The 144,179-nt window shown below is 34.0% G+C and overlaps 6 protein-coding genes and 1 non-coding gene across 7 annotated transcripts; 6 read left to right on the forward strand and 1 right to left on the reverse strand.

Annotated features, from left to right (window-relative positions):
* The first annotated feature begins 12,922 nt into the window (after positions 1-12,922).
* Positions 12,923-15,777, forward strand: LOC140175736 (uncharacterized). Its single transcript, XM_072204282.1, has 5 exons — positions 12,923-13,232; positions 13,443-13,873; positions 13,976-14,315; positions 14,975-15,355; positions 15,569-15,777. The coding sequence occupies exons 1-5, from the start codon at positions 12,923-12,925 to the stop codon at positions 15,775-15,777; spliced, it is 1,671 nt and encodes a 556-aa protein (XP_072060383.1).
* A 6,676-nt stretch (positions 15,778-22,453) lies between these two features.
* On the forward strand, positions 22,454-26,226 carry LOC140175737 (uncharacterized). The gene is made up of 4 exons (XM_072204283.1): positions 22,454-22,987; positions 23,090-23,248; positions 24,332-25,192; positions 25,645-26,226. The coding sequence occupies exons 1-4, from the start codon at positions 22,454-22,456 to the stop codon at positions 26,224-26,226; spliced, it is 2,136 nt and encodes a 711-aa protein (XP_072060384.1).
* A 1,427-nt stretch (positions 26,227-27,653) lies between these two features.
* On the reverse strand, positions 27,654-29,866 carry LOC112716240 (polygalacturonase-like). The gene is made up of 4 exons (XM_025768108.3): positions 29,682-29,866; positions 29,021-29,332; positions 28,262-28,780; positions 27,654-28,118 (listed from the first exon to the last, which is right to left on the reverse strand). The coding sequence occupies exons 1-4, from the start codon at positions 29,808-29,810 to the stop codon at positions 27,897-27,899; spliced, it is 1,182 nt and encodes a 393-aa protein (XP_025623893.1). The 5' UTR covers positions 29,811-29,866; the 3' UTR covers positions 27,654-27,896.
* A 20,380-nt stretch (positions 29,867-50,246) lies between these two features.
* LOC140175738 (protein MAIN-LIKE 2-like) lies at positions 50,247-50,696 on the forward strand. Its single transcript, XM_072204284.1, has one exon. The coding sequence runs from the start codon at positions 50,247-50,249 to the stop codon at positions 50,694-50,696; it is 450 nt and encodes a 149-aa protein (XP_072060385.1).
* A 29,222-nt stretch (positions 50,697-79,918) lies between these two features.
* LOC112719306 (small nucleolar RNA R71) lies at positions 79,919-80,026 on the forward strand. The gene has a single exon (XR_003161612.1). It is a non-coding gene; the product is annotated as a small nucleolar RNA R71 (small nucleolar RNA).
* A 35,502-nt stretch (positions 80,027-115,528) lies between these two features.
* Positions 115,529-122,794, forward strand: LOC112716241 (serine protease SPPA, chloroplastic). The gene is made up of 13 exons (XM_025768109.3): positions 115,529-116,280; positions 116,644-116,827; positions 117,295-117,432; positions 118,167-118,337; positions 118,418-118,521; positions 118,835-118,902; positions 119,825-119,991; positions 120,316-120,385; positions 120,673-120,827; positions 121,636-121,741; positions 121,867-121,954; positions 122,051-122,194; positions 122,310-122,794. The coding sequence occupies exons 1-13, from the start codon at positions 115,897-115,899 to the stop codon at positions 122,538-122,540; spliced, it is 2,010 nt and encodes a 669-aa protein (XP_025623894.1). The 5' UTR covers positions 115,529-115,896; the 3' UTR covers positions 122,541-122,794.
* Positions 122,795-139,246: 16,452 nt separating this feature from the next.
* On the forward strand, positions 139,247-142,674 carry LOC112716242 (pentatricopeptide repeat-containing protein At1g18485-like). The gene has a single exon (XM_025768110.3). The coding sequence runs from the start codon at positions 139,375-139,377 to the stop codon at positions 142,243-142,245; it is 2,871 nt and encodes a 956-aa protein (XP_025623895.1). The 5' UTR covers positions 139,247-139,374; the 3' UTR covers positions 142,246-142,674.
* Positions 142,675-144,179: the final 1,505 nt, after the last annotated feature.

Raw genomic sequence — 144,179 nt, forward strand, 5'->3', positions numbered from 1 at the left:
GGTTGCATTTCATACATTTCACCATTCCTCTTCATCTCTTTATAGTTTCTCTTGAGCTTAGCATGAGGACATGCTATTGTTTAAGTGTGGGGAGGTTGATGAACCACTATTTTATGGTTTATCTTGTGCTCAATTGAGTGATTTTTATCAACTCTTTACTCACTTATTCATACAATTCGCATGTTTTACATTTTCCTTCCTGATTTTATGCTATGATTGAAAACATGCTTCTTTGATCTTATATTTGCTTATTATTAATCCTCTCTTATTACCATTAGATGCCTTGATATGTGTGTTAAGTGTTTTCAGATATTATAAAGGCAGGAATGGCTCAAAGGATGGAAAGGAAGCATGCAAAAGTGAAAGGAATGCAAGAAGTTGGAGAAACTGCTAAGCTGTCCAGCCTGACCTCTTCGCACTCAAACGGCTATAACTTTAGCTACAGAGATCCAAACGACGCGATTCCAGTTGCGTTGGAAAGCTAACGTCCGGGGCTTCGATTTGATATATAATTTGCCATAGTTGTCCTAACGCCAGGTGACGCGAATGGGTGGGTCACACGGACGCGTGGACGACGCGGCCGTGTCACTTTTCCGCGACCTGTACGGACCAGAAAGCACTGGAAGTGATTTCTGGGCTGTTTCTGAACCAGTTTTTGGCCCAGAGAACACAGATTAGAGGCTATAAAGTGGGGGAATGCATCCATTCATAAGGAAGCCTCTCATAATTACTTTTCATGTTTTAGATGTAGTTTTGGAGAGAGAGGTCTCTCTCTCTCTCTTAGGATCTAGGACTTCTCTTTCTAGAGTGACTCTCGATCCAGGTTTAATATTCCTTTTTACTATTTAATTTCCCTTTTATATTTTGATTACTCTGAAGCCTTTATTATGTTTGATTGATGTTGCCCAATTGGCTGTTGATGACATTTTTATTTAATGATAATTGAGGTATTTTCAGTTTATAATTATTCTCTTTGAATTAAGTTACCATTGCTTCCCATCTAAGGATATTTTTATTATTCCAGCAATTTTACTTTTTTCCCTTTTGGTTCTGATTAAGAATTTAGTAACTCAACAGTTATTAAACTTAACGTAATTAATAATCGTTATCTTGCTAATTGAGCTAAACCTAAATAATCCCAACCTTTTCTTAGGAAATAATTAGGATTCAAAGGTCAATTTAATTAGTTCCTTGACTTTCCTTTGCCCTGGTAAAGGTTGACCAAGTGGAGTTTAGATTCAACTTTTATTATAGTTGAGAGAGATAACTAAGTTAGACCTCTAAATTCCCTTATCTTGCCAAAAGTTGTTTTACAGTTATTTATTTATTTTTAATTGTCATTTACTTTACTTGTCATTTAAATCACTTGCTTCTCACCTTCTAAACCCCGAATTCACAACCTTTATAGCCAATAATAAGAACATACTTCTTTGCAGTTCCTTGAGAAGACGACCCGAGGTTTGAATACTCGGTTAACAATTTTTAAAGGGGTTTGTTACTTGTGACACCCAAAACGTTTGTATGAAAGGATTTTTGAAGGTTTAGAAACTATACTTGCAACGAGGATTTATCCGCAAATTTCTAAACCACGCAAAAGTTCTCTCATCACCGTAACAGATGATGAACGCGTGGGTGGCGGGGCAAGACTTCTTGCAAGCAACAGGAAACTAACGCTGGTATCTTAGAGGCAGCGACACGCGTCACAGGGGCCAGTGAGGAGCATCTGGTGATGACATCACGTAGATGACGAGAAGATGGGGCTTTGCCACGCGTCACCAAGCCAGTTGGGACCATGCTTCTCTTGCAACCAAGCTTCCTGTGAACTACAAGAAGACTTTTATGGAGACACGCATAGGCCATACATACTAGTTGAGTGGTGGAAAGAACTTAAAAGGGTTATGCATTTAAAGCTAACTAATGAGTCTAGTCTGCAATCTTTATGAATTGTTTTGATCTACCATAATATTGAGAAATGATCTACTAACAAAAAAAATATATTCCTAGCAAATTATGTGCTAAGTGTAAATATTTTTGTATTATGTGTAAAAATTTGTGTGCTATATACAAATATTTATGTGCCATATGCAAAAATTTGTATACTATACCAATACGCACAACACATAAATTTTGATGTACAGCACAGGAATTTTTGGAGGATTATATACCAAAAATATTGACTCAACCAACTAACAAAATACATTCATAGTAAAAGTTTGTGTGCTATGTGCAAAAATGTGTGCTATGTGCAAACATTTGTATACTATATCGATAAGTTTGTGTTATGTACAAACTTTTGTGCGCTATACTTCAAAAATTTATGTGCTGTAAAAAATACGGAAAAGGAGAAACGATACTTATATTTGATGTAGGCCCACTTTTTTTTTCACTTGATAAGCTTATACCAACTTAGTTGAATTTGGTTACAAAAATATTTGTACATGTAACATCACTCATAATTTAATTATAATTTGCTTGAAGGTATATGTTCGTTCATAGCTTTTGTTACATACTATGTATTTTATATCTTTTGATCTTATAGCCATTCATGGTTGGCCAATATTGACTAGAATGATTTGATGGTAAGCACATTCATAATTTTTACAATATTCCTCTTTGAATGTCTTGTTTGTTGAGAATATGTCTCGTTAGAAATTTTTTAAAAGAAAAACTCAATAAGAAAAATCTTTAGTAAAAGGAAAAAAGATACAACATTCTTTTATGATGAGAACTGTCTCGTTAAAAATTTTTTCAAGAAAAATCCAATAAAGACAAAAACCTAACTAAGAAAAAAAGAGTACAGTCTCCCCCCTCTTAGTAACATCATTTAAAATTTCAAAATCGACGCATTCTAATCTAGTGTAACACTCTTTCAAATGAGAATGTCAGAAGTAACTTTGTGAATAAATTTGTTGAATTTTTACTTGAACGGAATTGTTGATCATCAATTGTTCTTTAGGAAAGAATAACATGGAAAAAATATGTTTTGTCCTATCATGTTTGATGTATTCACTTTTATGTTGAGCATTGCATGTTGCGTGTCTTCATACAAAGTAATTGGAGCTGTTTTCTTATTAGACACTCCACATGATGATTAAACATACTAAATCAACATCTAAGCCAAAAGTAGTCGTAAATTACTTCCTATATTACAAGTATTTCAACTTAATTAGAAGATGTAGTTGCTATAATCTGTTATCTGGATCAGTACGATATAGTTGTATTACCATATGCAAATACATATACAATTTGCGATCTACTTTTTTGGAGATCAAAAAGTATCTTGCATTTTACTTTATCAAGTCATCTATTATTAGCAAAATACATTAATGCTCCTATAACATTAAGATATGGTACTTCATAACCAATGACAATTTCATTTTCTCTCTCAAACAAAATTATCCATCTTCTCATACAAAGATTTGACAATCATTCTTAATCTCCAGGACGACATAAAGTTTAATTTTTTCAAAATCTTTCATCTTAAACTCTTCTTTTAGAACTTCTATACTTGTTGCAATCTTTTTAGGAAATTTGATGATATTTAAATTATTAACATACACAAAAATTATAATAGAACCATATGCAATTTTTTATGTAAGACAAATATTATTATTATTGAATCTCTTTCTCGTCAAATACTCAGTAAGATAATTATACCACATTCGTCCAAATTGTTTTAAACCGTATAAAGATCTTTGCAATTTAATTGATTATAACCATGAGAATACTCAGTAGATGATTTAGATATCTTTAGTCTTTCAGAATTTTTTATATAAATATCATGATCTAATAATTCATATAAATAAGTTATTATCACATCCATTAGATGCATATCTAACTTACGATGTGTGAATAAACTAGCACTACAACAATTTTTTATCTATGGCAACATATGTAATACCCTAATATTCAAATCCTTATGCTCGAGTCATAAGTCAATGATATTACGGTGGTACGACTCTCAGGTGGATTTTTAATACATAAATATAAGTATAGTTAAAATGATTATTAATCGAGAAGCCTGAAAAGAGTAAAAATAAAATTGCGAAGACGTATCACTCACGTTTCGACAACAAAAAGATAAGGCGTGAAGTCGAAAGTGATATACGGATAAAGGCATAAAGGAAATTAAGAGATAGATAACAGATATATATATATATATATATATATATATATATATATATATATTTCATCTTTTTTTTCTTTCTTTTTTATAAAAAAGAAAGAAAAAAAAATGAAAAAAACCTAATGGATTTCCAATTTATGCAAAATGCTTTTCTTTCAATTTCGAATTTCTAAAATGTCCAAGATATGTTTTACATCTTCTATCCGAAAATCTTCTATTTTCATAAGGTTTTCGTGACTGGTATTAAAAAGGTCCAATAATGTATGTATATTGGACCTTTTGAGACAATTATAGATCTTGGGAGGCAATTCTAATTGGTCAATAAAAAAAGATTTTAATTCTATCTCTTTTTTGTTTTTTCTTAGTTTAGCCAATGTATCATGAAAAGTGAAACCGGGTAAAGTAACTTTGTGTTGATTTTTTTCTAATTTCAAGTTTTCTGCTCCCGCGTGTAAAAAAGGAATAAATATGTCAATCAAATTACGGGAGGCTTTATATATATATATATATATATATATATATATATATATATATATAGAGAGAGAGAGAGAGAGAGAGAGAGAGAGAGAGAGAGAGAGAGCATAAGTAAATAGCCACTAGTCGCAACCGCGAAGTTTAGGCCGGCTAGGGTATAGTATGAAAATAGAGGACAACAGTATCTCCTAATCTCTCCCAAAAGAAACATAAGAGCCTCTATAGGCAAATTCAAAAGAGTTCAATACATAATATAATCTTTTCAAGACAAAGGTGGGGAGATTCTAAGCAAAATATAAAGTAGAGAATATAAAGATCTTTGCCGTCTCTCAGACGAACCACAACTCACTTCTGAGTACCTGGACCTGTATCTAAAAAATAAGAGATATATACGGAATGAGAACCCCCGACCCATGGGTTCCAGTACGGTAAAAGTGCCAAATAAATACAATGCACTGCAACAAAAACTCACTAAGCATCCTAATCTTCTCTTCACCAATTATTCATCCTAGGTTCTTGCTAATCCATGAATAGGCAACTGTCATAAGGGAATGCTAAATCTAATTCATATTTTTCATGCTCTCCAACTTTCTAACTCTCCAACAAATCAAAATCAGAATCATAAACAAAGCCATAACTAGTTATTCTGTCTCAGTAATTCTATACCAATATATCATATCCTCACCTAGAGCAAGTGAATCCACTTCACAGCGTCTACTCGGGGAGCTCAAATTATCTCATTCAATAATCATCATCATTATTCAATTACATCATCACTTCATCTCATCAAGAACAGCCCTCAGCGTCCACCGACACCAGCATGAGGGGCCTCTCAGTTGTACAAACACAAGCAATACAGGCAAATAATACATAATTAAGATACAAGTAGAACAAGTAGCAATCCAAAACAAATAGGCAAACCCAAACAATGCAAACATATGCAAATGATGCATGCCTACCCTATAGCTGATGATATCATCTGTCGGTTATATAGCCAACCCAACAAGTCTTGGTAGCTAACCATTGGACTGTCCCTCTGTCGTGCATCCCTAACTCGAGTTATTCTCGATCATCATCATTATCATAATCATTATTAAACAACACCCACACTGGTGTTTTCCACAAGGGCGAGCTCATCCGGAACTTTCAGTGTTCGGCCACACTTACGATATAGGGTCAGCAGAGTATCGAGTCTCCACCTGGAGCATGTGGTGGTTAGCCACTGCTTTCATCCAGGGAAACTCGTATCTCAAATAGTGGAAGTGCAACATTCACATTTCATTCAATATGTATATATATGCAATCATACTCAACCATAAATCAATAATGGCTCTGCCGTAACTCGGCAATAACTCAGCCATCTGGCTCATAATTCAATCCAAAACCAGCCAATTTATTAACAATTACAGCCTTTCGGCTCATGGCACATAAAACACTTCCACCGCCATCCTCCGTATCTCATATAATCATCTTTGATCATCATTGATCATAAATTTTCTCCTTTCTTCATTCACAAGTTACCGCATCCCCTAGCTCCTTCCTCATTGCTAGGCATATCATAATGACTTAAGACACAAAGGGTGAGATCGGAGGCTTAGAAGTATGAAATTTGGCTTTTAAAACTCAAAAATCAACTTTGGGATGAAAACCGGGTCACGCGTGCGCGTCGCCCAGATGCACGCGTGGAAAGCCATAAAGTACATCAACGCGTATGCGTCGCCCACGTGCACGTGTGGATGGGAAAACAGCCAGGTGACGCCTACGCGTCAGTCATGCGTACGCGTGGGTGTGGTTTGTGTCCCACGCATAAAACTAGCACATTTCTTGCACAACTATCGGGAAGAATACTGGACAATTGGTGCAGTGAATCGACACGTACACGTCGCTCACGCGTACGCGTGGGTGGTAAAAATCTGAAAACGACGCGTGCGCGTTGGCCACGCCTACGCGTGGGTACGCGTTTAGCCAAAAATTTTTTTAAGTTAAAAGCTGCAGAATTCCCAATTTCAAACCCCAATCTACCGACGGACATAACTTTTCGTTTCAAATCATTTTTCGCCCGTTCTTCGAACGGCATGGATATCCCAGATCCAATTTCAGTTCTAAACAAATTTGGCACAAAACGGGAATCTGGAGCCCAAGTTATGCTCTGTCAAAGTATGCCCAAAAACCACATTTTTATACAAAACCACAAAGTGCCAATTTCAAAACGAACCAATTTCAACCATTTTCAAAATTAACCAAAACATACCAAAAATCAACCTCAAGCCTCCTCAACTCATACCTTAACATTTTTTCCCAAAATCACAAAACCACCAACCAACCATTTTAACCAATCTCAATCAATTACCTCAATTTCAAACACAATATCACATATTATATATATCTCCTCATCTCAATTTCCAACAATATCATTTCCAATCAAGCATCAACATATACAATCAGTATCATTCTCACCATCAACATGGTTTCATCCACTACTTACCCTCAACCAATCATCAAACATATATCAAGCATGCATATCTCTCATGCTTCATACCATCAAAACATCAATATTCATAATCACACATATGAACACATAACCTCAACCAAAACCAATATACCTCATCTACACAATTTCACCCACAACCATCAAATTACACGTTTCAATTTCTCAAACCTTATTATTCAATAACCAAACCAATTGTTCACACATTCAATATCCAAAATCCATCCAATCACTAATATCATCACACAATACACACATCAACTTACCTTTCTTACCTCTTTCCGGCATCTGACCCAAATTTACAATTTAAATGCATATTCCACAAATCAATACTCATTATCCAATTTACCAAATTCTCAACACACCAAACATACAAGGCCACACAATCCTCAACTCAATCATTAATTCACATTACATATCAACTATGCATATTAGCACTAACCATTTATACAATTCAAACTTAATCATAGGAGCATCTAGCCTAGGAATTCTCATCACACCACACGGTACTTAAATGAAACTTAAACCGTACCTCTTGTAGCCAAACCAATTGAGCTTCTTCTTTGGAAGTCTCCATCAACCTTAACTCCAAGCCTCACCAAAGCTCCTCAAGCAACACAAAACTCCCAATTGTGCATCAAAATCACTAAATACACTAATATAACTAATTTCACATATATACATTAACTTAGGGTTCATGAAAATGATAAATCACAAGGGTTTGAGTACTTCTTATCTTAACCCACTGAAATTTGTGATAAATACCACCCATGGCTCATACTAGAGCACTCCTAAACAACCAAAATCACAAGATTTTCTCAAAATCCAAACCAAATTCGAATTTAAAGAGAAAAACAAAAACAGGGAAGAGGACAATGAATTACTCACTGCAAAACTTAGATAGAATTGTAGAGGATGAGAAGAGCAACACGTGACTACAAACGGCTCGTCAATCGGAGCTCCGGAGATAAAGTTATGGTAATTTTAAGATCAAAGAGAGTTAGGTTTTCTCTCTTCTTCCTCACTCTTCATTTCAGCGCCCCAACCCCTTTTTTAGGGTAAAATGAGCTGGCTCATAACTAATATTTATATATGTTGGGTCTTGGACCCACTTAAGCCCGGTTCACTTATTTTTGTCCGTTGGCCCAATTTTGGGCAAAAACCCTTAAGATTAGCGCTCTAAATCGCACTTTAAATATTTCTATCTTCCCTAATTATAATTCCTCATTTCTTAACCTTATTTACTTATAATCAATTTTCTCAACTGGAGTACTAGATAGATCTCAACCGGTACTGGTGGTCAAAATTCCAGTGAGCGTTTTTACGCAGAAAACTATGTTTTCCGACTCAGAAAAATTCACTGAATCTAAATATTATATTTAAATTATCAAATTCCAATTGCCAAATCTTCTAACCATATTCGCTTCTATTTAATTTATTATTTGATTAATTACGATTAGACCGGGTTTTACAACATATATTATAAACAATACTTAAAAAGTGTTGTCTAAAATAATAAAAAGTAACTCTTAATATTTGTTGCAAAAAAAAAACTATTGCAATTTTTTTAAATTAAAATATTATAAATGTTCCTTTTTAGTTAATTAAACAACATAATAAAAATGTTACTTTAATAAATTAAATAGACAACATTTATTGTATTCATATATTACATTTTATAAAAGTTGCTTTAAAATTTTTAATAAACATCAACTTATAAATGTTACCTAAAATAAAAATATTTTTTCTTAAAATTATAATCTTCCCTCCAAACATTTTAACAAAAATTATTTTTTCTCACTTTAACTAAAAAAAGAAAAACAAAATCCAATTCAATTCATCATCTTCACCTTCTACTGAAACAAAACCCCAACCCTAATTTTTGAAATTACAAACACACTAAGCGTCCCTTTCATTTCTCAACTTGTGAAGTGTATGGGAAAACCATTGGGAGCTTTCTCCCTAAGGATAGCCCGCTTTGTAAGGTGAGCTCTCATTTTCCTTTGGATTAAGTTGTTGTAGATCTGTGCACGCAAATGATAGTTTCCTAAATCATCTTCATCTTCGTCTTCTTTTCTTCGAGGATGGCAATGGAGATCTTAAAATGCGTTTGAGCTTTGATTCTCTCTGCTCGTAGTTTGAGATTCAATCTTCTCTACTCGCATTCGAGATTCGATCCATTTTGTTCACATTTGACCTTCGATTGTCTCTGCTAGCAGTTCTAGCTTCGATCATTTCTGCTCGCTTGTTCATTATCGCAGGTACATATGATTCTGCCTATTCCTTTTCCTTTTTCATTTTGAATCCTAATTTTAATAATGTTGATGTTGCTATTATAGGGTTTTTGGTAATAATGTTGCTGTTTCGAGCTTCTCTAGGTTTTGCTTGCTGTCATCTCTGATCTCTTCCAATTTGCCAGCGTTCTTCTGCTAAGGTTCATCACCGATGGTTTTGCTAGGTTTTGCTATTATAGGGTTTTATTATGATTTTGAATTTTAGCTTATTTTCATTCTATGTACTCTGTAGAAATAAATATATAAAGTATATGTTGTAGTGCTGATTTTGAGATTAGCAATTATTCTGAAAAATTTTAGTTATGACAAGTTCTTCTCCTTTTAATCTTCTTCACCAGTTTTTGCTTCATCGGCACCTTTGCTTCACTCTTACGCCGCCTCAGCATGAAGCGTGGTGCACTACTGCCACACCGACTACAAACCCGTACCACCTGCGGAAGGAGAAGGAAGAGGAGATTTTGAGGGACATTGAGCCTGTGGTTACACTAACCAAAGATATTCTTCACTCTCAAAGGTAACTGAGTAACTAACTAAGCTTGTTATTCTGCTTTGCACTCTTTTTGTTTGTTATATTATCTCATCAGTCATTGGTTACTCTTTCTTCTATCTTTTGTTTTTCTCCAAGTACAAATAATTAGTTTCGTTGTGATTAAGTTCCTTTAGAGTGTGTTACAAGCTGCATTTTAGAGGTAACATGCATCATTTGGGTGCTGTGTTATATCACTTTAAAAGTGACCATGAGGGTGGTGATGGCGTAGCAGACGCCGGTGATGGAGTTGAAACTGAAGGTGATGACGCTGTTGGAGAGTACTGTGGGGAGCCTATGGGTGCAGTTCCGGTGCCGGTGGGAGGTTGCAAAACAAGGGAAGTATTGTATGGTAGTTGTGATGATGTTGGTCTTGGAGTAGCAGCACTATAGAGAGGGTGAGAAAGTTGTGATGGTGTTTTTGGAGGGTTTGGAGCAGCAGTACTGTGTGTGCCATTTTGATAGGTGTTCTATCCTTTTCGGTTTATTTCGCATCTCTTATTTTGGGATTCATTTAACATACCACTCTATTTATTATCTCTAATAATATATTATTTAAAAAAAATTGTATTTGTTACTTTACGCAAAGCATATTAATATTTGCCATCATGTTATCTTATATTATATTACGTAAAGTGTTAAACACCATTTTAAATTAGTGAAAAGCACCGTTAAAAATGTGATTTTAACAACCTTTTATATATTTCTTTTATTTTTTTAAGTATGTTATATAAAGTGTTTTCTATAAATATGCGTAGGCTTTAATAATACACATTATAGTTCCTGTGTGTGGTCTTTAGACATGTTTTGTCATTTTATCTTATCTTTGATTTGATCTCTTTAATGCATCTAGATGTTAGTACCATTCATACTTTGAGACAGTTTTCATTAAGTGTTGCAGATTGGGCAGTAGTTTTGCTTTAGATCAAATGTTGATTTTGCTTATATCATAAAACGGGAGGGTGATAAATTAAATCTCTAATTAACTTGACTGTTGACAGAGTTGATGTTAGTCAATCTTGAGAAGGTATTTTAGAACTCATCAATAGATTATTAGCAATTATAGTTTGTATTTATACAAAATATACAAATCCATATATATTATTCAAATATACTATTTTGTGAAAGATGGAAAAAGCAGCAGCATGTTGATAGCTTGAGTAATTAGTAGAAAAGAAACCTTATCTAATATGAAGTGAGGCACAACCATGCATTGTGTAGACAAATAGTGTTAAGTATCAAGTTTGACCAATCAAACTTAGCACATGACATCAGTTTGTAGGTTAATTAATGGTCCAAAATCCTTGTGGAGAATATCATCTCATAGAAGAAGAGAATCCAATCCGTTAAAGCAGTTAAAGTCTCCTATTAACTCACTTATCCACCCTTGGTTTCAGTTTCAGTTTGAAGATTCTCTGAACCCTTGTGCACTGTGGTAGGTGATGGCCTTATCAAGCTCACATATACAAAGGTTCCTCTTGGGCAAGCTCTATAGTTTTAGTTCCAACTTGATAATTTACTACGTGGTTTGCAAATACTTAATAAGAAGTGGATCTATTCTTTTTTAAATTTTCTAAATGGAATCCTATGTGAATGAAAACACCTCATTTATGCTGATCTTGTTTTGAATGTTGGAAAACATAAGTTTTTACTCTCGTTCTATTTTAGGTTCTTTTGTCAATTTGCTCATTGTTGACGGATTCCAACCCTGATGACCCTCTTGTCATTGAAATTGCGCACATATACAAGACTGACAAGGCTAAGTATGAAGCTACTGCACGCAGTTGAACACTAAGTGCAAATTGTGCATATATAGCAAATTGTTGCGGCATGACCTTGTAAGATATTTCTATTTTATACTTATTTATTTTTATATGTTTATGTTATTCTTTTGCACTTTTTTATGTAACAAAATACTGATTGTTTAATTAAAAAATTAAAATATAAAAGCATTTTTATTTTAAAATATATCTTTTCAAAAGTAATTATTAATATTTCTTTTAGAATAATAAAAGAATTATGATTAGTTTGTATTTAGTTAGCTTTTTTTAATTTTGGTCTCATTCTTATATTTTAATAAGAATGAAGAGATCCCATTTTAAAATTATTATGGTTCAATGTGGATTATAAATTATATTCAAACTAAGGAGAATTCTATATGTATTCGAATTCCTCAAATTTATCTTTCAAATATTATAAATAAAGAGCTTAATCGACACTTAAAGTATGTTGTATATCTTTACTCTTTATTATACTAATTGATATATGTTTATGTTATTCATTTGCACTTTTTTATATATTTTAATTAAGCAACCGTGCATATATAGCAAGTTTCAGATTCCATTTTGATAAATGAAAATCGTTTTTAGCTGATGTTTAAGACGATAATCATTTTTAGTTTAATAGTAATATCACTATGAACAATTACGTTTTCCTAGGACTTATCTAAGAACTGGATGAGTTTACCAAGACATAGCCAAGAGTTTAGGGACGGCGTCAATAGATTTTTGGACTATGCTTACTCCGTTGTGAATCCTCAAGGAGAGGAAATTCTATGTCCTTGTGCAAAATGTTGCAACTTCCTTTGGGGTCAAAGAGAGTCTGTTTATAGCGATTTAATATGCTTTGGATTTTTCTAGGGTTATACACGATGGGTTAATCATGGGAAAAGTGTAATTGGTATGGATGTCGATACTGGTGATACCGATGAGATTTATTCATGCGATGACATTGAAGGCTTGCTAGACAAAAGGTTTAGGAATGTGGCAGATGTTGAAGAAGAAAAAGAAGGTATGAACGAAGATGCAAAGAAGTTCTATAATTTGGTTGACGAGGCTAGCAAGGAACTATATCCTGGTTGCAAGTAATTTTTTACGTTATCTTTCACCATCCGACTATACATGTTGAAGTGTCTACATGGATGAAGTAATGCCTCATTCACTTCCCTCCTGGAGTTGTTGAAAGAGGCTATTCCTAACTTGAATCTCCCTTCTTCTTTCAACAAAGCCAAGGCTATGGTGAGAGATTTAGGTCTTGATTATAAAAAGACTTATGCATGCCCAAATGACTGCATGCTATATTGGAAAGAGCATGAGAATGAAAAATATTCCCATGAATGTGGAACTTCTCGTTGGATTGAGCCTGCGGTAGTTGAAGGTGACATATCTTCAAAGAAAGCTCACAACATTCTTGCAAAGACATTATGGTACTTTCGCCAAATTCCCAGGCTTCAAAGGCTATTCATATGCTCAAAGACCGTTAAGAATATGAGTTGGCATCAGGAAAAGCGTAAAAAGGATGGAAAGCTAAAGCATCCTGCCAATGGTCAATCATGAAAAGATTTTGATAATCGACATTCAGAATTCGCCTAAGAACCTCGTAACTTGAGACTTGTTTTGGCGAGCGATGGATTCAATCTGTTTCGAACCATGAGTAGATCTCATAACACATGGCCGGTTATTTTAATGACTTATAACTTGCCACCATGGATGTGCATGAAACAAGAATACTTCATGCTTTCTCTATTAATCCCAGGACAAACATCGCCAGGAAATGATATTGACGTGTATCTGCAACCATTGATTGAGGAATTGAAGGAGTTATGGGAACTTGGGGTAGAAACCTACGATGCCGCAAGAAATAAAACTTTTCAAATGCATGCAGCTCTCTTATGGATAATTAGTGATTTCCCTCCATATGCAATGTTATCCGGGTGGAGTACAAAGGGGAAACTAGCTTGCCCTTCTTGTAACTATGGGACTTGTTCTAGTTATCTTACACATAGTCAGAAGATGTGTTATATGGGTCATCGTGTTTTTTTGCCCGAGGAACATCCATGGAGAACTAATAAGAGGTCATTTAATGGAAAAGAAGAACATCGAAAAGCTCCACCGTTACTAGAGGGCATGAAATTTTTAAGTCACTTAGATTCTATGGAGAATTTCTTTGGGAAGACAAAAAAAAAGGTGAATAAAGGCCCGTAGAGGAAAATGTCAATCTTTTTTTATTTACCTTACTGGAAGTATAACACATCAAGACACAATCTTGATGTAATGCATATAAAAAAGAATATAGTTGACAGTATTCTTGGAACTCTCTTGGATATATCTGGCAAGACAAAAGACCACCTAAATGCTCGATATGACGTGCAAGAAATAGGCATTCGTAAGAATCCTCATCCAAAAGAAATAAGAGGTCATAGAAAAGTGAAGTTTGCAAAAGCATGTTTCTCCATGACTAAAGTTGAGAAATCAATTTTTTGTGATGTCTTGAAGAAAGCAAAGCTACCTGATGGTGCTGCCTCAAATATTTTTCGATGCGTGAACCTTGCAGAAAGAAAAGTATCTGGTTACAAGACTCATGATGCCCATTTTATGCTGCATTATTTGCTACAAATTCCCATCAAAAGTATACTTCCAGATTCGGTCGCAGTCCCTTTAATTCGGCTTGGCTCTTTTTTTCGTCAGTTATATCAAAAGGTTATCACATTAGAAGAGATAAATCAATTGGAAGCAGAGATTGTGATAACACTATGCCAATTGGAGAGGATTTTTCTACCTTCATTTTTTGACATAATGATGCATTTGCCTATTCATTTGGCTAATGAACTGAGACTAGGCGACCTAGTTCAATTTCGGTGGATGTATCCTCCCAAAAGATACATGTGTACTTTGAAGTCATATGTTTGAAATAGAAGTCATCCTGAAGGATCTCTTGCGGAGGCCTACTTGGTTGATGAGTGTTTGACTTTTTTCTCACGTTATTTACATGATGGTGTTCAAACAAAATTGAATAGAATATCCCGGAATAATGATGCTAATTACTTTAAAGCGAAAATTCCACATTCATTTCCAATTTTGTTTCCTAAGAAAGGCTATCCATTGGGAGCAGAAGTGTGAGCTTTTTTTTCTTGACGACAAGTCTCGAAACCAAGCCTATAGCTATATATTATTGAACTGTGGAAAAATTGATGACTATGTTAGATAAATCCTACTTACCTAACATATATTATTGAACTGTCCATTTCTTTTAATTTTTTTAATTATGAATCATGGTATTATCTCTAGGTTTTACTTACGAAAATTCTAATTTTGGATTTAGAGAGCATGAGGCTGATCAACAAGGAACAAGTTGGGTGAAAGCTAAGAACTATAGTCAAACCTTTTCCTCATGGTTTAAAGCACGTGCCATGCGTCAGAATGTTCCAGATTGGATTAAGGAGCTTTCTAGAGGGCCCAACAAGATTGAAAAAAGATATCCAGGGTATTTTATCAATGGGTATAGATTTCATACTAGGCAACGTGAGGCAAGACGGAAGACACAAAATAGTGGTGTAACTTTAGTTGCGTTGACTACGAGCTTTGCAAGTGCAAAGGATCCAAATCCAATTCGTGCAAAAGTTTCCTACTATGGCAGAATAAATGATATAATTGAGTTAGATTACTTTGGCAATTTTAAGGTTGTATTGTTTAGATGTGACTGGTATGAGACTCAAGAGGATGGCTATGGCTCTTCATATGTTCAATTCAACAAAAAATGCTATCAAGAAGAGCCTTTTGTGTTGGCATGTCAAGTACACCAATGCTTCTATGTGCAAAATCCATTTTATCAAAATAAACATTATGTTATGAAATAAATTCCAAGGGATTTATTTAATATAGGTGACGAAGTTGATGTTAATCCCCAAGCTATTTATGAAAAAGAGCCATCTGACCAGTCAATGGGTCCTTCTATACCCAATGATAATGGTGAAATTGATTTTATTAGGGGTGACTTGCACGAAGTTGTTATAGATGCTTCAAAAGGAGTTCTTCTTTCACAAGAATATAACATAGAATCAGAAGATAATTCCGAAGACGACATTGAATGATTTATACTTTTTTTTTCCTTCATTACACTAAATAGTAGGGAAGTGGAACGAAAGATGTATATACTTTAACTTTTTAATTGCATTAAACAGTAGGAAAGTGGAATGAAAGATGTATTACTTTTTTATATATGTGTCTTATGGCATGCCTTCTTATTTATTTCTATTAAATAGTAGTCTTGTTTTTTTATTGACATACTGCAAAAACAGCAGCTATAGCATAACTGATTAATTTTATTTTCTTTTTATTTTTAAGGTTCTAATAGAATAGGTTTATTTTGTTTTATTTCAGAAATACAATGGAAACAAGAACTACTCCAAAGCGGAGAAGATTGGTAAAACAGTATCAAAGCAACAAGCAATTCATGCAGAAAAATACAGTAGAAATTCATAAGAAGCAGCATTTTAGCTCTCCCATGATGGCTGGTGGTCATGGACAAAGGAGAGTGACTCCTATGCCTTCTAAGCAAAGCACTCAAAAAGAAGTCCCAATTTCCAAAAGAATGAAAAGTACGCCGAACCAAAAAGTTGGAGCTAATGAAGAAGAACTAGAAAATCTTAAAAAGCGTCCAACCATGGGTACGGATAAATTTTTGGAGACACATGGGATTCATTTGGAAAGAGAAGATGACGATTTTAAACCAAGTGCTGAAAATGAAAGATCTATTCAGGAAAAGCAACAAAATCTTAGGAAGATAAATACAAAATCAAGTTGTCAAGCCATGACACTTGATACATTTTTGGAGACAAATAGGATTCATGTGGAAGGAGAGGAGGAACATAGTGGAGCAAATGCTAATGAAGTTGGAGATGATGATGATGATGATGATGATGATGATGATGATTTCTCGGATTATGAGGACTATGTTGGTGAATATGAAGATGCAGTTCTTCATGGTGATGACAATCACCTTATGGAAACTAACAATGTTGAAGGTGTTGTACTTTATACATAATTATCATTTTACTTATTCATTAGCATGTTTAGCTATATAATTCATTTAAATGGTTAAATTGCACATATTTATAGATACTCCAAAGACTAGAAGGACACGAGGAAAAACAAGGTGTGCTAAAATCCATGCAAGAAGTTAGGAAGAAAGAGAAGAGGTGACTTTTTATAAAGGACAAGCAGTGGGACCAACTCCAAGAAGAGTGAAGGACTTAACTTACTTTATTGGAACAATGGGAAGGAATAGTGATTTCATAACATTGATGTACACTAATTGGAAAGTTGTGCCCCTCAAAGTCAAAAAACGCATATGGAAATATATTAAGGTAAGTGTTTTATTTCTCATCTATTTTTTATGATCTAAAAATTTTCAATTTCATATGGCTTAGCTGTAGTTTTGTGAAAAATATATAGCTGCTGTTTTATGCTGCAGTTTTGTCTTTGTTTTTAGTGTTCTTGAATTGTCATTTACAATTTTTGTTTTGTACATTTTTGTAGTCAAAGTTCATTCTTCCAAAAGAGAGGAAAGAGTGAGTGATGACTGGTGTTCGAGAATCTTGTAAAGGTTACAAAACAAGAATCAAGGGAAAGCATTTTGAGATATATAATAACATTGAAGATATGCTGAAAAACCGCCCTTTAGATATTCCAGAAGTTCAATTTCGAAAGTTAATTGCATATTGGAGTATTCCTTTTGTTAAGGTGAGTTGTAGAATAAATAATTCTGTTTCTTTGTCTTTTTTATGCTTTTGGTTTATTACATATAACTCCCTTTAATTTTGTTGTAGAATAAATATTATTTTTGGCCATTTTTAATACTCTTTCCCCTTACTTGTAGCGTGAAATGAATGAGAACAAAAAAGACCCATCACAAGTTGATGTGTTTGTTGCAACTCGAACTAGACGAAAAGGAAAAAAGCTTGATTCAGGAACACAAGCTGTTATTGTAAGTCATAATAAGTTGAAGTAGAACTACCTTAATTTACAAATTGATCTAAAGTAGAACTGCCTTAATTTACAGTATCATTTTAAGTCAGATTCACCTGTATAAAACTAACAATGTTCAAAGTCATAATAACGAAAGCAATTATCCTTATCTGCCACAAAACATGATAATAGGATAAACTTATCTACCACCAGCTAAAATCGTTATGTTTTTTTAATAGGATAAACTTAAGAGCCACCAAGAAGCTGGAGACACTCCCGAGAAAGCATTTACTGCAGTATTTGGCAAAGAATAACCAAGAAGAGTTCGATGTTATGGGAGGACAATCACAAAAATATCTCTGCAGAAAAAACGGGAGATTGCTAAGATTAAGCAACAACATGCAGAGACTATAAGTTCAATGAAAGCTGAACTTCATGAGACAAAAGACAGAGTCCAAAGTTTGGAGGATCTTGTGAAACTTCTCTTGCAACAGATTTCTCTTGGCACAAATATTGACGAAGCACTGTCTTTATTACGAGCCAAGGAATCAACACATGATATAAATAGTAAGCAATGTCCGAATGGCAATGATCGTCCTTCCTCATCAACTCGTGATCCAAAATGATGACCAGGTATAACCAAAAAATTTGCAGTAATTTTTGTGATTTATCATTTATTGGGAATGGACTATCAATATTTTTTGCCTTTGCTTTCTCTGTCTTCTGCCATCTTACTTCATGGTGGCTTCTGCAATACACTCTTGCTATTTTTAATCAATCATCTTTTTTTTCCTTTTTAATTACTTATTTTTGTAGCGTTGTGCTGCTGTGAGGAAGAAAACTTTTTTCTCATTGCTGAAATAATGTGAATATGTTGGGGAGTGATGCGTGTTGTCACTGCAACAAACTCTAGTAACTGTTGTATCACTCGCAGGAATGGCAGAAATTATCAAGGGTGTTGTTTCATATCTTTATCTTTTCATTTTTTCCCTTCAAATTTATGTTTCGGTCATTTATTTCTCTGTTTCTTTCTCTCAAACATAAATTAATTAATTTTATATCATAGTGATAATAAAAGAATAATCATTAAAAAAAAAGAGAAAAATCTAATATAGCAGCAACGTTATTTCCTTCCACACCAACAGTTATGTGAGTGAAGTCTCTTTCTGTGATCTTGTTCCTTCTGATTCTATGATTCTAAATAAGAACTACTAAGCTAATACCTTTTTGGAGCAATCATCATTCTCTAAATTGCATTTCTTTTTCTCAGTTTACTCAGGTACTTCATCAAACACATACCATGCATCATTTTCCGTTATTGCACCTTTTATGTTTCAATTTTTTTTAAATGCAACTTTAACTAAACCCCAATTCATTTATGTGTTTGTTTTTCATTTGGGAACTTCCGCTTTTATATGTTGTAACTTTATAAGTTGTTTCAATGGATTCTACACTAAAAAATTGAAGTATATGGATCCTGAATTATTTTGTTCCTTTGATTTTATTCTATTAGTGTTGTTTTGCTATTTTATGGATAATCATATTGTTAGAACTTAGAACAATTTTGGAGTTTTCTGACACCTGTATTTTCAGCTGACACAGGTTAAGAATTATTGATTTAATAGAAACGTTTGATGTTATTCGCACATAGTTATTAGGGGAGTATAAGAATGGCTACTGCAGCAGTTATTGGACTCAGTGGAGGCAAGAGGATTTTGAGTTCATCATACCATTACTCTGATGTTACCGAAAAGCTTTCATTTGGCACTGATTTTGGATCCACACACTATCAGATTGTTCCAACAAAGTCAAGCATGGATATAAAATATGCAAGTAGATTGACATCTTTTTGATAAATATTAATTACTATTTTGTTATGACAATTATTGTTAAACAAGAATTTTATTATTTTGTTGAGAATTATTGATGAACATGTATTTGAAATACTAATTGAACTTTTTAATATCTATTTTAATTAGAATTTTATTATTAGTTATTTTGTCTCTTTTATACTTTTCTTCTATTGTGCAAAATTTATTTATTAATTAAAATAATTACACATGTATGAACAAAAAAAATTATTGTAAATTTTATTTTTTTGTATTTTTATTACAAAACTAATATTTATTTTTATCAAAAAGGCAACCCTTTTATTAGTTGTATATTTTGAATATTAGACAACACTTGTATGGTTACATATCCAAAAGAAAAAGCAACACTTGTATAGGTTGCATATCCAAAAGAAAAGGAAACACTTGTATAGGTTGCATATCCAAAAGAAAAGGCAACACTTGTATAGGTTGCATATTCAAAAGAAAAGGCAATACTTTAAATGGTTGCATATTCAAAATGAATAGGCAACACTTTAAAGTATTGCAAATTCAAACTTATAAGCAACACATAAAGGGGTTGAATTTTATTGCAAATAGGCAACATTTTTTAGTAGTGATCAAAATATGAGAAAAGACAACATTGCGAAAGTGTTATCTCAAACACACCTTTGAAGTGTTGTTGTTTTTCAACCAAAGGTAACACTTACCAAGTGTTGCTCTCAAAAGCGTTGCTTTTGAAACAAAAAAGCGTTGCCTTGATCTAAGGCAACGGCTGCATCTGCAAAGCCGCCCAAAAACGTTGCCTTAGGTCCAAAAGTGTTGCCATAGATCAAAAGCAATCTTTTGTAGTCAACACCTTTTAAATGTTGCCTCAACTTGAAAATGTTGTAGTGTACTCAAATAACAAATGTAATTGTATTCACTTTAAGAAATTCTATTTCTACATAATTTTTATAATATTTTATGAAAAAAAAATCTTGTACCATATGCTAAGCTTAATATAGCTACAATCTCATTTTTCTCATTTTATTTTTTTATGAATATTTATTTGTATTAAAAAATTTTACAATTTCTAGTGTATAAATTATAGGTCTACAGATATCACATTTTACAAGTGAGTCTATTTCAGCCTACAGACTTTTTTTTATATCAACCAATCATCTCTTTGTCGATATTTGATTTTAGCTCAAGATCTTTACTTTTATGGATGATGTGTAATACAAAATGGTTTGCAAATATATCATTAATAATTATTACTTTTTTATTCCATTTATAACGACATAGTTTATTGAGATTTCATAATTTTCAAATACTTAAATGACTTCTAGCGTTTAAAACTATGATAGAGCTTTAGACAACTTTAAGTATCTTTATTATATCTATGTCTTCTTCAACCAGAAGAGTATTTGCCTCTTATAATATTATTTGCCTATTTTTTTGAATAATTTTATTTTTTGGAATTGATAAATCATTTAAATTTGCACATTTTTTATTTGGGTATAAAATGCACTTATAAATTTTTGTGAACTTCTATTTCACAATGTCATAATTGAAGATCTAAAGTGACAATGATGCATTTTTATTTGGGAGCTACTGATACGAATATAGCAAATGAGGAGTACAAAAATAAAAGTGAGGAGTACATAAACAAAAGTCAGGCAGGGTTGGAAGGAAGGGTTGTAACAAACCATGGACAGGTGGCAGCTGGTCCACCTATTTTCGGTAGCAGAAAGAGCACAAGGGAGAAAACAAATAGCAAGTAGTTGGAGGATTATGATCATTAGTGAAGTGTGGTATGAATTCTCCTTCATCTGTAGCTATTCTCTTTTTCCCTATTCTATCCCTTTTCTAATTCTTCTTAATTTCTCAATACACCCTTTATTCTTGTCTCAGGTTACTGGTTGCTAGCTGCTTCCTAAGGTTAGGGATTTTTGCACCTTCTTGAACCCTTCTTCTTTCTGCTAGTCATATTCTTCAATTCCTTTATACTAATACTTCTATATTGTGAATTGCTTACTGATACACCTACTTAATATTAATACCATATTACACTTTCTTCAATCTATTGGCTTTCCTGTATCATTTGGTGCTTTTATCCCATGGCTGTAGCTGACAATACCTACATGAAAGGCATGGAAGCTGACATCAAGAAACTCTTTAAGATGTTCGAATCCATTTTAGAGGAGACTTGCGCTGAGCACGCGCGATCATTAGAAGCGACGAGTCTGAAAATTGACGTGCTGCAACAATCTATTACTCAGCTTCTCCATGCCCAGCCTCATCATAGATCTGAGTTGCGTGAGCTCTCCCATGGTTTGAACTCAGGATCAGAATTCCACCAGCGTCCTTTTATGCAACCACGTCGAGTGGGTTTTAATCTGCCTAAATTTGATGGTTCTGATGAGTTAGGTTGGATCTTTTCTCTGAATCAGTATTTTGACTACTGTGCCTGAGGAAGAGCAAATCAATATCGAGGCTATTCACATGACCGGTGTCGCAATTCCTTGGTTCTAAATGTCACAACGCGCTGCTCGATTTCGTTCATGGAATCAGTTGAAGCGTGCCATTGAACTCGAATTCGGGCCTTTTCTGTATGAATTGCTACGGGAATTATTATTAAAATTGCAACAATTGGGTACGGTGAGTGACTACTACAATGAATTGTTTCTTTAGTTTATCGCACACAGATTGATTCACCTGATGCATTGAAGGATTGTTTTATTAGTGGGTTAAAATCGATATTAGGCGAGAGGTGAAGGCACAGTGCCCTCCCTCCCTAATGCGTGCGGTCACATTAGCTAGAGTTTACGAGGACAAGTTTTCTTCAGTACCGAGAAGCACTTATGGTCCTGCCTCTCCCCGTCCTTAGCCGACTTCTACAGCTACAATTTTGAGTGATAGGCCCATTCAGCGGAATACTCTGCCGTCGTTGCTTCCGACTCCACCCCAGCATCCTGCCTTACCGCCAATGAAAAGCTCGGTGCAAAAACTATCCCCGGCAGAGATTCAGAGCAAACGGGAGAATGGATTATGTTACTGGTGCGATGAAAAATTTTTAGTTGCTCACCGTTGTCCGAATCACCAGTATATGCAGCTGCAACTAGTGTTAGATGATGCAGATGGAGAGGACACAGGGATGCAAGAGTCATTAGAATCTGAGCCCAGTTTGGAAGCCTTGGAGTCTCAGGTAGTTGAGCATCATTTATCTTACAATGCTATGCATGGTACAAGTGGTCCTGCTTTGGTCCGTGTTAACGCCATCATTAATGGGCTAGAGGTCCAGGCCCTGATTGATGGTGGCAGTTTGGATAGTTTTATTCAACCTTGCATAGCCAAATTTTTGAATCTACCTATTGAACCTGCATCGGGATTTAAGGTGATAGTGGGCAGTTTTGAAGTCTTGCCAGTCGAGGGTTGTATTACTAGTTTGGATGTTAATATATCAGGTTGCCTTGTTAGCATTCTAGAGGTTTACGTGCTCCATGTGGCTGGGGGAGAGTTGGTGATTGGTTTAACTTGGTTACAAATATTGAAGGCTCATATTGTAGAATATAATTCTTCATTTCTTCGCTTCTAGCATAAAGGGAAATTTGTCACTATGCAGGGTTATAAGAGTTCACCTTCATCTCAAGCTCAATTTCATCATATACGAAGTTTGGTAAGCACTGATGCAGTGGTTGCAGTGCTTACTCTTGAACTTCAGCAATTGGATGGAATTGTCAAGCCACCCTTGCAGTTACCAGAAGCTCTTCACCCTGCCTTGGTTAGTTTGATGCAGCAATATGTTGTTTTTTTTAGCAGCATTCGGGTCTTCCTCCCCGACGTTCCCAAGATCATGGCATTCCTTTAATTGAAGGAGCTGCACCAGTTAAATCCCGTCCTTATCGTTAACCTCACAACTTGAAAGCAAAAATTGAAACAATGGTGTCTGAGATGCTGCAAGAGCGGATAATTCAACCCAGTAAAAGCCCTTTTTCTCTCCCATTCTTTTTGGTCAAGAAAAAGGATGGCACTTAGCATTTTTGCACTGATTATTGGGCACTAAATGCAATCATAGTCAAAGATTTCTTTCCCATTCCTACCGTTGATGAATTGTTGGAGGAACTCTTTGGGGCTACTATTTTTTTGAAACTGGATCTTCGCTCGGGTTACCACCAAATCTTAGTCAAACCTGAGGATCGCTTTAAGACAGCGTTTTGCACGCATCAAGGGCTGTATGAATGGTTAGTGATGCCCTTCGGCCTCACCAATGACCCTGCTACTTTTTAGAGCTTTATGAATGATATATTCACGCCTTACTTGCGCAAATTTGTGCTAGTTTTTTTATGATATACTAGTCTATAGTAGTGGTTTCGACTTAATATTTAGAGCATTTGGAACTAGTCTTAAAATTGCTGCAGTAAGAGTCTCTATTTTCTAAACTTTCCAAATGCCTTTTTGGCTCCCCGAAAGTCAATTATTTAGGATCAGGGGCGGTGTGGTTCACATGGAAATGGCTAAGGTTCAGGCAATTCTGAAATGGCCTCAACCTACAAGCGTAAAATAGCTTCGGGGGTTTTTAGGCCTTACTAGTTATTATCGATGATTTACTAAAGGGTATGCCTCATTAGCAGCTCCTCTCACTGATTTACTTAAGAAAGACTCGTTTAATTGGTCGGAGCAAGCTACTCAAGCCTTTCGACAGTTGCAACATGCTATATGCACCAAACCAGTTTTGGCATTGCCCAATTTTAATATTCTTTTTGAAGTGGAGACAGACGCTTCAGGTACTGGTGTTGGGGCTGTTTTGATTCAACAAAAACATCCCATTGGTTATTTTTCCAAGAAACTACCTCCTACTTTATAGAAGCAATCCGCTTACATCAGAGATTTTTACGCCATCACTGAGGCCTTAGCTAAGTTTCGCCCTTACTTGCTAGGCAAAAGATTTATTTTGCGCACTGATCACCAAAGCTTGAAACCGCTCTTAGAACAAGATCTTCATACACCAGAGCAACATAAATGGCTTCATAAATTGCTCGGGTTTGATTTTGAAATCCATTACAAGGCTGGGACTGAAAATATTGCAGCGGATGCACTCTCTCGTAGCTTCTTTGGGGCTTGGTCTGTGTCAAAAGTAGAGTGGCTAGACCAACTTCGTGCAAAATTGGTGACGGATGAGGATCTCCGAGTATTATTGGCAAAGTGCAACTCTAATTCGGTTGAGAATTTGAATTACTCTTGTCAAAATGGCCTCTTGTTATGGAAGAACCGATTAGTGGTACCTTCCAAAAGCACTTTAGTTAGGAAAATCCTCTATGAATACCACAATAGTGTAATTGGTGGTCATGCGGGAATTGCTAAGACTGTGGAACGCATTTGTTCCATTTTCTATTGGCCTCATATGCAAAAGGATATCAGGCAGTATGTCTTATCTTGCTGCATTTGTCAACAAGCAAAGATAGAGAATAAGGCACCAGCCGGTTTGCTCAAGCCATTACTTATCCCTTCACAGGTATGGGAAGATATTGCAATAGATTTCATTGTGTCTCTGCTAGTTTCATCCGGCTATTCAGTTATCATGGTGGTTGTTGACCGTTTGACTAAGTACGCCTATTTCCTTCCCTTGAAACAAGATTTTAATAGCAGGACAGTTGCAGAATCTTTTATCAACAATGTCGTTAAGTTGCATGGTTTCCCAAAATCTATTATATCAGATAGGGATCGGGTATTTATCAACAAATTTTGGCAGCACCTCTTTCGCATCCAAGGTACTAAATTAGCATTGAGCTCAACTTATCATCTCCAAACTGATGGACAGAGTGAAGTTTGTAATCGAACCCTAGAGATGTATTTACGTTGTTTTTGTTTTGAGAATCCTAAGTGTTGGCTGGAGTTTTTGCCGTGGGCTGAGTTTCGGTATAACTCCTCGTGGCACAGCAGTATCAAGATGACTCCCTTCAAAGCTCTTTATGGTAGGGACCCTCCTACTTTGGCTCGTTATGAACTCTCTAGTACTGATAATTCTTCCTTGCAAGAGTGGCTTCAGGACCTGATCACTTACTCAATCAGCTGAAGTTTAATTTGGAACGCTCCCAGCAGTATATGAAACATGTTACTGATAAACATCGCCGACAAATTGAATTTCAGGAGGGTGATTTGGTGCTTGTGAAGTTATAGCCGTATCGCCAGCATTCCGTGGCACTGCGTAAACATCAGAAGCTGGTGTTGCATTATTTTGGTCCTTTTCCGATCAACAAGAAACTCAGTGACGTGGCCTATAGGGTGGAGTTACCTCCGGAAGCGCGTATCCATAATGTCTTCCATGTTTCAGCTCTCAAACGATTTCGGGGAGAGGGTACTTCCCAGTACTTCCCTCTCCCATTGACCACTACTAATGTGGGGCCAGTGTTAGAGCCTTCCAGGATACTTTCTATACGTTCTATTATGAGGGGTGATAGAATGGTTACACGTCAGGTGCAATGGGGACAGGGCAACTTGACAGAGACAACATGGGAAGATGTTCATCACTTTCACAAGTTGTTTCCGGAATTCAACCTTGAGGACAAGGTTGTTGCTGATGGGGACGGTAATGATACGAATATAGCAAATGAGGAGTACATAAATAAAAGCGAGGAGTACATAAACAAAAGTCAGGCAGTGTTGGAAGGAAGGGTTGTAACAAATCATGGACAGGTGGCAGTTGGTCCACATATTTCAGGCAGCAGGAAAAGCACCAGGGAGAAAACAAATAGCAAGTGATTGGAGGATTATGATCATTAGTGAATTGCGGTATGAATTCTCCTTCTCCTGTAGCTATTCTCTTTTCCCCTATTCTATCCCTTTTCTAATTCTTCTCAATTTCTCAGCACACCCTTTATTCTTGTCTCAGGTTACTGGTTGCTGGCTACTTCCTAAGGCTAGGGATTTTTGCACTCTCTTAAACCCTTCTTTTTTTCTGCTAGTCATATTCTTCAATTTCTTTATACTCATACTTCTATATTGTGAATTGCTTACTGATACACCTACTTAATATTAACTACACTTTCTTCAATCTATTGGCTTCCCTGTATCAGCTACTCAGATAAAGACACCTAAAACATCTTTTTTTAAGATATTTTGTAGTAATTAAATATATAATCAATTAAATCGTGTTATTTTTGTCAAAATTAGACCAGACAAATCGGTTTGGCTAAAAAATTGATGAACCAAATTTTAAATCAGTTTGAATTAACATTTTTTATAAAAATAACCACAATACCCCTATTATAAAAAATTACTATATATATATTAATTTTGAGAACTCTAAATCATAATTTTTCTCTTCTTTTTATGTCGTCAAAAGATTAAGATTTAGATTTTCAAAATTAATAATATATATAATAGGAATATTTTAGTCATTTTTTATAAAAGTACTATTATAGTCATTTTCTATAAAAAAAATATTAATTTAGATCGATTTAAAGTTTGGTTCACCAATTTTTCGACCAAATTAATTTGTCTGGTCTAATTTTAAAAAAAATAACACAATTTAATTGATTATATATGTTAAATTTAAATTATTAAAAAATATCTTAAAAAAAACGTTTTAAGTGTTTTTATCTTAATAACTCCTTTCTCATTTACTTTATTTTTCAACTTTCTATTTCTGCTCTTGTTGAAAACATTTTTTTTTATCACATTGATAATATACAAAATGAGCCATGATTCCTCCCATTAGTATTTTAAAAATACTTTTTTATAAAGAAAAATCTTATCCAACATATGTGTTTTTAATTTGGTACCTTTATTATAATCCAGAAATCTTTAAAATGGAAAATATTTAGCTCCTTATCAAAGCTAACAATTGAAGAGAGAATTGATGTTACCGTAACTTTTAAGTGTTATAATAAGTTGTGTCTTAACACAAATAATTTTAATATCTGATATAATATAAGAATTTAATTTTTTAATATAGAAATTTAATTAAAAATTTGATAAAAATTATAAATACTGACATAATAATTAAACTTATTTTTTGGTGCATAATTAAAATTTGAAAAAGTATAGGTAACTAATGACATTTTTAAACAACGTGTGAACAATGTAAATTAATAGGATTAAAAGAGTAAATTTAATGAGTAACATTAAATTAGGATGTAATGTACTTGTATTTGATTGGTGGTTGTTCATGTTGTTCAAGATAACCATTGTTCCCCTAGCACTCCCTTTAAAATTTTATTATAAAAAATAATTTATATTCAAGATGAAAATTGAACATACATGGAAGGTCAACCTGTAATATTAACTATTCCTAATAATTAATATCCTATCCACATCCTCACATTATTATATATCAACAGGGGATGGCTTGTCTACCCAAAAAAAAAAAATTGTAAAGTAAGTAAATGATAAGGAAATTGTGACAAACTAAAATGGCAATCTTGTAATAATTAAGTTGATGCACAAGCTGGAACTTTTCCAGTAATAGTAGGCTTGACATTAGCACATTTAGCGGTTGCTGCTGCACCATTGAATGTGAGATCAATGTTAGCAAGCTCAACTTCTTCACAAGGTACACTACTGCTACATGTAAGAAGCACCCCATCTGCAGTTCCTGAAGTTCCCTTAATGTTCTTGAACGAAACCTTACTTATCTTTATTTTTGATGGACTCTACACCATACAGAAAAGTATATATTCATCAAAATTGGATCACGATAAACAAATTTTCTGAACAGTGTATATCTTTGTATGTATTAAATACGTATAAAACTAAGATTTATGTGTTGATTAGTTGAGATTATTATATTAAATACCTGTTTGTTACACTGATTCCATGGACAATACTCTTGGTCAATGATAACAGGATTCATGACATTAACCATAGTAATATCCTCAAAATGCATATCAGTGATAGGGGATGTTCCTGTAGAATCAGGCCACGTTTTGATCCTCACACCATTGGCAGTATTAGTCAAGGTGCAATTGGTGACATAGAAGCCTTCAACAGGTTCTTCATTTGGGTACCTTCCAAGGCTTCCAACACTGATTCCATGGCCAGGTCCACAATTCACATTTTGAACCGTTATTTGTTTGCTACCATCACCCAGTGAGATGCAATCATCACCGGTGCCAATTTTTGTGTTAAGGATCTTTATGCCGGTTGATCTTCCTATGTGGATTCCATCTGTGTTGAGACTAGTAGCCGGTGCATCGATTTTGACCCCGTCAAATGTGAAATTGCTGCACCCCAACACGTTAAAATGGAAGTCTTTGCTGTCCTTCGATGTTATGTCTCGAACTACTGAATTTTTAACAAAGTTGAAACTGAAATTCTGCCAAAATTTCACAGAAAACTCAATTAAGATCAATAGAACCAACTTTTAGTTAGATGTTACCTAAAAAATTTTCAAAAAAATAAGAAGAGTTCACTTCCTCTTTCTCAACCTTCACTCTTCTTCTCTCTTTGATTCATCAAACCATTAACATCACAGTTTGAATAATTCAAGACATGAGATTTTCTCTTAGATGACATATTTTGGAATTTAGGAATGGTATGAATAATAAATAATTACCATGCACAACATTTTGCAGTTCTTGTTGGATCCACAATCATTGATTTTCCAAGCAGCAGCACCTTGACCGTCAAATATTCCATGACCTGAGACGGTTACAGAGTCAACGTAATTAATCTTGATCCATTGATCTGCACCTTTAAGATCGGAAGGATTTGCAGGTGCTTGAATTGTTCCATCAACTTGAATTTCAATGGGAGCCTTGCAAGGACCCTTCACGTCCACTGCATTCATTCTGTATGAACCACTCGGGATCGTAATTTTTGCTGCTACCGTTGATGCGCATGCTTCTTTCCAAGCACTTAAGAAAGCCTTCACACAAATATTCATAACACAAACAAAACAAAATCAACCCACAATAAAACCATTTCAATTTCACTTTCTTACATTATTGAACTATAATTAATATATCGATTATTAAACCAGCAAAATTAAGGTTTATAATTTAAAATAAGAGAAAATCTAAGGAGCCAGCACTTAACTAGGAAAAGAAAAATAAGTGATTTCACACCATTAAATAAAATCTCGAACCATTAAAAACACCAATAATAACTAATTGATGACTACAATTCACAAAATTTATTGGCTCCTAGCACTCATTGTGTTTACATCTTATTATCTAACGAATAAAAAGAAGTGCAAAATAGTAAATGAATGGTACCTGTGTTATATCTGCATTTGGTGCACCACCAAATTTTGATATATCAAATGCCCCAGGTTGAGCTCTAGTAAAGTCAGACAGAAACAATGAGAACAAAGCAATTGCAATGATTTTTACAAGAAGCTTCATGTCTTGTTTTTTTTTTTTTTTTGGAATACTTTTACAAACACAATGTCTTCCCTTCACTTTTATTGAAGAATGATGAACAAATGGTTTCATAATTCTATTTATATACTAAGTTGGAAAGATTTAAGACCACTATCTAAATATGACATCTTTATGTTCTGATGGTTTGGCCTGCTTTCTATTGTAAGTAATTAATTTGTCATCACTTGTTGCTAACAATGCACTATAATAATAATAGTTCATTATTTCACCACTAATTATGAAGAAATCACTCAAACCACACTCCGAAGTGCATTCAGCTTTTGCTTTATATTACCTTTTTTTAAGAGTACTTATTAATTTGCAATTTATAACATCTCAAAGTTTCCAAATTACTTTTTTGATTAAGTTGATTATGTGATTATATAAATTACAAATCAATTATTTAGGATTTTTATTTTATAAATATATATAAAAGAGTTTATCACTAAAGTAGATATATAGATACATCATTATGCCAGTTTTGTAATTCAAAAGAAAATAACATTTAACTAAAATCGTGAATTAACATTTAACACACAATGCAAGAATCACATAACTAATTTATTTTAACAAAAATATTAAAATTTTATTTTCTATAGTGATTTATCTAATGTAATATTAACATTTAATAGAATATATATTCTTCAAATAAGAACCAAACTGATTGAACACAAATTTCTTACGTATCACAATATAATAATAGAATTTATTATAATTTAGGATAATATATATTCTTCAAATAAGAACCAAACTGATTGAACACAAATTTCTTATGTATCACAATATAATAATATAATTTATTATAATTTAGGATTTAATGTTTAAATTTTAGAGTTTAAAGTATTACTATATATGTTAATATTATTAAGATTTTATTATTCTATTGATCTTTATAATTTTTTCGAATTTTTAGTTAAGTCTTTATATATTTTTTTAATTGAATCCATATATTATTTATTTTTTTAATTAAGTCTCTAGCTACCATAAAAAAATGTCTGAGATAATAAAATATTTTATTTAAAAAATAAATATTTTAAAATTAAGGGTAGGAGACCACCATGAACTCCACCTCTGCGTTGCGTTTTTGCCTGTGAAGCCACCATCAAGGATAAATCCACGAAACAGTAACCGTATAAACAAAAGATTGATGAATTAATTTGATGTAATTTTATTGGATATGTCTAAAATAAGTATAACAACTTTATGTTTATTAAATGTACCTTATTATTGTAAACTATTGGATTTTGTTAAATATAAATCAAAAGTTACTATTAAAAAATATTAATAGACCATAATATAATAAATATAATACACAGTAGACATTACTAGTATATAAATAAATAAATATTTTTTAATATATAATATTTTAAATAAAAAACATAATTTTTTATTATTAAATAATAAATATAAAATATATAAATATAAAAAATATAATTTTTTTATTTATTAAGATCAACAATTATCATGCAATAAAATTTTTTATAATATTAAAAAATTATATTAAAATAATATTCTTAACTACAATATAAAAATATAAAATAATTAAATTTTATTTTATATTATTTAATAAATAATTTAGATTGTTATATTAAAATTTTATTAAATAATTATTTTGTCAAAAGTATTATTATATAATATAAATTTTTATTGAAATATTTATAAAAATGTAATTTATATGTGTATTAAATTGGAGATATATATATGTGTGTGTGTTATGAATGTGTATTAGGTTGTGAATAAATAATTGCAGCTTGAAATTGTGAATACTGAAACTTGGAGGAAGCTTATTAGTTGAATTTTCAGGGGCTGTCTTGGTTTTGAATAAATTGCTTTGGTCGTTACGTGGGAATCAGCTAAGGTATGGTTTAGGTTCCTTGCATTTAATATATAATGTTCTGTGAAAACTTAGGCTAGATGAACATAGGATAAGTTGGAATGCAGGTGTATGGTTAATGTTTAGTAATTTGTTGTTGGATATACTTGGTTGGTGTTTGTGGATAATTAGTAATTGATTATGGATGGTGGTTGTTATGTTGATTTGGAAAGAACCATGATTGAATGTGTTGAATGTTGTTGTTGATGAATATATTTGGTGGAGTATTATTGCTGGAAATTGTGTTGGAATTGATAAGTTGAAAGTGAATGGAATGAAAGATAGAACGAGGTTTAAAGAGTTTGAAAATTTTGGTTCTGGGTTGAACTTTGGCGGGTTATAACTTGGCTTCCGGAATCTCAAATTGATTTCAACTTGTTTTAAATGAAAATCGGACTCGTGAAGTTTATGCCGTTCGATGAATGGAAGAAAAATGATTTAAAATGATTGAGTTACGCCCTTTGGAAGATTAAGTTTATAAACTGTGTTTAAAACCAATTCTGCAGCTTTGCTTTCTCAATTCCTACTACTGCAACTCGTTGCTGCATCTGCCTTTTTTTTTAAGAATGTACGCCCACGCGTACGCATGGAGTGAATTTTTGGCGATGCGTACCCGACGAGTCCATGCGTGCGCATAAGGGATAAACAAGCATGTTCATCTGTACGCGTGACATGAAGATTTCACCTATGCATACGCATGACGAGGGACATGCACGCGAGCTGCGTTTTTACAATACCACGCGTACGCGTGGCACCAGTTTCAGCAAACATGATTCTTAAGGTTTTTAAAACCGATTTCAGACTACTAAACATCTATTTTCATTCTATTGGTCATAAATAACAGTGTTAAACCTGATAATCAAATGAAGTTAGAAAATGAGGATAACTTGAAGGTGAAGTAAAGTTGAAAAGTGATGAATTGATTATGAGATATTACAGACAAGTCATATATGATACTTGACTGGGTATTTTGATGGAAGATTATGTATGAAATTTGGCTTGAATAATTTAATGATTTGAGATACGAGATTCTCTGGATGAAGTGTCGTGGTTTGCTACCACGTGTACTAGGTTGAAAGCTCGATACTCTGTTGACTCTAAGACGTAAATGTGACCGGGCACTATAAATTCCATGGAATGTAACCCCCATTGAGCAATATTGATTATTTGAGAAAAATATATGCATAGACTCTTGGGGATGCACGTCGAAGGATAGTCTAAGGTTTTCGGACTTGTTGGGTTGGCTGGATAACCGACAGATGAGCCTCATCAGCCATAGGACAGGCATGCATCATATGCATATTACTTGAATTACTTGCTTGTGTATTAACTGGGTGTGCCTAAATGTACTTGCCATGTTAAATGTATATTTGTTACGTGCAGTATTTGTAACCTTCTTGTGCTTGTCTTTATCTATTTATTTGTCTGTGAAAAGCATGATGGAGTTGAAGGTATGGAGGAATAGTAGTATGGGACTTAGATTTAAGGTTAAGTTAAGTTAGGTTTTAATACTTTTAGAAAACCATCTTTTATGGCTTCTGTTTAATACTTTAAGCTCTATAATCTGAGTGTCGGCATTCCAGGATTGCCTCTGGCATTCTCAGGACCTTATATATTATGTGTGTGACACATTTACCATACTGAGAACCTCCGGTTCTCATTTCATACTATGTTGTTATTTTTTAGATGCAAGTCGAGAGGCATCTCATTAGGCGTCTAGATACCTGAAGCGAAGTGGTGACTGGGTTATTTTGTTGTGCAGTGATATATATATATATATATATATATATATATATATATATATATATATATATATATATATATATATATATATATATATATATATATATACTTAGCTTTCTCTCCGCATGACTTATTCTTTTTTATCCTCTTAGAGGTTTATGGAGAGGCAGATTTCGTTTATGTACATTTGGGCTTTGGATATGTGTGTGTGTGTGTGTATGTCTGTGTGTGTTGACTTCGCAGGCTGAGTCAGGAGCTCGTTACTTTGTACCTTTGACTCTCTGTTTCTGTTTTGGGTTATTTTACACTTAACAGTTGTAGCTTTCTTAACACGCAAGTTAAGTCGTTTCTTGAGCGGTGCGCTTCTATTTCGCGATTTTTGGTTTCCTCTATTCTTCAAGGCTCCTAGCATATTATAATTCTTTTGCTATCATATGTATATATTTTATTTTAGAGGTCGTAATGCCAGACCACATTTGTTTTACGACTTAAGCGTAAAGCTCAGTGTGGTAGGGTGTTGTAAGAACCGCAACTAATCAACCGGTTAATTAAGTGATTAATTTCCCAAATCAAATTCCGAAAAGTTAGAGAGAGAATTTGAGGATTTAAAGGTGATTTCTGGACTCAGTGGGTCTTTCTGAGTCAGAAAATGTGCTTTTTACGAAAAACTGTGAAAAATCTGCAAACCGGCAGTAGAACTGGTTGAACCGGTTCAAGTCTGCCTGGTATCGCATGAGAAAAGTGAAAACCATAAAAAACCTTAGAAAAACATTAGAAACGAAAAACCGGAAGTTAATTTTAAAGGTTTGGCCCGAAGTTGGGCCAAACGGACTAAAAACGCTAACGGATTGGACCGGACCCAAGTTGGGCCCAAGCCCAACATATAAAAGGTTCATTAGTGAACAAATCAGCATCACAACACTCTAACAAAACACACACCATCAGAAATTGAAAGGAGGAGAGGAGAAGAGATTGAGCATTATTCATCTCAATTTTTCAAAGCTTATATCTTGAGCTAGAGAGCTCCGATCGCCGCACCGTTTGTGGCTACGCGTTTCATGTGAAGAGCTCTACAAAATCCACCCAAGAAACCTTCAAGGTAACCACGAAATTTTTCCAGTTTCTCTCCTCAAAATTTCGAGTATATAGGGTTTTTGGTTAAATGAGTTTTTGTGATTTTGGATGTTTAGGTTCACTTTAATCCTTGCTTAGCATTGGATTTTGACATCCAAATCTGTGGGAGAAGGTAAGAGCTACTAAACCCTTGTTAATTTATGTTTATTTGGAACCCTAGGTTGATTTAGGGTGATTTATATATATATAGTTTGATTATTGTGGCTTTGGGAGCTTTTGGAACTTATTTGTGCTTATTGGAGTGGATTTGAAAGCTTGGATTGTGATTGGAAGCTTGAAAGCTTGGATTGTGATTGGAAGCTTGTTGGTGCTCATTTTGAGTTTGGGTGCATAAAGCGAATCGGCCAATGTATGATTTCGGTTTCCTCTATGTAGTATATAATATTCATGGACACATAGGCTAGTGACCAATAAGATAGGTTGAACTAAAATGATGGTTGGTGTGTTAAATATTGATGAATTGATGAATGTTGAGTTGATTGTGATGGGTTATAATGATATGATGATGTTAAATTATTGTATGAATTAGAAGTTGGTTTCTTATGATAATTGTGGTATTATGATTTATGAAATGGTGGATTTGATGGTGATTTTGATCATAAGTGTTATATAGTTGATGTTGAAAATTGATAATAGTGAAATGAGAAGGAAAATGTGGTAAGGTTAATGTATTATGCTATAACAGGTCCATTTTGATGAAAAAATGGAGTTTTGGATGGATTGGTATGATTTTGGTATGGGTATGGTAAGATAGGGTGGTAATTGAGAAGTTTGATAAAATTGAGTTTTTAGTGAACTTTGTTTGATCATAACTTTTGCCTCGGTTTTTGGAATTGATGGAAAATTATTTAGAATTAAAGATCTTTGAAAACTCTTTGAATCAGTATAAAGTTTGTGAAAATTGGAATTTTGTAGAGGAAGTTATGATCATTCAAAGTTGGTGTTAAAAATATGAAATTCTGCAAAGTTGCAGAATTTTATGATTTCTGATATGTGCGGATGCACACCCTTGTACGGGCGCACACCCTGCGAAAATTTTGATCTGTGCGGATGCGCGCACATATCTAAGGAAAAACTTCAACCTGTGCAGACGCACACATTGGGAAGGCTTGTCTGTCGAGGGCGCTGGCACGGGTTGTGCGAGTAAACAGATTCTTGTAAAAATTTACACATGTGCGTACGCACACTCCTGTGCGTACACACGCATTTTAAAACTCTCAGGAGTGTGCGCACGCACCGACCCTTGTGCGGGCGCACACATCTTGGTTCTCAAATTTCTTGTTTTCAACTATTCTACCTTCCCAACATGGTTGTAAGCTTCCTTAACACCATTTTAAGACTTTTGGGCCTAATTTTGAGTATTAGAACATGGGATATAACTTAAGGGTTCTAGTACATGATTTTGAGACAAGTTAGAAAACGGAGGCCTAGGTTTCTGGCGTACTGAGGATGGTTTGATGTCACATGAAGGGTGTTGGATATAGAAGATGAGAAATTATGATTTGTTGATGTTCGGAAATTGAATTGTGAATAGACAGTGGTTGAGATGGGTCGGGGACTCGGATTGAGATGATGGATCTCTATATACTAAAAGATGCTTTTTGAAAACCACTGAATAATGATTTTCTGAGATTATGAGATGTTATGCGTCCGGGCAGGGGTTGAGGTTGGATCCCGCCTGTTCGAGGTAGCGGCGGCGGCGTAAGGGCGGTGGTTCATCCCGCTTGCGCTTAGATGTGAAGTCGGTGGCAATAGATCCCGCTCGCATCCCTTCGGATCTATAGGGCGTGCAGACGCCAGTACCTGGACAGTTATCCGGGCACTATATCTCGGGGGTTCCCATATGAGAAATCTGAAGAGCGACGTCTCCATGGAGATGTGTCGGGTTGGCAGTTGAACCGACAATGTGATATCACATCCATTAGGGCAGGCATTCATCATATGCATTTTCTATCTATTTGTATGCTTTGCTTACTTAAAATGGTTTGCCTAATTGAATAACATGCTTACTTACTATCTGCATTATTTGCCTTATATGCTTCTACTTGTGCTTTACTTGTATTGTACCTTATTTGTGTTTTTCTACTGGGATTGAGGAGGTTCGGAAGGCGGTGACGATGGGATCGCAATGAAGGATCGGTTGGTGAAGGTTATGGGACAGCGGTGTTTGGTTAGATTAGAAATCATCTAAGATAGATGACCTAGTTTAGTTAAGTTAATGTTGGTATTTTTATGCTTATCTGTTTTAGAATGCTTTAAACTTGAATTTTGTGATGGATATGGAGCTTAGGATTGCCTTTGGCATCTCGGGGTCTTATATCCTACATCACTGGGCCCTGTTACCATACTGAGAACCTCCGGTTCTCATACCATATCTTTGTTGTGTTTTTCAGATGTAGGTCGCAACCCACCTCAGTGAGTTGCTTTGGATGGTGACAGAAGCGGAGGATCTTGGATTCTTTTGGAGTCTTTTTGGTTTATGTTGTTTATACATCTCTCACTTTTGTATTCTGTCCTTGCCTAAAGGCTTGTATTTGAGAGAACAAAACTTGTTTAAGCTGTTTTCACTGTATGGTTCTGTATACTTGTATATGGCTAGCCGGCTTAAACTCCGCGAGTCGTGACTAGATTCCTATGATACTATATATTTATCTTTGTTATATCATGTCTGTTTCTTGTGCTTTAAGCTAGAACCTTCGTTAGTACGTTTTGCGCTTTGAAATCCTGTCTTTGAGCTATATCCTTCATCGGGCTTCTAGATTATACTATTCTTTCTATATATATTATATGTATGAGTTTAGAACTGTCGTAACCTTTGATTAACCTTTGCTTTACGACGCAAGGTAAAGCTTAGGCTAATTAGGGTGTTACAGGTGTTACAATAAATAGAGTGTGAAACTAACAACATATTAGGGATTAAACTGAAACAAAACGTGGGATAATCTACATAGACTCTAAGCAATATAAAATGAACTACTAGAAGCCTTACCTATAAATAAGAGAAGTCATACACTCGAAAAGAGAAACTTCCCTTCAACTCACAAATACACAAAGACTTTGAAGAAATTCTCATTTGCACTAATGCAAAGAAAGAAGATGGAGTATAAGGGCATTTAAGTGTTGGAAGCTAAGTCATTTGTTTTTAGGATGATAATGGGGTAGGGTGGGATGGGAGATGTTTCTCTGCTCTCTGTTCTTGCCCTTAGATTTGTTCTTTGTCCTGTCTCGATCTCCTCCATGGGAGAATATTGCCTCCCATATCTATTTTCGGTGGGGCCTTATTCTGCATCTCTTCGATAATCCTGATTGATCATTAATTTTTATAGAAGTAGAGTTACAAGTATTCATCCTATACAAAAATAGCAAAATTTTATATAAAATGCTAAACGACAAATGACAATTTCTTTCGAACTGACGCGGTGGGAGACACAACAGCAAGACAGAGTATAGAGTAGTAGACGAGGTGGAGGATGCAGCAGCAAAAAGGAGAATGGCTATGACAGCGAGAGTTGCGGGAAGGAGAACGGGTACACCCTTAAAGAGGAGAAAGAACGCCGTGAACAGAGAGAACGGCACCGTGAGAGGTGATGGTGTGTGGTGAGAAAGGAGAATGGTGATGTAGTGGCTACAACGAAGTTCGATAGAATACGAACAGTGTTAGGAATTTCTGAATTGAAGAAAGGTTATTAAATTGAGGATTAGAAATTTAGAATTTATCTTTATAACATGTAAAATGACTAAAAAATATATATAAGAAATAAATTATTGAAAACAATTAAATAAATTTATAAATTTTAAGTCTCCACACATGTCTTAGAGAATTTTTGCCTCCGTCTTTATTTTTGCGTAAAAAATTTTCCACAATTAACTTCCCATTTGAGATGATCCCCACATAGATTCCTACGCCTCCTAGAGTTTTATCATCCCTATTTGTTTTATTATTTCATTTCATTCCCAGACTAGTTTTCAATTCTTTTTAAGTTTTATTCTTCATTTATTCATTATTTTTCCAGTATTCAAACATTTCATTTGTTATTCGAACTTTTAAGTACATTACAAATTTAATGTTTGATCTTGTTATTTCTCAAACATTTTTTAAGATTTCTATTTGTAAGATTGTGTCCAAAAGAAAATAAAGTCGTTTCTTTTCAATTAACTGTATAGTATTTGATTTGAAGTTTAATTTATAATCAATAAGTCCTTGGGTCAAAATTCTGTGAAAGAAGTTGTATTTATTTTTCGATTTGAGATTATGGATACAAGTCATCTTCTATTAAGTCGAAAAACCAAAATCCAAACAAATCAATTATATTTATATCAATGATTTATATTTAAAAAGTATTCTGCGAATTAAGTTAGTTATTTTTTTATAAGATTATTAAAAAAAAGGCTAAAATCATGTTAATTTGTTTATTATTTCTAATAATAAGTCAATTTTTAAAGATTATTGTGTTCTTTATTTTTTTTTTAAATGCATTAGCATTCCCCGTCTAAAATAACAAAAATGACCAAACATTACAAAGTGGAAGTAATAATAATTTGTAATTCCTATGTACGGAATTGGGAATGTTTTAAGAAACCATCTTAACAAACACTAAAAATGTCTTTTTTTTAAGATATTTATGTGTTGTGTTATTATTGGACATCTTTATTAAATCAATTAATAATTTTATTTTTTAATAAACCAGAACAAAATCGGTTTATTATAATAACACTAATAAACCTAATTATCTGCATTATAATTATTAGATCCAGTTTGATCCGATCGAATTACACAATCTAAATCGAATATCTTTAAATTTTTTTATAAAAAGACAAATATATTTCTGATATTTTGTTTTGCAGACATTTAAATTTCTAAAAATTTAAAATACAATTAGATCCCTATAAAAAATTGGATTTTTGTTATTATTATAAAATAAATCGATTTTATTCTAATTTGTTAAAAAATTGAAAAATAACCGGTTCATTAATACGCCGAATAATAATGCGGCATGTAAGCGTCTTTATAAAAAGACGTTTTACGCGTCTTTATAGAAACATTCCCTATGTTTTAATGGGTTAGGTTGGGTTGGACTCGAATTTCATGTTTGTTTGAATGTCATTAAATTGATAAAAAAATATTTTTTTTAAAAAATTTATCTTTTAGTGTATTTAATAATTTTTTAATAGTAAAAGTAAAAGTACTAAAAAATAAAAAAATATTTTTTTAAAAAAATCACAATTTACAATTTTTTTAAAAGATTTTTTATTTCAAAAAGACAATAAATTTATTTAGATGAAATTGGTTGGTCCATAATGTACTACAAGCAAAAGGGTACTTTGGATTATACCAATAGAAAAGTAAAACAACAATTAGGAATTGAAGAAAAGGTAAAATAGGTTCATATGAGAGTTTCACGCTTCATGTAAGAGACGTCTCTCCTCAGTCATACGACAAGCTTTTTCATATATTTCCACTGATAATTTTCTTCGATTTTCAAAGGTAGCAGCATTCCTTGCTCTCCAGATGTACCAAACAAGGTTCGCAGCAAGCTCCTTCTTCTTTTGAGATTCTCGGCTTCTATTCAAAGATTCCATAAAGATAATCACCATATCCATGACTCCATAGCTTCTATTCAGTAGTAGAAGTCCTACAAGATCCCATGCTTCAACCATGTTTTAACATCTCCAAAGAAAATAGTGTACCGATTTCTCTATAGCATCACAAATTGGACAGATAGGATTTACATTTTAAAAGGGTGTTTTTCAGGTTCTAAAACTCAGTCCATAATTATTTTGATCTGCACTATTTTGGCAGAAATTCTTGAGGTGAATAAAAAACTGGAACACTATTTCATATCCTGAAACCACCAAATATTCTCCAAATTTCTTCTTTTGTCATGTAATTTTATCTTCACATTACTGTATAGAAGTTTCTAGTATTGCATATGCACCTGCTAGATTAAATAGTTAAGTAATTGTGATCTGTTCTCATTGAGCATTTGGTAGAATTAACTCGAAAACTCAAGTAGATTGATAGTTCAGATTAGGCTGGAATGATAATTCGTGCGAACTAAGCTCTATAAGCGAGTGGTCTTCTATTATCACTAAATTTCCTCCCAAATTTTCAGAAATGCCCTTTTCTAACATCTTTTGTCCTTCCATAATACTTCTCTATCCCCATGACGGATTGTATCCCATTTTCACATTTAGAAAGTTGGAATATTTAAAATATCTGCTCTTGAAGACCTTGTGGACTAGAGAGTGAGTCTGAGAAAATAGTCTCCAACCTTACTTAGCTAACATAGCCAGGTTAAAAGCTCTTAAATCCTTAAAATTCAGTTCTCTCTGTTATTCTATTCTTTATGAAATTTGCCATTCAACCCAATGCATTCTTCATTCTGTGTCTCTCTGGCCCCGCCAAAATCGCATCATTGCTTTCTGAATGTCTTCGAGAAGTGATTATGGAAGTTTAAAATAACTCAGCATATAAATTGGTATAGCCGTTCTAATTGCCTTGATCAAAACCTCTCTTACACTAGACGAGAGTAATGAGCGCTTCCAATGTTGAAATTTTTTATTCACCTTGTTCTTAATATAGTTAAAAGTAGCATTTTTGGACCTATGAAATGTTGTCAGAAATTCCAAATATTTATCTTGATGCCCAACATTAGCCACTTGTAGAATCAAAGCCAATTGCTCCTTTACATGGATAGGTGTATTTTTGATAAAAAAAAAAAAAGACCGAAGACTTATCAAGATTAATCATCTGACCACTAACCTTCTCATAGTTCTGAAGGATTCTAGTTAAACTGAGATAGTCTTGCTCTGTAGCTTTACCGAATAAAATTGAATCGTCTGCAAAGAATAGATGATTGATTCTCAGACACCTAGGATTAAGTTTCAAACCAGAAAAAACCTACTCCTATTCTCCCTTATAGAGCAGATGGGATAATCTCTCTACACAAAAAAGAAAAATATATGGCGATAAAGGATCACCTTGTCGCAATTCCCTACATGGTTTAAAATAACCATGTAGTTGTCCTTCTACAGTAACAGAATATGAAATAGTCATCACACACTCCTGAATCCAATTCAACCATAGATTGCAAAAACCCAACTTTCTCATAATAATCCAAACAAAGTCCCACTCAGTTCTATCATACGCTTTGCTCATATCCAGCTTCAGAGCTAATTCATAACATCCACCATTCTTGTTCTTAAGAAAATACATGAATTCATAAGCAATTAGAATTTCATCACTGATTAGCCTACTATTTAAAAAGTCAGTTTGATTATCACTAATTACTCTATTCATGATATGTTGTATACAATGAGCAAGAAATTTGAAAACTATTTTGTAAAACATACTACTTAAGCTGATAGGCCGAATATGCTTCATAGTAGTTGAATTCAGAATCTTAGGAATAAGACAGATATTTGTATGATTAAAGACTTTAGACATTTTACCTCCAGAGAATAAACTTTTGATCGCACAATTAACAACTCTCTGAATTATTTTCCAGTAATTTTGAAAAAACTTCATTGTGAAACCATCCTTTCTCGGGGCTAAAAAAGGATTAATAGAAAATAAGACTGTCTTGATCTCTTTTTCAGTAATCAGTTTTGTCAGTTCCCTGTTAGTATCTTTAGAAATTTTGACTGGAATATTCTGAATAACATCATCAGGCTCTTTTGGGTTAGAGGAAGTAAACGAGTTATGAAAGTAAGATTGAGCAACTGCAGCTATTTTATCAATGTTTAAAGCTGTATTTTCATCTTCATCCTCCAAATACTGAACCTTATTTCTCCGGCTTCTATTCTGAAACTTAAGAGTGAAAAAATCGAGTATTTCTATCCCTCCAATGCAGCTATTAAACTCTCAATTTTTCTTTTCAATCACTCTTCTTGTTCGATAGCATCCTCTAATTTAGCTTGAAGGGTTCAGATTTTATGACCATTAGCCCCATTCTCTTTCTCCTTTACTGTAGTCTGACCTAACTCACGTATCTACATTAGTGAATTAGTGAAGCTAGTTTTCTGCCACTCTACCAATTTATGGCGGCATGCATTGAGTTTCTCTACCAACCGATACATTGGCAAGCCTATCACCCTTTGGTTCCAAACATCTTTGACAATATTAGTAATCTCCACGTTATCACACCATCTCTCTTGGAACTAAAAGAGTCTCTTTGTTCTCTTTTTTTCTCTCTCTGAACTAAGTGACAAAGGACAGTGGTTAGAACCTGATTCATCCAGGTGTACCACAAAACTTGATGAATGCTCATCTCTTTATTATTGGTTAATCAAAACTCTATTGAGCTTCTCCTTGACAAAGTTATCTCCAAATTGCCTATTACTCCAAGTGAATTTTTTCTCTTCATACCCTATATCCACCAAACCTCCATCATTAATGAAATGCTATATAGATATGGCAAATTTAGTTTGGCCTCCCTCTTTTTCATGGTTAACCTAGATAACATTAAAATCTTCAATCATAATCAATGGATCATCACCTTCTCATATCACCTGCCTCAGATGTGAAAACTGTTGCTCTCTAGCTTGGTCATCTGTACTCAAGTGCACTCCAATAATTACCCTTCATCTACCATCTGCCTTTTGATCCTTTCATTCAAATTCGATAAAGAAATTATCATAGTTTTTAATATCTACCGTAGCTGTTCCCTTCCATGCAACCATCAGCCCAGCCAAACCAATAGGATCCATTGTGAAAATTGAATTAAAACTCACCCTCATCATTATGCCTTCCACAGTCAAGACATTATTCTTTGTCTCACACAAGAATAATATCTCGGGAGAATGAGATCTAATAATCCCTTTCATGTTGTGAATTGTCAAAGGTTTCTCCAAACCTTACAATTCTACATTAACATCTTCATGGATCCTTGGGTGCAAGGGTGGCAAACGGACCGAAATCCGTCGGGTTAGTCCGCGTAACCCACCAAAAAAGGCAGGTTGGGTTGGAAATTTGAAACGGCCAAACATAAAAAGCCTGTCTAACCCGCGCCGCCTAATCCGTGGGCTTTGGTGGGGCAGGGCGGGCTTCCTCGGCAGGCCAAGCATTTTTTTGTCAGGACCATTTTTTACAAATTTCTATGATATTATTGATCTACAAGAGGATAAAGATGATAATTGAAGATGTTTTAAGTTATATTTCGAATTATGTTTTATGTTTGATTGATTATAAACTTGAAGATGTTTAATTATATATTTTGGACAATGTTTGTTTTGCTTTGGACAATATTGGTTTTATTATTTTATTTCAAAAAACATGGTTTATGATTATATTTATTACATATTTAAAATTATAAAGACTTTAATGTTTGTGAATTTAGAAATTATAATTTTTTTATATGTTTAGAAATTATAAATTTATTGAAATTGTTGTGAAATTATATATATTGTTTAATATTTAATGGTTTATATAAAAAAAGAGATTTGGCGGGCCAACCAGCTCACCGTTAAGTGAGACGGGAGAAGAATTCAGGATCGCCTCACTAGCGGGTCGGGGTGGGCCAACCCGCCAGATGGCGGGCTTTTGGTGGGGCGGGAGCGGGATTCCCCATTTGCCACCACTACTTGGGTTCCCATTGTGGGTTGGCACTCTCTCCTTCTTCGACTTGCCTAATATTATTCTTGCAATACTTCTTCAATAGAGCATTCTTCCCTAAACCTCCAGTTCTCCTTCTAATCGCATCTACTAATCTATAAACTCTTTCTTCTCGAGTCAAATATTTTAAACTTTGTCTTCTATGACCTCTTGAATTTTTCTTCGTCAGAAGAGCCAACAGAGAATAAACATTTCCTATTTTGTGTTAAAGGATTGTCATTCTCATTTGTCAGCTCACCACTATCCAAACCAGCATCAGTCAGTCTTCTATGCCCTGATCTTCATTCTCTTTCAGCACTAATATCTTGTTATTGCCTTGAATTTCCTTTTCTGGTTTATTTTGACAATTGTTATCACTCATTGAGAGACTCGTGAAACTCTTAATGACGCTAACCTAAGTAGGCTTCTTCAGTCTTTGTTGACTATTCTGATTGAACAATGAATAATTAGAGTTAAAGTTTTCTTTCAGCTCTCTAACCCTTATTCATATTTGATCTGCTCACAGCCAAGGCCCCCATCCCTCCTCTTCTTCCTTATAGTAGTTGAATCCTCCAAAAGTTTGTTGCATCCTTTCACTTCATGTCCTAGAAATCTACAATAATAACAAAAATTGCCAATATGTTCGTATTTCAGTTGTAGTTCTATCACCTTCTAATTTTTGCTTGCAATTTTCATAATCCTCTGAAGAGGTTTGGTGACATCCATCATGACCTGAATCTTCAAAATGCTTGCATCTTTTTCCCTTATTTCAAACAAGTCAGCAATAACCTTGCCAATCACACCCCCACTTTCCTCCTGAGTTCTTGGGTTTTGTATTGCTTCGGTAGTCCCCAAAATTGAATCCAAATAGGGACAAGAGAGAATTCCTTTTCTATGATATGAATTTTCTTCTGCCACCTTCTCATATTCAAAATGTAAGTTTTGAATGTCCACGAAACTCCTCTTTCAATACATAACAGATCTGTTTCACTTTCAAAGAAAAATTGAAAAATATTACCTCCATGATCCAGCACCTTAAATTCCTCTGGTTGTCTCTAGATTGTATATAGTATTAATTCTAATGTATCAGCATTGAATTAGCGATCAACTAGTAATCTACCAATCAGGCTACATGAGTATTTGTCTAGACTCTCCTTAACATTCTCATCTCCAAACCTCACCACCTCCTCTTCTCATAAATGGTGATGTTGACTAGAACAACTCTGATTAGCAGTAGTCCCTGCTATTGAGACTAGGCTAGAATTCAATGAAAAATATTCATAGGAATTTTTAGAATAGGATAACTCTACAAACTCTAGCAGAGTAGTAAAAAGACCCTAGCTGTGCTAGGACTAAGTTTGAATTTATATAAACAAGCTCTTTGGAGCTATTAATTTCGTTAAAAAAATATGTTTTTCACATAATAAATAAACAAAAAAGTATTTTTATATTATTATACCCAAATATAATTAATAGATAAAAAAAAATTTGCATAAAATATCAAAACATAAAATTACTTTTACTTTTCTATAAGATCTTTTAAAAAAATATATCTCAAAAAAATTTCTTAAAAATTCATCCAAACAAGTTCTTCATTAGATTAGGCCTAACATTTTTATTAAATTTTTTTAACATTTAATTCGATTAGTACTACTATCCCAAAAAAATAATTAAAAGAAGTGACTTGACTACATAATTGTGAGGGTAAATGACCTTTATAAACCAAATATATGCTAATTTTACATGAATTCCCCAAAACAAAAAATATTACGTGGTCCATGCATATTCCTATGTAAATCGAATTCATTGAATTTAAATTAGTCTAAGTTGTACTAAGTCGAATCAAGATGATTCAAATTACGTGGCGCACTACTAAATCGAATTAAGTCAATTTGATTTACAAACTCTTAGTAGATCGAATTTAACAAAGTCGATTTATACTCAATAGTGGCTAGTGGTAAATCGAGTCCACTAGGTTCGATTTACTATGCAGTGATCCATATATATAAATCGAGCTGAATTAATTCAATTTAATATGATATTAACATGTATAAATACGAGTTGAACATGAATTTCTCATCATAGTGGGACTCACAATTGCTAATGATGAGAGTTTTTTAGTTTTGGTGCACTATAAAGGGTCAATTAAGAAAAAAACATGATCTGGAATTAAATTTACTGATAAGGATTCGCTGAGTATTTTTCTCAAACCTTCAACGAGTTTCATCGAGTTTCAAAATACTATAATCCAAAAACTAGGGTTGTATGGCGTGAAACGGTGGAGAAGTTATTCTATAAAATTTTGATTTCCGTGTTGCGCGATGATATGTACAATTCTTTCGTCATAAGTAGTGACGAAGATTTGCAAGTTTTATTCCATTGTTGTCGTCAGTTTTCCGAGGTGATGACATCTGAGCTATTAGCCAAACTTGTAGATGTGGTCTGCAGTTCAGGAGGTTCGAATTGGAATCCTCAATCCTCAGTAATGCCAGCCTGCTCTAGTTCAATGCCTCTTGGTGCCTCGTCATCTATGCTGGTGATTGCACCTGAGGCAATTTTGGTTGCATCTCCATCCTTCGTAGCTGATCTAAACCGCATTTGTGATGGAGAAATAGGTGATACTCGACCCTTCGGTGACTTTGCAATTGCGATGGTCAGTACTCCTATTATTGTCCCAATTTTCAGAGAGGGTAGAGCACCAGATGGTGTCGAAGATATACCGCGGGATGATGATGATAATGATGTGAAAAGTTACAAATTCTAACCAAACATGTTATCACAACTCATCAACATACTTAGTTATCCCTCATCTAACATGCATTTGTAGTTTCAATGTTCTCATGAATTACTACCCCTAAATCAATATTCTAACTACTATTTGAAGTTTACAAATTATAATAATCAAGTTCTAAGCAATTTAATATTACTAACAATTCTTTATTTCTTAAAGAAAATAAATTAAATTAAATTTCATTCACTAACCTCTTCATGGACGCTACTAGTAATATAGGTGACTCGTCCAACCCGATAAATTTGATTTGGGTCATCTTCTATTTTCACAATTTCAATCTCTTAGTATAGATTTCCATTGTTAATATAGAATTTTTGTTTTGGGTAAATTTGGTATGGTGAAATATAATTCAAAATAAGTGAATTTGAATTCCTTATATAGCAATATATATGCTAAATCGAATTTATATGTGTCGATTTGCATTGGAACACGATCACTTGTAATTCGAATCCATTTCATTCGAATTATTGTTGGTGTAATTCGAATTTATTCAATTCGATTTACTATGTGCTACAATACCATAAGCTGAATCGAATAAGCTGTATTGAATTACTATGAATGGGTTAATACCATAAGTATTTTGCATTTCATTCGTTGCTAAATCGAAGCTACTTATTTTGATTTACCCTAAACCCTACTAATTCGAATTATATTAATTTGATTTAGTACTATAAAGTTTAAATCAAATTTAATGAATGTAATGTTTTTTATTAATTTTAAAAAATTCATGTAATATTAAAATGGGGTAAAAAACACAAATAAACCATGGAAGGAAACTTGTTACATGAATAAGCCAAATAGAAAAGTGACTCACGAATCAGCCAAAGCCTATTTCTATATAATTCGAACCTAATAGGTTCGAACTTCATAGCTATAATTCGAACCTAATTGGTTTGAATTACTCTTCATTTCGTGGCTCAAATAATTCGAACCTAATTGGTTCGAATTACTTTACATTTGGCTCAAATAATTCGAACCTAATTGGTTCGAATTACATGCAATTGTGGTATAAAAGGAGTTCGAATCAAGCAAATTCGAACCACTTCTCATTTCTCATACCCCACTAAATCCCAGAGAAAACGACCCAGATTTGATCCAAGAAATAGTTGAACCGAGGACTCAGCTTATGGGGGACGATCCTGAAAGGCTGTACCGGTTGGACGGGGTTACTCATTGATGAGCGGATAATTTATACGCTTTTTGGCATTGTTTTTAGTATGTTTTTAGTATGTTTTAGTTAGTTTTTATTATATTTTTATTAGTTTTTATTTAAAATTAACTTTTCTGGACTTTACTATGAGTTTGTGTGTTTTTCTGTGATTTCAGATATTTTCTGGCTGAAATTGAGGGACCTGAGCAAAAATATGATTCAGAGGCTGAAAAAGGACTGCATATGCTGTTGGATTCTAACCTCCCTGCACTCGAAGTGGATTTTCTGGAGCTACAGAATCCCAATTGGCGCGCTCTCAATTGCGTTGGAAAGTAGACATCCCGGGCTTTTCAGCAATATATAATAGTCCATACTTTGCCCGAGATTTGATGGCCCAAACCGGCGTTCCAAATCAGCTCAAGACTGCCCGGCGTTTAACGCCGGAACTGGCACAGAAGTGGGATTTAAACGCCCAAACTGGCACAAAAGCTGGTGTTTAACTCCAAGAAAAGTCTCTACACGAAAATGCTTCAATTCTCAGCCCAAGCACACACCAAGTGGACCCGGAAGTGGATTTTTATGTCATTTACTCATTTCTGTAAACCCTAAGCTACTAGTTCTCTATAAATAGGACATTTTGCTATTGTATTTTCATCTTGGTAGCTATCTTCGAGTAGTCTTATGCTATCTTAGATCATGAGGCTGGCCTCACGGCCATGCCTAGACCTTGTTCTTATGTATTTTCAACGGTGGAGTTTCTACACACCATAGATTAAGGTGTGGAGCTCTGCTGTACCTCGAGTATTAATGCAATTACTATTGTTCTTCTATTCAATTCATCTTATTCTTGTTCTAAGATATCACTTGTTCCTCAACTTGATGAATGTGATGATCCGTGACACTCATCATCATTCTCACCTATGAACGTGTGCCTGACAACCACCTCCGTTCTACCTTAGATTGAGTGGATATCTCTTGGATTCCTTAATCAGAATCTTCGTGGTATAAGCTAGAATTGATGGTGGTATTCAAGAGAATCCGGAAGGTCTAAATCTTGTTTGTGGTATTCTGAGTAGGATTCAAGGATTGAATGACTGTGACGAGCTTCAAACTCCTGAAGGCTGGGCATTAGTGACAGACACAAAAGAATCAATGGATTCTATTCCAACCTGATTGAGAACCGACAGATGATTAGCCGTGCTGTGACAGAGCGCGTTGAACATTTTCACTGAAAGGACGGGATTGTAGCTACTGACAATGGTGATGCCCAACATACAGCTTGCCATGGAAAGGAGTAAGAAGGATTGGATGAAGACAGTAGGAAAGCAGAGAGGCGGAAGGGACAAAGCATCTCCATACGCTTATCTGAAATTCTCACCAATGAATTACATAAGTATCTCTATCTTTATTTTATGCTTTATTCATAAATCATCTATAACCATTTGAATCTGCCTGACTGAGATTTACAAGATGACCATAGCTTGCTTCATACCAACAATCTCCGTGGGATCGACCCTTACTCGCATAAGGTTTATTACTTGGACGACCCAGTGCACTTGCTGGTTAGTTGTGCGAAGTTGTGATAAAGAGTTGAGATTGCAGTTGAGCGTACCATGTTGATGGCGCCATTGATGATCACAATTTTGTGCACCACTCATATAGCCGGGGTGATCAAGGACGAGGTTAGTACATAGAAAACTTTGTGCACATAGTTTATTTGAGTTAGTAGTTTTTCCTGTGGTTTTAGTGGTGGTGTTAATTGGAAATGGTTTATGTTAAAGGTTTTGCATGCGGTTTAGTTGGTGGTTTATGCTAAGTGATTTTTTGTAGGTGGTTTTATATGTGGTTGTGTTAATTGTTTATGTAAGTGGTTTATGTTAGCGGTTTATGTTAGGTGGTATTGTTAGTGGTTTATGTTAGGTGATATTGTTAGTGGTTTATTGTAGTGGTATTGCAAATGGTTTATTTTAGTGATTTTGCATGCGGTTTGGTTGGTGGTTTATGATAAGTGGTTTTTTGTAAGTAGTTTATATAAGTGGTTTATTGTGTTAGTATTTTTTTTGGCTTACCAGTATTGTATGTGGTTCTAATAATGCGGTCCATTTAATGCGCAGCCATAGCGATGCATCAGGAGCATGCGGCGGCAACAAGGCATGTCACTCGATGAGCGTTATGTTCCATACTTGCAGATGGCCGGCTTATACCATCTGGCTAGGCTCAACAATAGATGGTATCGGTTAGATGAGCCCCTTGTCAGCGCCTTTGTCGAGCGGTGGCGTCCTGAGACGCACACCTTCCATATGCCCTTCGGAGAGTGCACCATCACGCTTCAGGACGTGGCGTACCAATTAGGGTTGGCAGTGGACAGGCGTTATGTCAGCGGTTGCCTTACAGATTTTCATATGTATATCGAGGGCGGACGTCCAGCTTGGGTGTGGTTCGAGGAGTTGCTTGGAGTGATTCCTCCTCCGAGCCAGGTTCAGAAGTTCGCAGTTAACTGCACCTGGTTCCAGGAGACTTTCGAAGAGTGCCCCGAGGGAGCCGATGAGGAGACTGTGCACCGATTGCTCGTGCCTATATCATGATGTTGTTAGGCACTCAGTTGTTTGGAGACAAGTCCGGCAACCGCATTCACATCAGATGGCTTCCCTACGTTGATAGGCTTGAGGAGATGGGTTCCTACAGTTGGGGGTCTGCTGCATTGGCTTGGTTGTACCAGTGCATGTGCCGAGTGGCAAACAGACATGTGGTTAAGTTAGCGGGCCCACTACAGCTACTTCAGTCCTAGATCTTCTGGCGCTTTCCCAGGTTTAGGCCTGCTGGGTATGATATGTGCAGCTGGCCTTTGGCATCGAGGTATGCTACTCGCACTTTTATATTTCAAGTTAAGATAGATATTCTTCATGCACGCTTGTAGTGTATTACAAATATGTCATACTTCTGATTAACCATCACACCCATGTGCGCTACAGGTGGTCAAGTTACAGCCATTCCTACAGCGAGAAGGGTCCTAGAGTATAGAGCACGCGACTGAAGATAGACATGTTGCAGCCCAGGGATGTGAGTGTTGTTCCTGTCATACTTTTATTTGAATAACTAGACATCAGATGTTTCTGTATTATAAGAGTTGGCGTGACAACATAGCTATTTTTCTGTGCAGTTTATCTGGATGCCGTATAGCTCCCCCGATGTACTTCAGGTTGTGCATCCGGAGGCGTTGGAGCCTCGCACACGGCGCTTTGGCGGTCTGTCACGTCGCTTATATACTTTTCCGTTGTAGAGTGGCATCAGGTAGATAGGGTTCTACCTCAGTTCGGTGGTGTGCAGCCCCTTCCACGTCCCGCCCTTAACATCAACTTTCTGATGTCGAAGGACGGGAGAGGCGATGATCGTTGGTTTCTGTCTGTATTATGGAATTGGCATACTCTTTGGGAGACCCGTGCGGACCACATCCTCCGGTTCGATGTTGTTGCCGACCCTGGACCTTCGCACGCCTTTCTAGACTGGTGGAGTCGGCATGGAAAGAGGTTCTTATCACCCGAGTTTGATCTGGGGGATCCGAGGGGCGTTCCTATTCTTGTCGAGGCATCACAGAGGGGTCCTGGGCGAGTTCCCGACATGGATCGAGTCGACGACGTCCCTAATGGCGACGGGTTAAAAAGAGAGCTCGTGTCGGGACACGACGGAGCCAGCGTGAGTGGAGGTGGGTAGAACAGGCTATCGACGAGGCTAATGAGGCAGGTAGGGGTGGTCGTCGAGGACGAGGGCGTGGAGGCAGACGGAGGGCACCCGTTGCGGGCCAGGACCATGGTGAGGCTGGTGGCCTTGGTGGACAGGGGCACGCCACCGGAGATCCTGCTGCCCATGCTGAGGCTGGACTTGGGGAGGTGCCGCTGGGAGATTACTTTGTTGGAGTTTCCCCTTACGACCACACACCTCAGGAGAGTACGCCATGGGTGAGTCCAGGCAGCACGTTTTCAGACTTACTTGCCAGTGTTGGGTTTGATGGGGATCTTGGATCCCCCTTCTTTGATGACATCAGTGCCATGATGCATGATGATGAGGCTGTCCTGGGCGGAGTCAGACGACAGGGACACAGGCAGTGTTAGATGTCGATCTGAATGAGCCGCCCTCCGTGTCTCCTCCTCAGTATTTCGCTTTGGGTGGTACCCCAGCGTCGACACATACTGCTAAGTCACATTCAGTTGCCGGGCCGTCCTTATCCCGACCGGTACATGTCCAGCCTAGGACGCCTGCACAGCCAGCCCGCAGGACGAGGACGAGGACGAGATCGAGGATGAGGAGCCGCCTATCCGGAGAGGTCAGAGGACACGGGTTCCACGTCGTTGCTTCACAGGGTCGCACCTTTTTAGATGATTTATGTGCCGAGTTGTATGTTACCCATGTTGGTCTATGTATTTTGTTACCAGTGTTACTTCGTATCCACCTTTACATGTATGTCTGTGTTACTCTGAAAATATCTGTACTTAGTATTTTGATGTTATTTAATTGCCGCATCATGTCTTGATTAATGTAACTCGTACACTAATTTATTCCCATGCACGTAACGTATTCAGCTCTGTTCCTTACTAATTTGAACCATCTTAGTTCAATTTGCATTTAAAGTAATTCGAACCAATTAGGTTCGAATTATTTGAGCCACGAAATGAAGAGTAATTCGAACCTATTAGGTTCAAATTATAACTATGAAGTTCGAACCAATTAGGTTCGATTTACGTTCAAATAGAGTTCGAACCTATTAGGTTCAAATTATATAGAAATAGGTTTTGACTGATTCGTGAATCATTTTTCTATTTGACTGATTTGCGTAAATTTTTTCTCTCCTTGGCTTATATCAATGATTTGCCCTATTAAAATGTGTTTGGTATATGCATGTGATTTACCCTAATTGTGATGAGTTATTAAAACGATGTTTTTGGTTTATACGAACAAAAAGCAACCTTGTCTGGAAAGAATGTCAATAATTTGTCCCCTTATAAGTTGAAATATATATATATATATATATATATATATATATATATATATATATATATATATATATATATATATATATATATATATATATATATTGAATTATTATTATTATTATTATTATTATTATTATTATTATTATTATTAATGATGGAACCTAGTAGCTAGGAATTCATTCTCATTCTCACATCACATGTGATGTCCTGAATAGGCATGGCATAGATCTTTTTCAAATTTTATATCTCTATTGAATATTTGAACCTGACAAAACCATTTACCAACACTATGCTAAGTATAGATGTTTTTATTATTGTTCTGTTGCAAAATCTCATCATTCCTCGTTACACAACTTTTAGTAGTCTATTATATACATGGTTGTAAAAAGTTGAATCAGACCGATCGGTTCAATTGAAAATTGATAATCTGAATTCTTAATCAGTCCAGTTTAATTTTTAGACCACCATATAAAAATAAAAACCGATGTAAACCAATCAAAAATCAGTATGAACTAATCTAACCAAATTGCTTAAGAAAAAATTCCAAAATTAATGAAGATACAGTTTGAACTTAAGTCCTAACCTAAGTCCTTTTTAATACTGCATACTTCTCTTATTACTAAATTATATTATTTTTTAATATTTTATATGTTAATTATTAATTATATAATAAAATTACATAATAACTTTTTAGATATTATTTTAATTTTATACTCATTTATATTTAAATTAATTATATTTTTATTATTCATAATTATTAATAAAAATATTATTAAATATATAAATAAAAAATATCAAATATTTTTATGAATTATAATATAATTACCTTTTTATGATATGATTATATGTTATTTATTAATATTATTTTTTAATAAATACATATAGTATATAATAATATAATAAATATAATATAAAAATAAAATTAAAGAATTTTTATTATAAAAAATACTAGAATTTTATATACTTATTTAATAATAATCGCCTAATCGAATTATAACTTGTTGATTATAAGTTATTGAAATTTGATTATTTTTTAAATATTAGTAAATATATGTATTTTAAATTTTAATTTTAGATTTTTATCTATTTTATATTTTTTATTTATATAAGATTGGTTCTACTAACTCAACCGGTGACTCATTTTGACAGAAAGAAACGTTTCTCAATAATAGGAAAGCCAAACGGCACTTACAAATTTCAAAGAAATATCAATTCTACATAGATAACAAGAAGACAGATATCCTATGTATTGAACTAAAATCTGATAACAAGCCCAACATTCGATTCCTAAAAATTTTAAAAAGAAGAAACAGAGATCAAACAGAATCTCATTTGTTTCTAAATCTACACATATGTGCTGCAAGCCAATAAGATACATCTTCTTCTTCTCCATATAAATCTAAATATTTTTTTAATCTGAAAGTTTTCCTGTAAACGAAACCATTTCTTCATCGAGTTTTTCTTCAAGATTTGTATCATCAGAACACTACCAACAACCATAACATGAACCAAAATGCCACCACAAACAAAGGAAAAAACCACAGATGGATTATACAAACAGGAACACAGAGCTAAGCTCAGGTCCGAAGGAAATTATTTTAGATCTAGATCTGGATCTCAAATCTAGATCTCTAAAAGAAAAGCAGAAAACAGAAATTAAAGCAAGAACTAGGAAGACAAAGAAAAAAGAGAGGAGAAGTTGAAGAGGTGACGGAGCAGAATGGGTGGAGGTGAATGGAGAACAGAACCAGAGGAGAAGGAGAAAGGAGGAGGAAGAAGGGGAGGCGGAGGAGACGAAAAGAGAGAAAAGTTAAGAAAACAAGAGCAAAGGAGAAGAGGTAGGGGGAGATAGGAGTATCGGAGGGCCACCGCAGCCTAGATTGAGGCGGCGGCAGCGGTCCTCAAAGGAAATTTTAGGGTTTACCTCAACGGAAGAGAGAGAAAGAGAATCCGCCAGAGTAATGCGCGATATGCTTAACAAATTTTTAACCAGTGACTCATTGGTTGAACTAATATAAATCAATAAATTAGTAACATAATCAGTTTAATTATCGGTTCAATTCTGATTACTATGATATATATGGTTCACAAATATCTTTTTTATAGAGTAATCAACTTTTTAAAAAAATTTTACTGCAAAATAATTAAATTTTTTTATACTAGAATGGTTCGTAAATAAACTTTTTCACATAATACGAAAATCAGCTTTGTACTTTTGTTTTCATTCGTATTTTTATTATAAATGTAAATATAATCAAGTTTGTATATATATTATTTATAAATTTTGATAATTAATCTGAATCTAATTTTGATTATATTATATATAAAATTTTATTATAAACGAGATTATGAAGCTATCTTGTATTATGGGTAACTACTTTTTATGTCTATAAAACATAGTTAAATTCTTATATTATATTAAAATTAAGTAAGCATATATAATTCACCTTCAAAAACACCTTAAAAAGTGAAGGTTATTTCAGACTGATAAAACCAACGATCTCGAGACCATATATTTTTCATTGAATTGATATAAAAAATTATAATAGGAATATCTGGTACATATTATTTTAATTAGATTTAATAAATTATATTAATATACACAAAAATAAAAATAATGACCCAACAAAAATGTGATCTCTCATATGGAATGCTGGTCTAAATAAGAATAAACTATCACAAAAAAAAAAATAGACATTGACAAAAATATCTTAAAAAAATCAAAATGATGAAAGAATTCTCAAAAGAATTAAAAGTATGAAAAAATACTTTTTTATATGTAAACAACTTATGTATTTGTTTTGAATTTTTTAAAATATTTTATATAAAATACATAAAAAAACTAGAGCAAAATTTGATATATAAGTTTTTTTTTTAAATTTGGCCGTTTACTAAAAAAATACCCACTTAGCATAAATTAAAATCATGAAATTTTAAGGAAAAAATATATTTTTTTCTAATTATTCTTATAAAAAATACCAAAATAGCATCAAACTATAATGTCATATATAATACATATTAAAATATAAAATATATATTAAAAATAAATTAAACTACGTATATTTTTATATCCGAATATATATTGACTTTTTTTTCATATCGTAATTTTTATACATAAAATAAAAAATTCTATGATAAAGAGATTTGTGGATGCATAGAACGGAGAGAAGATCTTGATCTTATTTTAAAATAAATAAAAATAAAATGATATATGATATGTAATAATTATCTCAACCATTCATCAAAGAGAATATTTTTCTTTTCATCATTTCTCCTCTCCCCCAAAGCATGCACTTATATAAAATACTTGATTTTTAAAAATTTTTTAAAGATAAAATATATTTTTTATTTTTAAAATTTATCAAAAATTTTAAAAATATTCCTAAGTCTTATTTTATTTTAGTTTTGTCTCTGAAACTTTTTATTTGTATCAAATATAAATAAATTTTCAAAAATTTTAAAACTAATTTAGCGATAATAGATGACAATTATGACTGATTTGTTTGTGTTAAAAATTGATCTTGTAAAATTATTATTAAATTAGTCCAAAAATTTTTAAAAGTTAGTCACCAGAAATATATTTGATGCAAATAAAATTTTTTTTGGATAAAATTAAAATAAAATAAAACTTAGTAATATTTTTAAAATTTTTAATAAATTTTAAAGACAAACAATATATTTTATCTTTTTTTTAAAATAAATATTCTAATGAAGACTCTATTATTGTCTTTATATAAAGATGTTTTATTTTAATAATTAGATGATAAATTATAAATTTAATTTTATTATATTATAAAAATATTATCTTTATCTGAAAGCATTATTAATTTTTTTAAATTGTTACTTTTTTATAAATTACATTTTTAAAGTATGATTAAATAAATATTTTGTAAAAAAATATTCTTGGCATCCTTTTTTGAACAAGTGTTTTTTAATATTTTAAAAGTATTTTTGTCATTTCTATATCTTAAAATATTTTTGTTAACATCTAATTAATCATTTGAAAAGTATTTTTAGTGATTTATTCTATCTATAAATTTAGGGTTTAGTAATATGTACTCTAAAGTATATAATAAATTTATCATTAGTATAATATCTTAAATTTTTTATTTAATAAATATAAAATAAATATATTAAAATTTAGAATGTGTTTGATTTATATTTTTATTTTTATTTTTTTTTTGAATTTTGTAAAGAAAAAATAAAAACAGTTAAAATAATAAAATTTTGTTTTCTATTTTTATCTCCTAGTTTTACTTCTTTTTCACAAAATCCAAAAATTAAAAAATAATAAAAATAAAAAATATAAATATAAACCAAACACTACCCTTAAATTTTTTGTATTTTTAATAAAATATTTACAATTTATAATCTTAATATATGTGCACAAAATAAATAAACCCATACATTAATAACGTTGTTAACTGAGATTAAAAATAATTCTTTGGTATTCCCTAAAGGTTTTCATGCCATACCTAGTTTTGAGACAAACAAAAGCCAAATATGAAAATTCCAATTGCATAATACTTGTTTCACTAAATGTTCTAATTAATGCCTCATATATCCAGCGGCGGCCGGACAACTTGGTAGCCATCTTCAACAAAAAAAATATTAGATCGATAAGAATTTATTATTTTTATTATTATTTAATTATTAATATAATTTTTTTAATCTAATAATCTAACAATATATTTTATCTCATATTTTAAAATATTGATAACTAACAAATAAACAAAAATAATAAATTTTAATAATTTTATAATATTTTTAATTTCTCACATATAATATCATATACAAGTTCTCTTTCTTTGTTTTTTTTTTTTTTTTTTTTTTTTTTTGGGAAGAGGGGGCTGTCCATGTAAAAGTTATTTTTGTACATCCTATATGAAAATCAATAGTTAATATAATTAGAAGTTGATTAAGAATACACTCCTATCCTCGCAAGCACATCAGCTAATAACTTTTTCTTGATTCAAATTTGAACATTACAATAACATTGGAACTAATAACAGCAAAATATACTAACAATGCAAGTTTTATATATACCGTACCTAAGTATATATATTGTCGTAATAAAAATACTAATTAACAATTAAACAAAAAACTAGTTAGGAGATTAAACCAAGATAATTAAGGTGAAATTAGGCATAATCTATTTCCCTTTTCTCACCTGAACTACGGTAGCATTAGTAGATTTGGTCTTCTTAATTCTCCTCTTCCTCCCTTTTCTTCTTCTTTTCTTCTTCTTGTTCTACTGGTTTCTTCTTTGCTTTGCTGACTAAGCAATGGTTGTTCTCATCATCATCATTGAGATCATGTTGTTGTTGTTCCTCTTGAGCTTCTTGAAGTGGATAATAATGAGTTGGAGCAGATGAAGCATCAGAAGCCATGGAATCATCATCATCATCATCATCATCATCATGGTCATCATCCATGGGGGACCCTATGTACATGGTCCATCCAGATTCACTGCTGCTGTAACATTCTTCTTCTGATGCATCTCCCTTCATCTCATGCTGATGTGGATCCATCTCCGGATGATGATGATGATGAGATAATAACAAATCAAGAAAGAAACTATATATATGGGGGGTGATGATGAGAGAGGAACTACGAAACTATGAAGAAGGAAACTATGTATGTATATATAATAATTAATGTATCCTTTTATTTTCAATAGAGGAAAATTTAAAATACAAACAAAAATAAAAGGAGTTGTTTTGGGACACCTGAAAACCACTAATCTCTTCATCTCTCACTCTTTGCTTCCATTCATACCGACAAAAAATATATTATATATATAAACTATAAAGAAAATTCCATGTAAGTCAAACTTAATGTTATAATGTTTGGTAACTTATTTTAGAATAATATGTATGTTTTATAATGTTTGTCATTGAATTAGAAGTTTATATGTTGTATATATGATGTTTGTAAAATTTTATGTCAACGTATAATTAGTAGATATACTATTTTAATTATAAATCAAAGTTTACTGTAATATAACAAAAATTAATATATATTTAGAAATTAAATATAGTCTTATTATTGGTATTAAATGTTTACAAAACTTTGCACAAATAATCTTCATGTGAAAGACGATGATAATTCAATCATTAGATCTATAAAAATTAATTTTTGTAGAGAAATATGAGCGAATATAATTTTGCTTAAGTTAAAACTAATTTCATTTGATTTTAACTCGTAAGTTAAAACTAATATAAGTATTATTTTTCATATACAAGTCATTTTTTGATATAAATTTATATAAGTTTATACAAGTTATTTTTTCTTTGTTATTTTTTTTTTCGTTATCATTGTTATTAATACTATCTCCTCCTCCTCCTTTTTTTTTCATTAGAATTTTTTCTCTTTCTTTTTTCCTCCTTCTCCTCTATCATCAGTTATCTCGTTATTGAAAATAATAAATAATTCAAGTTCAGATTATTAATTGAACTAGAATAAAATTGATTATTATTTTGAATCTAATCAAGTGACTGATGTGTGGTTCGATTCTAATTAATATTTTCGTTAGTAATTTATGATTCTGTAGATAAATAATGTTTTTGTTTGTGAAAATTGTTGTTCATCGTTGATAATTTGAATTGAATGTCATGTAGAAGTTCTGTATTAGAAGAAACAGTTTTCTGCATTTGCAGCAAATTTGGTTGTAACACGAAAATATTTGAATGTAATACGAAGATATTTGAGTATATTGTTAAAAATTTTCGGTATATGTGTGCTGATAAGTTCTGCATAATTCAAAACTTTTTCTCTTTCTCCTCTTCATCTTTTGCTGTTTCTTCTTCTCTTTTTCATCGTCATCACCATTTTTTTCTTCTTTTTTTTTATTCATCTTTTCTTTTTTATATTTTACCTTTTCAGGTTTCTTCTTGTTTTACTCTCTTAACAAGAATAAAAATAAAAAAAATCAAACAAAGAAGAAGAAAAAACATATAATGCTGCAATATTACTTAGAAGATGATGAACTTACATATCATTCAACTAAAAGAAAGAAAGAAATAAGGAAAAAAAGAAGAAAAAATACAATATTAGAAAAAATATTTTTCTATATTTGCAGCAAATTTGGGTGTAATACGAAAATATTTGGGCGTAATACGAAGATATTTGAGTTTATTGTTTAGTAATTTTCGGTGTATGTGTGTTGATAATTTCTACATAATTTAAAATTCTTCCTCTTCCTCCTCCTCATCTTCTACTATTTTTTCTTCACCATTTTCTTATTTCATGTTTTCATAATTTTTTTTGAGAGGAAAAAAATATATAATATTGTAAAATTAATAAAAAGAGTAGGAGGAAAAAAATGTAACAATAACAGTAATAAAAAACGACGATGAAAATAAAACAAACGAAAAAAAGAAACACAAAGAAGAAAGAGAAGAAGAAGGAAGAGGAAGAAAAATGCAGAATACAAAAAAAATAACATAATTTTTACGCATGCATTATTTAAGTAGATTTTATTATATTAGAGTTAACTTGTATGATTTGTATGTGAAAAAAATGTATATGTATAACAATACTCCTAATGTAATATTACCGTATCTCTAAAAGGTTTCATATCAATTCAAAATCGTTTATTATATAGTATAGAAAAGGTTTTAAGTACATCAGATTATCAATATATGGGTATTTGATAATATTTAAATGTTAATCTTAATTATATATATTATATATATTTTTTTAATTAAAATCAATGGTTAAAAATTATTGACACTATATCGATACATTTAAAAATTTTTCTAAAGTATAATCACTTAAAAATCAACAAAATTTATTTGTTCAAAAAATATATAAACAAGATATCCTTCAATTACATACTTAGCTTATTGATGTTTAATTTTGGCGAAATTTTGTATAAATGACATTTATCATATGTTATTATGACTCAGTGGTTTAATTAATAAAATATGCATCATATGATTTTATTTGAATTAATATCGGTATCATTTGATTTTAACTCTGTATCCACCAAGTATATGTATTGAAACTTTTTCTTCCTTTACTAGTGTTTTGAGAAGTGCTTCACCTAGTCTAATTTGGTTTGTTACAATATTTCTCAACTCGAAATTAATCTATCACGTATTAGATTTCTATTTAAATATGTATCATTGATTAATAAATTATTATATACATAATACGAAAAAATTTAAATTTTAATACTTACTTAAATTAATCACTTAACCAATACAAATTAATTTACCTAATCTAATTTAAAACTGACCTAACAAGTCAAACACTCAACTATATATGAGAATCAGTCCCTTAATATAATATACTCTTTTTATTTTAAAATAAATGTAATCTTTTTAACTTTTTAGTAATTTAAAAATTAATATATCTAGATATTTTTTATTTAGATATAATAAACTTTTTAAGAAACTCACAAAATAAAAGTGACACTTATTTTAAAATAAAGAGAGTAAATAATTACATTTTACAAGGTTTTGATCCTAAAATTTTGTTTGTGATACTTTTTAGTTGGACGAACCCACTATGGTTGTGTACACATACATTGTAACTCTTTTGTGTTAAATTTTAGAGTTTACATATATAATAGTTAATTAGGATCAAATAATATTTATCTTAATAAAAAATATTATTTGTATATTAAATTAGCTATTAAAATTAATTATTATGTATTTATGTATAAATATATGTATGATTTAATTTATGTATAAATATATATATTAAAATTAATTATTATATATTTATGTATATATATTGTTTAATTTATTTTTAATATATATTTTATATTTTTATATATATTTTATAATAATAACTAATTTTGATGTATATCAAATATGATTGTATATATATTAATTTGAGTAATTGTCATACTGTGGAATAATATTTTATTTGTATATCTGTTAAAAATAAACTATTGAATCAGAAGGTTATATATATACAATAGTATTTTCAGAAACTTTTACGTCAATAAAAAATATTTATTATATCTTCTATATATTTAGAAATTAATATAATATTTGTTTAAATTAATATCATTATCATTTGATATGATCTAACTGTCCGTCTATGTATATTTGCAAACATAATTAACATGAAGATGGGTGAAGCCAAATTGCGTGCAATTAATTGCATGGATGAGGCTCACCTCACTACACCACCTGGAAATCTAGATTGCATAACTCATTAATTAATTCTCTTGACTTTATATACATATAGCTACCTAGCACACTACCACGCACCTACAACGAACACCAACCTGTCAATGAAAGTGAAACAAAAATCTTTTTTTTTTTTAATTATTTTTGGTTAGTATTTTTCAGCTTGACAGATGGATAATCAATTTAATTATTATAGATTTTAAATTTCATTTAAAGATTTATCGTCAGTTAATGAATTATTATATATATAAAATAAAATTTAAATTTTTTATATTTATTTATATAACGAATGGAGTGATCATATATATATTAATTTAATTTTTATATATTGATAATATAAAATATTTTATACAATTATTTAGTCATATATTTTTTTAAATAATTATTTACATAACTAAAAAAATATATAATTTTTTTATTAATATAATAATATATAATTAAATATACGTATAAAATTATTTTATTATAAAAATATATCAAAATTAAATTATATATGCACGTGCATCACAAACACTAGTACTATTGTTTTCTAGAATTTGTTGAAAGGAAATTATATTGGGTGATGGGTTATGGTTCAATACTTCAATTTGGTAAATTAGGGTTCATCTCCTATATGCATGGCAAGAGAAATTTAATGAAAGGATCATGGTGCAATCCATCATTATTTTATACATTTATTTTCACCATCTATCGGTCATGTTAATAATAATAGCATGGCTTTAAATGCAAAGCCAGATTACACAGATTACAGTATACAAAACTGGAGAGAATATAATTAAAGACTCTGATCTTAAATATATTAGGATCTGATCTTCATTACCTGATGTAGCTTTTACTAACGCCTTTTATTAAATATTGTGTCCTTTCTTAACTAAGAAACAACACCTAGGCCATTCTTTCTTAGCATTTGCCAAATCCCAAACTTCAGTTTTAGAATTTTAGATGATTTTAATTTTAATAAATTAACAGTATAAAATATTTTATATAATCATGTTATTATTTTTGTTTTTTTAAATGATCATTCATTTGATCAATAAAAATAGTAGTTATTTTTGTAATATAAGATTACATAATTAAATGTATGTATAGAACAAAAAATATTTAGTAATTAAAAAATATTAACAAAAAATAATTAGAACTTATTTTATTTAATATTCATTAATTTTTTAACTAAATAAAATAAATTTTGACTATTATTTTTATTTTTCTAATATTATCGTTATAAAATTACTTAGATTGATAGCGTATTAAAATTAAATTTATTTTAGATATAATAAAACAATATATACTACAGTAATATATGATTGATGAGGTTGTAACGACTTTAATGTTCTAACTAATAATGATCCTCACTTTAAATTTTATAAATTAACAAAGTATCATTATGAACAAAAAAAAAACTTTTTTCAACAAAATGTCATGGACACAATGACATATATTCATTCACAAAATACATATATATTTAGTGTTTTATCAAAAAGTTAAGATATTGATATTAAACATGAGACACCATAGATTTTCACTAGAATCTTTTCTTTCAAACTTATTTAAATTCTACTTTCTACCTTCTTCACGTTGATTACCAACAAATTTTTTTTTTAGAGACAAAATTATTTTTTTATTATAAACATATTTATATCTAGTTATTATTATCTTAATAACAACCAAATAGTCTATATGTATTTATGTGTATCTATATCTGTGTGCATATATGTCTGTATCAATATTTATGTTTTTATTATTTTGAGATAATAAACAAACACAATTTAAATAACACTTTCTTCTTTTAATTTATAAAATATTCATTCAACTTCTTTATAAGATTGAAATAATATATTATAATTTATTTGACTAAAATATTTTTCAATAATCATTATAATTATATATATAAATTAGTAATAGTTATCTTATTGATTAAAATAATAATAATATAAAACATTTTAACTTATTATAAAAATGTTTAATTTAATTTTTTATATATTTTATATTATTATTATATGTATTTACAAAAAATATCATTAATTTATATGTAATTATAATAATCATTGAAGGGTGTTTCGACGATAAGAAAAAACAAAAAATAAATTATTTTAATCATATAACAAATGCGTATATTTTATAAAAAGATAAGTAAAGAAAAATATCATTTAAATATCTGAAGAAGTAGTATCATTTTGTCTACTATTAAAAAGATGTTTGCCTACTCTTATCATGAGACACATCGTTGGTTAAAATAGTACCAATGATTCAATCAAAATAAAACTAATATAACGAATATAATGATGCATGTCGATATAAACTTGGTGTAATATGAAAAGAGTTTATATCATATAAAATTCTGATATAATTTTTACATATATAAAGGGTATTATATTATATTTTATATATACGGTAAAAGAATTAAACCCCACTAGTCAGCAAGTTGAAAACGTTGATGTAGCATTTAAGTCATTTGCTTGCTGTAAAATCTGAATGGCTCTATTTCCGCGTGCAGCTTTTGCTATATAGGTAGCCTCTTCAGTTTGCTCATCAATTTGTTTCTAACTGCAGATGCATATAATTACGGAGATCGTATAGAGGATCCTCCCTATCAGAAAGTTATTAGTCATGTGCAAATTCTGAAGGCTAAATTTGTGTTTTGGAATCTGGATTGAGATTGGAAAAATTGAGATTGAGTATTGTATTTAGTGATTAAATATTAGGATTAAAATTTTATTTTTTTAATATTTTTAGAAAATAAATATATAGGAGATTGAAATTTTTAAGGTTAAAAATTTTTATAATATTTTTTTTAAATATTTTTATTTAATTTTTTAAATTTTAAATTTATTCATCAATTTTTATAGTTATCTTAACCTATATACGACATTGAGACATAATACAATTCAATATATTTTATATCAAATACAACACAAATACTTAATTTAATTTTTGCCTTTCATATCAGTTTTTCCTTCAAACCCAACCTAAATTATGACATCGAGTTCTTCATAAAATTTTCTGACTTATCAAGGATGTTTATCTTTATAATGTTTCTAAGTTTATCAATTTTTTTTTTATTGTATGTAGTATTTTATTCTATATAAATATACTTGTTTTTCGTAATATATATCTCTCTAAATATACAATTTTAATTTTGGTTATTCTAATTTGCGATTTAAAATCAAGGTTTTGAAAAATGGACTGAATTAGCGGTTCAATCAGGTTAATTAGGAACCAGTCTAATTTAACATCGTTTTGCAAAAAATTGGTGAAAATCCAGTAAAACCGGTATTTAACTGTCGAACCGGCTAAATTGACCGAATTTTTAAAAGTACCAATTTCCAAAATCCAAAAAAACGGCGTTGTTTTGACGCTGAATGAAACCCAAACCCCCTTTCCTTTCTTCCTTCTCTCACTCAAAAAATCCTAATCTATCCTCTGATCCCCTCACTACCTCTCTTCTCTTCGAAGTTCCAACATCCAACAGCCACTAGCCCACCACCCACTAGTCACCATCTGAAACCCATCTCACTTATACTCGTCGCCAAATCCTTTTTCTCGCAGTGGGTGCCATTGTCGCCGGTAAAAAAGTCTGCTCGGCCATCTTCTCGACGTTCCTCCTCTCCTGGCCGTTACACGAAGGGCTGCGTCGAGCTCCTAGCGTCGCTGTCGCGAAGGATTGCTGGGTCCGTCGATTGTTCTATTCGAGCTCACTATTTTTCTATCTGAGCTCACTTCCTTATTCAAGTTCTCTCTCTGGATCTCTCTGTTTAAGCTCACTTTCCTTCTCCGTCGCTGTTTTCTTTCTCCCTCGCTGCCGATACTTCAATTATTTTTTCTTATTTTCAATTTTTTTTAATAATACTGATTATGTGATTTTGAGTTGTTGAGTTTACTATTTTGAATTGTTGAGTTAGTATAATAATGATTTTATGATTCTGAGTTGCTGGGATTAATATTCTAAATTACTGCTTGTTCGAGTTAATTTTGTTGATGATTAATTTTGTTAATTTTTTATTTTCTGATTTGGAAGATACAATCACAAAATAATTTGTTATGAATAATTTATTATGTGAAATTGTAAAAATTTAAATTTTATTAGTTTACAAATAATTGAATTCAAATATTTTATATATTAAATTTTTAATAATTTTACTTAATATTTAATTAAATCTGTTGAACTCCGATTAAACCATTAAACTAATATACCAATTATCTTACCTGTTCGTTAACCAGCCTAATTTTTACAACCTTGTTTAAAATGTAAACCTTTTTTTTGCATTGTAAAATCATCGAATTTGGAGACCTGCAGCGTGAGATAGGTGATAAGTTGCGCAAATTTCTACATCTTTACAACTTTGATAGATCAATTTTTAGGTGATTCAAGATATATATCACGGGTGGCAATGGGGTGGGTAGGGGCAGGTTTTTGCTCTATCCGACTCCGTCTCACCCTACAATAATTCGTATAAAATTCGTCTCGTTTCTATCCGCAGATAGTAAAAAGTTGAACTATAACCCGTCTCTGCGAGTATCTGCCCTGCCTATATCCGCTCTATAATTATTAAAATTCAATAAGTAAAATTAAATTTCAAAATGTATATAACCATTTTCACATACATAACATAAATTAAAGTAAAATTTTAAATATGATACAATGTTATTAATTATTTTACTAATTATTTTATATATATTACACATATTATATATTAAAATTATATATTATATATATATATATCGGGGCATGTATTATCTAAATCTGACCCCACCTCGTTTCGTCTAAAAATCCGTCCCGCAAAAAAATTCGCTCCAGTACGGCGGTGCGGGCGGATAATTACCTGCTCTGAACAAGTAGAAGTGAAATAAATATCCACAAATTCGAGTAGTATTGTCATCTCTAATATATATTGAACAAATAAATTCCGATAAAACTACCTTGAAAAAATTTGGTTACTTTCAAGACTCAATGAAAAGAACTTTAATAATAGATAAGACTACACATTATTCAAATAAAACTACTCTCTTTTCGTTTTTTTTAATTAAATGCCGTTTTTCTATTTTTTAAAATATTAATTAATTTTTATCTGTTATGTCTTTTATTATTAAATAAAAAGAGAAATTTAAAAGACTAAAGAATTAATGAAAAGAGAAAATAGTACTAGAGATATTTTAGTTTTTTTTTTTAATCACTAAAAAATTTTTTGAAGTAACAATTGAGTTATTTCTGTATAATTTTAAAGTTAGAATTCAAGTCGTAAAAACAGATGTAATTATTAAGTTAGGCTATGCTGCATATATTAAAATATTATACTCTTGGAATACGACTATTCTCTTAATCTAGCATTAAAGCAGGATACTTGTGTACTGAACTATTTTTTTTACTAATTTTTTTTTATAAAATTTAACAATTATTTTAATACTCGTACAAAAGTAAGAAAGGAACACTTAACATTAAATGAAGAGTAAGACTCAAGCACATTGATTACTTACATTCAAATTATTTGGTATTGTTAAAATTTTCTATTGGAACCTATTATACTTTAGTCGATTATAGACCCCATAGATAGAAAGCTCTTCACATACATAAAAGGAAAAACACATTAGCATTCATGCTTCCTTTGCCAAGTGACAAGAGGTGGATTAAAACTTAAAAGGGAGGCACATATATATCATTGATATTTTGTAAGCACAAAAAAGGGAATTTGGCCATTGTCTATGGTTTTTGTTGGTATAACATAATTGAGTTTACTACTCTTAGAAAGGGATGGGGCCCTTTTAGTTGGTAAAGTGTAGGATCAAACCAATAAAGGTAGAAAGGTTTTGGGGGCATGCCAATGCCATGCCCTATTATCTTTAAGCAACAATTTGGCTGTTCCCCACTTCAAAATCATCAAACCACCCATGACTTATAATTAATGGCCTATTACTGGACAGGGTATAATGCCCATTCCATTATTATTCTTCATGTTTGCCTTTCTTAGATTATCATTACATATATTGTCTCTAATACAGAAATATAAATGTATACATTGTACTAAGACAAAACATACATGCGAGTAAAAAAATTAAACTTATAAAATGTTACAAGTTATCATGTCAATTAAAAAATAAAATTAGAACAACGATCTATTTTCGATATCTGCTTCTCAGTACAATATTTTGGGTCTATAGTTACAGTTTTTTTTGTCACGGTAAAAAACCGTGATCATAGACCTTCTATGGTTACAGTTTTTTAAGATGACAAAAAAAATTATGGTCACAATTTTTTAAAAAATGATGGCTTAAAAGGATTTATGATCAAGGTTTTGAGAAGTGATCAAAAGAGGTCTATGATCACGATTTTTTACGGTAACTCAAAAAGATTTATAATTACGATTTTTTACAGTAACAAAAAAAGTTTAATTTTCTGCGGTGTTATTTTATTATCATTATTATTTTAAGGATGTTCTTCTCTTTATTACTAAGAAAAAAAATATTAATCCCTTTAGGATATTATTAGGTTTATTTTTTTAATTATACTTTTCTTCGTAATAATAAGCATAATAAAATTCTTCTACTACCTCATCATCATATAAATCTCCACTACTATTATGCTAGTATTCTGGTTGGTACCAATTGCTTGTGCATGAAAGAAAGATTTTTTGTCTTATCTATTATTTCTCTTGTATGTAAAGTGAAAACCATCATGATTACATGCAAAGATCAGATGTATAATAACTGTTATAACATGGCAAGTCATTTTATCATTATATATATTCTTCTTGATAAAAACTCAACCATCAATAAAATTTATTATTTTTAGTGAATATTTTTAATTATTATTTTAATTTTTTTATATTTAATAATATATTTTTAATTCATATTTTTAAATATAATTAACTAATTATTGATTAAAAATAATAAATTATCCTGATTTTCTAATATTTTAAATATAATTAACTAATTATTGATTAAAAATAATAAATTATCCTGATTTTCTAATATTTTTTATTGGTCAATTATCGTCAATTGATGTGACGATTTGGCTCAACTTTTCAACTCATTTGTCTAATCTCACTGTCTAAAAACTGTTTCACAATCTGTGTATATAAGCTACTGTGAATATTATGGTGGCTATATAAAAGGGAATATTAGATAATAAATTGGTTATTCATGATTGTGATGAGATTACATCCGCAAATAATATCAGAGACACTCTTGATGGGTCTTAAAAAATTATTCTTTCCTCCTTTATTTGAATTATTAACGTAGAGGGCAAGAAACTCACCGGTTTGAAATTAGCAGCCAAATCGAAAGTTAGTTTAGTCATCATCAATAATTTGTTGTTAAGTGGCAGATTGAGTGTCCGAAAAATAAACCTACTAATTATTAGCGGTGGTTATAATGTCAACATAAAAATTATGTATAAACTAAAAATTAATTATTAAATTAATATATATATATATATATATATATATATATATATATATGGGTGTGTGTTTTTTTTTCATCCATAATTTAAAATTAAAGCTATATATGGTCCAAATAAATCAGTTCAATTTCTTAAAAGTTATATAGAAATTCAACAGATTTAATTAGACTAGTCCAAAAAACCATATGGATTAACCTACTCAATCTATTCGGGACATGAATGCTATAACTTATGTCCAATCCGATTTGTATATGGCAAGTAAGACTTTGTCATCCACTAATTCAAATGTTATTCACAACTCATCTACTACCTCAACGTAAAATTCCTCAAATATTGAGGAAGAAATTACCTATTACTATAAGTTAAGAGATTTAGGAGTGATAGTTAAGTCATTATCTATTACTATAAATATCCCATTAAATTTAAGTTTTGTTCAATCCAAATTCGCTTAAGCATGCTTTAAATTTTTGCTAACTTAAATATTAGAATTCTTTACAGATATCTTCTATCACCGTCCAAGCGAAGATGTCAAACAGTTAGACCCTTCACCTAAAGGAGTATAGATCTTACGTCTAGACCCAAATTTACCTTAGAACATTGATGTCGTTGCTGGAAACTTGGAGTCTGATCTTTGACAATGGTGGACGACCCACAATAAGATAGACACACTGCATTCGATTTAGAATCTATGAGAAGGAATCACCATAACGATGATCGAGCACTTTCCATCTATCATGACCACGAAAGAAACAAAAGAAAACAAAGGAGGACCAAGAGTGAGTTCTCAGGTACATATCCTGGAAGGATCGGGAGAAAGGAATGTAGCTGAGATCATGGAACTCGTCCATGGTCATCAAGGTTGGCTCAAACAACTGAGAGTCGAGTTGGAGCAGCAGCGAAAATCCGAACAACAATTTCGGAGGGAACTGCGTAACTGTAGAGAACTCGAAGAAAAGCTAAGAAAGCTGGAGGCCAACCCGAAAGGAAAAAGAAGTCGGGAAGATCATGACCCAATCTTCTCTAGACATTATAAGAAAAACGTTGAATACTATCAAATTTACCGAAAAATTCTGCAGTATTATGTTTACCGTTGGAATTACCATCAGAATAAATCCAATGGTATAAACCTCATCGGTAATTGTTTATTGGTGAATTTTTTTGTCTGTTGTTAATTACCGTCAAAAAATTTTCATTGGTAATTTTTACCGTCGAATTTTTCTCCCAAATTTGATGGTAATATATTATTAAATAATAATTAAATTAATAATTACTGATGAATTTATCTGATAGTAAACTTAAATTTTTTTTAAAAAATTGTTAATCCTCATGTATTAAAATATGCTCATTAGCTAAGAGCATAGCTTCAGGTGAAACATAGGACGATAACACGATAAATAATAATAATCCTAGATTACTAGTTATTCTCGTATGAAAAAAAAACATACAAATACTAAAATTTTAAGTATAGAAAAGATAGAGTGTAATTATATCAATGAATGAAATCTATACTAAAATTTCAAGTATAGAAAAAATAGAATATTTTTTCCAAAGTAAAAATTTAATTTCGCTTGCAATTATTTTTTTAAGAAATAATTAAAAAAAATGTAAAATAGGAGGTCGAAGCGTCTATATCAACTTACTTTTCATTCAAATTAGATTGTAATGTAAAAAAAAAATTCACCCTAAAATTGAAACTAAACTTAGATGAATGTTTAAAGTCTCGTACATGACCATAAAAAATACAACATAAAATTTGCCTACAGAACTAGAAAGTAAAAACTAAAAAGTAGAAACTCAAATACTAAGGAAGGCATATAATAACCATATAGGGGGAGGGAGAATTAGACTGATAATAAACAAGTATCAAAATAGTTGTAAATTTTTTTGAATTGAAGACAATGAAATATGAAAATGAAATAGATTTTCAGAATAAAAACTATTATGAAACTATAAGTTAAAAAGACAACAAAATTTTTGTAACACCAGGTTTATATGTAAAGTTTACTAGCAGAAGTTTCTTACCACCTATTCTTACTCACAAATAGAAATCATTTCACATTAACAGAGACACATTCTATCCAAGTAAGCATCTGAGGGGACAAAAAGATTACCCATCTTTTCTCGGCCTGAATTCTTTCTTCCTCTAACTTCATTTCCCTGGACGATTCAAGGGAAATTCAGTTTATAATTGTGCAAACAACACATACATTAGTGTTTTAACATTTTATATGGCATTGCATATTTTTGAATTTATTTTTCATAGAGACAAAGTTTATTTCTTCACACTACAATGAGATATTACAGTTGTAAGACTCAGAATCTTTGAAAAGTCTTTTTATGATCAAGTCTCAAATCATATGGTTATTTATAGCCTTAATTTCAGAAATTATTTTATTAAAGGTAATTAAGGCAAGTTTTGATTTATTAGATTTGAGATGAGTTATGATTATTATCCAAGTTTATAATTATTGGATTATTTTCTATATTTAAATTATAAAGTTGCTAGTTATGAAATAATAAGGATTTTATATGATTTGGATTAGATAAGTAATATTTTAAATATTAATACTGCTATCTTAGAAAATGAAAAAATTAAGTATATTATTTCTAATTATTTGATTTAGGCATTTTATTAAAAGTAATTTGCAAAAATGGATGATCAAATAGTATTTTCTATATACAATTAGTGTTGGATTTAATTTGGGTTTCAATTACCATATTATTCCCAAATTTATGTGAAATTACTATATTGCCCCTAACCCTAATTTACACACACACCCTACCAACCTATTGACCTAGCCGCAAAAAAAAAATCCCCTTTCCCCAAACCCAGCAGCCACACCCCTACCTATTTCCCTCTCACCCTCTCAGCAATTCCACACACATAGAAGCATGAACAGAAATGGAGACTGGGCCAGAAGGAGAGAAGGAGAGGGGGAAGAGCTTAGCGCCGCTGGCTGGGTACTGCCACCGTGACCGCCAGAGTACCGCGCGTGAGGAGTGCCGCCATCGAAGCTGCCCCGTTCATCCATAACCAGTCGCGGTTCAGCCACCCATCACCCTATTCCGTCGCTGGAGATCTCGGAGCCGCTGCTCGTTGCGCCGTCCTTGTCGCCGCCACTGCTTCCATCTCTTCCAACGGCGCTGCTACCGCCATCGTGAGTCGCGGCCAAAGAGGAAGCGTTGCAGCAACTGAATCCCGAGAGGGACAGGTTCACGAGACGGGAGAGAGAGCTGCAGGGAGAGGGAGGCCGTGCGTCCTGTCGCGCGCGTCGCTGCCCAAGGACCGCCGCTGATTCGTGCTGCGCGAAGCTAACGCTGCCGTTCCTACCGCCGGCAAGCCTCGGTTAGCACTACCGAAGCTCCGGCCATCACCGTCGTTGAGGAAGCTCACCGGAGTTGCTGGAGGCTGCCGCCGCTCTGCCTGGTTCTGTGTTGAGTCGCGCCGCCGTGCCTAGCTGCCGGAAAACCTCGCTGCCGCCGCTGGAGAACTCTGTCGGTAAGGGTTTTAAATTTGTGGTTTCGGTCATTTTGAGTTTCGAGAAGGTTTTGATGCTGCGCGGTTTTTATAGATGACCCACTAGAGCTTCTGGGCACCGCCGGAGCTGCTGCCGGGCCGGTTCGAAATCACAGCTGCTTCGTGTTGAAATTCTGGTAAGAAATTATGTTTCGAAAGCCCTCTGTTAGTGTCCCGTACGTGTATTAAAGCCTATACGTTATTAATGTTCCTAGAGTTTAGTAACTGAGGTTGCTTGTTGTAAATTAGAGCTGATTATGCTGCTGCGAATATGTGTGGGGCTGTGCTTTGAAGCTGCCTTTGATTTTGAGTTGAGGCGAAAAGAACTTATGAGGCGCTTGGATTATGGAATTGCGTTTGAGGTAGGGGCGCTTTCTAAAAACTATGTTTTATGTATTGGAATTATTACATATGGATACTGATGTGAGATATTGTGTATTTGGTGATTGTACCTTGGTGCGCGAAATTGTGAACAATACTTTTCACAACTCTCATAATCCCCGGTCATGAACCCCAAAAACTTGGTGTTCAATACCATGGCATTACACAACTTCGCACAACTAACCAGCAAGTGCACTGGGTCGTCCAAGTAATAAACCTTACGCGAGTAAGGGTCGATCCCACGGAGATTGTTAGTATGAAGCAAGCTATGGTCATCTTGTAAATCTTAGTCAGGCAGACTCAAATGGGTATGGTGATGAACGAAATAAACATAAAGATAAAGATAGAGGTACTTATGTAATTCATTGGTAGGAACTTCAGATAAGCGCATGAAGATGCCTTCCCTTCCGTCTCTCTGCTTTCCTACTGTCTTCATCCAATCCTTCTTCCTCCTTTCCATGGCAAGCTCATGTAGGGTTTCACCGTTGTCAGTGGCTACCTCCCATCCTCTCAGTGAAAACGTTGCCTATGCTCTGTCACAGCATGGGTAATCAGCTGTCGGTTTTCGGTCAGGCCGGAATAGAATCCATCGATTCTTTTGCGTCTGTCACTAACGCCCCGCCTGCTAGGAGTTTGAAGCACGTCACAGTCATTCAATCATTGAATCCTACTCAGAATACCACAGACAAGGTTAGACCTTCCGGATTCTCTTGAATGCCGCCATCAGTTCTAGCCTATACCACGAAGACTCTGATCTCACGGAATGGTTGGCTCGGTTGTCAGGCGAGCACTCGGTTGTCAGGCGATCAACCATGCATCGTGCAATCAGGAATCCAAGAGATATTCACCCAGTCGAAGGTAGAACGGAGGTGGTTGTCAGTCACACGTTCATAGGTGAGAATGATGATGAGTGTCACGGATCATCACATTCATCAAGTTGAAGAACAAGTGATATCTTAGAACAAGAACAAGTGGAATTGAATGGAAGAACAATAGTAATTGCATTAATACTCGAGGTACAGCAGAGCTCCACACCTTAATCTATGGTGTGTAGAAACTCCACCGTTGAAAATACATAAGAACAAGGTCTAGGCATGGCCGAATGGCCAGCCTCCCAATGATCTAAGATAGCATAAAATGAAGATAGCTACCAAAGTCTGCAAATACAATAGTAAAAGGTCCTACTTATAGAGAACTAGTAGCCTAAGGTTTACAGAAATGAGTAAATGACATAAAAATCCACTTCCGGGCCCACTTGGTGTGTGCTTGGGCTGAGCAATGAAGCATTTTCATGCAGAGACTCCTCTTGGAGTTAAACGCCAGCTTTAGTGCCAGTTTGGGCGTTTAACTCCCATTTGGGTGCCAGTTCCGGCGTTTAACGCTGGGATTTTTGAGGGTGACTTTGTACGCCGGTTTGGGCCATCAAATCTTGGGCAAAGTATGGACTATCATATATTGCTGGAAAGCCCAGGATGTCTACTTTCCAACGCCGTTGAGAGCGCGCCAATTGGACTTCTGTAGCTCCAGAAAATCCACTTCGAGTGCAGGGAGGTCAGAATCCAACAGCATCTGCAGTCCTTTTTAGTCTCTGAATCAGATTTTTGCTCAGGTCCCTCAATTTCAGCCAGAAAATACCTGAAATCACAGAAAAACACACAAACTCATAGTAAAATCCAGAAAAGTGAATTTTAACTAAAAACTAATGAAAATATACTAAAAACTAACTAGATCATACTAAAAACATACTAAAAACAATGCCAAAAAGCGTACAAATTATCCGCTCATCACAACACCAAACTTAAATTGTTGCTTGTCCTCAAGCAACTGAAAATCAAATAAGATAAAAAGAAGAGAATATGTAATGAATTCCAAAAATATCTATGAAGATCAGTATTAATTAGATGAGCGGGGCTTTTAGCTTTTTGCCTCTGAACAGTTTTGGCATCTCACTCTATCTTTTGAAATTCAGAATGATTGGCTTCTTTAGGAACTTAGAATCCAGATAGTGTTATTGATTCTCCTAGTAGAGTATGATGATTCTTGAACAAAGCTACTTATTGAGTCTTGGCTGTGGCCCAAAGCACTCTGTCTTCCAGTATTACCACCGGATACATACATGCCACAGACACATAATTGGGTGAACCTTTTCAGATTGTGACTCAGCTTTGCTAGAGTCCCCAATTAGAGGTGTCCAGGGTTCTTAAGCACACTCTTTTTGCCTTGGATCACAACTTTATTTCTTTTTCTTTCTTTTTTTTTCTTTTCTTTTCTTTTTTTCTCTTTTTTTCCGATTTTTTTTTTTTTTGCTTCAAGAATCATTGTAATGATTTTTCAGATCCTCAGTAACATGTCTCCTTTTTCATCATTCTTTCAAGAGCCAACATTCATGAACCACAAATTCAAGATACATATGCACTGTTTAAGCATACATTCAGAAAACAAAAATATTGCCGCCACATCAAAATAATTAAACTGTTATAAAATTCAAAATTCATGCAATTCTTTTTCTTTTTCAATTAAGCACATTTTTATTCAAGAAAGGTGATGGATTCATAGGACATTCATAACTTTAAGGCATAGACACTAAGACACTAATGATCACAAGACACAAACATAGATAAATATAAGCATAAAATTCGAAAAACAGAAGAATAAAGAACAAGGAAATCAAGGAACGGGTCCACCTTAGTGATAGCGGCTCTTTCTTCCTCTTGAAGATCCTATGGAGTGCTTGAGCTCCTCAATGTCTCTTCCTTGTCTTTGTTGCTCCTCTCTCATGATTCTTTGATCTTCTCTAATTTCATGGAGGATGATGGAGTGTTCTTGATGCTCCACCCTTAGTTGTCCCATGTTGGAACTCAATTCTCCTAGGGAGGTGTTTAGTTGCTCCCAATAGTTTTGTGGAGGAAAGTGCATCCCTTGAGGAATCTCAGGGATCTCATGATGAGTGGGGTCTCTTGTGTGCTCCATCTTCTTCTTAGTGATGGGCTTGTCCTCATCAATGGGGACGTCTCCCTCTATGTCAACTCCAACTGAATAACAGAGGTGACAAATGAGATGAGGGAAGGCTAACCTTGCTAAGGTAGAGGACTTGTCCGCCACCTTATAGAGTTCTTGGGCTATAACCTCATGAACTTCTATTCCTTCTCCAATCATGATGCTATGAATCATGATAGCCCGGTCTATGGTAACTTCGGACCGGTTGCTAGTGGGAATGATTGAGCGTTGTATAAACTCTAACCATCCTCTAGCCACAGGTTTGAGGTCGTGCCTTCTCAATTGAACCGGCTTCCCTCTTGAATCTCTCTTCCATTGGGCGCCCTCTTCACATATGATTGTGAGGACTTGGTCCAACCTTTGATCAAAGTTGACCCTTCTAGTGTAAGGATGTTCATCTCCTTGCATCATAGGCAAGTTGAACGCCAACCTTACACTTTCCGGACTAAAGTCCAAGTATTTCCCCCGAACCATAGTAAGATAATTCTTTGGATTCGGGTTCACACTTTGCTCATGATTCTTGGTGATCCATGCATTGGCATAGAACTCTTGAACCATCAAGATTCTGACTTGTTGAATGGGGTTGGTAAGAACTTCCCAACCTCTTCTTCGGATCTCATGTCGGATCTCCGGATATTCACCCTTTTTGAGTAAAAAAGGGACCTCAGGGATTACCTTCTTCAAGGCCACAACTTCATAGAAGTGGTCTTGATGCACCCTTGAGATGAATCTTTCCATCTCCCATGACTCGGAGGTGGAAGCTTTTGCCTTCCCTTTTCTCTTTCTAGAGGTTTCTCCGGCCTTGGATGCCATAAATGGTTATGGAAAAACAAAAAGCAATGCTTTTACCACACCAAACTTAAAATGTTTGCTCGTCCTCGAGCAAAAGAAGAAAGAAGAGAGTAGAAGAAGAAGAAATGAGGGAAAAGGGAATGGCTTTTGTTTTCGGCCAAGAAAGGGAGAAGTGGTGTGTATGTTGTGTGAAAATGAAGGAGTGAAGGAGGGTTTATATAGGAGAGGCAAAGGGTAGGTTTCGGTCACTTGAGGGTGGGTTTGGGTGGGAAATGGTTTGAATTTGAATGGTGAGGTAGGTGGGGTTTTATGGAGGATGGATGTGAGTGGTGAAGAGAAAGATGGGATTTGATAGGTGAAGGGTTTTTGGGGAAGAGGTGTTGAAGTGATTGGTGAATGGGTGAAGAAGAGAGAGAGGGTGGTAGGGTAGGTGGGGATCCTGTGGGGTCCACAAATCCTGGGGTGTCAAGGAAAAGTCATCCCTGCACCAAATGGCTAACAAAATCACGTTTTTAGCCATTTCTGGTGTTAAACGCCGGGCTGGTGCCCATTTCTGGCGTTTAACGCCAGCTTCTTGCCCCTTTCTGGCGTTTAACGCCAGTCTGGTGCCCCTTTCTGGCGTTAAACGCCCAGAATGGTGCCAGACTGGGCGTTAAACGCCCAACAGCTAACCTCACTGGCGTTTAAACGCCAGTAGGTGCGTCCTCCAGGGTGTGCTATTTTTCTTCCTGTTTTTCATTCTGTTTTTGCTTTTTTCATTGATTTTGTGACTCCTCATGATCATCAACCTACAAAAAAAAGAAAATAACAAAATAAAATAGATAAAATATAACATTGGGTTGCCTCCCAACAAGCGCTTCTTTAATGTCAGTAGCTTGACAGAGGACTCTCATGGAGCCTCACAGATACTCAGAGCCATGTTGGAACCTCCCAACACCAAACTTAGAGTTTGAATGTGGGGGTTCAACACCAAACTTAGAGTTTGGTTGTGGCCTCCCAACACCAAACTTAGAGTTTGACTGTGGGGGCTCTGTTTGGCTCTGTTTTGAGAGAAGCTCTTCATGCTTCCTCTCCATGATGACAGAGGGATATCCTTGGGCCTTAAACACCAAGGATTCTTCATTCACTTGAATGATCAACTCTCCTCTATCAACATCAATCACAGCCCTTGCTGTGGCTAGGAAGGGTCTGCCAAGGATGATGGATTCATCCATGCACTTCCCAGTCTCTAGGACTATGAAATCAGTAGGGATGTAATGGTCTTCAACTTTAACCAGAACATCCTCTACAAGTCCGATCCATGGGCTTGTTTTCTTGAGTTGTCTGCCATCTCTAGTGAGATTTTTACAGCTTGTACCTCAGAGATCCCTAACTTCTCCATTACAGAGAGAGGCATGAGGTTTACACTTGACCCTAAGTCACACAAGGCCTTCTTGAAAATCATGGTGCCTATGGTACAAGGTATTGAAAACTTCCCAGGATCCTGTCTCTTTTGAGGCACTTTCTGCCTAGACAAGTCATCCAGTTCCTTGGTGAGCAAAGGGGATTCATCCTCCCAAGTCTCATTTCCAAATAACTTGTTATTTAGCTTCATGATTGCTCCAAGGTATTTAGCAACTTGCTCTTCAGTGACATACTCATCCTCTTCAGAGGAAGAATACTCATCAGAGCTCATGAATGGCAGAAGTAAGTCCAATGGAATCTCTATGGTCTCAGTTTGAGCCTCAGATTCTCATGGTTCCTCATTGGGGAACTCATTGGAGGCCAGTGGACGCCCAGTGAGGCCTTCCTCAGTGGCGTTCACTGCCTCTCCTTCCTCCCAAAATTCGGCCATGTTGATGGCCTTGCACTCTCCTTTTGGATTTTCTTCTGTATTGCTTGGGAGAGTACTAGGAGGGAGTTCAGTAATTTTCTTGCTCAGCTGACCCACTTGTGCCTCCAAATTTCTAATGGAGGATCTTGTTTCAGTCATGAAACTTTGAGTGGTTTTGATCAGATCAGAGACCATGGTTGCTAAGTCAGAGTTATTCTGCTTAGAACTCTCTGTCTGTTGCTGAAAAGATGATGGAAAAGGCTTGCTATTGCTAAACCTGTTTCTTCCACCATTATTGTTGTTGAAACCTTGTTGGGGTCTCTGTTGATCCTTCCATGAAAAATTTGGATGATTTCTCCATGAAGGATTATAGGTGTTTCCATAGGGTTCTCCCATGTAATTCACCTCTTCCATTGAAGGGTTCTCAGGATCATAAGCTTCTTCCTCAGATGAAGCCTCCTTAGTACTGCTTGGTGCATTTTGCATTCCAGACAGACTTTGAGAAATCATATTGACTTGTTGAGTCAATATTTTATTCTGAGCCAATATGGCATTCAGAGTGTCAATCTCAAGAATTCCTTTCTTCTGACTAGTCCCACTGTTCACAGGATTTCTTTCAGAAGTGTACATGAATTGGTTATTTGCAACCATTTCAATCAGTTCTTGAGCTTCAGTAGGCGTCTTCTTCAGATGAAGAGATCCTCCTGCAGAGCTATCCAAAGACATCTTGGATAGTTCAGAGAGACCATCATAGAAAATACCTATGATGCTCCATTCAGAAAGCATATCAGAAGGACACTTTCTGATTAATTGTTTGTATCTTTCCCAAGCTTCATAGAGGGATTCTCCTTCCTTCTGTCTGAAGGTTTGGACTTCCACTCTAAGCTTACTCAATTTTTGAGGTGGAAAGAACTTTGCCAAGAAGGCATTGACTAGCTTCTCCCAAGAGTCCAGGCTTTCTTTAGGTTGAGAGTCCAACCATGTTCTAGCTCTGTCTCTTACAGCAAAAGGGAATAGCATAAGTCTGTAGACCTCAGGGTCAACCCCATTAGTCTTGACAGTGTCACAGATTTGCAAGAACTCAGCTAAGAACTGATGAGGATCTTCCAATGGAAGTCCATGGAACTTGCAATTCTGTTGCATTAGAGAAACTAATTGAGGCTTAAGCTCAAAGTTGTTTGCTCCAATGGCAGGGATAGAGATGCTTCTCCCATAGAAATCGGGAGTAGGTGCAGTAAAGTCACCCAGCACCTTCCTTGCATTGTTGGCATTGTTGTTTTCGGCTGCCATGTGTTCTTCTTCTTTGAAGAATTCGGTCAGGTCCTCGAAAGAGAGTTGTGCTTTGGCTTCTCTTAGCTTTCTCTTCAAGGTCCTTTCAGGTTCAGGATCAGCCTCAACAAGAATGTTTTTGTCTCTGCTCCTGCTCATAAGAAAGAAAAGAGAACAAGAAATGTGGAATCCTCTATGTCACAGTATAGAGATTCCTTGGAGTGTTAGAGGAAAAGAAGAGTAGAAGACAAAAGTAGAAAATTCGAACTTATCAAAGAAGATGGAGTTCGAATTTTGCATTAAGGGATAGTGTTAGTCCATAAATAGAAGGATGTGAGAAGGAGGGAAGTAATTTTCGAAAATTAAGTAAGAAATTTTGAAAATGTTTTGAAAAATACTAATAAATTTTCGAAAACCAAGAGTGAGAAAGAGATCAAGTGATTTTTTGAAAAAGATTTTGAAATTAGAAATCAAAAAGATTTGATTGAAAACTATTTTGAAAAAGATGTGGTTAAGAAAATATGATTGGTTTTAAAAAGATGTGATTGAGAAGATATGATTTGAAAAACATTTTAAAAAAATTTGATTTTGAAAATTAAAAACTTGACTAGCAAGAAAAGATATGATTCAAACATTAAACCTTTCTCAACAGAAAAGGCAACATACTTAAAATGTTGAATCAAATCATTAATTGATAGTAAGTATCTTTGAAAATGGAAAGAAATTGATTTTGAAAAAGATTTGATTGAAAAATTGATTTGAAAAAGATTTGATTTTGAAAAGATTTTGAAAACTGAAAAAAATTGATTTGAAAACAAAATCTTCCCTTCTAGCCATCCTGGCGTTAAACGCCCAGAATGGTGCACATTCTGGCGTTTAACGCCCAAAACTATACCTTTTTGGGCGTTAAACGCCCAACCAGGTACCCTGGTTGGCGTTTAAACGCCAGTCTGTCCTTCTTCACTGGGCGTTTTGAACGCCCAGCTTTTTCTGTGCAATTCCTCTGCTGAATGTTCTGAATCTTCAATTCTCTGTATTATTGACTTGAAAAGACACAAATTACAAATATTTTTGGATTTTTGATAATAAGGATAAATCAAAATGCAACAAGAATCAAATAACAATGCATGCAAGACACCAAACTTAGCAGTTTGTATACTACTGACACTAATGAGAATGCATATGAGACACACAAAACACTCAAGTCAATTGAATTTAAAGATCAGAACACGAAAATCATCAAGAATTACTTGAAGATCCTTAAGACATATGAATGAATGCATGCAATTGACACCAAACTTAAGATGAGACACTAGACTCAAACAAGAAATTTTTGGATTTTATGATTTTTTTTATTTTTTTGTGTTTTTCGAAAATTAAGTGGAAAAAGATATCAAAATTCTTAATGAGAATCCCAGGAATCATGCAATGTTAGTCTAAAGCTTCAGTCTAAAGGAATTAGACATGGTCAGCCAAGCTTCAGCAGAACATTGCATTCAAGAGCTAAATTGATGAAGATCAATCAGCTTTGGTGATGATAAGAACATCACCTTGAAACACTAGAATTCATTCCTAAGAACTCTGAAGAAAAAATACCTAATCTAAGCAACAAGATGAACCGTCAGTTGTCCAAACTCAACAATCCCCGGCAACGGCGCCAAAAACTTGGTGCTGTTGCCGGATCAGAAATTTGGCACTGATGTTACCGGACCAAAAGCTTGCTCAAAACTTGAACAATCCCCGGCAACGGCGCCAAAAACTTGGTGCGCGAAATTGTGAACAATACTTTTCACAACTCTCATAATCCCCGGTCATGAACCCCAAAAACTTGGTGTTCAATACCATGGCATTACACAACTTCGCACAACTAACCAGCAAGTGCACTGGGTCGTCCAAGTAATAAACCTTACACGAGTAAGGGTCGATCCCACGGAGATTGTTAGTATGAAGCAAGCTATGGTCATCTTGTAAATCTTAGTCAGGCAGACTCAAATGGGTATGGTGATGAACGAAATAAACATAAAGATAAAGATAGAGGTACTTATGTAATTCATTGGTAGGAACTTCAGATAAGCGCATGAAGATGCCTTCCCTTCCGTCTCTCTGCTTTCCTACTGTCTTCATCCAATCCTTCTTCCTCCTTTCCATGGCAAGCTCATGTAGGGTTTCACCGTTGTCAGTGGCTACCTCCCATCCTCTCAGTGAAAACGTTGCCTATGCTCTGTCACAGCATGGGTAATCAGCTGTCGGTTCTCGGTCAGGCCGGAATAGAATCCATCGATTCTTTTGCGTCTGTCACTAACGCCCCGCCTGCTAGGAGTTTGAAGCACGTCACAGTCATTCAATCATTGAATCCTACTCAGAATACCACAGACAAGGTTAGACCTTCCGGATTCTCTTGAATGCCGCCATCAGTTCTAGCCTATACCACGAAGACTCTGATCTCACGGAATGGTTGGCTCGGTTGTCAGGCGAGCACTCGGTTGTCAGGCGATCAACCATGCATCGTGCAATCAGGAATCCAAGAGATATTCACCCAGTCGAAGGTAGAACGGAGGTGGTTGTCAGTCACACGTTCATAGGTGAGAATGATGATGAGTGTCACGGATCATCACATTCATCAAGTTGAAGAACAAGTGATATCTTAGAACAAGAACAAGTGGAATTGAATGGAAGAACAATAGTAATTGCATTAATACTCGAGGTACAGCAGAGCTCCACACCTTAATCTATGGTGTGTAGAAACTCCACCGTTGAAAATACATAAGAACAAGGTCTAGGCATGGCCGAATGGCCAGCCTCCCAATGATCTAAGATAGCATAAAATGAAGATAGCTACCAAAGTCTGCAAATACAATAGTAAAAGGTCCTACTTATAGAGAACTAGTAGCCTAAGGTTTACAGAAATGAGTAAATGACATAAAAATCCACTTCCGGGCCCACTTGGTGTGTGCTTGGGCTGAGCAATGAAGCATTTTCATGCAGAGACTCCTCTTGGAGTTAAACGCCAGCTTTAGTGCCAGTTTGGGCGTTTAACTCCCATTTGGGTGCCAGTTCCGGCGTTTAACGCTGGGATTTCTGAGGGTGACTTTGTACGCCGGTTTGGGCCATCAAATCTTGGGCAAAGTATGGACTATCATATATTGCTGGAAAGCCCAGGATGTCTACTTTACAACGCCGTTGAGAGCGCGCCAATTGGACTTCTGTAGCTCCAGAAAATCCACTTCGAGTGCAGGGAGGTCAGAATCCAACAGCATCTGCAGTCCTTTTTAGTCTCTGAATCAGATTTTTGCTCAGGTCCCTCAATTTCAGCCAGAAAATACCTGAAATCACAGAAAAACACACAAACTCATAGTAAAATCCAGAAAAGTGAATTTTAACTAAAAACTAATGAAAATATACTAAAAACTAACTAGATCATACTAAAAACATACTAAAAACAATGCCAAAAAGCGTACAAATTATCCGCTCATCATACCTACCTTATAAATTATTCGATTGACTCGAATGATTATGGATGTTGGTTTGGCTGAATTGTTGTGCGGATTTGTGAACTGTAATGTTTGAAGTTGATTCTTTAAAGATTTGAAATCTGAGTTTAATCCGTTGAGGATTGATTTGATTTGAGTTAATTATTTTGGTGATTTAAGAAGTCGAACACACTTTTGAATTCAGCCTGGTTTACTTTAAATGACTTGGTTTTGGATAAATGATTTGTTATTGAGCCGTTTCTTTAAAGTTTTGGAAATGAGTTAAATCGGTTGATATTGAGTTGATTTTTGAAATGGTTTCCCTGAGATATGCCACTGAGGCAACTGTTGGATTTATCTTGCTTTTGAATTGATTTCTGGTTTTGAGCTGTTGAAAAGGAATGAGAAACGGTTTAGTTGGGACCCGAACCGGGTGGTAAAAGTCCAAGTTTTAGGGGAGGTGCTGCCGAAATTTCTACAAAATCCTAGTCTTGTTTGAAAAGTTATTTAAAAAGGGTTGGATTTGAGAAGTTGTATTATTTGATTTATTAAGAGAATATTGATGTTTTCAAGCTTAATTTATTTAGTGAACTTTATGCCTTGAGTTCGACTTATTTAGAAATGAACTATTTTTACCGTTTGAATCACTGAAGGAAAGAATGATGCTCTAGTATTGATTTCAATATAAAAAGGAGCTTTTAGTGATTTCAAAGGAATCTAGACTTTTGATTGAGTAATTAAGTTTGAGGCATTTTGGAAGAGTTAGAAAAATGGGTTCCAAAAAGAAACCTGAAAGTGGTTTGATTCAAATGAACCGGTTCCGTTTCAAATGAGTTGATTTTTGGACCGGGTTGGAACTTGTGATTTTGTATGGCCGGTTTTATAGTAAATTTAGTTTTATTTACTTGAACCGAGAATCTATGATTTAAGAGTTTCAATGAATTTTAAGGAATTGATATAGGTTGACCTTCCCTAAAGACTTGGGGCTCTGCCGAGAAACTTTTGTTATAAATTCCATTGTTGGATGGATGATTTTGAATACTTTGAAATAAATCCTTAACTTGCCATGGTTTTGGAAGTTTTGGAAAGAGAATGCCGAGAGTGACTTTGTTTTAAAAAGGGAACTCACTTTGAGTAAATTTGGCTTATGAGCCTGAGATGATTTGAGAAGTGAGATCTTTAAAGCCAAGGCTGAAAAGAGTTGAAATTTGATTTCAAAGTGAAATGAATTGAGAAAAAGTGAATTGTGGCTTAAGTGCCAATTTTATGAACTTTGATGATGTTGAATGGTGGAAGTGCTATTTGTTATGAGCCGGAATGGCTGTGTATGGTATTGAATTATGGCTGATTGCCGAATGAGTTATAAGCCGTATGGCTGGCTATGAATTATGAATTTAAGCCGAAGGGCTGTATTTATTGATAAGTTGGTTGGTTCTGGATTGGACCGTGAGCCGGATGGCTGAGATGGATGGTGATCCATGGTTGAATATAAATGCATGTATGCAATTGAATGAATTATGAATTTAAGCCGAATGGCTGAGATGAATGTCGTAAGCGAGTATGCTTGTGTTTTCTCTCTAGTTGTAAGGGTGACAGGGCACCGATACCCTCTAATGGCGACAGGGCGCAGATACCCTCTAATGGCGACAGGGCGCAGATACCCTCTAATGATATTAATGCGCAACAGAGAGACTGTGCCCAGGTTAGCTACCGGACACGTCGGGTTGGCTTGGTAACCGACAGATGATATCATCAGCCACTAGGACAGGCATGCATCATATGCATCTATGTGACATTGTTTGGGTGTGCATATTGTTCTTGGTTTGCCCTTGTGATTAACTGCTAATTGTTCTACTTGCTGTAATTGTTTGTTTGTACTTGAACTTTCTATCTGTGTTTGCAACTGGGACTCTGTTGGATTGTGGTGATTGATTGATGGTTGGATTGTTTGGGCCTAGGGCCGTGGTTGAAATGAGATGAACCGATGGTTGATTTCGGTTTTGTGTTTCTGGTTTGGAAAAGTATGAAAGGCTATTTTGGTTCAGCATAGATAAACCTTTTGAAAGGCTTTTGAATGTTGTTTTAAATGAACAGTTTCCTCTTTCAGAAAAGGGTTTCAAATTTCTTTTTTATTGTAAACCGTTGTTTTTGAAAAAAGGCATAAGTTGGTTATTAATCACTGGTACGGTTTATCTTCATGTATCCTATTACAGTAATTCCCAAAAACCCTCTACTGAGAACCCTTTCGAGGATGATGTTCTCACCCCCTATATTTTCCCCCTTTCAGGATATGGGCGCTGAAGTCATGAAGGGTGTATTTAATTGTTGTTGTGATGCTCTGTATTGTTTCAGTTATGGTTTATTGTACCCTCGCCTTTATCTTGATATATTTTGTAAGAGGGATAGGAATTGTATTGGTTAATGCTTGTAATTTATTTATATATATGTATGTATATATATGGATGTACTCCTTATGAGTTTCTGTAAGTTGTATGGTATGTACGGATGTTCGTTGTATAGCAAAAGTATTTTTGGGAGCGATATTGCGGTTTAAAGTTTTAAACATGCTCATATTTTAGTATTAAATAGTATAAGTGTCGTCGTAATGTCCGAGCTATCAGAGTTGCGCAGCCGGAAGTGTGAGCTTTGGTATTTAGGGTGTTACAACAGTCTTATTCTCAACAATAAAAGTTGTAAATAATTATCAAACAAATGGATCAATTTGAATTACACATTACTTGAGCAGAAGAGGAGTAACAATATGTGCCTCTCTAGTAAGAAGAAGATAGTTTTTGTAGAAACCAGCTTTAACATCAAGAAGTTGCCCTTTCTTTCTTATTTCAGCTACATCTTTCTTTAATATAATTTTATTTTTACAAATATGAAATATCACACCAACAACTAAGGAGAAGGGAAAAAACCCAACAAAAAAAGAATAATGCTGCAAAACCAAGCACGCCCACCAATTGCAAAAATCAGAAAGAAAATAATGAATTTAAAAATTATAAATTTTAAAATTAAAATAAATAATAAACCCAAAACAAATCCCAAAATCACAATCAGAATAAAAAAAAAGAACAAAATTAGAACAGACCCCAAAATCTAATAAAATAGAACAAAATAAAAATAAGATAAGAACATAAGCATACACCATAAATTAGGGTTTAAGGTTAGGGTTCAAAAAGGGGTTAGGAATTTTTTTTATTTAAAATGAAGTAAAAATAAGGATGAAATAGGAAGAGGGATGAGGACAACCTACCTGGAGGAGGAAGGAGAGACACAGGTCGGCGATTAAGGGAGCAACAATGGCGGAGGACGAAAACGGCATCGACAGAGCAACCAACGCATCACAAGGAGCACCTAACCGAGTTCATGCAGGTTTTGGACGCAGTTGGTGGTGGATGACGCTGATGGAAGGGTTGTCAGAGGTGGTTTTAGGGGGGGAGAGAGAGTAGTTCAAAAATGAGGGGGGAGGATTCGCGGTTCGAATTTAGGGCAATATTACCGTTGGATTTACGGGTAGAAAAATCCAATGGTAACGCCTTGAAAGTGACCAAATGCAGCGTTGCACTAATCAGAGATTAGCGGTGAATAAATTCGACAGTAAATCGTACGGTAATCTCGGTTCCAATTATTCTTGTTTTTCCTCCAATTATTACCGGTGAATTTATCATTGAAAAATTAAATTTGACGGTAACCTTTTTATCCAACAAATTTATTGTCAAATTCTCCGGTAAATCCACCGCTAACATCTGACGCTAAATCTGACAGTAAATTTGACAGTATTCAGCATTTTTTGTAGTGAGAAGCAATGATCCCATCAAGAGAAAATCATACAGGCTAAGGTTGAACTTCAAAAGTCCAAACATGAATTTTTATGATGGTGCAATAGACCCACGACATCACTTGAATAACTTTAACGTCGTATATACCTTTTCGCCCGACTCTTTGGTCTTAAGAATGCTGGTTTTAAGAATGAGTGATTGCCCTTCTCCGACCCTTACTACCCAACCTGAGAGCGGAAAAACTGACACATCTGATGTGACTCATTGCAAAGCATTCCCATACTACATTAATTAATGCTACAATGAAGTAATTTGATAGCCTCTCACCCAAGTCAGTGACTTGCTTTGATGAACTAGCGAAAAGTTTTCTGACTTACTATTCGATCCAAAAGAATAAAATAAAGCATGCCCCAAGACTGCTAGGAGTAAAGAAGGAAGTCGGAGAATCCCTAAGGGTCTAGATGAAAAGATTCAGCAAGGCATGTTTGGATTCTAGAACTTTCCAACTGCAACATCCATCATAGGGTTGTCAACAACTTTAGAGATCGATCCTTTTCACAGTCAATCTCAAAAAAGCATCGGCCTCTTCAAATGAATTTCAAGAGCAAGTAGAAAAGTACATTAATATGAAGAAAATTTCTCAAATGAAAATGCCTTCTACAATTCGGGATAACTCTCCCAGTTTCGAGATAAAGATAAAAAGCAAAAAAGAAAAAAGGAGACAACTCTGGCTGACCTAAGAGGTACTATTCTTACACTCCACTGTGAGTATCATTGGTAGATGTTTAAAATAAAATATGTTACACTAAGAAAATACCACCCCAAGGCCGATTCCAAGCAAGAAAGGAAAAATTGGTCAAAATATTGTGATTATCATAAAATTTATGGCCACTTTACCAATAATTGTTACAATTTGAAAAACGTAATAGAAAAATTGGATAGAAAAGGTCAATTAGACAAGTATTTTGCTACAACGCTAGGAGACACCAGCAAATGAAAAAAGAGAAGAGGATGATAGAGAGATCAAAGTGCTCAACAAATACCCAAGAAAGACATGTCCATATCATTGTTGGGGGATTTACAGGAGGAGGAGTGACCAAGTCATCTCGAAAGAGGCACTTGAAGGAAGTTTACCAGGTCAGTGAATCTGAAATAGTACCCAACCTCCCGACCATCACTTTTATGAAGGAAGATGCTAAAGGTGTGATCCCTGTCCACGATGACCCTATGGTGATTCCAATGATTTTTGCTAATGATAATCTTCACAAGATATTAGTGGATTAGGGATGTTCAATAGACATCGTCTCCAATCAGACAAACTCGGATTTGAGAAAAAGACTTGATGCCATATTGAAACACTCTCTTTAGATTAGGAGAAGCGCCTATCCAAACTCGCATTGTAGTAGACACTCTGTCTCCCTACAATGCGTTGATAGGTCGAGTAACCTGAACTGAGTTGCTGTATTGGTGTTTATCTCTCACCTCTGCATGAAATTTCCAACCTAGGAAGAGGTAGCTACTGTAAGAGAAGATTAAGAATTGGGGCGAAGGTGCTACAATGAAAGTTTAAACTTGCGAGGTAGGTCCATAGGTAAAGAAATCCATTCAATAGAACTTGGAGGGTCTGAGTAAGGGAGGACATGAGGCCTCAACCAGAAGAAAAGTTAGAGGAGGTTCAGATAGGCAATGAAGTCGACAAAACAATCAATGTAGGTTCCAACATGGAGGGATAGCTAAAGGAAGATCTCATTAGTTTGCTAAAAAAGAATGTCAACCTCTTTGCTTGGAAGGCATCCGACATGCCAGGTATACACCTCGATCTCATGAGTCACAAAGATGACGGAAGCTTAGTCCTAAAAGAGCACAAGTCATGGAGAAACAAGTTCAAGCACTTTTGAAAGCAGGATTCATGACGGAAGTCAAATACCTATTTGTGGTTAGCAAATGTAGTTTTAGTGAAGAAGTAGAAAGACAAGTGGCAAATGTATGTAAATTATACCGACCTCAAGAAATCATACCCTAAGGATCCATATCCCATTTCCCAATATATGAGTATGACCAGAAAAAGACATCGTTTGTTACCTCAAAGGCCAATTATTGCTATGTGGTGTTGGCTTTCGGGTTAAAAAATGAAAAAGCTACATACCAACGATTGATGACCAAAGTGTTTCGACCTCATCTAGAAAAGTTGATGGAAGTCTATGTAGGCGACATGCTAGTCAAGACAAAGGATGAAGCTACACTATTGACAGATCTGTCTAAAGTATTCAACACAATAAGATATCATGGGATAAGACTTAATCCCACCAAATGTGCCTTTGCGATTGATGAATCCATATTTGATGATAATTTTTTGTTGAAATTGAATGGATTTCATCATATAAACTTGCACTTATTCTCTTAAATAGCATGCTTTTGAACTTTCCTCCTAATTTATGCTTGATTAAGAAAACATGCTCTTTTGTCCCTAATTTGATCAATTTTATTCCATTTGCCTTCTATTCGACGCCTTGATGTTATTTGTGAGTGATTTCAGATGTATAAGGTAGGAATGGCTTGGAAAGAATGGAAGAAGAGCATGCAAAGAGGAGGAAGCATGAAGAATCAAAGGAGAAGTGCACAGCGATGTGTGCGTACGCACAGACCTGCGTGCATACGCACAAGCATCTAAGTAGAGCGGCACGTGCGTGAGCTGCATTGTACGCGTCGCGCGAACATTCAGAACATTGCCTAGTGTGCGTGCGCACAGCTACTTGTGCGTACGCATAAGAAGAGATTTTGGCAGAGTATGCGTGCGCACACGTCTGTGCGTACGCACAGGTGCCCGTTTACGCCTTCATTAAAATTACATGTGACTCGCGATTTTGGTGAATTGGAGGCCCATTTCTAAAGCCATTTAGCTCATATTGAAGGGAAAATGAAGACCATAACATAACATAACATTAGGGTAGCTTAGGAATAGTATTAGGAAGTTTTAGTATAGTTTTTCTCTAAGTTTTTCATCATCTCCATTAGGGTTTATACTAGGGTTTTACATTCAAGTTCCATTTCCAATTTTGATCTTGGATTTTGCTAGCTTCCATTGTAAGTATCTCTTTGTTACTACTCTTTATAGCTACATTGTTCTTACTCTTTCTTATAATTCAAGTTATAGTTCAATTTTACTTCTCTTTTGCAATTTCAATTTCTTGTTGATGCATTTGATGATTGATGTTTCTTACATGCTTTCTTAAGTTGCTATTGTTGATTGAGATCATTTGTTACTTTTAGTTTCAAGTATTTTCTCATTTTTTCAATGTTTAATATTTTTGTCCACTAAGTGTTTGACAAAATGTCAATTATGATTTTGGGCTAGTTTTCTATCTCTTGACTTGGGAAAAGTGAGCAATTGGGTTCATAGATTTGGAATGTCTAAAGGGGCTAAAAATATTAGAAAAATTATAAATCATTTGTTCATTAAACAACATTGGCAGTAGTATCTGGGGTGGCTTCAGTAGTTGGAGGGACAGTAGAAGTTGAAGGCTTAGGGTCAATCAACTCAAGCTCTTCTGTAATCTCTACAATCTTCCTGTTGACTACAATTTTGGTAGGGTCGATGTCTGAGATGTCAACCTCAGGAGCCAGGACTTGGAATTAAGCATTCAGATTATCTACTATCTCATCTAAGCCCTTCATTGAGGCATATTTCAAATCCTTGTAGGATCTTTTGAGCTTTTCGAGCTATTCCTTAAGCTCGATCTTCTCACTAAAAACTCAAGCATGACTTTCTCCGAGTCTCTTTTGGACCTCTAGTAGTGAATCCCTGTCAAAATCAACTTACTTTACTATATCTCTCAATTGCGTAGCATCTGAACTCGTAGTATTTTTCTCAGCCTCCCATCTAGACTTCTCTTTTTCAAAAGAAGCAACTTTAGCACGAAGCTCCTCAGCCTTAGCTTAAAGAGCATGAAAGGAAGACTTTCTCTATTTCTTAATAATGGCAGTGCACACTCCATCCATCCAAATTCCTTCCTTAACCAAAATCTCCAAATTCTTCTCTAGATGAACAACATCCAAGAAGATTTGACTTCTTGGCATGATGAATTCCTCACTAAAGTTCATGGCATCAAAGTCGGTGTTAAAAACACTCCCGTATTTATTGGCAAGTGTCTTATGCTTATGAGAAGCACTAAATTCTGAGTTTTTTGAGGACTCAAAGAATTTGAAAACAAGAAAAACTCGTTGACTGAAAGTTTGAATTTGAGTTTGTAAAGGCACTTCAATTTGAGTGGAGAAGGTGGAGATCAGACCCGAGTTAGAAGGAAAGGTCGAACTAACAGCCGACTTCTCTATCTTAAGCTATTTGGCCTGACGACCAGCTATGCTTTTCTTTGATACCTTGAGCTTCTTATAAGTGTCAAAACTTTTAACCATCTCTTCTACAAATCAAAAAACGATTAGCACAAACTTTGAATATGTCATCAACTATAAATAATAAAGCTATCTACCTAATTCGATTCGAACATAATTCGACTTGGCTATTAAAAATTTTTTGGTATTAAGATTTGGAGCTTGGTCTAATATTCTTGAAAGAGATTCATGGTCATCTACTCTTCTCCATCAAGTTCCTTGAGTTCGTAGCAAACAACCATTAACTCTTCTTTTCAATACAAACTGAATATATACTAGAGTTGCTCACTAAAATAGAAAGGTTGGAAACCCTCTCGAGGTTTGATTTTGAAATAGTAATTTTTGAAGTCGTGAAAAGATTTTTTTTAACACTCTAATATTTTTAAACTAGGCTTAAGCCTTATTTGAATTATATTGGTTACTAATACTCAACGTTTTATAAATAAACAAAATCCTTATATAAAATAATTTGTAAAAAAATAGTGGATAACTAGTTTTTATTTTTGAAAGTCATTTAAAAATAGTGGGATTCTTAATTATTAGAATCATTACTAATTAAAAAATATAAGTGGTTCTAATTATACTAACACAGAAGATAGACGTACTAAACTATAAAAAAATATAAACTTTACTCATTTTGAATAGTCATATAAAAAAAATCAAACATCATGTCTCACTTCATTCTAACTTCTTAACTAATCTATATGGTGCATTTCGTCTAGCTCTCTGAACTTGACCATTAAACATGGGTTTACAAATCTCAAACTCTAATACCGACTGAACATTATCTAAATTTCTCTCTTAGATACTACCTTTTATTCGTAGGAGTATTTGTAACTCACATTTCAACCTAACTTCCTAAATCTGCCACTAAACAATTTAGGCAGTCTGAATCTTATCTCTCAATAACCTTAAATTCGTAAAAATTTTGTGTCCACATGACTATCTCAAAATGAAATTTTTTATAATTTATAAATCACAATTTTTTGAGTATATTTACACTAAAAAATAAAGAAAAATTGAAAATTACTATTCTTGCAACACCACCATACTTTATGTTTTTTTTTTTGCAAAATATCTAAACGTATAACGACTACACTAACTTATTTCTTTTGAAGGGACATTCTAGAGATACTTAACTTTATTTTAGTTTTTGTCATATGTTATTTGAGCACTGTAAAATTAATTCTAAATTTACAAGTTAGCGACATGTTTATAATATTTCTAAAAAAAAATCAATTACAGCCATCTTACTTAAAAAAATTTAATATAAATTCTGCAGGCATATAATTGAGCTAAAAATTTGTCAAAATAAACTAGAGACCAAGGATTTTTTTTATTTTAATTAGATTTAGACTTGCGTAATACATGAAAATTTTTTTATAGAGTTTTTTAGATAACTAATAACAATAGAAATTTTTGGTTTTATAATTAGTTATAAAACATCTATACAACTCTAAAAACAATGAATTGTATCATAATAAATTCTAGAATACAATATAACAATAATAGTATAATAAAACTAATTATGTTATTTATTTTTATGTATATTGAAGTATTTGCCTAAGCCAATTTTTTTATAGAAAGAGTGAATTTTTTCCTTATTTGGTTTTGATAAATGAGTTATATTTAAACTAATAATTGATAAATAAATGAAAAAGTGATATATTGATTAATATTCAAATAAATCTAGACTCATCATTTTTACTTCACTAAAAATATTTTTTATTGTCGAATAAAATACTACAATCATTTAAAAATAAATTGAAGAAAAAAATTGTAAAGAATTAATATAAATTTAAATATTTTCATAATAATTTTTTTAATATCTTTGAATATCAATTAACTTCACAACATATAATTCTATCTCAAAAATTCAAACTCTATCAAAATATTATATATATATATATATATATATATATATATATATATATATATATATATATATTAGGTTGTTTGATTTATAATATAAAATATATAAAAATAGAATAATATTTTAATAAATAGAATTAATGATAATAAAAAGAGTTAATGACAAATAAATAATAGAAAAATATTTTATTTTTAAAAATAGCTAAATAATATTATTAAATTTGTTATTAATTAGAAGATGATATTAGTGAAAGTTATTAGATGAAGAGAAATAATAAAAAATTATAAAAATTATAAAAATTATAATTTGAAGAAAAAGCCGGTGTAACAAAAGAATTTTAAATGAGATACCATTTTTTAGTTATAAAAGAATAAATGTATTAATTTTTGTATAGATAAAATAGATAGTTTTGATCCATGATGTGCGACACTGGCACGGGACACATTGATATATAAATTTTAAAATTTTATAAGACACGAAAACATGTATATATATATATATAAAGTATTTTTTAAATAAATTGTAATGATATTTTGATATTTTATTAATATTAAAATATAAATTAATTTTTAATTATTTTTATTTTAATTATATAAAATATTTAAAATATTTTTTTGTGTTAATAAATAATAATATATACTATTTCTAAATTTATTTAAAAATATAAGTTAAGAATAAGGCTGAACACGCTGACACATGATGCTATTTAGGTATGTTTAAGCATGTCCATAAAAGAATTTTTTAGTTTTTGTTAAGACACTGTTGAACACAACAGACATGCATATCAAACGAATATCCATGAGTATTGTGTTTGAAATGTGTCCGACACACACAATTTAGCAAAGTATCTCTATACTTTGGGTCCGTTTGGAAAGCTTCAAAAGTAACTTTTTTGAGCTTTTGTCTTATGAAAAGTAGTAATATTAATGTCTGGTGCAATTTTCAAAACCAAATTGTAACTTTCTAAAAAGCTATTTAGAAGCTCATAGAGAAATTAAAAAAAATGATTTCTCTCATAATACTACTACTTTTTTATCACATTTCTATAAAATAAGTATTTTTAAAGCTAAAAATCCAAATACAAAATAACTTATTTATAAATTATTTTTAATATAGTTATTTATTATTTAAGTTATTTTTTCAAAAGAAGTTTAATTAACATCTTTATCCAATCTAGAGGTTTATAGATTTGGTGAATTCTATCATGCAGGTAGAAGAGATATTCCTTCTATGTGTGCAGAAATTTATTGTCACTCTCCTAGTAGAACAAGTGTCTAGAGAGAGAGTGTAATTAAATTTATAGTAAAAGACAAAAGCTGATCTTGGTGCAAGATGTGGATCCTACTGCAATAGATGAACTAAAATATTTAATGATATAAAGTTAATTGGTTATTAATTATAAATGACAATGATAGGCTGGTTTTTGTTTTTTTTTTCTTTAAAGGAGATAAATTTTTGGGCCAAACCAAATTTTTTTTTTCTGGATTTGGGTCTTAATTGAATGTTTTTTTATAAAAAACGAAAATAATAAACATAATATCTTATGAATTTCAGGGTTATTTGATTTTTTTGTTGGTTTGGGTCTTAATTAATTTTTTTAGTGTAGATACAGATGTTGATTGATTTTTTTTTATGAAAAGTGGACAATTTTTTTTTGTCATAAAAGATGTGTTTTTGTGTTCTTAAAAATATTAGTTTAGTCTTATTTTCATATGTTATTTTTATTCTAATATTTTCAATAATTTTATTTTTAATAATATTTTAGATTATAATCATTCATTAGTTATGATTTTATTATTAGTTATATGGTTAATTTTTGTAGTAGGATAAATAATTTACGTTATAAAAAAATTATAATAGTGCACAAGAATAAAATGTTTTTAGCATTTAAAATTTCATTTTGGTTTGTATAGGGTTTATTTTTATTATAATATTTTTGGTACGTGATAAATTTTTTATATTATAACAATTGTAAATCAATGATAGGATTTAGTGTTTAATTAGAATTATTTTCGTAAAATGTTGGTTAAAATTTTGAATATATTTAGTTAATATAGTTGTTGAAATTTTAAAATATAATTTATAATTTTTACAAGAAAACAAAATATATATGTTTCTTTCATTAGTATTTTACCAAATAGCATCATGTTATTTAACAAGTTATATTCATGCTTGGCAATAAATAATTTATTGATAAAAAAATGATCAAAAAAAGAATATGTGTGTATGATCGAAAAGATTAAAATGAGGGTAAATCACATAAATAAATTGAATGAGTTCTAAATTTATATAAATGTCCAAAATATAAAGAGGTTATATAAATTTATTGCAAATTTTTGTCAAAATCATTAAATTGAAACCCATAAATTTAATGTATCTTGAATGTGATTTGATTCTTATTATAACACTCTGAATTTTTGAAAATTAAATAATTATCTATTTATGAACTAAAATATTATATTAAGATGTCATTTTTAAAAAAAATTATTTTTTAAAAAAATAATTAAATAAAATTTCGTAATATTAAAATTTAATTCAATTATTACTTATTCTATTAAATTTGAATTATTAAAAAAAATATGATAAGATAAAAATTAAATTGATTATTATTATTATTATTATTATTATTATTATTATTATTATTATTATTATTATTATTATTATTATTATTATTATTATTATATGCAACAAACGGAAACCATTAAGGGAATAAAGTAAAAGAGGTTGAAATAATACATGTAATGCATGCATACATATATTATTTCTTTTGAAATAATGACACATGCTTTGATTGCTTTATTATTCTTTTGACACCTAATAACACCTTAATGCCACAAATCTTCAAGTTTCACCATTACCCTTTACTCATCTTTATTTTCATTCCTTCGTCACCGAACTTCACTTGGAAAAGAAGCAAAGAGAGTCCGAGAGTGTGGGTGAGAAAAACCGTAGAATCTCTGAGCTTTCAGTTTTGATTTCTTGAGATCTGTATCTCTAATAAAAAATCTAATCCGGTAAAAGTATTTGTATTTTCCTCTTTTATATGTTGGCATATCTTTTGTTCGGTGAAAGTTGATAATGATGTAGCTCCTCTTTCTCTTGAGTTCGGTCAATTGGAGTTCTAGAAAGCACAAACGATTTCAAACGTTTTCTTCTTCAGCAGCTCGGTCAAAAAGCTTTTCCGAAATCTTTATTGACTTTGATTTCGTTCGGAGGTAGAGGATTTATTTTAAAATTAACTGTTTTAATTTATGAATGCAATTGAAGTTTAGTAAGTAATCGCAAATAATTTATAAATGTCTTGTTTTGATTAATTGACGAAATTGAGATTGTTGATGACTGTGAATGTGATTTTATGTGATTAAATTGTGTTGAGATTGATTTGTGGCTGTGTGTGAGACTGTGGTTGTTGATATTGGTTTTTAACTAACTAGGTTTGGGTCTGAGAAGAGTTAAAGGACTTAAAGTCTGATTACTAAATCAATTTTCTTGAAACCCAAATTTTAAGATAAAAATAGTAGTTTTGAAAACGAACTAGTAATTTGATAGTAAACAAAATTGTATAAGGTTAACGGCTGATTTTTGGGGAATTAATTATAACTTTTGATGTTGGATTGAGCTACTTTTAAATAATGGTTGATAAAAATTTTGAATTTTATCTGATGAAAGGATATTAGTCGTTAAACTAATTTATGATGAGATGATTATTGAGAATCTGTTGTTGTGATAATTACTGGTAAAGGGCTAATGAATTATTGAGAAAGAGGGAACCGTAAGGGTAGTTAACCCGAATTTTAGAGAAAATGCTGTCAAATTTTTTATAAAACTCTAAGACTTTATTTAAAGTGGTATTTAAAAGCAAATCTGATTTAAAAAAAATTATTTGATTTCGATTTATTATAAAAAGAGTCTTGTTTTCAAATCGATTTATTAAGAAAAGTATAATATTTTAAGCTCAATCTTTTAAAAAGGAATTTTACTTTAAGTTATGTTTTGGGTTTGGTTTGATAAGAAAGAAAAGAAGAAGAACGAAAAGTAAAGAAAGGAGAGATAATTAAAGGAATCTCTGCCACAGGAGAGCAGAGAATAAAGATTAAAGAATATATTAACTAAAAGGATCTCTGTCACAGAAGAGCAGATGTGATATTGTTTGGGCCTTAGTGCCAAATGTAAAGTGGGGACGCCCACACACTGAGAACTGTTTTTCAGATGTATGCTTATTGATTTGGAAAGTCACACTGTATGCGGCCTAGCCGTACGACTTAAAGTCACACTGTATGCGGCCTAGTCGTACGACTTATAAGCACACTGTATGTATCTGGAAAGCCATATCTTGGACTTGTGCCCGGGTAATGTGGGGAGCGGGTAGGCAACCGACACATGAGCTCATGGCCTGCGTTAGGAATAGACATGCATCATCATTGTTTGCATATTTGCGTTTGATTGTGTTTGCTTATCTTGTCTCTCTGTGATTGTATTATTTGTCTTATTGCTATTTTTCTTGTGTGTTGATCTGTTTCCTATGTTATTAGTTTGTGTTTGGGTGACTGAGATCTGAGGTTGTGATTGAGATTTGTCTTAAGTTCAAAAAGTTAAAGAAGGTAATTAATTATATAAAGTAATAGTAAAAAGTATTTTCAAAAGGTTTGATAAAAATATAGTTTTATTAAGTAAAGTTAATTATTTGCATTTGATTTCATTACTCTTTTCTACTGAGAAAGCGTGGTTTGTTCTCACCCCAAAATTTTTCACCCTTTCAGTGACACAGGTTCGAAGACTCAGTTTGAAGTTACGAGCGATTATTAGTCTTAGTTGAGTTAAGTTTATGTGTTGAGTCGTATTCCTATAATTTCCTCGCCTTTGTTAGTTAAGATTTTATTTTATACAGGGGGATAGGAGTTGCATCTGAGTTTCATTTGAATTCATTTGTATGATATTTATTATTCTTACTAGCTATGTGACTAGTATTGCTCGAAGATCTTCGATATGTGGTTTTAATTAATTAAAAACACAATTTGCTGGGATTTTCTTAAAAATGAAAACGCAATATCGACGTAAAGACTCAATATTAAATAGTAAATACGTAAAAATAGGTTAGTAACTCCTTACTTTTGGTACGATCATGACGTGCTAAAAGTTAGGGTGCTACATTATGGTATCAGAGCAGTTCGTTCCCGTTAGAGCCTTGGGAATAGACTGACTATGCTTTACTGCATACTCTGAGTATCTGTCATGCAGTATGACTTGTCCTAACGACAAGGATTTGAGTTTCAAATGCATGATTGTCTATTGATTAATGCTGTTAGTTGACCGTTGCATCTCTCATGATATTAAGTCTGGCCAACTTATTACTAATGATTTGTGCATACGGAAACACTAATAAATTGTCATAGACGAAATAGAATTAATAGGTGATGCGAATTATGGGTTTCGAGAACGTTAGAAGTTGCATCTTGGGGTTGCTCGGTTATGTATCTTGTTCTTCCATGGTTTATCTTGAAGTTTTGTTTGAAATTTTATTTGGGGTTTCTTTCTAGGAAAGTGAACTAATTATTCCCCAATCTTGTTCTTTGTTCATATGTTATTTTTATTTGATCTTAACTGCATACGTTTACTTGAATTCCGTGAGATATCTGCTTTTCTTAAGATGTGGTTTGGTTCTTTTGCTTCATGTCTTGTATCTTATGTATATCTCGTTCCAATTGAATTTAGTTCTTTTGAAGTTCTTGTTTTGAACCTTATATTCTGAATTATTCCCTGGCTAAAAATGTTTTTAAATATTCTATTGAATTACTGTGAACTCCGTCCATAAATTTTGTTCTTCTCTTCCTAAGTTTGATATCTTCTTAGGTAACTCAAGCTTGTTTTAGAGTAACATGCGATTCCTTGGATATCTGTCTTGTGTTGTTTAAACTCCTTTTTTTGGCTCATGTATTCTCTGATATAACTTTGGACTTATTGATGCATCAAAGAGAAACGTAGAAATCTTTGTGAACATTGTCCTTGTTGCTTGTCGTTTCTCTGAGGTCTTGTATCCTTTTGAGTGACTTGAGACTTGTTTTGGTGACACGTGCAATCGTTAGATATAGCAAGCGATATGTTAATTCTTTAGGATACGCTGTGCAAATGCGAAAGGTGGAATTCGTAAGTGTGCGACGTCACAGGATGTTAAGGAGCTTGATTCTTGCGAAGGAGTTTGGTTGATGTTAGACTTGTGCCTGTTAGTGGGTTGCAGAGTGTTTGATAAGGTTGAGAATTCGCAGAGAATCTGTTTAATATGGTATGGTTGGGAATGGTGAAGTTACATCATGTTAAAATTTAGGCAGCTGAAGCTCTAGAGTTGGTATGAGTTCAGTGTGCAAATGATATACTTGTCGTTCTAATACCAGCCTTTCTTGTAATCTTTCGACATCGAGTCTATCTTGCATCTTCCGCTTTGCGCCAGACTTTCTTCCTATATTTTTAAGCCATAAGAATATCCTTGATTTGAAAATATATATATATATATATATATATATATATATATATATATATATATATATATATATATATATATATATATATTGAGATCTTAAAACTTCTTTCTTATATGTTACGTTTTATATATGCCAAAATATTTTGCTATTTTTTCTAATGTGTTTAAAACTAAAGCTAATTTGAACTTCTTCCATCTTGTATCAATTTTCGAAGACAAAAATTTTTGTAAGGTGAATAAGATATAACACTCCGAATTTTTGAAAATTAAATAATTATCTATTTATGAACTAAAATATTATATTAAGTTGTTATTTTTGAGAAAATTATTTTTTAAAAAAATAATTAAATAAAATTTTGTAATATTAAAATTTAATTTAATTATTACTTACTCTATTAAATTTAAATTATTAAAAAAATATGATAAAATAAAAATTAAATTGATTATTATTATTATTATTATTATTATTATTATTATTATTATTATTATTATTTGCAACAAACGGAAACCATTAAGGGAATAAAGTAAAAGAGGTTGAAATAATACATGTAATGCATGCATACATATATAATAATAATGACACATGCTTTGATTGCTTTATTATTCTTTTGACACCTAATAACACCTTAATGCCACAAATCTTCAAGTTTCACCATTACCCTTTACTCATCTTTATTTTCATTCCTTCATCACCGAACTTCACTTGGAAAAGAAACAAAGAGAGTCCGAGAGTGTGGGTGAGAAAAACCGTAGAACCTCTGAGCTTTCAGTTTTGATTTCTTGAGATTTGTATCTCTAATAAAAGATTTAATCTGATAAAAGTATTTATATTTTCTTCTTCTATACGTTGGCATATATTTTGTTCGGTGAAAGCTGACGATGACGTAGTTCCTCTTTCTTTTGAGTTCGATCAATTGGAGTTTTAGGAGGCACAGGTAATTTTAGACATTTTCTTCTTCAGCAGTTCGGTCAAAAAGCTTTTTCGAAATCTTTATTAATTTTGATTTCGTACAGAGATAAAAAATTTATTTTAAAATTAACTGTTTTAATTTATGAATGTCATTGAAGTTTAGTGAGTAACCGCAAATAATTTATAAATGTCTTGTTTTGATTAATTGACGAAATTGAGATTGTTGGTGACTTCGAATGTGATTGAATGTGATAAAATTGTGTTGAGATTGATTTGTGGCTGTGTTTGAGACTGTGGTTGTTAATATTGGTTTTTAACTAACTAGGTTTGGGTTTGAGAAGAGTTAAAGGACTTAAAGTCTGATTACTAAATCAATTTTCTTGAAACCCAAATTTTAAGATAAAAATAGTAGTTTTGAAAACGAACTAGTAATTTGATAGTAAACGAAATTGTATAAGGTTAACGGCTGATTTTTGGGGAATTAATTATAACTTTTGATGTTGGATTGGGCTACTTTTAAATAATGGTTGATGAAAATTCTGAATTTTATCTGATGAAAGGATGTTAGTCGTTAAACTAATTTATGATGAGATGATTATTGAGAATCTGTTGTTGTGATAATTACTGGTAAAGGTCTAATGAATTATTGAGAAAGAGGGAACCGTAAGGGTGGTTAACCCGAATTTTTAGAGGAAATGCGGTCAAATTTTTTATAAAACTCTAAGACTTTATTTAAAGTGGTATTTAAAAGCAAATCTGATTTAAAAAAATTATTTAATTTCAATTTATTATAAAAAGAGTCTTGTTTTCAAATCGATTTATTAAGAAAAGTATAATATTTTAAGCTCAATCTTTTAAAAGGGAATTTTACTTTAAGTTATGTTTTGGGTTCGGTTTGATAAGAAATTGTTACGACCTGGCCCAAACTAAATATGGGCCGGCCCGATTCGAGCACCACCCGACCCGAACGGTTGGGAACGGGGCGCCTCGATCGCCGACCCGGAGACGCGTCCCTGACAGCTACTCTACAGCTGTGCAAGGGAGGCCTCAAAGGAGGTGGGCCTGTCCTTAGAGGGCCCACCTCTGACACGGTATAAATGGGGAGGGACATACCCTTCCCCCAAGGTACGTCACCTATCACTCGCCCTTATTCGCCTGCTCACTCTATTGACTAGAGCGTCGGAGTGTCTTTGCAGGTGATACCCCCCACTCCTCGCACGAAGTACTCGGAACATTGTCTTCGCCAGCCCGGGAGCTCACGACTAGGCAGGACCCCCACTTCACCAACCAGGATTCTAACCCGAACCGTCCGGTACCTGACCTACCAAACATTGGCGCCGTCTGTGGGAAGAACGAAGCTAAATGGAGATCGTGCCGGGTCCAAGGGACCACGGGCGCGCAGCAGCCACCGAGGGGGCGGCCTCCGTTGCCTCGCCCCGTGAGCGGTTAAGATCCCCTCCCCGACAAACCGGGTTTCAGTCGAGAGCTCAGGAGAGGCGCCCCTTCGGGGGAATAGGCAGTGACAGCACCAGGATAATGCAGGAGCTGCGCCACAGGGTGCAGAATCTGGAGCGCCAACTAGCGGATCAGGAGCATCATTAGAGTCGGAGAGTAGCTGGGAGGATTGGCGGCGCCCTAGGAGGTGAAACGATACAATCATCTACGCTCAAGGTAAACGGGCATGCGTCATGCATGGGGACCGCGAAGACGGAGAAGGAAGGTCCGAAAGAAAGCGGCAACCCGTCATCATGGGCGCCACTTCGACAAACCAACTGACATGAGGTATGACGGAACACAGGACTCGCAGGAGCACCTAACGGCCTTCGAGACCCGAATAAACCTTGAAGGAGTGGGAGATGAGGTGAGGTGCCGCGCTTTCCCGGTCACCCTGGCAGGCCCGGCGATACCGTGGTTCAATAGCCTCCCGCAGGATTCTGTAGCCGCATTTTCAGACGTCAGCCGCGCCTTCTTGGCGCAATTCACTACTAGAATCGCGAAGGCAAAGCATCCAATCAATCTTCTCGGCATGACCCAACGTGTCGGGGAGACGACCAGGAAGTTTCTAGATCGGTTCAACGATGAATGCCTGAAAATCGAAGGACTAACCGACTCGGTGGCCAGCCTTTGTCTGACGAATGGCCTTCTTAATGAGGATTTCCGAAAGCACCTCACCACTAAGCCAGTCTGGACGATGCATGAGATCCAGACCGTAGCCAAGGAATACATAAATGACGAGGAAGTCAGCCGAGTCGTGCCTGCCAACAAACGGCAGCCCTCCTACAATCAACCCAGGCACCATGGTAACGGAGAAAGGCAGAAGGAACAAGTCAGAGACGGGGGGCCGAGCAAGGCACCCAGACCGTCTCCCTGGATAGGAAAATTCACCAACTACACCCCACTCACTCTCTCCATCATAGAAGTTTACCAGCAAATCGCCGAAAAGGGAATATTGACGAAATCCCGACCTCTGAAAGACCGTACAGGGGGAACAAGAGCCTCTACTGTGATTACCACAAAGGCTACGGGCACCAAACACAGGACTGTTTCGACCTGAAAGATGCACTAGAACAAGCAATAAGGGACGGTAAACTGGCCGAATTCTCCCACCTTATCAGGGAGCCGAGGAGACAACATCGTGACCACGATGAAGACGGCAAGACCCGATCGACGAAACGGCGGCAAGAACCAGAAGACAACGAACACGGCCTCACCATAATAAACGTGGTGATCGCCAAGAACACAGCGCCAAAGTCGAGGTCTGCGCACAAGAAAGACGCCAAAGTCATGGCAATTTCCTCCTCGCAGGCACGAAGCTCCAAGAGGTCCCTAACTATTTCCTTTGGGCCAGAGGATCATTGGTTCAACGAGGTCCCTGAGAACCCACCCATGGTCATTACGACTAGGGTGGGAACCGACATCGTCAAACGAATCCTTGTGGACACGGGGACAGACTCGAACATTATGTTCCGCAACGTGTTCGATGCGCTAGGTTTACGGGACGCCGACCTCATGACTCACCAACACGGTGTCATAGGGTTGGGTGACCACTTCATTAAACCGGACGGGATAATATCCCTCCCGACCTCTGTGGGACAAGGACAAGGGCGGAGGTCAATTATGGCCGAGTTCATGGTTCTACGGGACTCCACTGCCTACAACATCATCCTGGAAAGGAAAACGATCAATGATGTTGAGGCGGTAATCAACACGAAGCTGTTGGTTATGAGGTTCGTGGCTGATGACGGATCTGTAGGATCCATAAGAGGAGATCTGGAAATGGCAGTCGCTTGCGACAACGCCAGCCTCTCCTTGAGGAAGAAGTCTAAAGAAGCATCCGGAATGTTCCTTGCGGACTTAGACGCCAGAGTCGACGACAAGCCAAAGTCAGAATCAGAGGGGGACTTGGAAAAGTTCAGGGTCGGTGACACGGAGGAAAAGTTCACGTTCGTTAATAGAAACCTCCCACACGAATTGAAAGAACCCCTATTGGAGATGATTAGAGCCAACGAAGATCTATTCGCTTGGACGCCAGCCGATATGCCGGGCATAGACCCTAAAGTCATGTCACACTACCTGGCCGTCAAGCCGGACACCCACCCAGTGGCCCAAAGGAGGAGGAAGATGTCCCAGGAGCAAGCAGAGGAGGTGGCCAAGCAGACGGCCAGCCTCCTAGAAGCGGGCTTCATACGAGAACTAGACTACTCGACCTGTCTGTCAAATGTAATTCTGGTAAAGAAGCACAATGGCAAATGGAGAATGTGTGTGGACTATTTCGACCTCAACAAAGCATGCCCCAAGGACTGCTTTTCGCTTCCCAACATAGATGCTCTCATCGACGCGGCGGCGGGGTACCGGTACTTGAGCTTCATGGATGCCTATTCTGGCTACAACCAAATACCGATGCACCGACCCGACGAGGACAAAACAGCATTCATAACACCCGGAGGGACCTATTGCTACAAGGTAATGCCGTTCAGATTGAAAAACATAGGGGCAACATACCAAAGGCTGATGAACAAAATATTCGGAAGCCTCATAGGCAAGACAGTGGAAGTCTACGTGGACGACATCCTTGCAAAGACTACGCGGCCTAACGACCTCCTGACCGACCTAGGAAGTGTGTTCGCATCTCTCCGACAGCAGGGCATGAGACTTAACCCCCTCAAATGCGCTTTTGCCATGGAGGCCGGAAAATTCCTGGGATTCATGATAACTCAAAGAGGAGTAGAATCCAATTCCGAGAAATGCCAGGCAATACTCCAAATGAAGAGCCCGGGATGTGTCAAAGACGTTCAGAGACTAGCAGGTCACCTCACCTCGTTATCCCGCTTTCTCGGAGCGTCGGCAGCAAAAGCCCTACCCTTCTTCAATCTAATGAGGAAGGAATCGCATTTGAATGGACTCCTGCGTGCGAGGAAGCCTTCAGACACTTCAAAGAAATCTTGGCGACACCCCCGGTACTCGGAAAGCCCAAAGTTGGAGAACCACTATACCTGTACCTAGCCATAACGGGGGAAGCCCTGGCAACGGTTTTGGTACGGGAGGAGGAGAAAGCTCAACAACCAGTCTATTTCGTGAGCAGGGCCTTACAAGGGGCAGAACTGCGGTACAGCAAATTGGAGAAGTTAGCTCTGGCGCTCTTGACCTCTTCTTGAAGATTAAAACAATATTTTCAAGGTCATCAGATCGTCGTCAGGATGGATCAAGGAATCCGACAAGTGCTTCCAAAACCCGACCTAGCGGGAAGGATGATGACCTGGTCCATTGAGTTGTCCCAATATGACATACGGTACAAACCTCGGCATGCGATCAAGGCGCAAGCAATGGCAGACTTTCTGGTAGAAGTAACGGGGGACCCAACCAAAGAGACGGACACACGGTGGAGGCTCCATGTTGACGGGGCCTCCAACCAGACGTCCGGCGGTGCCGGGATCATCCTCGAGAGTCCGGCTGAGGTCGTATACGAGCAATCAATCAGATTCGAGTTCTTCATTTTGAACAATCAAGCAGAATACGAAGCTCTTCTAGGAGGATTAGCCCTGGCAAAGGAAGTTGGAGCGACGAGGCTAGAGATATGCAGCGATTCACAAGTCGTTACCTCGCAAGCAAATGGAAGCTATCAAGCTAGAGACTCAGTATTACAAAAATACTTGGAAAAAGTCAAGGAACTGAGTAAAACATTTGAGGAATTCACGATCCGACACATTCCGAGAGAAAGGAACACGAGGGCAGACCTACTATCTAAGTTGGCTAGCACGAAACTGGGAGAAGGCAACCGATCTCTCAGACAAGGCATGATAAAGGAGCCAGCGGTCACCCTGCACTTGTCAAGGTTGAGTCCCTCCTGGCTAGACCCCATCACTAGTTTCTTGGAAAACGGCAAGCTTCCCGACGACGAAAAGGGTGCCAAAGCGTTGAGGAGGGAGGCGGCCAAGTACGTTATCATTCAGGGATAGCTATTCAAAAAAGGACTCAGTCAACCCCTGTTGAAGTGCCTACACCCCGATCAGACGGACTACGTGCTCAGAGAAGTCCACGAGGAATGCTGCGGCCACCACATAGGGGGAAAAGCCCTAGCCAGGAAGCTAATTCGAGCAGGATACTACTGGCCTTCGATGATGGCAGATTCTAAAGAATTCGTGAGAAAGTGCGTTAAGTGTCAAGAGAACGCCAACTTCCACAAAGCACCAGCTTCGGAGCTGAGTCTGTTAACGACCTCCCGACCTTTCTCACAATGGGGAATCGACCTTTTGGGACCTTTCCCACTCGGTCCGGGGCAGGTCAAGTACATCGTAGTTGCCATTGATTACTTCACCAAGTGGATAGAGGCCGAGCCATTAGCCAGCATATCCTCTTCTAACTGCAGAAAGTTCATATGGAGGCAAGCAATAACCCGATTCGGTATCTTGGAAACCGTCATCTCGGACAACGACACCCAGTTCACCGACAAGAAATTCACAGATTTTCTCACCGGCCTTGGCGTAAAACAAAAATTCTCCTCGGTAGAGCACCCTCGGACAAACGGCCAGGTCGAATCTGCAAACAAGATCATCCTGCTGGGGCTGAAGAAGCGGCTTGATAATAAAAAAGGTGCTTAGGCCGATGAACTTGCCTCGGTCCTCTGGTCCTACCGAACAACCGAGCAGTCATCCACCGGAGAAACACCTTTTCGACTAACATATGGATTAGATGCGGTAATACCCGTGGAAGTCGGTGAGTGGAGCCCGAGACTGCTCTTGAAGGGAGTAGAGGAAGCGGTGGAAAAGGATCTTATGGACGAAACAAGGGAGATGGCCCACTTGTCAGAAACAACACTCAAGCAAAGGATGGCCATGCGATACAATGCCAAAATACTCAAAAGAGAATTTGAACAGAACGACCTTGTCCTAAGACGCAACGACATCGGTTTACCGGCCCCAGGAGAAGGCAAACTGGCGGCAAAATAGGAAGGCCCCTACAGAGTTAAAGAGGTGATCGGCAAGGACGCCTACAAGTTGGAAAAGCTTAATGGCAAGGAGATCCCGAGAACATGGAATGCGGACAACTTGAGAAGGTTTTATTCCTAAGTCGTTTATTTTGTAACAATACCTTTGCCATGGTTATAGAATTGCTTGATTATCGGTTAAGTTATACTTGCTCATATTTTTGCTCTCTTTTGTTTACCTTCCTGGGACGACTATCGCGCAAACGAGTCCTGCGCCATACGAACCAGAAAGCACGATGATACACGGTCCCGGGACTGATCACCCCGGGAGCCAAGAACATAACAAATGGCCATAGCAAAGAGAGAGCTTGGTGCACAAAATTGTGATCATCAATGGCGCCATCAACATGGTACGCACAATTGTAATCTCAACTCTTTATCACAACTTCGCACAACTAACCAGCAAGTGTACTGGGTCGTCCAAGTAATAAACCTTACGCGAGTAAGGGTCGATCCAACAGAGATTGTTGGTATGAAGCAAGCTATGGTCACCTTGTAAATCTTAGTCAGGCAAACTCAAATGGTTATGGATAATGTATGAATAAAACATAAAGATAAAGATAGAGATACTTATGTAATTCATTGGTGAGAACTTCAGATAAGCGTATGGAGATGCTTTGTCCCTTCCGTCTCACTGCTTTCCTACTGTCTTCATCCAATCCTTCTTACTCCTTTCCATGGCAAGCTGTATGTAGGGTTTCACCGTTGTCAGTGGCTACCTTCCATCCTCTCAGTGAAAATGATCAATGCACCCTGTCATGGCACGGCTAATCATCTGTCGGTTCTCAATCAGGTTGGAGTAGAATCCATTGATTCTTTTGCGTCTGTCACTAACGCCCATCCTTCAGGAGTTTGAAGCTCGTCACAGTCATTCAATCATTGAATCCTACTCAGAATACCACAGACAAGGTTTAGACCTTCCGGATTCTCTTGAATGCCGCCATCAGTTCTAGCTTATACCACGAAGATTCCGATTAAGGGATCCAAGAGATAAACATTCAAGCCTTGTTTGCTTGTAGAACAGAAGTGGTTGTCAGGCACTCGTTCATAAGTGAGAATGATGATGAGTGTCACATAATCATCACATTCATCATGTTCTTGGGTGCAAATGAATATCTTAGAACAAGAATAAGCCGAATTGAATAGAAGAACAATAGTAATTGCATTAATACTCGAGGTACAGCAGAGCTCCACACCTTAATCTATGGTGTGTAGAAACTCCACCGTTGAAAATACATAAGAACAAGGTCTAGGCATGACCGTGAGGCCAGCCCCATGAACGTGATCAAAAGATTCAAAGATCTAAAGATGAAAATACAATAGCAAAAGGTCCTATTTGTAGAGAACTAGTAGCCTAGGGTTTACAAAGATGAGTAAATTACATAAAAATCCACTTCCAGGCCCACTTGGTGTGTGCTTGGGCTGAGCATTGAAGCATTTTCGTGTAGAGACTCTTCTTGGAGTTAAACGCCAGCTTTTGTGCCAGTTTGGACGTTTAACTCCCATTCTTGTGCCAGTTCCGGCGTTTAACGCCGGGCAGTTTTGAGCTGATTTGGAACGCCGGTTTGGGCCATCAAATCTCGGACAAAGTATGGACTATTATATATTGCTAGAAATCCCAGGATGTCTACTTTCCAACGCCGTTGAGAGCGCGCCAATTGGGCTTCTGTAGCTCCAGAAAATCCACTTCGAGTGCAGGGAGGTCAGAATCCAACAGCATCTGCAGTCCTTTTCAGCCTCTAAATCAGATTTTTGCTCAGGTCCCTCAATTTCAGCCAGAAAATACCTGAAATCACAGAAAAACACACAAACTCGTAGTAAAGTCCAGAAAAGTGAATTTTAACTAAAAACTAATAAAAATATACTAAAAACTAACTAAAACATACTAAAAACATACTAAAAACAATGCCAAAAAGCGTATAAATTATCCACTCATCAGAGCTCGACTTTGAAGTACCAACATAATGGTAAAGCGAGTAAATTACCAACATAACGGTAAAGCGAGTAAATTGGCAAACAAAACAACCAACAATAAACAAACAACGTATATACAAACCAACCGACCCACTAACGGGCGCGAAAGTTTCGGTACGAAAGTTCTATAAAAAAGTTACAAGAGATCACTTCTTCGGCATATCAACAACCTTCCCGTCCTTAATGGTATTGAAGACACCAATTGCCGATATGTCGAAGTCGGGAGCAATAACCTTTACTTGAGCCTTGAGAGCCTCTTCGGTCATGAAAATCGCATTCTTGCCCTACTCTCTAACCTCTTTAAGCTTTCTCTTGAATGCATCGGCCTCATCTTGAGCAGTCTTGACGGCTGCCACGGCTGTGTCCCGCTCTTTCTCCAATACGGCCACTCGACCTTGTGCAGCACTTAACTGGCTCTTCAAAGTCATTTCTTGGTCGGTCAAACGGGACACAGAAGCATCGGCAGTCTTCAGCTTCTCTTCGGCTGACGCAGTCTTCTTCTCGGCAGCATCAAGCTTATTCCTCGCCTCGGTCAGCTACCCCTGAAGTGTTTCAACATGAGCCTTGAGCTTATTGTTGGCTGTGGCGGCGGTCTCGAGCTTCCGACGAAGCGAGGCCATACCCGAAAGCTCGAACTCAGCCTTCCGAGCTATGGCCGCGCCGCGAAAGAGGGTGCGGTACATCCATCGTGCCTGCCCCGAGAGGTCGGTACCATGGAAATGTTCCTCCGTGCCGGGAAGCAGTTGGGTATCTACGAACGACCCGGCATCAAAGTTTCTTTCCATAACGGTAAGGACCCCCTCAGGGCTTGACTGCGACCTTTGTCTCTTGGGAGTGGGGATGACACTCAACTCCCCATCCTCCTCCCGACGAACGGAAGACGAGTGCCCAGGGACAGCCACCTCTTGGAGAATGGAGGACACAGGTGGAGCGGCAACCTTTTCCGCCATGGCCACCTCGGGAGGCGTGGGGGCCGTCTGCATCCCCTCATCCTCAGGAGGCGCCGCTGATTGATCTCCGGCCTCTTCACCATCATCCTCCACCAAGAAAGTCTTGTACAGATTCTCGAGGCCGGTCACTTCAGCAGACATCCCCACTACAAATAAAAAATAAACAAATTAGTAACCAGCATACTAAGACAAAGCAAGTAACCATTCAAAACGCAAGCACGACACGGACGACTCATAAATATAATCCCGGGCGACCTCCCGACTACCCATGAGAAGGTGAGGATTTACACGGTTCCTCCCGAAAATGGCCCATAGCACGTCGGCTATCTTCTGATCCACAGCCGACATCCCCTTATAGGTAACTTTAATAAAAGTATTAGAGCCCGCCCTGAAACTCCAATAGGTCGGAATGAGGCGTTCTTTCTCCAACGATAACCAGAAGGGGTGACGACCCTTGACCGGGCGAACCTTGAAGTATTTGTCCTTGAACCCATGATAGGAGTCCTCGAACACACCGAAAATCCTCCGCCCCTGGGCATATCAGAAGGACATAAACCCCTTCCTCGCTCTTCCCTCCTTGGAAGGGTTCGTCAGGTTGAAGAAGAAAAGAAAGACGTCAACAGACACCGGCAGCTTTAGGTACTCGCATACTATCTCAAAGCAGCGAATCGACGCCCAACTATTCGAATGCAGCTGCGACGGGACCACGAAAATCCGGCTTAAGAGTGCCATTTGGAAGGCGGAGAGGGGAATGCGAACCCCCACTTGAGTGAACATGGCCTTATAGAACCAAATCCAATCGGGGACCAGGGAGCATGGAAGTTGAGCTCATACAACCGCTCATGAGGAGCAGGGACGTACACATCGTAGTTAGCCTCCTCATCGGTACCCCCACACAAGTAATTGGCCTGACAGAACTCGGTGAGCTCCTCCTCACCCATTTGGTTTGGGGAATCGTTGAGGTCGGAGACCACCCAAGCGTACGGGTCATAACCCGCATCGGAGGTGGAAGCCCGAGCGACCACACGAGGCATACCTACAGTGGGGGCACCACTCGGTTAGTCTATGAGGTCGGGAACCCGAAAGAAATCCAGAAACTACGTTTACCAGTCTACCTTACAACCCGAACTAAACACGGAGAAAGTCAATAACAAATGAGACCTATCCCAGAATGGTACACCCCATAAACACACTCTACTTGACATTACAAAGATGTCTATCCTACAAAAATCAAACAACATGCAGCAAAAACACGCAGCAGATATGCAAGAGAGAATCAAGGCAGAAGAGAAAAAGGATCAGAGATTACCTGAATTAGTTGCAAAAACTGAGAAAGGAGAAGGAAAAATGCACGAGGAAACTAGAGCAAAGCCCTGGAGATTTCTGGGTGAAAAGGAAGGAAATAGTAGGGAGAAAGTAGGCGTAAGAGTGTAAAGAAAGAAAAAAGGAGTTACCAAGGCAAAGACTGTTTAAAACTGCCACCCAAGAAGCGCGAAAGGCCTGGGAGCAAAATAGTCTTTACATACAGAATTTTTTCAGCCCATAATGAACATTTAATGATTCGCGCGGGAAACAAGGCGACGAACGGCTATTCCAGCAACAAACAGACGCGCGCAAGAGGCACGTCTACCCTACGGATGACCGACCTGGCGACAACACACAAAAGAAGAGATGACACGCCACCAACGATACCTACGGTCGTTGCTGGCGCGTCGGGGGCACTGTTACGACCTGGCCCAAACTAAATATGGGTCGGCCCGATTCGAGCACCACACGACCCGAACGGTTGGGAATGGGACGCCTCGATCACCGACCCAGACACGCGTCCCTGACAGCTACTCTACAACTGTGCAAGGGAGGCCTTAAAGGAGGTGGGCCTGTCCTTACAGGGCCCACCTCTAACACGGTATAAATGGGGAGGGACATACCCTTCCCCCAAGGTACGTCACCTATCACTCGCTCTTATTCGCCTGCTCACTCTATTGACTAGAGCGTCGGAGTGTCTTTGCAGGTGACACCCCCCACTCCTCGCACGAAGTACTCGGAACATTGTCTTCGCCAGCCCGGGAGCTCACGACTAGGCAGGACCCCCACTTCACCAACCAGGATTCCAACCCGAACCGTCCGGTACCCGACCTACCGATTAGAAAGAAAAAAAGAAGAACGAAAAAGTAAAGAAAGGAGAGATAATTAAAGGAATCTCTGCCACAGGAGAGTAGAGAATAAAGATTAAAGAATATATTAACTAAAAGGATCTCTGCCACAAGAGAGCAGATGTGACATTGTTTGGGCCTTAGTGCCAAATGTAAAGTGGGGACGCCCACACACTGAGAACTGTTTTCCAGATGTACGCTTATTGATTTGGAAAGTCACACTGTATGCGGCCTAGCCGTACGACTTAAAGTCACACTGTATGCGGCCTAGCCGTACGACTTATAAGCACACTGTATGCATCTAGAAAGCCATATTTGGGACTTGTGCCCGGGTAATGTCGGGAGCAGGTAGGCAACCGACACATGAGCTCATGGCCTGCGTTAGGAATAGACATGCATCATCATTGTTTGCATATTTGCATTTGATTGTGTTTGCTTATCTTGTCTCTCTGCGTTTGTACTGTTTGTCTTATTTCTATTTGCTTGTGTGTTGATCTGTTTCCTATGTTATTAGTTTGTGTTTGGGTGACTGAGATCTGAGGTTGTGATTGAGATTTGTCTTAAGTTCAAAAAGTTAAAGAAGGTAATTAATTATATAAAGTAATAGTAAAAAGTATTTTCAAAAGGTTTGATAAAAATATAGTTTTATTAAGTAAAGTTAATTATTTGCATTTTATTTCATTACTCTTACCTACTGAGAACGCGTAGTTTGTTCTCACCCCAAAATTTTCCACCCTTTCAGTGACACAGGTTCGAAGACTCAGTTTGAAGCTACGGGCGATTATTAGTCTTAGTTGATTAAGTTTATGTGTTGAGTCGTATTCCTATAATTCCTTCGCCTTTGTTAGTTAAGATTTTATTTTATACAGGGGGATAGGAGTTGCATCTGAGTTTCATTTGAATTCATTTGTATGATATTCATTATTCTTACTAGCTATGTGACTAGTATTGCTTGAAGATCTTTGATATGTGGTTTTAATTAATTAAAAACACAATTTGCTGGGATTTTCTTAAAAACGAAAACGCGATATCGACATAAAGGCTCAGTATTAAATAGTAAATACGGAAAAATAGGTTAGTAACTCCTTACTTTTGGTATGATCATGACGTGCTAAAAGTTAGGGTGTTACACTTATAGTTTTGATTTATCTCCATAGAAGCTGCTCCTATTAAATCGAAGCTATTGGCTTCTATTTACATGAAATAGTCTTTACTAAAATATTTTTTTATAGTAAATTGATTCCAGTAAATTCGATTTACTAGTACACCTACTAATTCGAATCATATGTAATTGAAACATTCATATAATCGGTTTGCATTTAGGATATTCATGTAAATTTGAAATTCATTCAGTTTTTTTTATGTAATTTATCCTTAAAATAAATGTTGCCACTTTTATACATTCAATTAGTTAATATAGAGTTTAAGTAGAGTATTATCTATTATCGGATATGATATGATATCATTCCTTCATGATTTATTTAGGTAAATTTTATTGTTATTTTTTTACTCTTTCTTTTTATATTTAATTCATTATAAAATTATGAAAGGATAGTATTGTTATAAAAGTGAATATTTTAAAAAATGAGCCTTATAATTTTTTTTAAAAAATAATTATTTACTTTGTATTCATAATATTTAAATAAAGTCTAACATATTAAAATTGAATTAAAACCCATTTAAGTTCTTTTTGTTGTTTCATTATTTTAAACTTGTGAATAAAATGTTTTGGTTATTCAAATTTATTGTTACTTGATTTAGGGTTTAGTGTAAGATGCTTTAGGATTTAGGTTTTAGTGTAAAAAATTTTAGAATTTAGAGTTTAGAAATATATTGTTTAAAATTTAGGGTTGGATAGTTTGGAACTCAGGATTGGATAATTTAAGTTTCGTGATTAAGAAATCAAGATTTGTGGTTTATTGTTTAGAGATTAAAATTAGATGGTTTAAGTTTTTCATTTTAAAATTGGATTGCTAAGAATTTTAAAATTTAATGATAAGAGGTTAAGTGTTTAGAATTGATATTTTGGATAAAATTTAAAAAATAAATACAGTGTTAATGATCAAATTTTTTATACTTAACAATGTTAATTTAGTTGTTAATTTATTTATGTGTAAGTTAATTTAATGATAACATAAATTATATGTAGATTAATGGTTAATATAAACAAAAATATTTAAATAATTGTTATATAAATTTTTACTTGCTAATAAATTATTTTTAAAATAAAAATACGGTGAATAATTGAATTTGTAAAAAATTATTGTTTTATACTTTTATTGCTTAAAATGGTTATTTGAATTTAGAATTTAAATAACTTTTAAATTCATAAAATATTATGTTTATTATTTTCGTTTTTTATAAAATAATTCAATTAAGACTCAAATTTAAAAAAGATAAACTTGGCTTGGCTTAAAAATTTATCTCTATTAAAAAAAAACTAGTCTATCATTATTATTTATAATTAATAATTAATTAATTTTATATTATTAAATATTTTAATTCATCTATTGTAGTAGGGTCTATACCCTGTATCAAGATTAACATTTATTTTTTACTATAGATTTAATTACACACTCTCTTTAAACACTTATTCTACTAAAAAAAAATAACAATAAATTTTTATACATATAAAAAGAATTTCTTTTCTAGATGATAGAATTCACCTATAAATTTTAGTCAAAACAGTAAACACTGATCTAAATTTTGTTGGATGGGTTATTGTTATTTAGTTAAAAAAGAATGACTTTTGTTCATGTTAATCAGATAAATAGAGCAATCAAATTAATCTGTAATTAAAACACATCTCCTATCCTATAATGTTATGGGCATGGCAACAGTTTGTTGAAAGCTTGTGTGTTGGGATGAGATAGGGAATGAAGTAAAGAATTTCAGGCTGATAGTAAACGAAGACGTGGACTAAAGCGAACCTAGTCACTCATTCTTCTTCTTCTTCACCATTCTGGCATTCTCACCAATTTCGCCATTCTCACCTTCCTTTTCCGCTGTGCATTCCACGCGCGCAAATGTCGAAGCTTCTTGCTCCACCACTGCCCACTCTTCACAACTTCACTTCCATTCGCACCTTATCCTCTTACACTTCTCCTTCTCGCCTTCCTCTTCTCTCCATTATTCCCAAACTACCCTCCTTCAGCACTCGCAACTCTCGTAGTAGGACTCGCCTTCCCTTCCCTCGCGCTTTCGATTCCGATTCCGATTCCAATTCTGAAGCTGCCGTTGACAACAATCAAACTGTTACGATTCCTGATGAGGAGTATCCCACTGGCGAATTCAAATTTGAACCAGTTACTGGATTCCGGAGCTTGCTCGTCAAGCTTAACATGCTCTTTGCCTTACCCTGGGAGCGCGTTCGCAAGGGTAGCGTCCTCACCATGAAGCTTCGTGGCCAGGTTCATTTTTATATACTGTTTCATACATTTTATGCTATGAGATTGAATTGGCCAACTTGTTTTTCATGGAGCGCCATATATAATGAAAGTCTCTTTATGTTAGATTGTATCATAGAGGGGAAAAAATTGAATTTCATTGCTAAGGAAGGTTGTGTGAGAAGTGATACACCTTAGGTCTGAGAATTTCATTGCAAATGCCAAAGCTTCTTGCAAATTTGCGATTTGTGAGAAGTGATACAGCTCAGGTCAATGCTAGATTTTTGTAGAGATTAATACATTCCTGTGGCTGAAGACTGATATGAACTTACTCTGTGTATTATGTTATGTTTGCTTCTGAATTGAAACATTGTTTTGTGCACTTAGATATCCGATCAGGTGAAGACTAGGTTTTCTCCTGGACTCTCTCTGCCTCAGATTTGTGAGAATTTCGTGAAAGCTGCTTATGATCCTCGTATTTCTGGGATCTATCTGCATATTGAAGGTTTGAATTGTGGGTGGGGCAAAGTCGAGGAAATCCGAAGACACATATTGAATTTCAAACAATCGGGTACTATTTCGAACTTCTGCATTAGGCATTCGATAGTGGATTGTTGAATGTGAAAAACCAAGAGTTAACAATTTGTTCATATCTAATGCTAATTATAGAAACTTTAATATTGAGGTCAAATGAGCTGGTTTAGTATTTACTTTCACAAAGAACTTCAATTCACCTACATGCAGAGTTACATTACATGAACTTGGACACTTTGCATTGTCACTGTTAGGTCCCGCCTAGGCTATCCTGAACAACAACCGTTTTTTAAATATATCGATATGGTTTTGTAAGCAGTAGGTATCTTTTCTTGAAGTATATTATCTTTTAAGTATAGGAGCATCGATGTCATCTTCTTATGCAGTAGTGTAAATGAGCCGAGGTCTTAGTAAATATGGTGACCTCTTCTTCATTGATATGTTGAGTGTTGTTAGTGATTTTTAGTACTTATAATATGCTTTGATAGTTGATTATGCTTGTAGGAAAGTTCGTTGTGGCTTTCGTCCCTACATGCCAAGAAAAAGAATATTACCTTGCATGTGCGTGTGAAGAGATATATGCGCCCCCAAGTGCTTACTTTTCATTGTTTGGATTGACTGTTCAAGCCTCATTCCTTAGAGGTAAACTGATTTTGTTTTCCTCTCCTTTTTTTAAAATTTTATTGATAAATAGTATTTTACAATAGTTTGTTTTCTGACAGGATTTCTTTAATTTTTTAAATAAACATTAAATCACCAATATGGTCCTCTAAAGATATATATGCTGCATGTCGGGGTGCTTGTCCTTTTTTTTTGGCATCAATTTGGGCCTTAAAACAATGATATTGATGACATTAATTATTGTGCTCACTGATAAATGGAAATGGAAACTAATATTATGTTCACTACATCTTTTGACTTTTGGAGTGCCAAATTAGATGGATATTTATTCTCTTTGCTTCACCGTTTTATTTGGCCTACCAAAAGTGGTTTTCTATCATTGGTTCCTTTAAAAATAATCTTTTGCATTAGTAGTGCCAAATATATCCTTGTAAGTTGTAACGGGCTTACTTGGAAAATTCTCTTTATAATGTTCTTATTTACATCATTTTGGTACTGCCCCATGTCAAAATATGGTACTGCCAGTCTGCCCCCTTTCTTTTACCATAATAAACAGAAGTAGAAAATACATGCTTAGTAAATTCTTCGAGCATTAGACTAATGCTTACTGCATCTGATCATTCTTTGTTTATTCTCTAAATATTTTCTGTATTCTTATGTTCTTGATGAACCCTTTTATAATTTAGGTCCTCTGATGGCTATGGGTAACCCTTTTTTTTTTTTTTTTTTTGACATCATTTATTGATTCTTTTCAGGGGTTTTAGATAATATAGGAATTGAACCACAAGTTGAAAGGATTGGGAAATATAAAAGTGCAGGAGATCAACTAGCACGAAGAACCATTTCCGAAGAAAATTGTGAAATGCTGACTGCATTGCTTGATAACATCTATTCAAATTGGCTAGATAAAGTCTCTTCTGCCAAAGGTGCATATGCACTGGAAGTTTTACTTGAATCTGTAATAACAAAATAAACTAACTTTTGAGCTTCTGCATACTTCATATAGGAAAGAAAAGAGAAGACATCGAGAACTTCATAAATGAAGGTGTCTATCAAGTAGATAAGCTTAAAGAAGAGGGCCTCATATCGAACATAATCTATGATGATGAGGTACATAATTATTTTCTAGTAATGCAAAAGACTACTTTTATGTGTAGTTTGTCTGTTTTATTAATATAATCATACTCAGAGTGTAAGTTGGAACAATGGTGGATGTGTTTGAATGGAGAATTCCAAATATTGAGGTTTTATCCTTCTACTTAAGAGTTTGTTGGTTTCATTGCTTATGGACTTTAATCTCTTATTAGTTCGTGTATTCATAGAAATGGTTAATGAATACTGGTTAATAAATTTGGTTGAAGGATGTCAGTAGAGCTCTATCTTATGGGTCTAAACGGATAAGAAATATTAAAATGTTTTGCAGGTTATTGCCATGTTGAAGGAGAGAACTGGAGTGAAAACAGAGAAAAATCTGCCTATGGTGGATTATAGGTAGAAATTTCTTCCTTTGGACTTGTAGAGATGTACTTTGGTTTATGCTGCTTAAAAGTTATCTTTAGAAATGTCTAACTAGGAAAAATCCCACCAAATCCTTAGTCTTATAAAATTCAGCTTCTGCCTGTTAAAAGTTTTGTTCCCAGTCTTGATTTTACTCCTGTAATTATAAATTACAGTTATTGTTCAATAGCTCATATGTTGTCCCCAACAAAATTAATTCATTTTAGATTTTTTGCTTTAAAAGGAATTATATACATCAGTGGCTGTATTTTTTCCCCATCTGATTGGGATCATTCTGGATTTTGATTTAATTTCTCTCATTGTTTATGCTCCAAGGGGATGCTATTAGAATTTGATGTCACAATACCATTGATGATAAGTTGGTCCCCATTTCTTCGTTCAAGTAATTGCATCTTTGCACTGTACTAATTATCTTGATTGCATCCTCTGTTAAAACTGTGTGAGTGGTTCTATCAATTTTAAACTGCAATATAAAGGCAATGCTCCTACTTCAGTTTTGTAATTATTTTTAATATTAAATTTACATGTTACTGTAACAACATATAGGATATCTATCCTAACTCAGTTTCCATTTTTGTTGCATCCTTCCAAGACATGTATAATTAAAAGAATGCTAAACTTTTGAATTGGTGTAGGTAGGCATATATTATATGCTAATTATATTGATTAATTTGTATATTAAATTTTGAAAACACTAATCTACAAATATTGTGTATAGCAAATTAGAGAAAACACCATTTATCTAATTTGCAGTTTTCATGCAACTCACTATTGATTTCCTTTTCTACTCTAACTTATTTCTTACAAGCTCTCTTATTGACCAGAAAATGAATAAAATTAATAATTACCAGGTAATTCATGTTAACACCATTTTTTTTTCATTGATCAAAATCAGGAAATACTCTCGAGTTAAGAAATGGACTGTTGGAATACCAAGTGGTAAAGATTTGATAGCCATCATTCGAGCCTCCGGGAGCATTAGCCGTGTTGAGAGTCAAGTAAGTGTGTCTAGCTCAGGTATCGTTGCGGAGAAGTTCATTGAGAAGATTCGCAGTGTCAGAGGTAAACTTGATGATATAAGTTTTATGTTAAATTTCATAGTAGGAGACTGAGTGAACTTAGCGTATAATCAGACAAATCAGTATTCGGTGGAATGTTATCAGGCTATTTACATTGGATATGGTAGCTTTCTGTGATGCATAATAGACATCAAAGTTTAAGCAGAGTTATATTATTAACTACTTCCAGACATCACATAATAATAAATGGGAAGCTAAATGAATACATTTATTTTAAGTTGCTTCTGAATATAACCTTAATAATTTTTTTTATCATTTACCTTTTATGTTTGTTCCCGTTCAAATTGGGTATTTGTTTCCTCAACAGAGTCAAAAAAATTTAAGGCTGCTATCATCCGAATTGATAGTCCTGGAGGAGATGCTCTTGCTTCTGATTTGTAAGTTCTGGTAAATTTCCATCTATGTTAATTTTATGTTTGAAAATGCAACTTTAATAAATGAAACATAACAATTTTTTATTTCTTTTTGTGATGAAATTATTGGTTGGTTGCGTCTATACTTTATGACTATTTATCCTTAGTTGACACATTTCTGTGTTGATACTTTTGGACTTGAGAGGAGTAAATTTTGTCGTTGTGGATTGTTGTATAATGTTAAGCTTGTTTTGGTTATTATACACTGGTGACATGATTGACATTCTCCTATCTAATGCCTTAACCTGCAGGATGTGGAGAGAAATCCGGCTTTTGGCTGCTTCAAAACCAGTCATTGCTTCAATGGCTGATGTGGCAGCAAGTGGAGGGTACTACATGGCAATGGGAACACAAGCCATTGTTGCAGAAAGTCTTACCTTAACTGGTTCAATTGGAGTGGTCACAGGTGAACCATGATGTATTATAATTTCAGTTGCTGAAAGTAGAAAAGCTTGTAGTTTATGTTAATTTAACTAAAACTAAAGGCTTGGGTTTACTAATAATCTACATACATACACATGATGGAATATATAAGTAGCTTCCTCTTTTGTATTCATGTTAAAATCCAGTATTGCTTAGGAGAAAGGAGACTCTTTCATGCCATATTGCCATCAATAAGCAAAAATCAATCTCTCCATTCATTTTCCCATTGCTCAAGACAGATGCATAATTCATATCAGTTGATGTTGCTCAGCAATTGTTGTGGCCCTATAACTGCTTTTCCTTCTACTGAAATTTCTCCGTCTCTTGTTATCTATTGAGATATGCAATAATGTATAGACTGCTACTATCTGTTTACTTACACACAAAGGGAAAGCCAGTGCCCTATAATTTTTTCACACCTATATAGGGTGAAGCTGTTTTAGACACATTAGAATGTCGACACTAAGATATAAAAAATATGTATGCTTCTAAATATATAAAATAGCTTGTCTGACTGACTGTTTTAAAAACATGAAATAAATTCACTTCAATACATAGTTTCCATTTTCAATTCTCAACATAGTAATGTAGCATCACGAGCAAGTTCAAATGAAGAATGTATAGAACTTTGAGGTATCATTATGGGGTAATGCAATAATAGGAAATTGTTGCTGTAATTAAATTATTTGATGGAGGTTTGAAGGATGAGAAAAGACATTATACTATCATGAATTGTCAGTGCTACACGAATTTCTTCTGTTTGTTTCTGATACAACATATCTCCTTTGTAGGGAAATTTAACCTGGGAAAGTTGTATGAGAAGATTGGCTTTAACAAGGAGGTCATATCCAGAGGAAGATATGCTGAAGTCCTTGCAGCCGAACAACGTCCATTCAGGTAAAATATTATTTCTTCATTTTTCAGGTATGAAGATCCTAGTAGATGAGGAATTTGGATAGAATATTGGTCACTGTAATATGCCATTTGATTTTTTAATTTTTATTATTATTATTTTGCTATAGACCAGATGAAGCAGAGTTATTTGCCAAATCTGCACAGCATGCTTATAAACAATTTCGAGACAAGGCAGCTTTATCCAGATCAATGACTGTATGTTCTGAATTCAATGTGTTCATTTTAATGCTTTTCTGTTCTTTCTCCTTGAAAATTTTAGGTAAAGACTTAAAGCAACTATTCTATTACTAGGTAGATAAGATGGAGGAGGTTGCGCAGGGTAGGGTTTGGACTGGCAATGATGCAGCTTCACGCGGTTTGGTCGATGCTATTGGCGGGCTATCACGAGCTATTGCCATCGCAAAATCGAAGGCAAACATACCTCAAGACAGAGAGGTTGGTTTATGTGTGATCACCTTTATTTTCGCCATATAAGAATGTTGTATTTAGGGTTCAAAATTGAGTGAGTACAAATCCAAATTGCGCTTATTGTGCTTGAACAATATGCTAGGTTACTCTTGTGGAGATCTCTAGACCTAGCCCTTCTCTTCCCCAGATTTTATTAGGCGTAGGAAGTTCTCTAATTGGAGCAGAACAAACATTGAAAGAATTGTTACAAGGCTTGACATTCTCTGAAGGAGTTCAAGCTCGGATGGATGGAATCATGTTTCAGACATTGGAGGGATCTCCTTATACTAACCCCATTTTGTCAATAATAAAAGATTACCTCAGTTCCCTGTAATTCAAAGTTCTCCGCAATCATTTGTATCATTTCATTCCTCTTGTTCTCCCGATATATATATTTTTTCTTTATTCGAAAAGGGATGATGATAGATGACTGGGGTCTTTCTCTAATTCTCTTCATAAACTTCTGTTATTTGTAATTGTCCCTTCACTGTCTCGTCCACTATTGTTTGTACATAACATGTATAAAGCATAAACTTGGAAAATTAGAAAGCATTGTTTCTCTGTTGCTATACAGAAATTTTATACCAATACCGCAATTCATTTTCCTTTCATGATTTATATATTGCTGATGCCAGATAGAATAAATGCTGCAATTCCGTTTTCTTTTATTTACATCTTGCTTTTAACATCGGCATCTATTTTATTTGTTTGCAACGTATATAAAGGGAGTAAATTCTTTCAATTATTTTTTTCAAATTGATGGTGTAAAGAGTGGCCTTTTATTATATATTTTTTAGTAGAATCAAGAAAAACTTATGCCGAAGAAAATGTATTGCAAAACAAAAATGTTATTTGTACATTAAAATCAGCTACTAAAATTAGCAATTAATATATTAAATTATTTATATAAATATATGTAGTTTAATTTATTTTTAATGTATATTTATATTTTAACATGTATTTTATACTAATAATTAATTTTAATGGTTAATTTTAATGTATAGGTAGTATGGCTAAAAAAATCATACCTGATAACATCCCGAGAGAATTGAGTGGAACTGTGGAAGTATGTCAACTTTTTGAACTGATGATTATATAAATTTGTGAAAAAGAAAAACATTTTTACCCTGATATTTACAACAAAAGATGACAAAAGTAAAAATAAGAACATGAATCAGCAGATATAATTATAAGTGGGTATATCTAAAACGAGCTCAACAATTATTTGTTTATTGAATGAGCTACATTTATATAGATCATTAGATTTTATTAGATGAAAATCAAAGGTTAATATAAAAGAAGAGTATCGATGGATTTTAATAAATGTATAATATTCTAGTACATAAATAAATGATTTAAATGGCAATACTTTAATACATAATATTTTAAACGACAACAGAATCTTTTATTCTTAAATAATTAAATATAAAATATATAAATATAAAATATATGAATATTTTTTATTTAATAAAATTAATTATTATGCAAAACTTTTTTATAATATTAAAATAATATTTTAAATTGTAACATAAAAATATAAAATCATTAAAATTTTATTTTATATTACTTGATAAATAATACATGAAAATATTAATTTTTTTATAATTTTTTTAAAAAAATAGAATAAATAATATAATTTTAAATACATACCTAATTAAAAAAAATTAATATTTTTATGTATTATATATAACGTTTTAAATAAATATGACTTTTACAAATATTTTAATAAAAAATTATATTATATAACAATATATTTAACGAAGTATTCAGTTAATAAATTTTAAATATAATAAACTAATTATTTGTCGAGTAATATAAAATAAATTTTATTTATTTTATATTTTTATGTTGTAATTTAAAATATCATTTTAATATTATAAAAAAATTTTGTATAATAATTAATCTTAATGAATAAAAAAACTTATATTTTTTGTATTTATTTATTTTATATTTTTTAGAACAAAAATTTTTTATATTTATATAAGAAACTATGTGGTAAAACAGAACGAATTCGGGTCGACCCGCCGAACCCACTAAAAAAGGTAGGTCGAGTTAGAATTTGAAACCTGTCAAATTAAAAAAATTCGCCAAATTATGTATATATGTTTTAATTATGTGACTTTATTTATTTTATTTTACAATTTTATATATATGTTTAAATTATGTAACTTATTTTTTAAAATAGAGATAGTTCTATTTACAAATATTATTTTGAACAATTTTATTGAAGTTAAAAATAAAAAAAGATAATAAAAAAATTATATTATAATTTGACTATTTTTTATTTGTATTTAATTGTTTAATTATTATTTTTTAGTTAATTTTAATTAATTTTACTTTAAAAAAAAAACAAAGTCAAACGGCTAGCATTTTGTATCCCCTTTAGTTGGCGGGGCGGGTCGGTCCGTCTCGCTTATAGTGCGGGCCTAGGCGAGGCGGGGCTGGTTGGGGCGGGCCGGTCCGGATTGCCACCCCTAATATATATACTATTTAGTAATTTTTTATATATTAAATAATTATAATCATATAATAACATTGAAATCAGAAAACATATTAAATCTGTTACGGTATAACTATTTAAAATATCATTTTAATATAATTTTTAATATTATAAAAAAATTTTGCATAAAAATTTTTGTGAGTTTGACGAATATTTTTAATTTGAGAGGTTTCAAATCTTAGTCCGACTCACCTTTTTTAGCAAGTTTGGTGGGTCGACTTGACGGACTCGATCCGTTTTGCCACCCCTAATATATTAAAAAGATTATCACATATTTTTCTATATAAAGGTAGAAACTTTTTGTTCTAAAATATATAAATTAAATAAATACAAAAAATATAAGTTTTTTTATTTATTAAGATTAATTATTATGCAATTTTTTTATAATATTAAAATGATATTTTAAACTACAATATAAAAATATAAAATAATTAAAATTTATTTTATATTATTTGACAAATAAATAGATTATTATATTTAAAATTTATTAACTAACTATTTTGTTAAATATATTATTATATCATATAATTTTTTATCAAAATATTTGTAAAAGTAAAATTTATTTAAAAAGTTATATATAATACATGAAAATATTAACTTTTTTATTTAGGTATGTATTTAAAATTATATTTTTTATTCTGATTTTCTAAAAAAATAAAAAAATAAAAAAATTAATATTTTCATGTATTATATATAATATTTTAAATAAATTATATTTTTAAAATATTTTTATAAAAAATTATATTATATAATAATATCTTTATTAAATGTAGTTAGTTAATAAATTTTAAATATAATAATCTAATTATTTGTCAAGTAATATAAAATAAAATTTTAATTATTTTATATTTTTATGTTAGTTATAGTTTAAAATATTATTTTAATATTATAAAAATTGTATAATAATTAATTTTAATAAATAAAAAATACTCATATATTTTATATTTAATTATTTAAGAATAAAAGATTATGTTGCTGTTTAAAGTATTATCTATTAAAGTAATGCTATTTAAAGTATTTATTTATATATTAGGATATTCTATATTTATTACAGTCCATCAATGCTTTTTTTTTTAATTTATATTAGTCTTAGATTTTTATTTAATAAAATCTAATAGCTTATATAAATGTGGCTCATTTAATAAACACATACTTGTTGAGTTCATTTTAAACATATCCATTAAAAATGATGATATATAAAAAAAGTTTATATTGATATCTGAAGACAAAAAAAAGAAGTTTAAGTAGTTGTCAAGTTGTTAGGACTTAAAAAAAGGGGTTAGAAAACTTGTTAAAGTTTTTTTTTTCGGGTTAATAGAAAATAATACTGTTCAATAAAATTTATATCTTTATTATTGTAATTAAAAGTTTTTAAAATTATCTTTCATAAAAACTTATCATTTTCATATTTTTAACTTACAAAATTCTGATAGGAAACAAATAGATCAATAAATACCTACATGTTGTGATAAAGATTATAATGTGGATATTCATTTATTATGGGTGGCTCATATTCTCAAAATTAAATTGTATTAAAGAAGTTTAAAAAAATAAATATTTTACCTCTATAAATAGTGAAGTATAGTTTAATAGTTTTATATACTTATACACAATCAATAATAATATTTTTCAATCTCTTATATCTACACTACAATAATATACATAAATTCTCTCTCTTTTCTCTATCTCTCGGTGAATTTAAGTTGTAATATATATAATATTAGTAAATATATGAATTATTTCTATTATAGTAAGATAATAGTATTAGTGAATATTAATACTAGAGTCCTATTTATACCTTTTATTTTATATTTGTTTTTTTTTTATTTCTTTATTTTACAACATGTTATCAGCATGTCACTCTGATAAAAATTTAGGAAGACTTAGGTAATAAATTTTTATTATGTCAAAACTCTTTCATCTTGAATTTAATGCTCTTGATATATCTGAAAATAACGATTTATCATGGATACTAGATGCCGAAATTCATCTTGTTTCAATGGATCTTGGATATACCATTAAAGCTGAAAATAATCCATCTCAGAAGGATAAAGCCAAAGTCATGATCTTCCTTCGTCGTCATCTTGACAAGGATTAAAAAATAAATATCTCACACTAAAAGATTCTGCAGATCTGTGGAAGAATCTTGAAAAGAGGTATAATCATCAAAAGACATTGATACTTCTTCAAATTCAATATGAGTGGACACACTTGCGTCTATAGGATTTTAAATTCATAAATGAATATAACGATAATTCACCTCTATAAACCAAAACAAGATCAAAATTACCTGAATTCTCCAGACCCAAAAATGTTACCTAGTTGTCTCCATTTATATTTCTATATAAATCGAATTCAATGAATTCGAATTAAGAATTTCAGTAGTAAATCGAATCTATCAGACTCAAATTACATGAAATGCATATCTACTACTAAATCGAATTAAAGAGACTCAATTTTTTCTCCTACATAGTAAATCGAATTGGTTGAATTCGATTTACAATGGGCTGGTATATATTTGAATTTTGCCCATAGTAAATCGACTCAAATGGTTTCGATTAGAGCCAATGATAAATCGAATGCAATAGCTTCGATTTACTAGGTAACGTTCCCTTTACTAAATCGAATCAAATAGATTCAATTTACCTATGCTTGTCTATATATATAATTCGAATTCAGTTCGTTCGAGTTAGAAACCAACATTCAACCCCACCGAACCCCACCATCCCCTTTCCAAATCTTTTAGAAAAATTCACAGAAAATTCAAATTGTATACATAGAGGACGATCCGAATCGTCTGTATGGGTTAGATAGAGTTAGCATAGTGAATAAAAATTTTTATTTTGAATATAATTTAGTGATGCTAGTAATGTTAACATGCTTCTTGTAGTAGTTGTTTAAAGTCGTTAGTTAGGAATTAGAAAATTAATTTTTACAATATAATTGCTGGGTAGAAGTAGTAATCTATTAGTTTGTTAGGATTGTAGGCTATGTTAGATTTTTTAAGTTATTAATTTTATATTCAATGAAATTTAGTTTAGGATTAGGGTTCAATATAACAAAACTGTTGCAGGCATGCTACTGATTAAGTATTGTGATATTTTTGATACGTTGAAGATATTTTTGGAATTGGTTCATGAATTATTTAGTGTTTTGTATTGGGTCCTACAAATAATTTGTTGGCCGTTATTGTGAACGATTTTTTAAAAATTAGGTCGTGCAATGTTTAGTGTTTTTAGAATTTTATGAATCGAACATTATTTTGTTTTAGTTGTGATAAACAATTTTCTATCATTGTCCAGCCCCATCGATGTATCACTAACATGAGAAGGCAATACGGTATGCCGTTGGATGACAGAATTATTTCGTACTTGCAGATGGTCAGTTCATACCATCTTGCAAGACTGAACGAGACTTAGTTTAGATTAGACGAGCCATTGATAAACACATTCGTGGAGAGATGGAGTTCGGAGACGCATACTTTCCACATGTCATCCGGAAAGTGCACGATCACGCTGCAGGATGTGGCATACCAGTTAGGGCTCCCGATCGACAGTCAGTATGTTAGTGGATGCCTCACAGACTTTGAGTGACATATCGAGGGTAGCCACCCAGCGTGGACATGGTTTGAGGAGCTGATGGGTGTTTTGCCTCCTGCGAACTGAATCGACAAGTTCACGATGAAGTGCAGTTGGATGCAGGAGACATTTAGTGAGATTTTGCATGGGGCAGACAATGAGATGGTTAGGAGGTATGTCCAGACGTATATCATGATGCTCTTATTGATGCAGCTATTCAGGGATAAGTCTGGTACACGGCTCCACATCCGTTGGATACCCTACGTCGCCAGGCTAGGGGACATGGGTCGGTATAGTTGGGGGTCTGTTGTCCTGTCATGGTTATATTAGTGCATGTGTAGTGTGGCGAACAAGAATGTCGTCAAGTTAGCCGGTCCTTTGCAGCTCCTATAGTCATAGATCTTCTGGAGCTCCCCTGGTTTCTAGCTGGATGGATTTGATATCTTTCATTAGCCATTAGCATCGAGGTACTTGCTTTTGGGTTATGCATTATGCTTTTAATGATTTATCAGTTTACTTCCATACTAATTAGATGTTTTTATTTTTAGATAGTCAGGTTATCAGCCGATGTTGAGCGACAAGGGGCCTCGAGTCGCGCATTGGAGGCTTAGGATAGATTTACTCAAGCCCGGGGATGTGAGTATTTATGGTTTCAATTTGTTCATCTCTAATGTTGTCTTTGCACTTTTCACTATTTATGATGACCACAACTCAGTATTCTCACCCTCCACAAGTGTGAATGCAATAGAAATGATGTTAAAGTTGCCGTCCGGAGCAATCGTGACAAGCAGTAACGGCTTGCAATGACGAAAGGCCTCAATACATGGTGGAAATGTCTAGAAAAGTCGATGAAAATAAGCTAAAGATTCATCCACTTGCCCAACAACCCACACAAGACTCGTCCTCAACACCGCGATACTACTTGGCATCGTGATCTGTACACCCAGTACCTATCGTGGCAAGTCAATGTATGAATCTTCCAAATCTCCGTAAATCTGCAGTACCTTGATCGAAGCGGCCGCATAGCTCGAATCATGGGCAGTATGAAGGCCGATATGACATGATAATCAAACATCATGTGATCACTAGATATCGACGTGGCTAGGCAAGTATGAGGACCATTGTACCATTTTACCTTCTAAATACCTCTGCGCTGGTGGAGGCTTACCCGAATGAGCCATGTGCACCTGTTGTCAAACTCCTTGCACTTGCCATAATACTTGCGATGATCAGACTCCAAGACCTTGTACTCAACCCCACGGTGGATGATTTAAGTCTTCACACTTAACACGACTTCCTCTTTATCCTAGAACTACTGACCAACTTGAAATTTAGATACAGCTCCTGTATTCTGTGTATCTTTGACCCCGAAACCAACTGGTACTCCCGGATCCTCCTGTTATGCCATGGCATCCAAGTCCAAAGTTGAAAAGTGCGGGAGGTACTGATGAGTTCCTAAACTAGATGTTCCACCATCCTCTCCCACAATTGGAGTGCTCATTGCTATGTCATCGTCACTATCATCAGCTATCATGGCGGACTCCACATCATTATCATCATGCAGTGTATCCTCAACCCCATTCGGTACTCCATCCTATCTGAAAACTGGGACCATAATAGGAGTACCGGGCATCACAAACGCAACCTCACCCAAGGGTCCAGTCTTACAAGCTCCTGCGTCACCAATGTGGGTCAGATTAACTGCAAAGGATGGAGATGCAACTAAAACTGTCTCAAGTATAATCACTAGCACAGCTGACGAGGCACTAACAAACATGAAACTAGAGCAGGCTGGATGTCCTGAGGAAGTGAGAATTGATGATTCCGGTTTGAACCTCCAGAACTAATACCACATCCACAAGCTTCGCCAACAGACCTCAAAAAACTACCATGACAATGGAACAAAACTTGAAAATCTTCGTTACTACTTATGACGAATGAATCGTACTTCACATTATCGCCCAACACAAAAATCGGGTCTATAGAATAACTTCTCCACCCGTTTCACAGAGTGCAGTCCTAGTTTTTGGAGTATAGTATTCTGAAACTTAGCGAAACTTGTCGAAGATTTGAGAAAAACACTCAGCGGGTCCTTATCAATAAATTTAATTCCTAATTGCATTTTCTTCTTAATCGACCTCACATAGTGCACCAGAACTAAAAAACTCCCATCACTAGCTATTGTGAGTCCCACTATGGTGAAAAACTCACCTTCAGCTCATGTTTATATACGTTAGGACCTACTAAATTGAATTAATCACTTTCGAATTATGCATGTGGCATATTTCATAGTAAATCGACTCTAATGACTTTGAATTACCCATAGCCACTAATGCTAGTAAATCGACTTTATTGGCTTCAATTTACTTAGGGAGATAAATCGAATCTCGTTGATTCGATTTAGTATAAATCGAATCTTATAGCTTTGATTTACTATTGGACACCCTAATTTGAATTCCTTCAGTTCGATTTACCTTTGAGTCAGCGAGTAATTCAAATTTCATAGATTCGATTTACTACTAAAACTCCTAATTCGAATTCATTGAATTTGATTTATATACAAATGTAAATGGGGACAATTAGGTAACGTTTTTGGGTTTGGTAGATTCAGGTAACTTTGATCTTGTTTTGGTTTATAGACATGAATTACCCTGAATATAATTTAGCAATGTTCTGAATTACCTCATGAATAAAATTATGTGGGGAAAAGATAACTGAAAATGACATGTTATAGAAAAAATTTTCAACCTTCCATGCCTTGAATGTGCTCTTACAGCAGCAGTATCGAGAAAAAAAATTTAAAAAATATTATGAGTTAATTTTTTGCCTTCTTGCTGTTGAACGTAACAATAAATTGCTTTTAAGAAATCATGAAGTGCGCCCAACTGGCGCTGCCGCATTTTCTCAAGCGAGTGCGACAAATCATAACCCCAGAAGAGGAAAATCGCAAGGTTTTGGTAACAAAAAAAATTATGGAAGGAAAAAAATTATATTCACAAGAAAAGATCTCACCAGAAGTGGGATAAAGAAAGAAATAATGGGCAAAATAAATCAATAGAGGATAAATATTTTCGTTGTAGTGGAAAGTGCCATTAGTCGCATACCTGTCAGACCCCAAGACACTTAGTTGATCTTTATCAAGCATTTTTGAAAAAGGATGACGAAGAAAAGGAGACAAATTTTATTTCAAATGATGATGAAAATTATACCACTCATTATGAAATATCTGATTTCTTTGAGGATCTTGAAGGAAATATTAGCCATTTGATCAATGACGGAAAAATATAATATTTAGGTTCGTTAAGTATTTAAGTAAATAAATAATATAAAAAAATTTCTTGTTAAGTTTTATTCCCTATGTATTTAAATGATGTATATAAATAATGTTTAATAAAATATTTATGTTTATAAATTTCAAAATCACTAAATATGTCAAGCTCTAAAATAATAATAATAATAATAATAATAATAATAATAATAATAATAATAATAATAATAATAATAATAATAATAATAATAATAATGAAATTTTAGTATATGACATTGTTTTATGTACAGTACATCTTAAAAAAAATAATTCCAATTAGGAATACAATTTTACTGCACATATACTGTTACTCATGTTATTATTATTATTTGTCTCTGAAAAAAATAGCAAGGATATATAATAAAGATGTTTGCCTTGTGAATAGTGCAAGTTCACATACCATTCTCAAAAGTAATATATATTTTACTCATTCTGTACCAAAAAAAATATGTTAATACTATTATTGACTCGGGCAATGTGATAGAAGGCTCTGGAAGAGCTATATTTTTATTTTTTGGAGGAACAAAATTCGTAATAAATAAAACACTATTGTCTACCAAGTCTCTAAGGAACTTGTTGAGTTTTAGAGATATTCACCGAAATGGATATCATATTGAAGCAATGAATGAGAAAAATCATGAGTACTTATATATCACAACTCATGTTTCAAATAAAAAAGTTATATTAGAAAAGTTACCCTCACTTTCATCTGAGTTATATTATACTAAAATTAGTGTAATTGAATCACATGCCATTATAAATCAGAAGTTTACTAGCCCAAATAAACTTATAATTTGGCATGATCGATTGGGTCATCCTAAAACAACAATGATACGGAGAATTATTAAAAACTCCCATGGACATTCACTAAAGAACCAGAATATTCTTAAATCTAGTGAATTTTGTTATGCTACATGTTCTCAAGGAAAACTAATTTTAAGGCCATCACCAGTAAAGATTGGATTTGAATCCCATGAAATTCTAGAAAGGATTCAAGGCTATATATGTGGACCTATTCATCCACTATGTGGATCTTTTAGAAATTTTATGGTCCTAATAGACGCATCTTCGAGATGGTCACATGTGTGCTTATTGTCTTCTCGCAACCTGGCATTTGCGAGATTACTTGCTCAAATTATTCGACTAAAAGCACAGTTTTCAGAAAATCCAATCAAAGCAATTCATCTTGATAATGCTAGTGAATTCAATTCCCATGCCTTTGATGCTTATTGTATGGCTAATGGAATAAGCGTTGAGCATCTAGTAGTTCATGTTCATACACGAAATGGGTTAGCAGAATCACTTATTAAACACCTCCAATTGATTGCTAGACCCTTACTTATGAGAACAAATCTTTCAACCTCTGCTTGGGGGCATGCCATGTTACATACTGCAGCACTTATTCGATTGAGGTCAACAAGTTACCATCAATTCTCTCCTCTGTAATTAGCTTTTGTCAGCAGCCAAATATTTTTTATTTGAGGATATTCGGGTGTGCCATATATGTTCCAAATGCCCCACCTTCTTGCACCAAAATGGGATTCCAAAGAAAATTAGAAATTTATGTAGGATATAATTCTCCCTCTATAGTGAGGTATCTTAAGATACAAACAGGAGATGTGTTTAAAACTCAATTTACAGATTGTCATTTTGATGAATCAAAATTTCTAACATTAGGGGGAGAGAATAAGCGTCTTGAAAAGGAACTTATTGGAATGCATCATCCTTGATGCATTTAGATCCTCGATCAGAGCAATGTGAACTAGAAGTTCAAAAGATTATACATTTGCAAGAATTGCAAATGAATTACTTGATGCATTTTCTCATATGAAAAGGATTACTAAATCATATACACTAGTTGAAAATGCTCCAATCCGAATTGATATCCCAGTCAGACAAATGGCAACCAAAACAAATTCACGTCAAAAGCGTGGTAGACTTGTCTATTCTAAAGAAAAAAATTCTCGAAAAAGAAAAGAGGTAAATACTATTTCTGTTGAAAAGGATAAAAACATAGCAAAGGCACCTGCAATTGTCCAAAATTCTGATATAGTTTTGACGCCAGAAGACGTTCAGGTACCTAAAAATACTGAAAATTGTGAAAATAATGAGATTTTGATAAATTATATCTTTAAAGGAGAAAAATAGAACTGAAATAAAATAATTGTCAATAAAATATTTGCATATAATGTGGCATTACACATCATGCATGAAAGTAAGGATCTTGAGTCAAGAATAGTCGAAGAATGTCGACAAAGGAATGATTGGCTGAAATGGGAAGAAGCTGTGAAGGCTGAGTTAGACTAACTTACAAAATGTGAAGTCTTTGGACCTGTAGTCCGTGCATTAGAAGATGTAAAACCTGTTGGATACAGATTGATATTTGTGAGAAAATGAAAAAATGAAGTTGTACATTACAAAGCTCGACTTGTGGCACAAAGTTTTTCACAAAGGCCTGGTATAGGTTATGAAGAAACATATTCTCTTGTAATAGATGCAATAACATTGCATTATTTGGTCAGTTTATCCGCATATCATAAACTACATATGCGTCTAATGGACATGGTAACAACCTATTTATACAGATCATTAGATCATCATATATATATATATATATATATATATATATATATATATATATATATATATATATATATATATATATATATATATATATATATATGAAAGTCCTTAGAGGACTAAAGATATATAAACCATCCAATGAATATTCGCAGGGTTTATACTCAATAAAATTGCAAAGATCTTTATATGGTCTAAAGCAATCTGGACAAATGTGGTATAATAGTCTTACTGAGTATCTAACCAAAACGGATTTAAGAATGATGATATCTACCCATGTGTTTTCATAAAGAAATCTGCATCTAAATTCATTATAATTGTTATGTACGTTAATAATTTAAATATCATTGGAACTCTTGAAGAGATTCAAACAATTATAAAAGTTATAAAAGAAGAGTTTGAGATAAAAAAAATCTTGGAAAGACTAAATTTTGTCTCGGCCTGCAGATCAAGCATACAAAAAATGGTATCTTTATTCATCAAACAACATACACAAAAAATATCTTGAAGAGATTTTATATGGATAAGTCACATCCAGTACCCCAATGATCGTAAGGTCTTTGGATGTGAAAAAAGATCAATTCCGTCCTAAAGAAGAAAATGAAGATATATTTGATCTTGAAGTACCATATCTCAGTGCCACTGGGGCACTAATGTATCTTGCTAATAATACACGACCCGATATATCATTTGCTATGAATTTACTAGCAAGGTATAGTTTCTCTCCAACCAGAAGATATTGGAATGGAATCAAATAAATCTTTCAATATCTTCATGGAACGGTTGATATGGGATTGTTTTATCCATATGGATCCAACTCACAACTAGTTGGCTATTCAGATGCTGAATACTTGTCTGATCCACACAAAGGAAGATCTCTAATAGGATACCTATTCACAAATGGTGGTACAGCTATATCATGGAGGTCCACGAAACAGATGATTGCAGCAACATCCTCTAATCAAGCTGGAATAATAGCGATACATGAAACTAGTCGCGAGTATTTTTAGCTTAAGAGTTTGATCCAATATATTCTGTCATCATGTGGACTGATTGATCATAAGATAGCTCCAACTATTCTATTTGAAGATAATACAGCATGCATTGCTCAACTTAAGGGTGGATACATCAAAGGTGATAGAAAGAAGCATATTTCTCCCAAATTCTTCTTCACTCAAGATCTTCAAAATCAAGGAATAATTGATGTCCAACAGATCCGCTCAAGCGATAATCTAACAAATTTATTTACAAAGTCACTTCCAAAATGGTCCTTTGAAAGATTAGTATATCAAATTGGGATGCGCCGATTTTGAGATATTAAATAATGTCGATAAAAGGGGGAGACTGTACTTTTTTTCCCTTGATCAGATTTTTTTTCCATTTAGTTTTTTCTGACAATGAGACAGTCCCATCACAAAAGATATTGTACTCTTTTCCTTTCACTAAAGTTTTTTTCATTAGGTTTTTCTTTAGTAAGATTTTAACCAAGGTTGCGAGAACCGAACCGGTCAATGAACTGACATTCTTATTCAATAGTTCAGTGGTCTAACTGTGGTTCAATTGGAGTTCAACTAGTTTAGTTAAATATAAAATAAAATTATAAAAAATTAATATATAATTATTAATATTTAAATTCAATAAATTTTCAACTAAATAAACATAGGAATCATATGCAATATAAATTACATATAACAAAATAAAACTTCATCCATAAAAAATATACCTTCAAATTTTTTAGAAATTCTTATGAAGTACATTATCTCAAAAAAAAAAGCTCGTTATAGTTATTGGCATCAATGTATAATTTAGTTTTTTAAAATTAACAAAATTATTCTAAAAAATTTAACAAAGTACCAGCAACCATTAACAAAAATACTCCAGAAGTAATAAAACAAAAGAATAACAAAAGAAGCAGCAACTAGATTTTCTTCAGTTAATCAACAGAATTAAATAGTTAATCTAATTGATTTTTTTTTGACAATTACAACAATCAGAATTTAATCTATCCAACCATTAGAATCCAAAATATAAAAATAGCAAATTATAATCGTTATAATTAACAAAATAAAAAAAATAAATTGAACTATCGAAGAACTCGAAAAAGAGAAAGAACAACATAATCAAACTGTGTAATTTTCTACGGTGGTAGAATGAGATGGCGAAGAGTCCACGACAGCAAAAAATAACGTTCAAACTTCGTCGTGAGCTTGATAGAGAAAGGGATTGAAGAAAAAAACGGGCAAAGACGACGAGGACAGAGACGAGTTCAGGGAGGCCGACGACGACAAGGACAGAAGTGGCTTAATGACATGACGAGGACAGAGACAGCAACACCAACAATAGCTCCGAGCATACTTGGTGATGCGAGGAGAAGGGATCCAGGAGGAGAAGAGGGGCGGTCAATGACGACGAGGACAGAGGCGAGCTTGACTACACCACGAGGACAAAGAAGCTGAGAAGGTGACGCTACTATTGGTGGTGGCGGCGCTGGAACTCAATGGGAGAGAGAGAGGGGGGGTATTAGGGTTTTTTTCTGAGAGAGAGGGGGTAGCTGGGTAGGTTTTATATGGGGTTTTTTTTATTTAATTTCTGGAAATCCCTTAAAAAATCGACCGATTTATCGGTTAACAGTCGATTCGACCGGTTTTTCACCGATTTTTTTGCCAAACAATTTTTTACATCAGTTGAACCGGCCAGAGAACTGGTTTCTGGTTAATCCGGTCGAACTAGTCAGTCAGATTCGATTTTCAAAACATTGGTTTTAACGAGGCATAATCCTAAATGGTCATCCAAAGGAGAGTGTTGTGATAAAGATGATGATGTGGATGCTCATTTATTATAGGCGACTCACATTCTCAAAACTGAATTATATTAAAGAGGTTTAAAAAAGTAAACATTTTACCTCTATAAATAGTGAAGTATAATTTTACATACGTACACACAATCAATAATAATACTTCTCTATATCTCTTATATCTACACTATAATAATATATGTAAACTCTCTCTCTTTTCTCTACTTATCAGTGGATTTAAGTTGCAATATATATAATATTAGTAAATATATGAATCATTTCTATTATACTGAGATAATAGTATTGGTGAATATTAATACTATGGTCTTCTATTTACACTTCTTTAATTATATTTGTTTTCTCTTCTTTATTTATTTATTTTATAACACAATATATCTATTAATATTTCTTTTATTTACATTGTTGTTAATATATAAAATACTAATTAATGTAAATTAGTTTAAAAAAAGGATTAGAAGACTTGTTAGTGTTTTTTGTTGGTTATAAAAAAAATGATACTATTCAATAAAATGTATATCTTTGTTGTAATTAAAATTTTTTTAAAAATTATCTTTCATAAAAAAATTTTATTTTTAAATTCTTAACTTACAAAATTCTTATAAGAAACAAATGGATCGAAAAATAGGATTTTTTTCAATAAATAAAATAAATATTTTATTTAACAAATAAATAATTTATAGCATTTTTATAAAAGTCCATCACATCTTTTATTTCGTTTATAATGTAAACGAAATAATAATGTACGTATTTTGTTATACTGTAAAGTGTAAATGAAATAAGGCAGCAAATAGGTGACGTGTATATTTCGTTTATAGTGTGAACGAAATACATGCATTATTATTTCGTTTACACTGCAAACGAAATAAGTGTATTATTATAAAAGAAATTACAACTAAAATAATATCAATTTAATTTTTATTTTTATATTAATCTAATTTTTAAAAGTTATATCTTATCCTACGTATTTAAAATAGTTTTAAGATATAACTTTTAAAAATTAGATTAATTTAAAAATAAAAATTAAATTAATATTATTTTAATCGTAAATTTTTTTTATAATAATATACTTATTTTGTTTACACAATGTAAATAAAATAATAATGTACGTTTTTCACTTCCACTGTAAATGAAATATACACGTCGCTTATTTTTTAGCCTTATTTTATTTACCGTGTAAACAAAATACGTGCATTATTATTTCATTTACACGGTAAATGAAATAAATGTATGTGATGGATTTTCGTAAAAATATTATAAATTATTTATTTTGATAAATAAATAAAATTATTTATTTAAAAAAATTTCAAAAAATACCAACATTTCTATTAATTTTGTTATTTACATTATTATTAATATATGAAATACTAATTAATTTAAATTAGTCAAAATAACAACTTTTTTAAATTTCGTAAAATGTTAGGAGTGAAACTTATTTTATCAAAAAGACCGAAAAATGAGAAAAGACCACAAAATATTAGTCAATGAGATATCAATCTTAGAATCTTAAGGTGACTTTAGTTTGTATTTTTATTTTTAATATTTTTTATTTTTAAAATTTTATAAAAAAATAAAAATAATAAAATTTTATTTTTTATTTTTATTTCTTATTTTTTTTATAAAATTTGAAAAACAGAAAATACTAAAAATAAAAATAAAAAATAAAAACAAAAATTAAATGCACCCTTCACTTTTTCATTCTTTATATACGGCAATAGATAATAGGTAGTTCAAAAGTACTCTTTTATATTAGGATAAAATATATTTTTTGTTTTTGAAGTTTAATAAAAGTTTTAAAAATATCTTTAAATTTTATTTTGTTTCAATTTTGTTTTAAAATTTTTTTATTTGCATCAAATATACATTTGATGGTTAATTTTTGAAAAAAAATTAAGATCAATTTAACAACAATTTCATAAAAATAACCCCTTAATACAAGCAAATCAAGTATATTTTTTATGCATTATTGCTATATTGGTCTTAAATTTTTTGAAAATTTAGTATCCGAAAATATATTTGATGTAAATCAAAAAAATTTTGGACAAAATTAAAATAAAATAGAACTTAAAAATATTTTTAAAATTTTTGTTAAATTTTGTTGACAAAAAAATATATTTTACCCTTTATATTAAAATTGATCGTTAACATTAATTAATTATATATTTTATATAAATATAAATATATATATATATACTTTAATTTTTTTTAGTGTATATTTCATATTTTAATATGAATTTTGATTCTAGTGGGTGAATTTAATGTAATCGCGAATTTTCGCATTTTTGTTTTCTTTACGATTTTGTTGTCAGAATGCAAGCGCAGTAACGACTAACGAGTAACGACTGAAACCCAAGCCTATCCTTTCCTGTTGAGTGTTGAGCGTTGTTAACAATGGGTTGTTTGGCGCCACAACTACCACTCTCATCCCATCACCTCCATAACCGCCGCACTCTTGACGCATCCACTCAAATCCCAAAATCATCCCTCACTCCCTCAATCCACCAAAACCACAATCTCCGCCTCGCCGGCAATTTTAACGACGCCGTGACCTCTCTCCACTCCAACTCCAACTCCAACTACAACGACGCCGTTTCAACGTCACAATCCATTACAGCGCTGCTCCAGCAATGCATCCTCCACAAAAACATCCAACTTGGCCGGACCCTTCATTCACTCATCTCCGCTTCCCCTCACCTCCGCAACGACGTTGTTCTCACTACCCGCTTAATCACCATGTACGCCGCATGCGCCTCACCCTCCGAATCACGTTCAGTGTTCCAGAATTTTCCCAACAAGAAGGACCTATTCCTCTACAACGCGCTTCTCAGCGGCTACGCGCGCAACGCGCTCTACCGCGACGCCATTTTGCTCTTCGTTGAATTGGTCTCCGTCGCAGGGCTTCTGCCGGACAATTTCACGCTGCCGTGTGCTGTCAAGGCCTGCGCCGGGCTCACGGAGGTGGAACTCGGGGAAGCGCTTCACGCGCTTGCGTTGAAGCTGGGACTGTGCTCTGATTCGTTTGTGGGGAATGCGCTTATTGCTATGTATGGGAAGTGTGGGTTTGTTGAGAGTGCGTTCAAGGTGTTTGAGAAAATGGCTTGGAGAAACTTGGTTTCCTGGAACTCAATTATGCTCGTGTGCTCGGAGAACGGGCTTTTTGATGAGATTTGTGGTCTGTTTAAGGGGCTTTTGTTGAATGGTGGTGGTGATGAAGGTTCGGTACCTGATGTTGTTACTGTGGTCACAATGGTTCCTGTGGTTGCTGCAATGGGTGAAGTGAAATTGGGGATGCTGCTTCATGGTTTGGCTTTGAAACTGGGGCTTTGTGGTGACTTGAAGGTTAGTAATTCACTTATGGATATGTATTCGAAATGTGGTTACTTGTGTGAGGCGCGAGTTGTGTTTGATTTGATCAGTGACAAGAATGTTGTGTCGTGGAATTCTATGATTAGAGGGTACTCCAAGGCTGGTGATTCTCACGGAACATTTGAGCTGCTACGGAAGATGACCATGGAAGAGAAAATATTGGTAAACGAGGTGACAGTGTTGAATGTTCTGCCAGCTTGTTTAGAGAAGATTCACTTGTTAAGCTTGAAAGAGATTCACGGTTATGCCCTTAGGCGTGGGCTTCAGAATGATGAATTAGTAGCCAATGCTTTTGTTGCTGCGTACCCAAAGTGTGGTTCAATGGATTGTGCTGAGCGTGTGTTTAATGGAATGGTGGGGAAAACTGTGAGCTCTTGGAATGCATTGATTGGCGCCCTTGCGCAAAATGGATTTCCTGAAAAGGCTTTAGACTTGTACCTTGTGATGACGGATTCTGGGTTGGATCCTGATTGGTTTACAATTGGGGCCATTCTACTCGCTTGTGCCCAACTCAAACTCCTACGCTCTGGCAAGGAGATTCATAATTTCATGTTGCGAAATGGTTTAGAATCGGATGAGTTTATTGGGATATCGTTGCTGTCGCTTTATATTAACTGTGGAGAAATGTTGCCAGCAAAACTCCTTTTCGATAAGATGGAAAACAAAAGTTCAGTGTGCTGGAATACAATGATTACTGGCTTTTCACAGAATGGACTTCCTTGTGAGGCCCTTGATACATTCCGGCAAATGCTTTCAAGTGGAACTCACACTCAAGAGATTGCCTTAATGGGTGTTATGGATGCTTGTTCACAAGTTTCAGCCTTGCGGCTGGGAAAAGAAGTCCATTCCTTTGCACTGAAAGCTCATCTTACAGAGGATACCTTTGTAACTTGTTCACTGATAGACATGTATGCAAAATGTGGATGCATGGAACAATCTCAAAACATTTTTGAGAGGGTAATTGAGAAAGATGAAGCATGTTGGAATGTTATAATTGCAGGACATGGAGTTAATGGGAATGGACTGAAGGCATTAGAACTTTTTGAACTAATGCAAAGCTCGGGCTGCAGACCAGATTCTTATACATTTATGGGAGTTCTGATGGCCTGTAACCATACTGGCATGGTGACAGAAGGGTTAAAATATCTTGATCAGATGCAGAGTTTGCATGGCATAAAGCCAAAATTAGAGCATTATTCATGTGTGGTGGACATGCTTGGTCGGGCAGGACAACTCAGCGAAGCTCTAAAACTTGTAAACGAGCTGCCATATGAACCAGATTCGGGGATATGGAGTTCATTACTTAGTTCCTGTAGGAATTATCGTGATTTGGATATAGGGGAGAAAGCTTCCAAAAAGTTATTAGAGTTGGGGCCAGAAAAAGCTGAGAATTATGTACTGCTATCGAACTTATATGCTGGGCTAGGAAAATGGGACGACATGAGACAGGTGCGGCGGAAGATGAAGGAGATTGGCCTTCAGAAAGATGCAGGCTGCAGTTGGATTGAAATCGGAGGAAAGGTTTATAGATTTCTTGTTGGTGATGGAGGCTTTTTAGAATCAAAACAAGTTCAAAAGACTTGGGTTAAATTGGAGAAAAAAATAAGCAAAATTGGATATAAACCCGACACAAGTTGTGTGCTTCATGAACTGGAAGAAAAGGAAAAGATTAAAATTCTTAAGAGCCATAGTGAGAAGCTAGCAATTTCATTTGGTTTGTTACATACAGCTGAAGGTACAACGCTGAGGGTTTGTAAAAATCTTCGCATTTGCGTAGATTGTCACAATGCAATAAAATTAGTATCCAGGGTTGTTGAAAGGGAGATTATTGTTAGGGACAATAAGCGCTTTCATCATTTTAAAAGTGGACTTTGTTCCTGTGGAGATTATTGGTAGTTGAAGGCCTAAATTGGGTTTTTAAGTCATTAATTTGGTTGAGTGAAGAACTGCAAAAAATATGACTGGATTTCTTGGTGCTGATTCTGTATATATTCCACATCTATACACTGTACAACTACTGAAGTTCTTATTTTTAAGTTAGCCCCTATCCTCTCCAAATCTTTGGCATTTAAGGGGAATCTTTGGAGAAGAGTGTTGATCGAGCTTTGGCCTCCATTTTCTCTTGTTGAGGTACTCTTCTACGTTAGGAATTGATCATCTCAATTGAAAATCCCACTCAACCATGTCAAGTTTAGATTTCTATTAATATCAGCTTCTTAGCCACAGATGTAGCCATAAACTTATTTATGCGAAGTCTCTGTTGAGAAAGTGACGTTTAAGTTATGTCCCTATAATATAAAAAAAGATGACCCATTACTTCATTAATGATTCATTATTTTTCTCTTACTACCTATAAATTTTCAAAAAGAAAGGAAGGGGAAGAATTTCAGATGAGATGAATGCATCAAGGGTATAAAGTTTTGGTCACAACAAAATAACAAAGTAAAACAGAAGAATCACCGTCACAAGCTATATAACTGTTTAACCAAGAAAATGGGGCTCTTATGCATTTTGATATTGTAAACACCAAAAAGGGTTACCAGTTACCAGATTTATATATGTACTCTGTAGTCTGTACATAATGGAGATACAGATATGAGAAAGGTTTAATAATGTATAATTTTTTTAAAATATTTTGTATCATACATAATTTATAAAAAAAGTGTTATTGGTAAAATTACATGATTTTTTAAAAATAACATTTTAAATGTTTAATTTGCAGGTATAGATAATTTGGACACAATTCACCTTACTTATCTCGTTTATAATGTATCTCTTTTATATCGTTTTACACTATAAACGAGATAAGACACATACATCTATGAACGTATTACGTGTGCACGTGTGTTAAGGCACGGAACATATCTCGTGTACATTGTAAATAAAATATGTTAATAATTAAATCAGTAAACGAAATATGTTCCAATGGGACCTATATATATATATAACTCGTTCAAAGTGAGGATCATTTGTCATTTTCCCTACTTTTTCACCTTTTGTCATTTTTCCTACTTTTTCACCTTTTCTTGAGATATTTGAGTTAGTTGAATACTATGGCACGTGCAGATGCACGTTCGAATGATATCATAGACTGAACGTGATATGACATATCACTGGAGCGATCGACTTCGAGGTTAGTGTTGTTCTTTTGTTCCTTTAATGAAGAAGCATATATTTAGAATAGTGAGATTGGTTTTATTATAAAATGTATGATTAGAATAGCTATTGTGTTAAGAATATAATTTTGGTTAGATGCTGGTTTAGTTTTTGCTAGTTGTTGGTACCTATTTTTAGGAACGTGTTTTATTGAATATTAGAATTTTGTAAAGAAAAAAAAGTTTTATTTAGAAAATAAATGTATGATAATGAATTTAATAAATTTAAAATAATTTTTAATAAATTTTATTTTAATATGTATGTTAGGGTGAACTTTAGGAATTAAATTTAGGGTGAAATTTTATTTCATAGTTTAGTTTTGTACTTCTTTTTACCTATTTTTAGAAATTAAATTTACTATTTTAAAATTTTAAAAATTAAATTTGTTATTAAATTTTATGAATGTCATTTTAATGGTAAATGTTACTATATAAAAAAATCAATTTTTAAATGTCATTGATTAATTTATGTTTTTATTTTAATTGAGGTCTTGTCTCCTACTTTTTAGGCGAGTTAGTCACACTCTTGTAGGCTTGTACTACCGGATGCCATTTTTCCTTAAGAGGGAGGTTGGTTTTGACAATACTCTGATTTCTGCATTCATAGAGCACTGGCGTCCGGAAACCCATCCCTTCTATCTATCTTGGGGTGAGTGGACTATCACCCTACAGGAT

The sequence above is a fragment of the Arachis hypogaea genome, chromosome 10 (assembly GCF_003086295.3).
Source record: "Arachis hypogaea cultivar Tifrunner chromosome 10, arahy.Tifrunner.gnm2.J5K5, whole genome shotgun sequence".
Taxonomy (NCBI): Eukaryota; Viridiplantae; Streptophyta; class Magnoliopsida; order Fabales; family Fabaceae; genus Arachis; species Arachis hypogaea.

Bases quoted from the DNA above. Each gene is read 5' to 3' on its own strand.
- LOC140175736 (XM_072204282.1), top strand. From the start codon at position 12,923: ATGGTGAGAGATTTAGGTCTTGATTATAAAAAGACTTATGCATGCCCA. The intron at 13,233-13,442 runs GTCAATCATGAA...TATTAATCCCAG, and splicing joins GCTAAAGCATCCTGCCAATG to GACAAACATCGCCAGGAAAT. The intron at 15,356-15,568 runs GCAATTTTAAGG...TATTTAATATAG, and splicing joins AATTGAGTTAGATTACTTTG to GTGACGAAGTTGATGTTAAT.
- LOC140175737 (XM_072204283.1), top strand. From the start codon at position 22,454: ATGAAAAGCTCGGTGCAAAAACTATCCCCGGCAGAGATTCAGAGCAAA. The intron at 22,988-23,089 runs GTGATTGGTTTA...GTCACTATGCAG, and splicing joins ATGTGGCTGGGGGAGAGTTG to GGTTATAAGAGTTCACCTTC. The intron at 23,249-24,331 runs GTTAGTTTGATG...CCTACTTTATAG, and splicing joins AAGCTCTTCACCCTGCCTTG to AAGCAATCCGCTTACATCAG.
- LOC112716240 (XM_025768108.3), bottom strand. From the start codon at position 29,810: ATGAAGCTTCTTGTAAAAATCATTGCAATTGCTTTGTTCTCATTGTTT. The intron at 29,333-29,681 runs GTACCATTCATT...ATTTGTGTGAAG, and splicing joins CAAATGCAGATATAACACAG to GCTTTCTTAAGTGCTTGGAA. The intron at 28,119-28,261 runs GTATTTAATATA...TGTATGGTGTAG, and splicing joins GGAATCAGTGTAACAAACAG to AGTCCATCAAAAATAAAGAT.
- LOC140175738 (XM_072204284.1), top strand. From the start codon at position 50,247: ATGCGGCGGCAACAAGGCATGTCACTCGATGAGCGTTATGTTCCATAC.
- LOC112716241 (XM_025768109.3), top strand. From the start codon at position 115,897: ATGTCGAAGCTTCTTGCTCCACCACTGCCCACTCTTCACAACTTCACT. The intron at 116,281-116,643 runs GTTCATTTTTAT...TTGTGCACTTAG, and splicing joins CCATGAAGCTTCGTGGCCAG to ATATCCGATCAGGTGAAGAC. The intron at 120,828-121,635 runs GTGAACCATGAT...TCTCCTTTGTAG, and splicing joins TTCAATTGGAGTGGTCACAG to GGAAATTTAACCTGGGAAAG.
- LOC112716242 (XM_025768110.3), top strand. From the start codon at position 139,375: ATGGGTTGTTTGGCGCCACAACTACCACTCTCATCCCATCACCTCCAT.